Source organism: Rattus norvegicus, chromosome 10, assembly GCF_036323735.1.
Source record: "Rattus norvegicus strain BN/NHsdMcwi chromosome 10, GRCr8, whole genome shotgun sequence".
Classification (NCBI taxonomy): domain Eukaryota; kingdom Metazoa; phylum Chordata; class Mammalia; order Rodentia; family Muridae; genus Rattus; species Rattus norvegicus.
The window spans coordinates 81,086,937-81,221,973 of NC_086028.1; the positions used below are offsets into that span (position 1 = coordinate 81,086,937).

The window sequence follows — 135,037 nt, forward strand, 5'->3', positions numbered from 1 at the left end:
TCTTGCTCTCTCATTCTCTCTCCAACCCCACCACCACCATCACCACCATCACCACCATCGCCACAAGAAGCCCTGACTTCGGTGTCCCCACTCCCACTCTGACCCTGTTCGCTCCCACCGTTCTGCACATCTCCGACCCAACCCATCCCTCCCCTTCACAGCGCCCTGGTCTCTGATGCTCATACTCCCATCTCCCTTCCCAGAAGGCTCCTTGTGTCCTTTGCAGCGTTCCCAGGGGGTGGTGGTGGTGGTGGTAATGGGGGCAAGGAAGGAAAAGGTATGTATCTCTTTAGTTGTCATTTACTTTTTCCATTCCTACCCTTCTGCCCATAGTAGACAAGCCCCCAACCCCTTCTCTTTTTTAATGACTGCCCCCAATCGTTTGAAGAGCCATTGGCTCCCCCTACCTTGTCACTACCTATCCTTGACCAACCCAGTGAACATTGTCGCCAGCCAAACATCTCTAAAGCCTCTCATTCCCAACACATACATCCTGAAAAGCATCTCATATCCTCCTTGCCCACTCACTTGGGTTCCCTTAGCAACCCTTCCTCAGGGGTTGCCAGGCAGGTACCATTTTCTACTTACTACCTGATAGCCCGTCTGAGATTCTAATCGCTCCACCCAACGTCCCCTCTTTTTAATTTTATTTTTACTTTGTGTACATTGATGTTTTGCCAGCATGGGTGATAGTATCAGATCCCCTGGAACAGGAGCCTGTACTGGCTGGTTTGTTGTGTCAACTTGACCCAAGCTGGAGTTGCCACAAAGAAAGGAGCCTCCCTTGAGGAAATGCCTCCATGAGATCCAACTGTAAGGCATTTTCTCAATTAGTGATAAAGGGGGAGGATCCATTGTGGGTGGTGCCATCCCTGGACTGGTAGCCTTGGGTTCTATAAGAAAGCAAGCTGAGCAAGCCAGGGGAAGCAAGCCAGTAAATAACATCCCTCCATGGCTTCTGCATCAGCTCCTGCTTCCTGACCTGCTTGAGTTCCAGTCTTGACTTCCTTTGGTGATGAACAGCAATGTGGAAGTGTAAGCTGAATAAACCCTTTCCTCCCCAACTTGCTTCATGATGTTTGTGTGGGAATTCAAACCCTGACTGAGACAGAGCTACAGACAGTTGTGAGCTGCCATGTGGGTGCTGGAAATTGAACCTGGGTCCTCTGGAAAAGCACCCAGTGCTCTTAACTACTGAGCCATCTCTCCAGCCCCCAAATTCCCTCTTTTGTTCTATGACAAGTGACCAAACTCCAGTCAGCCAGCCATTACAGCAGGGGACTTCAGGACCCGCTAATGACTGTCATTGTTTTGCACCCACAAGCTTGAACAAGTGCAGGCTGGCCAGCAAGTCCGCCCTGTCATAGAAGTCTTGTTTCTTTCCATCTCATGCCTCACGCCTTTCCTGGAACCTGCCCAGCTCCCCAACTCCCTCTCCCCCCACTCAACCTTAGCATGAATGGAGACACCACTACCCTGACTCCACCTCTACCTACCACTAGCCTCAAACTCTCCTGCCTTTGTATCTTCATCCCCTCTCTGTAACCAAGGCCTCTCTCCTCTGCTCCCAAGTCAACACCTTTGCCTCTTTGGAGGTTCTACTCCAGTCCTGTGCCCTTTCCTGAAGCCACCCTTGCATCACCAGACACAGTATCTCCTGGCTGCCTCCACAATTGTCAGTTCCGGCACCTCTGGGGTGGGCTACTCCTCTTCCTCACTTCGTCCTCCAGCCCTCACTGCATTGCTAATTTCCTATCCCTAAAGAATCACTGACACACTCAACTGCCACTTCCTCCTGTCCTGTTCTGTCACCACCACCACCACCCCCCCCCCCCCGTGCTTGCAAAAACATTCAGGGGATTCCCCGGGGAGATCGCTAAGTGAATGAGGCGCCGCCATAGGAAGCCAGGTGCTCCGTCGGATCCTGATTATCCGTACACTAAAAAAGGATGCCAAAATCCTAACGGCGGCTGTTTCTCAAGGTTCGCTGGGTTTTATTTCAGGTTTTATGATCCAAAAAATAGTATTATAGAGAAGAAGAAAAAAAATCCCTTTAGCTAGACGCCTTGCGCTTGTGCCTAAGAAGTATAGGCGTCTTGTGCTTCGTAATTGTCATGGCTCATTCTCCGTAATTAATTAATCAATGCTGTAAGTAATTATTTTGATATACACATATCATGAAATGATTACTCCAATCAATCGAGTTAACACATTCTGCTTATGTTTCGCAGTTCAGGAAAACAACTTTGGCCACACATAGAGTTTTTGGGTTTTTTTGTTTGTTTGTTTGTTTGTTTGTTTTTTACACTGACCATAGACTTCCATTTACATAAAGCTCTGCCACTTTGCCTGTCTGGTTTTGTTTTCCTTCTATCACCTGTCTTTCCTTCTCTTCTTCCCCCCCCTCCTCCCCTTCTCTTCTTCTTCCCCCCTCCCCCCACTTTTGGAGACTGAGCCTTGCTATGTAAACCCAGGCTGTTTCAACCTCATGATCCTCCTGCCTCAGCATGATGAGTGCTTTGAACACTGGCATGAGACACCATGCTTGTTTGCCTCTCCTTTTTATTGTTGCTGTCAAATATAGATAACTATTATATATATATGTATATATCATATCATATCATATCATATCACATATATCATATGCCTAGTCTCAAATTTTTTAAAAAATGAGCCAAGTTCCAGAAGGTGGGTAAAGAGTAAGGAACATCCTACCTTCACTGTTTCCAAAGATCACACTTTTATTAGTTAGTTAGTTAGCTAGTTAGCTAGTTAGCTAGTTAGTTAGGCAAGGTCTTGCTAACTCTAACTCCTGGCCTCTAACTCCTATACCGATCCCTCCCACAACCTCAGGAGTGCGGAGAGATTATAAGTGGATGCCAGGCCTCCCGGGCACTTTCCAATCTTCATTGGTTTGTATTTTAGACTGGGCCCTACATAGCTCAGGTGGGCCTTAAACTCCATGTGTGGGCAGGAATAGCCTTCCTTGGACTCCTGATCTCCTCCGCCCCCTAAGTGCTGGAATTGCAGCTGTGTGCCACCACATTCACTCTGTCCCTCTTTTATCTGTTGGTTCTGGTGTCCCCTTCACACGTCATAAACACACTATCTACTCTCCTTGCAGAATCCCCCCACTGCCAATACTATTCCCTTCCATTGGGGAGATGAATATTGAGTCTATGACACCGTCCTCCCTGCCCCCTCTTACCCAGAGCAGCCATCTCATATCATACTTCCGGCAAGCTTCGAAATGCTAATCTTCTCACCGTAAGCATATTCCACACACAGAGACCTTTCCTATGGTCCTATCCCAGCAATGAAACGTGCCTCTCTTTAAATTCTGACCACTTTCTATGTACCTGCTGCTGATTAATCCACACGCCGATAGAAGTAAAACCATCACTTAGTGCTTCATTTATTTGTTTTATTTTTATGCATGTGCAGGTACATGCATGAATGCATGCATGTGTGGTCCGGAGGTCTACCTCAGATGTTGTTTTCTAAAGGTTATTTTGTGTATGTGTGTTTGCATGAGTTGGTGTGCACCACAATCATGCAGGAGCCTGAGGTCAGAGGAGACCCTGGAGCCAGAGTTATGGGAGACTGTGAGCCATCATGTGGGTGCTGGAAACAGAACCAGGTCCTCGATAAGAGCAGCAAGTGCTCTTAGCGCTGGAGCATCTCCCCAGACCCTACCTTGTTTTCTTCTCAGGATCTCTCACTGGCCTGGAATTTGCCAATTAAGCTACAGTGGCTAGCCAGTGGGTCTCAATGAGCCTTTTATCTCTGCCTTCCTCATGCTGGGATTACAAACCCTGTGTGTGTGTGTGTGTGTGTGTGTGTGTGTGTGTGTGTGTGTGTATGCCTGGGCATAGGTGTGACAACCAGGGATTGATGTCCGTCATTTCTTTAATCATTCTCCACCTTATTGGTGTGCATACGTCCATATGTGTGTGCATGCTTGTGTGCTTATGTATGTGCAGGTCAAAGGTTAATGTTAGGTGTCTTTCTTTTTTTTTTTTTTTTTTTTTTGGTTCTTTTTTTCGGAGCTGGGGACCGAACCCAGGGCCTTGCGCTTCCTAGGTAAGCGCTCTACCACTGAGCTAAATCCCCAACCCCCAATGTTAGGTGTCTTAATAACTCTCTACCTGTATTTTTTTTCAGAGAGGGTCACTCAATGAACCCAGAGTGCACCCACTAAGTAGATTGACTGGCCACAGACCCTTCTCTCTCTCCGACTCCCCAGTGCTGGGAGTTCAGGCACTCACAGACACACCCATTTCTGATATGGGTTCTGGGAGACTGAACTCAGTTCCTCAAGCCTGCGCAGCAACCCCTTCCCTGGATGAGCTGTTTCCACAGCCCCTCAATATTTTCGGCCATTTTTCCTCGTCACCCCTCCCCCTGCTCCCATCTGCTCCTCGTGTTCTTCGGGTTCCTGCCTCACTTCCCTTACCGCCATCTTCGATGCTCTTTGCCCTCTCTCAGTTTGGTGTCTTATTTTCTGAACCCTATCCTTTTCAGCTTTCCTTCCTCGTTTGCTCTAGGGCACCCTTAAGTAATTTCTTGAGGAACTCGCAAGCTAAAACACTTTTGTGACCTTAGGTGTGGAGCACGTCTCTTGATAGCTTTGTCAGAGGATAAGCTGTGGGAGTCAGTTCTGTCTTCCCACCAAGTGGGTTCTGGGAGTCAAACTCAGGCCACCTGCCTTGGTGGCAAATACCTTTCCCCACTGAGCCTTCTCAGTATCCCGTAAACACCTTACATCTGGGTTTTTATTTTTACAGTTGAGCTCCTTACATATACCAGATGAAGCCCATTCTCATACAAATAGATCCCTGTCGTCCCTCCACTTAGGTCTCCTTTAACATCATTTAACTATGGTTATCATCTTATCATACAGGTATAAATGTGTATCCGTAAATAGTCATGGTTTTGATGGTAAAATAAATGCTAGGTTTTTTAAAGATTTATTTATTTAACGTATATGAGTACACTGTCTCTGTCTTCAGACACACCAGAAGAGGGCATCAGATCCCATTACAGATGGTTGTCACAATGTGGTTGCTGGGAATTGAACTCAGGACCTCTGGAGGAGCAGTCAGTGCTCTTAACCACTGAGCCATCTCTCCAGCCTCCTATAAGAGATAGTTTCGAACATCAGTTTCCATCATGTGCTCTTGCATTTTCCATCATTTCTAAACGTAATCACTGCTTATAATAGTCCTTTTGCTTATCCTTTAGGGCTTTTTACATATGTAATCATGTCATTTGCCAATGGAGTTTTACTTCTCTAAATCACGTGCCACCACCTTTCTCCTCCACCTTCTTCCTCCACCTCCTCCACCTTCCTTCTCCTCCTCTCTTCCTTCTCCTCCTCTTCTCTTCCTCCTCCTCTCTTCCTCCTCTTCTCTTTCCTCCTCCTCTCCTCCTTCTCCTTCTCTCCTCCTTCTTCTCTCCTCCTCCTTCTCCTCTTTTCTTTCCTCTTCCTCCTCTTCCTCCTCCTCTTCCTCCCCCTCTTCCTCTTCCTTCTTCTCCTCCCCCTCCTCCTCCCCCTCCTCCTTCTCCTCTTTCCCCCTCCTCCCCCTCCTCATTCTCCTCTTTCCCCCTCCTCCCCCTCCTCCTTCTCCTCTTTCCCCCTCCTCCCCATCCTCCTCCTCTTCTTCCTTCTCCTCTTCCTCCTCCCCCTCCTCCCCCTCCTCTTCTTCTTTCTCCTCTTCCTCTTCCTCCTCCTCCCCCTCCTTCTCCTCCTCTTCCTCTTCCTCCTCCTCCCCCTCCTTCTCCTCCTCTTCCTCTTCCTCCTCCTCCTTCTCTGCTCCTCCTCCCCCTCCTCCTCCTCCTTCCCCTCCTCCTCCTTCTTGCTTGTTGTAGACAACTGCACTGGCTAAGGCTCCCCCAGGCCCATGGTGAATGAGTGAGACTGAGTATCATCTTTAGGAGAGAGGGTGGGGAGATGCATGTGGGACAACACATGTATAGGTGTGAGTACATGTGTGTGTTAATGTGTGTGGAGGCCAGGGGTTCATGTAGGGCTTCTCTTTGACTGCCATCAACTTTATTTACTGAAGCAGAGCATCATGCTGAACCCAGACTCATTGATACCGATAGTCTAGCTAGCCAGCTCACTTTAGGGGATCTTCCTTTTAAGGGCCACATTTTCAGAAGATGGCCATGCACACCCAGCATTTGTGTAGGCCCTGGGGATCTAAACCCTATTCCTCATGCTGGGCAAGTGCTCTGGCCATTAAGTCATCTCCCCAGCCCCAGGCATCTTCTTTAATTTAGAAGAAAGCATTTGTTGTTGTTTTTTTTTTTTTTTTTTTTTTTTTTGGTTCTTTTTTTTCGGAGCTGGGGACCGAACCCAGGGCCTTGCGCTTCCTAGGTAAGCACTCTACCACTGAGCTAAATCCCCAGCCCCTCTTCCTCTTTCTCTTAACCTTGTTCTGGTTTCATGAATAGTAAAATCTTTCTCTGAATATGTCAATGACAGCACATGGTCTGCTTAGATCTTTTATGCCTTTGTCTCGGGTTCGCCTAAGCTTTTTGTTGATGTTGTTTCATTTGAATTAGTGTTTGTTCAATTTTCTTTCCTGCTATTGCATTTCTTATGTTGAATTGAGTCACTCGTCTGCTTGCTCGCACAGAAGAGTAAGACCCCCAGGACGACTGGTTAGCCCCCCGGGTCCTTTCTTCCTGTGTATGTGGCTGTCCAGCCACAAACTACATTTCCAAGCCCATTTCGTGACCGCATGAGTTCAAGTAACCGAATAGTCATCAAAGGGGGGGGGGGGGCACAAAATATGTGCTGTTTCTGCTTCGTTTGCCAAAAGTAAAACCGCTCCTGTCTGTTTTCTCTGTTTTCTCTTTCCTGCAAGTCAGAATACAGATGTAACTTGGCTAGAGGAAGATCATCATTTAGTGGGTGGTTTAAAAATTTAAAAAGAAGAAGAAGACAAAACACAATAGGGGGGCTGGAGTGATGGCCCTGAAGTTAAGAGTACCGGCTGCTCTTCCAAACTCCCAGGATTATATTCCCAGCACCCACATGGTGACTCAAAACCATTTATAACCCCAGTCCCAGGCAGTCTGATGCCTCCTTCTGGCTTCTGTGAGCATCAGACAGCTACATGATAGATATACAGGCAAAACATTCCTACAGATTAAATGGAAAAAAAATTTTAAAAAAGCACAGGGTTGGGGATTTAGCTCAGTGGTAGAACGCTTGCCTAGCAAGCGCAAGGCCCTGGGTTCGGTCCCCAGCTCCAGAAAAAAAAAAAAAAGCACAATACAAAGAAATGGAACCTGAGAGTGAGCTGTACTTCAAAACTAAATGAACTTCTGCTGAGCATGGTGGCACACACCTGAAATCCAGCTTCAAAAGAGGTTAATTCTATCTTCTTTAGTATGAGTGTGGGGGGCGGGGGGCAGGGGGCAAGTGTTTGTGTGTCTGCACGTGAGCACATACATGCGGAAGTTAGAGGTCATTGGAGGTCATTGTCAGGTAACTTCCTCAGTGGCTCCCACCTTATTTTTTGAGGCAGGTCTCTCACTGAACCCAGAGCTGGCTAATTCAACCAGAGTAGATGGCCAGCGAGCCCCCAGGATTCCCCTGTCTCCATCTCGTCTGCACTGGGCTCACATAACTATACATGATGCTGTGTGGGACCAAGCTTGGCCCTCAGGCTTGCTTTGCTGACTGAGCATCACTCCTAACCCCGTCTCTCTAACTTCTTTTACTGTGTATTTTATTTGTTTTCTTTGTAATAGAATCTCACTGTGGAATTCAAATGGGCCTTGAGTTTGTGATTCTCCTGACTTAACCTCCAGAGATTAGAGATTACGTAGTAACATGGACCACCACATCTAGCTCACTGCTATTCTCCCGAGTTTTCCAGAGGTCCCTTGACTTACGATAGCACAGAGATTAAAGGAAGGATCCAAGATTTACAACACTGTGACACAACATCCCTCTCCTCAGCGAACAGTTTTGAGACGCTCTGAGTTTCTGTAGATAGTCTCTTGTTTGCTGTTTCGCTGTTTTGTTTGGGACACAGTCTTGCTATGCAGTCCTGGGCAGCTTGGATCTTGTTATCTAAACTAGGGAAGGCTTGAACTCATGAAGATCTACCTGTTTGTGCCTCCTTAGCACTGGGGCTCAGGATGTGTTCCACCATGTCCTGCTGTTGTTTGACTTCTGAGCCAGGATGTTGACAATAGCCTCATGACCCTCACGCCTCAGCCTGGGTCCTCGGATTACTCGTGTGTACCACACCTGGCTACTCTTGTTATTTTTAAATGGGCTCGAAGTATTAAGTTTCTCACTTTTATTTTGAGTGTACAGAATTCATATTTTTAAAACTCTTTGAGGAACTTGATCACTTTAAAAATAGCCTGGTGTTCTATAATAAAATAATTCAAGAGTAGCTGGAGATGTAACTCAGAGACAGTGCTTGCCTAGAATGCATGAGGTTCTGGGGTCAGGTCTTAGCACTGTCAAAATAAAAATTAAGGGGGAGAGAGATGGCTCAGTGGTTGAAAATGCTTGCTGCCCTTGTAGAGGACAGAGTTTAGCTCCCAACACCCATATCAGATTGCTTACAACACAAAAAACGCCAGTTCCAACAGCTCTGATGCCTTCCAGCCTCTACAAGTACCCTCATACCCATGTGCATGTGTGGGTGCATGCATGTGCACACAACCATACATACATATACCACACACAAGCACACACAGGCACAACCATGCACACACACACAACAGCATACATACATACACACATATACATTCACAACCATACACACCACACACATACACATAACCATCATACATACTATACATGTACAAATACACACACACAACCATACGCACAACTATATACACACAAGCACAACCATGCATACACAGACATGCACAAATAAAAATAAAATAAATACTTAAAAATTTTTTAATTTAAAAAACTTTAAAAATTCTAAGAACCACTAGGTAGGGTTACCTGCCTGGTTCTTTTGCTGGGGAATCCTACGCGTCATCGAATTTATACATTTTCTCTTGGGTCCACTCTTCTCCCCTAAAGAATCATCCATTCTGGTACTTCAGAACTTTCCAGGCCTCCCCTATACCCTTAAAATAAAGCAAAGATTCCCTGCCAAGCCTCCAATAACTGGCCCTTGCTCATCCCCCTGCTGTAACTTTAGGGTGCACTTTCCCACCCACTCACTACACTCGAATGTAACTTTCATTTTTTAAAAGCCTATTTTTAATGATGGTTCTTAAACATCATTCACCAGAGGTGGTGAGGAAAAAAAAAGGATACGGGGAAGTGGACCTGTTTAGAAAGGTTCTTTGGAGCATCTCCGGGCTGTGTCGTCTGGAAATTGGCAGGTCAGCAGGTAGCAGCGGCTTGATCCACTTGCAAACACTTCACAGATACACCCGCAATCCAGTTCAACAGAGTTGGGATAGCAGACATGGATCAGTAGCCGTAGCATGACCTAGCAGAGACAGCCAGGCCTCAGCCTTGGCACAAGTCAGCAGTAGAGACCCAGAGGGAGGCCAGGAAAAGTTCTCGGCAGGGCATCTCTCGGCAAAAATGGAAGATCAGTGAAAATGAGAGAGACCCACAAGCATTGCACGGCAAGCTCTATAGCAAGACAAACTCCGCCTCCATCACTGTCCGTCGAGTACTACTCATACCCTCCGAACCTCATGCGGACTCCATGGGTCTTGCCCCAGCAGATGCATTTGTCTCAGCTGACAGCACTCTGCCAATCAGTCCAAGTTCACAGATGGGGGAAGAAGCTGCAGCGCACCACCACTAGGTTTTCTGGCGTGTCTCCCTCTATGGAGTCCCAACAAATAAAGCACAGTTACGCAGTGTAAGGCGGACCAATACATGTGCATTGTTAGCGAAGAATCCTTCATCACGCGTCCTTTCATGTGCTTGCTCTAGCAAAACATCCTTTCCCCTGTGTCTGCTTCAGCCAAACATTCCTTCAGGAGACTGCCTTAGCCTCTCAGCTAAACGTTCCTTCACGAGTTTGCCCCAACAAAACACCAAACAACAGACTTTCCAAAGAGCCCTTCAGTTTCCACCTCACTCTGGCTATCTTCTTCTTCATCTGATGCCTTCGGGGAACCAAGCTTGATCTGCCTCAAGTTCTTTGCATGGTAGAGAAATAGTTCCCCATGGTGAGGTCAACTACCTAACATACCCACACGCAGTCGCCCCAAGGAGGAAGCGCAGTGGAATCATAGTCTGGTTGGAGCAACACAGGGGAGGCTTGGGAGATGATAGGAGATCCTCTCACCCTCATGCCCCACCTCCAGGCACATGGCCATGAGGCAGATTCTCATTGGCCACCATCCTGTCCCACACCCCAGAGACACAACTGCCAACAGCATCAGCTTCTCAGAAATGATGTCCTGTAATCATGTCGCACTCGTCTATCCAACCGTGTTGTTGGGCTGGTACCTTAGGCTACTTTTTTGTTCACTGTCTAAATTTTGTGCCTAACTTCCTGGTCCTGTCCTGTCCTGCTTGGTGTCTGCCACACGTACTGATCCTTTTGGCCAGGTGATTGCCCTCTCTTTGCCCTTCCAAGGCTGCACTGTTTCATGACCTGCCTTCAATGCTATCTCCTCATAGAGGTTTCCTTCACTAGCCTGTCCAATATGGATCATTCTGGAAGACACTGTTGGCTCCACCCCCAATATCCAATCTGCCTTCCCTTCTTCTTCCTCACTGGGAAGAATGGTCATTTTGATTTGCTAGGGGACTGGCAATCATGAGGTTTAGAAGCGAAGGTCTCCTGCTGGAGTTTGCCTCTTGAGTCCTTGCACCCCAACGTGTCAATGGTTTTCTTTGGCCAGTAAGTGGCCTAGAAATGGGCAAGGACACAGTTCTGCCCAGTGACAGAAGTGGACGTTTGATTGGCATATCTGAGAAACTTTAGTTTACTCTTTTAAAAAGACTTCAGAATATGGCATGCCTTGTCCCTGCCTTCTGGCATTTGGTTATACTATGAAACAGTTAGGCTTGGACCTCCTATAGCTTGTGACCTGGAGGCGCCAAGCGTGAGAGCAGGGGTCAGCACCTGAAGGAGTCAGGACTGATGGATGAAGGCTTCCCTCATCTATGAGATCGGTGGGTACACAAGCTTTGCTGTCCCCTAGCCTGGACCTAGAATCACACAGAAACACATCACCAGGTGTGCCCATGAGCGTTTCCAGAGAGTTTTAACTGAGAAGACCTGCATTAGTGTGGACGACACCACCCCATAGGCTGTGTCTTCGATTAAAGAAGGAGAAAGCGAATGGAGTGGCATTGTTGATTTGTTTCCTTCCTAGAGATGCAAAGACAGCTGCCCCCCAGTCCTGCTGCCCCGCCCCCTCAGCTCATTCTTCCAGCCAATGGGCTACACCCTCAAACAGTGAGCCCCAAATAAACTCCTCCTTCCTTAAGTTCCAGGGATCTTGTCACAGCAATTAGAAAGTAATTAACAGTGTGTGAGCCACTGAATGAATCACCCTCAGAATGGCTCCCCCAGGCTTCATCCTACGCCTTTCCTTATTGTCCAGAAGAGTTGAGCCCACAAGGTCTGCACAGCCCAGACCTGCCATACACAATTTCCACATCCTCCATCACATTCTCTATTATTTTTATTGCGTTTACTATTCGATGTGTATGAGTATTTTGCCTGTGAGGGTATTTGTGCACCCAGTGTGGAGGTTAGGTGGTGTTAGATGTCCTGGAGCAGGAGTCACAGAGGGTTATGAGCCTCTGTGTGCATGCGGGGAATTGAACCCGGGTCCTCTGGTGCAGTAGCCAGTGCTCTTAACCACTGAGCCACTTTGGCAGCTTCCCATATCCTCCAATTGTTTGCTCATATTCTTCAGGAAACTATCAAACTTTCACCTAAATGTCCACGCCTAATTTGTTTTCGTCTAGACCACCAGCTCTCAACCTTCCCAGTGCTCGGAACATTTAATACAGCTTCTCACATTGTCGTGACCCCCTCAGCTATAAAATTATTTTCATTGTTACTTCATAACTGCCGCTTAGCTTCTGTTATGAATAGTACTGTAAATATTTGTGGAGGCAGAGGTTTGCCAAAGGGGCTGAGCACACAGGTTGAGAACCACTGGTCTGGCTACTTCATCCTTACCAGAGTGAGAGGCAGCCAGAGTCCCCTGACTTCTTCATCTAGTCCGTCATCCAGCACGCCTGAAATAATACGCTTCCCATACATGTGTGCTGAGGAAAGTAAAAGAGACACACTTCTGTGACCGTTTATTTAATTGCCACCGTCTCTGTGTGTTAAGCTCAAAATCCGACGTTGCTAAGGTGTTACTTACTGACCGTGCCATCTCAAAGCTTGGAAAATTACAGGTTGCAGTATCAACAATCGGCCATTTGTCCGCTGTGTGGATGTAGCCTGCACTGGACTTCTCTGACCAAGCTCCACACTGGGGCCAGTGAGATGGTTCAGTGGATTAAGGCGCTTGCTGCCAACCCTGACAACTTGAGTTTGATCCTCGGACTCACATGGTGGAAGGAGAGGGCCAATGCCTGTGAGTTGTCTTCTGAACTCCACACGTGCACTGTGGTCATACATGACCACGCACCTATACACTCACAGGAATAAATCGACATCTATATTTTATTTTTGTTTTCTGTATATGGGTGTTTTGCCTGCATGCATGTGCGTGTACTATTTGCATGAATGGTGCTCGTAGAGGCCAGACCAGGGCATCAGATCTCCTGAAAACAAACTTCCAGACAGTCCTAAGTTGCTCTGCAGGTGCTGGGAATTGAGCCCAAGTCCTCTGGGAGAGCAGCCAGGGCTCTTAACCCCTTAGTCATCCAGCCCCATGAATGTATTTAAAAAAACAAAAAAAACCAAAAACCTCCTTTCCTTATTTCCAAATGGAGATGTAAAAATGGGGCTAAAAACATTTATTTTTCATAAATGCTCAATGGACGTCAAACAGGTATAATGCCAAATATCTTTAAGCAAATGTTAATGTTCCAAACATTCTGAATGTTTTAAGGTGTGTGTGTGTGTGTGTGTGTGTGTGTGTGTATGTCTGTGGTTTGTGTGTGTATATGTATGTGTGTGTATATGTGTGTGTATGTGTGTGTATGTGTGTGTATGTGTGTGTGTATGTGTGTGGTGTGTGTGTATGTGTGTATGTATGTGTGTGTGTGGTGTGTGTGTATGTGTGTGTATGTGTGTGTATGTGTGTGTGGTGTGTGTGTATGTGTGTATGTATGTGTGTGTGTATGTGTGTGTGTGTATGTGTGTGTGGTGTGTGTGTGTATGTGTGTGTGGTGTGTATGTATGTGTGTGTGTGGTGTGTGTGTAGTGTGTGTGTGTGTGTGTGTGTGTGTGTGTGTGTGTGTGTGCGTGCTGGAGAAGAAGGCATTAGATCCCCTGGAACTGGAGTGACAGGTCTCTGAGAGTCACATGCCCTGTGCTGGGAACCACACTTAGGTCCTCGGGAAAAGCAACTTTGTGATTTTAACTACCCAGCCTCTCTCTCCCCAGCCCGCTGCCGTTTTGAATATTGTGTAAGTCCTTTTTTCTAACAGTGCTGTGACTTCGAACTGAAGACCTCGTGCATGGTAGGCACGTGCTCTGCCTCAGCAAGGGCCTTTGCTGTGCCCTTCTCTTCCTCTGTGAAGCCAGCAACCCTCGCAAACACTAAGACTCGAAATCTGTGGCTCATTTATTTAATTGTTTATTAGCAGGGAAAGCTCTTTGCAATTGATTGCTGCCCATTCGAGTTGTGTGACGTCATTCACACTTTTATTTTTTCTGATGAAATTTATTTTATTCATTTTAAGTACTTGCTTGTATTCAGCACCTTATTTACCCTCCCCAGGCCTTTCTCCCACCTTCCAGGAGTCTTTCTTCCTTGTGTCTTCATTCCCTCTCTCTCCTCCTTCTTTCTTCCTCCCTCCCTCCCTTTCTTTCTTTCTTTTTTTCTTTCTTCCCGTAGTTCTGGGTGCCTTGGAACTTTGCTTGGTAGACCAGGCTGGCCTCGAACTCTCAGAATCCACCTGCCTCTCTGCCTCCTGAGTGCTGGGATTGAAGGCCTGCACCACCTAGCTTGCCTTTGTGTTCTTTATGTATGTGTGTATATACAAATAATCTCTGATGAGTTTGTTTTAGGGAGCAACAAGTCCATGAAAATAAACAGCACTTCATTTTAGGTTTTTATCGAATTGTGGAGAGAAATGCTATAAAAGTCACAATTTGCTCAATTGACAGAAATGGAATGCAGACACGGATTATATTTACTTAAGTCAGAAGATAGATATCCTTGTTCTTAGAGAACAGTACGAGAGGAAAAAAGTGGAGGGAGGCAAGGAGAGTGAACAACAAAAACAACGGCAAATAAGGAAACTGCTGGTAACAGGTGAACTTGAGAAACCATACGCACGGTCTCCGTCCCATTTTTGCAATTTCTCGACTATAACTTTTAAAAAGAAAGTGCCCAGAGATTTAAACCCTAAATCAAGAGCTTTTACTGAAGTATTGCAAGACCTGAATGACTGACTCTCTTCCTCTTTCTAAGCCGTTTTGAATGTTCTGAAGTGGCTCTGAAAATTCACGTCTCACATCCCTGAAGGTCGCCCTTGGCTTTCCTAGAAGTCTCTCGGTGCATGAATTATTTCACCTCATCTTTGTCCAAAACACCCCCCACCCCCCCTCACCCACCCCCCATTCCTTCACCACCCTGTTATTTCCTCCAAGTGGAACTGAGCTCCTTTCTGATCCAGCCACCTTTCCGCTTCTGGCACCACCTCCTTGCGGACTCGGCACGTGCATATATTACCAAGGCACTACAACCCCCGAAAGGCTCTGCGGCAACATCCCATCCGTTCTCACCACTCAGAAACGGGTTTCCTGAACTAGCCCGTTGTTGCATAACCTTTTGGGAGTTGTAGTTGACCTCAGAAAAACCACAGAGTCCGCAGAAGACGGCAAAACACGTTTCCCAGAATGCACTTCGCTCGGCTTCACCAATTAAAGGATCGGATCTTGAAGAGGGCGGGGGAAAGGGAGGAGCTGCCTGGCGCACGCGCAGTATGCGAGGCTGAGGAATTCATGTGGAGGTCAGAGTGGAAACAGGTAAGCGTGGTAGGGGCGGTGTAGGCCTCTGTTTCTACGTCCCTGTAGCCCTCCTTTGCTTTTCTGTGTTCAGTGAGAGCATAGGATGCATGCGTAGGTACGCCTAGTGGACAAGGGGGAAAAGACTGAGTCCAGAACGAGCTAGGAGACGAGCAAGGGGACGGGACATGATAAGGAAAAATTCAGAAGCTAGTGGAGATAGAAAAGACTGGGTGCCAGAAACGAGGATAAATGTACGTGGAGAAAACAGGCTACACTCGCAGTTGAAGTCAGGGTAAGGGGAGGGAGGATTTGAAGAGTGTACCAAAGGCGACGCAGGGGCGGGGCATTAAAAAGTTCAAGGCTAAATGGTTTCTAGTTTGTCAGCTACGTGCTCCCACCCACCCCGCCGCAGCCCCACCCCCAGTCCTTCAACCTCTCTGCCCCACTGCAACCCTGCCAGCCCCCGCTTTCCTATGAACAGGTATGGGGAGGAGTTCTACAATGCCTTCTAGAATTCGATCTTCTCATTCTAACAACTTAATAGCGTAACCTGTCTGTGCACCTCGGCAGTAACAACCTTCAGAAAGTAACTGAAGGTTACTGTGGAACTTACATGTTAACAGGAATTGCCCTTTTGTTGTTGGCTTCACCCGTGCAGGACCGTTCTCTCTTGTGGCCTATTTGTCTAGGAGATGGGAGTGTGATTTTCTGTGGCACTAGCATCGTTCCTACGCTGAGCTAAGTGTGGCACAAAAGCAAACACGATGCTACAGATGGCAAGATGTTCCGTGTTGTGGGGTGTTGAGTGAGTGACTTAGAGCCCACAAGCGTAGATACATGAAAATGTATCTTGAGACATGAATGCTGTGCCTCTGAGTGGGCTTTTCCTGAGAATCTGGCGTCAAGTTGTTTTATTTTTACCCCCTGTTTAGGTGTGAGCGGAAGCAACAGAAGGAGTCATGGCTGCCAAAGTGTTTGAGTCCATCGGAAAGTTCGGCCTGGCCTTAGCAGTTGCAGGAGGCGTGGTGAACTCTGCTCTATATAACGGTGAGGCACTGAGGAGAATTTCTGCCTGGTTTCTGTTGATCTGCATAGCCCACCTGACATTCCTGATGCTAGCCCATGTCTGATGGTGCGTGAGGGTAAGGGGGCTCACCTACTGCTACCCCCCAAACTGTGGTTCTGTATTATCAGAGGCCCTGTGTCCACTTAGGCAGTGGTTTCAACCTTCCTAATGCTTGGAACATTTAATAGTCTTCCCCCCAACCATACAGTTGTTTTCATTGCTACTTCATAACTTGTAATTATGAATTGTAATGAAAATATCAGTGTTTTCCGATGGTCATAGGCAACCCCTGTAATAGGATCTTTGGATCCCCCCATGAGATTGTGAGCCACTGACTTAAAGCCTTTGTTCAAGAGGAGCCCTCCTGTCCAATTGCTGGTTGGATGTTTCTATTACTTATAGCCACTTTGAAGTGATACGGTATTACCCAGATGCCTCTTCGGTGACAGGATTCTATTGGTACCCCCACCCCCACGCCCACCCCCGGAGCTGAGGGCTGAACCCAGGGCCTTGAGCTTGCTAGGCAAGTGCTCTACCACTGAGCTAACCTCCTCAACCCCTGGTTCTCTCTTTTTTTTTTTTTTTCTTTTCTTTTCTTTTTTTTCTTTTTTTTTTTCGGAGCTGGGGATCGAACCCAGGGCCTTGTGCTTGCTAGGCAAGCGCTCTACCACTGAGCCAAATCCCCAACCCCTCCTGGTTCTCTTCTTTATGTGCATGAAACAACTTGGCAACATCTCTAGACCAATTTGAGAGAAAGAAGGTTTTGCTCAGCTAGTCGCAGAGAGGATAGTTTTTGAGATGCATTGCCAGGCCTTTAATAGTGCCACAGGGCTAAGCCGGGTTTTCTTTGACTTACATGGTCTTATCGGCAAGTCCTTCCTTTTAGTTCAGCTTTCTCATTGGTCAAAAAAATGGGACTGAACTGGTTCTTCTTTTAAGATTCCCCCTAACTCTGGTACTCTCTGAAAACAGCCACAGATATGACATGCCTCCTGTGTGGTTTCTGTTTCGTTTGTTTTGGGTGGGTTGATTTTGTTTGTTTTGTTGAGACAGATCTTTACTATGAGCTCTTGACTGGCATGAAACTCTCTGTGTAGATCGAGGTGGTCTGGAACTCAGAGAGCCTCCGCCTACCTCTGTCTCCTAAGTGCTGCTATTGAAGGTGTGCGCCTGTATACCCTAGCCCAACTTTGCAGCTTTAAGTGACTCAAGGCCACATCCAGCTGTTCTGTTTTTAAGACTTGTCTCCTATAGCCTCAGGCTGGCTGGCTTTGAACTCCTGGACCTTTTACCTTTGGCTATATGACTTTTTGATTTTTCAAAGTGAAGGTTTTTAGATCACTTCTAATTCAAATGAGAAACGAGAGAAAGTAGTTACTTCAGCCTGGGTCTGGTGGCATACTCCCGTAATTCCAGCATTCACAAGGCTGAGGATCTTGAGTGCCAGTCCCACATAGTAAGGCTACATCGTAAGGCCTTGCTTGTCTCAAAAAGTTAGAGGAGAGGGAAGGAGGGGAGAGGCTTTTCCCTTAGGCTACACAGTCAGCATCTTTGAATTTCTTGAGTCCACAAGATATCTCTACATCTCCTGCAAATATTAGAGAAACGGTTATTGGAAAGACCCTGGGCAAGCCGCCCGTAGTGGTGTATACCGTCGGTGCATACAAGTCTCTTCAGTGCAGAGCTAGCTTGGTCTATGTGGTGTGCTCCAGGATAGCCAAGGCTACATAATGAGAACTTACCTTAAAAAAAAAATAAAATAAAAGCAAGACAAGGCAGGTGGTGGCTGTGCACAGCCTGGTTGTTTAAACCCAGTCCTCAGGAGGCAGACACAAGCAGATTTCTTGAGCTCTAGGCCAACCTGGTCAACAGAACAAGTTCCAGGACAGTCAGAGCTACACAGTAAGAGCTTATCTTGGAACAAAACAAAACACAGAAGGCTGCTGGGCAGAGTGATTGCCTCCTTATACTGCTAGTTCAAAAGAAAAAAGAAAGGAAAGACTAAACAACGGGAACATGTCTGAGGGTCCCCAGTAAGGAGCCTGCCTCTGGGAGCATCAGATTATGTTGGAGCCAGTATACACATGGCCCTGGGAAGATCTTGAATTATAGAACTCTCGGGAGGTGATTCCTGGAATTGTGCTGCTGGGAGTTGGGGGCAGGGTAGGGTGGCCAATCAGACATTCAAAGGCCAGCTCTTTAAAGGAGAAAGGGTGCTAAGGAGCAGCCTGAAGTCCCTGGGGAGACATACAGGACAGGAAGTGATTGTTCAGGAAGACAGCAGGAAAGGAGGAAACCTAATAAAAGGGAAAGGGGTCTAAACTCTTAAAATACTACAAGAAAAGAGGGGGGCTGGCGAAATGGCTTAGCTGGTAAAAGCACACACGCCACAAACCAGGTGACCTGAGTTTTATTCCCGGAGCCTGTGTAAAGACAGAAGAAACAAACAGGCTCCAGAAAATTATCTCCCTTCGTCCACACATGCATCGAGGCACGCACACTGCCCCGCCCCACCCCAGTCATATGAAGTTATGCCTAAGAATAAAGGGAAGGATTGGCAAGATGGCTTGGTGGGTAAAGACCCTTGGTACAAGCATGACGACCTGAGTTTCATTCCGAGGACCCACTTGGTGGAAGGAGAGACCTGACCTCTGCAGGTGTCCTCTGACAAAGAAAGCGTTTACAAATTTGAAAGCACAGAAAGAGTCAAGGATCTTGAAAAGATAGGATTCTTTTTGTCAAAGAGTGACAGGGTTTTTCTGACCTGCCATTATTCCTCCCTAGTGGATGCCGGACACAGAGCTGTCATCTTCGACCGATTCCGTGGCGTGCAGGACATCGTGGTAGGGGAAGGGACTCACTTCCTCATCCCCTGGGTACAGAAGCCAATCATCTTTGACTGCCGCTCTCGACCACGTAATGTGCCGGTCATCACCGGCAGCAAAGGTGAGTCTTACCTGTGGCTGTGTAGATGTGGAGGTGTGCCATGCTGTTCTGCTCGTTCTAGAAACATCTAGGACACAGGTTAAACTTCACCTCATAAGAACTTCTGTGCTGTGTGAAGGTGGTGAATGCCTTTAATTCCAGCACTCGCAAAGGCAGGTGGATCTCTGTGACTTACAGGCCAGCCCGGTCTGCTCAATGAGTTCCAGGCCAAGCAAGGCTACGTAGAGAGATCCTGTCTTAAAAAATAACTTCTAAATTAGGTGATGGTGCATGCCTTTAATCAGGTGGATCTTTGTGAGTTGAAAGCTGGTCTGGTCTGCTGAGTGAGTTCCAGGACAGGCTGTCTTCACAAACACACACACACACATACACACACACACACACACACACACACACACACACACACAGAGAGAGAGAGAGAGAGAGAGAGAGAGAGAGAGAGAGAGAGAGAGAGAATATATTTCTAGTATGAGTAGGGTGGCAGGAGTACCTGGGGCATTGAGCAGGATGCACCAAAGCCGTGACTCTCATATAACTCCATCATGTATATCAGCACTCAGGAGGATCAGAAGTTCAGGGTCATCTTTGGCTGCTCAGTGAGTTCGATGCTAACCTCTTCTATATGTATGAGTCCCTGTTTCAAAAAAAAAAAAAATGTGGAAGAAAAGGAAAAGAAGTGTTGTACCAGAACTCATCGTTCCTCATGCTCACTTAGAAAGGTAATTCGGGACTAGAGAGATGCTGGCCGCCGAGCCCGACAACCCAAGTTCAACACCCAGGTCAAATGTGGTGGGAGAAGAAAACCGATGCCTGCAGGTGGCCTTTTGACCTCTACACACACATCCTGGCCGTACACGCCTACACGTACAATATACAATACATGAATCAATACATTTTAAAAGTTAATTTAAAAAAGTAAAAAGAATCGCAGACTGGTAAGTTAATCCTGGCACCGAGCCTGAGTTCGATCTCCAGAAACTACCCTGTAGAACCATAGAACTAGGTCCTGCAGGTTCTCTGCTGACCTCCACATGTGTCGTGTGATGCGCTCACACACATGCACGTAAAATGTGTAAATATTGTAATTAAAAAAATGTTTAAAAGAATTCATAGCATGACTCTCCTGAAGAGGGGTGTGTGTGTGTGTGTGTGTGTGTGTGTGTGTGTGTGTGTGTGTGTGTGTGTGTGTGTGTTTGTAGACTGAAATATATATTAAAGGTGAACACAGGCAGCAGGATAAATGAAGAGACAAATATAAAGGGTTAACCTAAGAGTTTCTTATCGAGGGCTGGAGATAATGGCTCAGTGGTTAAGAGCACTTGTTGCTGTTACAGAGGACCTGGGTTCGGGGTTGGGGATTTAGCTCAGTAGTAGAGTGCTTGCCTAGCAAGTGCAAGGCCCTGGGTTCGGTCCCCAGCTCCGACAAAAAGAAGAAAAAAAAAAGAGGACCTGGGTTCAAATCTCAGCATCCATGTGGTGACACAGCCGTCTGTAACCCCAGCTGCGGGGGGAATCCAGTAGGCACGTGCACAGTGCACACACTTACATGTAGGCAAGACATTGTACATAAAAAGTAAGGTGAATCTTAGGGGAAAGTTCCATGCTGTTCTAACTTTGAGGAACTCTAAAGTGTCTTTTGCTGCTGTGGTTAATCCTTCCCATCAGTTCCTGGTCCCCAGAGTGACTGTCCAAACTAGTCTTTGGCAGTTTGTCTCTCCTTGTGGCTGACAACTTTCCCTTTGCCTTGTTTTCCACGGTCTCTGCTCCAGCAGGGCAGACCTCAGACTGCCCTCTCACAGGCTGCGCCACACAGCCCTGTGCCTGAGATATGCCACTGGATTTCTAGTTGGAGCCTGAAGTGACCAGCCCTTACCATTCCCCTCCCCAGTCAGTGAAGGCAGTAAAGGGAGCTGACTCGTGGGAAGAAGAGGGATCCCGTGGGGCTCACGGCACTCGATGCCCTCAGAGCTGTTCCTGGGCAGATGTTTGCTCCTTGTGCTGTGCAGGCTTGCTGCCAGGTTGAAGGCTCCTGTACAGGGATGACCAAAAAGAGAGCTAACTATTAAGGACCTCAGTCCTCAGGAGGGCAAGCATGAGAACCGGTAATAGAGCAAGGAGAAGATGGCCAGGGGCAAGTGGAGCAGAGGAGATCTGCCTGCTCTCCCTAGTGCTGACCTCTTGATTGGAGAACCTAGAGTGAGAAGTCAGGTCAGAGAAGAGAAGAGAAGAGGGGAATAGGAAGTCTGCCTGCCGCTCCTGCAGAATGCTGGGCCTGGCTTGCCTGCTGCCAAGAGGAAATAGAAGGTGGGGTGGGGTGATGGGGATGAGTGAGGTTGGATTTAGAATCCTGCTTCTAAACGTCCGCCTTTGCGCTTTATATCCGTGTTGTCTCATGGCTGTGCTAAGTCGTATTTGTACCTGCACATGCTAAAAATTGGGACGGGCGATTCTAGTCATGAATTTCCCACTTCTCTCAGTGGCTGGGTCAGGACTCCAACCCCTGGCAGCCCTTAGCTGCTGGTGCTGGCGAACTTACACAGGGTGGCTGTGCCTTAGCCCTGCACGGGCCTGGATTGTCAGGAGTAGGTAGGGGCTGACTGTCTCCCCAGATGCTTGTGGACAATGAGTCTTTTGAATTCGCCCTGCCTTTGGCTTAACGGCCTTTGTTTTTAGACTTTATCAGAAATCCTCTCACATCAGCGTGCTGTAGTGCCAGCTGCCACCTTCTCTCAGGTATCAGGAAGCAGGCCCTGGATGGATGAGCCTTAGTCTACTATCTATGAGAAGGTGCTGTCCCCATTTCTCCTCATCTCACAGACTAATACACTCAGTTTGACTAAGACTGGTCCCCACCATTAGAAAACAGCACAGTGGTACCACAGCCCAGGTCAGTGGACTCCATGGATGGACGAAGTTTCACCAGATCCAAGTAACCCAGGGCTGCTGACTCCTGACACGAGCACATATACCAGCCCTTAGAAAGGCTCCCTCTAGAATTCTTGGCATTAGCTTATACGTTGTCCAAAGGTGTTCACGGTCCCTAGCACTCTTTGGTCACACAGTCTGAATTGCTCTCATGAGAGGGCATTCACGGTGTACTGAAAAGCTAATACGTCCCCATCCTGTCAGTGGTTCCTGACTCTGGTGCCGAGTGCAGGCTGGGCTCTGCTGAGGAACTAGATGTAGCCAGCTCTCTCCTCAGGGTCTAACTGAACTTCTATATATGACTTACAGTGGACTTACAGGAAGGTCATAGAAAAGTCCACCTATGGTGTTTGTGTCTAACTCCCATATATTCCCTACCCTAAGACTTGCAGAATGTCAACATCACACTACGTATCCTCTTCCGGCCGGTGGCCAGCCAGCTTCCTCGTATCTACACCAGCATTGGCGAGGACTATGATGAGCGGGTGCTGCCATCTATCACCACAGAGATCCTCAAGTCGGTGGTGGTAAGTGAACAGAGTGCAGCCCTAGAGGTGGCTGGGTGGCCAGGAGAGCACGAAGGGTAGTGGGTGGATGGCTGGGTGGCCAGGACAGTGTGGGGTAGTGGGTAGGGAGTAGGTTCTAGCCATGAGTATGCTGCTTGTTTCTCCTTCCTCAGTAACCTGACCAGATTTCTGTCCTTCCCCCTGTGGCCAGGCTCGATTCGATGCTGGAGAATTGATTACCCAGCGAGAGCTGGTCTCCAGGCAGGTGAGTGATGACCTCACAGAGCGAGCAGCAACATTCGGGCTCATCCTGGATGACGTGTCCCTGGTAAGATCCCTGAGGAGGCTGAGAGAAAGGGCTGCTTCTCTTGCTTTGGTGACTGGCTTGGTTTCTGGGCACACGGGGTTGGGCCCCATATCCACTTACCTGGATATGGGACTTGAAAATGTGAAAGTGTCCCAGCGCCTGAAGTCATCGCCTCAGGTCTCTGTCACTGAACGTCCTTTAGGTTTCATCTGCCACACACTTTTCTCATAACTGATTGCCCTGTTGGTCCCTAACCACTGAACTATCCCCAAAGCTCCCTGGAACGTGATTCCTGATGGCTGACTGCTCGGCCTGGGAGCGGCTGACAGTTTTCCTCTCTAAAGTGGGTCCAGCTCAAGGATTCCTCAACAAGGGGTCCTGGAAGCCTCTGGTGATAAGAGTGCCAGTGAGTGACTGTCCCTGGAGTGGTGGGCGGGAGGCACCTCAGGTGTGAGCCAGCCTCTCAAGACTTTGTATTCTCTGTATTAATGTGGAGCTGGGGTCATAGCGTCCAACGGAAGGCAGTATAGGAAATAGAGCATTTCACACCAAGGCGAGGGGAAGGGGTCGTGTTTCTAGAGTCTCTGGGAAAAGTCTTGGAGTGATTTGTCGGGTAACAAGGCAGAGTGCTTCCTGTTCTCTCTGCGGCCTGCCTGGGAAAGGCTAGGCTTCCCCTCAGCATCTGCACAGCTGTTCAAACAGCCATTCTCTGAGCAACCTCTGCTCCCCTCCAGGCAGGGCCTCTTTCCTCCCTCCCTCTCTCCGGGGAAGGGCATGTGGCTCCCTCTCCTGGCACTATGCCAGGCTGCAGTCCTTGACTCTGCAGCCTGCCTTGCTCCAGGCTCTCCCATGTTAACACAGCACTCTGGCAGTGAGAACACACGGAGTAAAAACCTGAGAGAAACTTGGCATCTTTCTAGACTCTGACCACATACTCTATCCTGGGGAAATGTGGCCTGACCACAAGAGACCATAGCTAAGAGGTGTGAGGAGAAAATTAGATTTCCTGGGGAATTTGCTGCCCTCAGCTGGCCCTTTCAGAAAGAAATTTTATTCTTTAATTACACATTTAGCTTTTCAGTTCTCAGGATTGTGTTTCCAAATCCAAACTTCAAATGAGAGTCCAGAGTGGGTCCGACAGAGTAGAGCAGCGGCAAGATAAGATTTAGCTGGCGTATTTGGCACACGCCTGGAATGGCCGTGCGTATCAGCCCTCCTGGGCTCAGAGTAAGACCGTCTTAGAGCAGAAACAAGCCAAAAGACTTAGGTCTGTATTGTGGAAAACTCGGGAGGATGTGTGGTCAAGATTTTTGCCTGTACAAAGCAGAGTTTGGGAGGGAGCAGGGGATGGGGGATGAATGAAGCAAAATTGCATTTGAACCTAAATTAACACCTTTAGAATTTTTTCCTAGACTTATATTTTTTTTAGCTCGCATGTATGTTTTGTCCGTGTTTGTAAGGGTGCCACGTGTGTGCATCAGATACCCTGTAACTAGAGTTAGAGATGGTTTGAATCACCATGTGGCTGCTAAGCAGCAAACCTGGCCCTTTGCAAGAGCAGCCAGGGCTCCTAAGCACTGAGCCCTGTGCCTGCTCTTGCAATAGAAAGATGGACTCAGTGACTTCCTGTAGGCTGGGCCTTAGGAGTGCCAAGGTCTGTCCCTCTTCTGTGCTACCTCAGAGATCGTCCCTCCAGCCAAATACTCGAGCTATTTATGTGATAGGGAAGGTCTGTTGACAGTCAGGCTCTCCTGAGCAATGGCTTCACCTGCCTTTCTTTTAAAACCTTTACCAGAACTAGTGTGTGTCAGGGATGCCATGATCTGTGGGCCACCCTCTGTCTTCCTGTCAAGGGTGGAGGTGCTCTGAGAAGGAAGTGGGCTGGTTAATCCATAAGCAGAGACCGCCAGGCTCCTCCATCCCTGGGAACCAGCTGCATCCCTTGCTCTCAGGGGCTCAGCTTTCCGTCCGTCCCCCCACTCAAGTCCTGGAACGGGGCATCAAAGGATCTCGGAAGAGCAATCATCAGTGATGGGGGTCCTGGAACCCATGAGTTCCTTCCTCTGGGGAGGGGATTGATTTGAGTAGATCCCTTCTCGTATCCCTGGGTCCCATCATTTTCCTCATGGGGTGACTGATGCGTTGGTGACAGAATTCTGTGTAGGCACAGTGTGAGCAGCTAAGAATACAGAGGTGTGAACTCAGCGTGAACAAGGGGACTGAGATTGAAGGGCATCTTGTAGCTCCAGCCGCTGCTAGAGCCATTCCTGGCCTCTTCCTTGCAGTGGCCAGGGAGGCCTCCCAGCAGTGCTGTGTAAGCACTTACTGCCTCAGCTTGTGCTCACTTTCTCCCCATAGACACATCTGACCTTCGGGAAGGAGTTCACAGAGGCGGTGGAAGCCAAACAGGTGGCTCAGCAGGAAGCAGAGAGAGCCAGATTTGTGGTGGAAAAGGTGAGCGTCCAACCAGATGGCAGAAACAGCCTTCCCCTCCTAGTGCTTGGCTTCCCCATCTGCCGGGTGGCCTAGAAACTGGTCATCTGTCATCTGTCTGGGATAAGCAGAAGAGGGTTGAAGGAACCTTACTCCTCCAATCAGTCCCAGAGTCTTTGGGAGCTGTCAGGGTTATGAGGTTATGGTCCTAAATCACTGAAGGGTCACTTATTTCCTGCTTCCCGAGATCAAAAACCCTCTCCTACACATGAAAATGTTACCCCTGGCATGTTCTCAGCTTCGCTGAGGAGTTACTTTTACACCGAGGTTACATAGTGAAACCGACAGTAAAAGAGATCAAACGTGCCAGATGTGCGTGGTGGGTTTTTTCTCTGTTGTCGAATCTCTCCAGATGTTTCAGAGTGATGGAACACGATGTATGTGCAGAGTAGCCTGTTCTCCCTGGTGTATGTAAAGGCCCCTCGCTATCTGCCTCCTCCCCCCACCAGCTTTCCTAATGTAAAGATGTTTAATCTTTAATGTGTAGAAGAGGGGTTTGGTCGTAGGGAGCGCAGGCCCTGAGTGGCAGGAGTGTGTTTCCCTCTGTGTCTGCTGTGGCTCCAGACCTGTAACAGGTCTAATACTGCCGGTGATGCTAGGTGTGAAATAAACGTGTTTTGAATTGAGCGGTGAAGACACAGCTCGGTGACAGTGTTTACCTAGCGTGTACTAAATGGTTAAATCCCGTTCAGCACCAAAATGGAGGATGGGAGGGAAGCCTGTGTGTTGAATTCAGCCTTAAAGGCAAACTCTCCCCCCACGCTCTGAAAATCATATATCCTGATGTCATCATCCTGCTGGCGTGGTAGGGTGAGCCAGGGCCATCTTTGGGTAACTACAAGGGAGTAGTAACTAACACGGGAGCACACTGCTCTTGGGTACTTCATTTGTTTATTTGTGGTGCCAGAGGCCAGTCCCTAGCCCAGCTCTGTCCGTTGGTTTTGGAGTTTTTGTCTGGTTTTGGGGTTTTTTGTTTGTAGCTCTGGTTGACCTAAAATGTCCTGTGTAAACCAGGCTTGCTTCAGACTTGCAGCGAGCCTCCCATCTGCCATTGCCACGTTAGTGCTAAGGTTACAGTGGTTAACCACCACACTGGGATGCCCTGGCTTTGATGGAAGTCATTTTGACTTGGCGCTGGAAGGAAAGACGGACCTAAAGATTGATGCTGTTCCAGCCTTCCTTTCCGGTTTCCGTGGCTTTGGATCAGAGTATAAGAAACCGTGTCCATATAGCCAAGAGAATCATGTGCTATCGTGACATGCATGACACAAGGGCATGAAGGGAAGGAGGAAGGCTGGGGACAGCTCTGACCCTATCATAAGGGGAGAACACTCCCAGGGGACCTTGCAGGCCCTGTGGGGGGGCCTGGCTTGGTTCTGGTTAGGCCATGGCTTGATCTGAGTGCTATGGAGTGATCGCAGTCTCTGCCTCTTCTCCTGTAGGCTGAGCAGCAGAAGAAGGCGGCCATCATCTCTGCTGAGGGTGACTCCAAAGCGGCTGAGCTGATCGCCAACTCACTGGCCACCGCCGGGGATGGCCTGATCGAGCTGCGAAAGCTGGAAGCTGCTGAGGACATTGCTTATCAGCTCTCCCGCTCTCGGAACATCACCTACCTGCCAGCAGGGCAGTCCGTGCTCCTCCAGCTCCCCCAGTAAGGCCAGCCAGGCCAGGGCCTCCATCGCTCTGAATGACGCCTTCCTTCTGCCCCACCCCAGAAATCACTGTGAAATTTAATGATTGGCTTAACATGAAGGAAATAAAGGTAAAATCACTTCATATCTCTAATTATCAAATGAAGCTTTTATTGTTACACTTTTTGCCCACTTTCATAACAAAATTGCCAAGTGCCTATGCAGACTGGCCTTCCACCCTGGGTGCTGGCAGTCGGCGGAAGAAAGGCAGGGCAGTGTGTGTGGTGGACGGGGAGCCAGCTGGCAGCCTGAGTAGACCTTGAGCCTCCATTCTGCCATATATTGAAGATTTACAGACAGTGGTGCACACACGTGAACCAAAAGGCAAGCCCTCAATTTTTCCAGCCATACGAACCCGGACAGATGCAGCTGAGGAGGGCCTGAGGAAGTGGTCTGTCTTAACTGTAAGGCCATTCCCTCTTAACCGTGACCAGCGGAAGCAGGTGTGTGCGTGCGACTAGGGCATGGAGTGAAGAATCTGCCCATCACGGTGGGTGGGCCTAATTTTGCTGCCCCCACCAGAGACCTAAACTTTGGATAGACTTGGATAGAATAAGAGGCCTGGACTGAGATGTGAGTCCTGTGGAAGACTTCCTGTCCACCCCCCACATTGGTCCTCTCAAATACCCAATGGGATTCCAGCTTGAAGGATTGCATCCTGCCGGGGCTGAGCACACCTGCCAAGGACACGTGCGCCTGCCTTCCCGCTCCCTCTCTTCGAGATTGCCCTTCCTTCCCAAGGGCTGTGGGCCAGAGCTCCGAAGGAAGCAATCAAGGAAAGAAAACACAATGTAAGCTGCTGTCAATAAATGACACCCAGACCCTCCAGCTGCATTCGGGGTTTGTTTTCAATTTGCGGGAGCCAGAGGATCAGAACAGTCCAGCAGTCACGCGTGCGTGTTTGTGTCACCAGGTGGGGAGGGGCGTCCAGCAAGGCTGAAGATGCTTTGGTTTTAGGAAATGCTTAGCTGTGTGAGGTGAATCCTCCCCCAGCCTGAAGTGAACCTTGGTACCAAACCTCACCTGGGTGAGTTTTTCATGAAATGAGTTCATAGACAGTGAGGCAGGGGAAGAGGTTAATTTTCTTCTGTGGTTTTATTTATTTTTTTATATATAAGTACACTGTAGCTGTCTTCAGACACACCAGAAGAGGGCATCAGATCCCATTACAGATGGCTGTGAGCCACCATGTGGTTGCTGGGAATTGAACTCAGGACCTCTGGAAGAGCAGTCAGTGCTCTTAACCACTGAACCATCTCTCCAGCCCTCTTCTGTGTTTTAATTTTGTTACAAACAGGGTTGCCCCGCCTATCAGAGTTGTTCAGTTCTCCCCTGGCAAGAGGGATGCAGATGGTATCAAATGATCAGAGCCAGGTCTCTCCTGCCCTCTAGTTCTAGACATCAGGTGGCTTGAATTTCTCTGCAGTGGGTTATTCTGCTTTACTTTGGCTGGTGGACTTGGATGTGAGGAAGACCACATGAATGCATTTAGTGGAGAGAGAGCTGACCTCCTACCTTGTGTCTTTAAGAACAAGGCGGACACACTTTCTCCTCTCAACTGACCTCGCAAGGGCCCTAAGGAAGGCTCTAAGCCTCTGTCTAAATTCCTCTCTCACAGGGCCAGGCAGGACAGTTTTGGGGTGGAGCTAAAGGTTGGGACCTCCCAACACTTCTCTTTATACACCTTTCTCACCTCCCAAGAAACACAAAAAAAGGCCCGGACTTCTGGCCCTCCAAGCTAACCCACAGCTTCCGTCTCTGCTTGCCTGGGTGTCCTCCCTTACAGCCTCAGGCCTCCTATCTCTTCTTATAAGACTGGGGAGGCGAGCAAATGATGAGGTGCCTGACTCAAGCACACCGAAGACTGCAGCAGAAAGAGCCTAATTTCTAATAAGTTCCAGACCAGCATCCACTCTACACCCGTCCCCTTTTCCTGCCATTTATTACTTTGGACACCCCTGGGAGGAGGAGGCAGGAGGCTCCCCTCTCTCCCTCGGGCCCTTTTAAGGACCCTTGTGTTTCCTGCGTTTGGCAGGAGATTGGGTTTCGTTTCCAGGTGTCCTGGCTGCCTGCGGGTGACTGGATCCCTCCTGCCTCGGGTTAGCCATGGGGTGATGGGCAGGCTGGTCCCCTGCTGGCTTCACTGTGGGTCTCCCTGTCATGGATGGCAGAGGTGCATCCCAGTGGCAACCCTGGGCCCCTCTCTGCCTTCACTTCCGCAGAATAAATCTTTTTACAAATGTTCAAGAGCTGTTAAGTGCCTCCTTAGTCCCTCTGGTGGCCTCCGGGTTTGTGGGCCTATCAGAATGGGCCTTTATCAACTCTGTTCTCCCAGCCTGGGATGGAGATGCCATGTCCTGGCCTGGCCAGGAAGGGAGAGAACAGGAAGTGGCTTCCTCCCTGTTGGCTCCATGGGGGATGAATAGTTAGTTTCCTTGTTCAGGCTCAAAGGCTCACATGCTAAGACAGTGGACCTGGACAAGGAAGGACAAAAACCACAAAGGCTTACTGTTCTCCACACTTCTGGGAACTTGATAGGTTCATGATGGTGGGGCAGGGTTGTAGTCATTCCTACGTGGGTCTGTGAGAAATGAGAAAGCAAATGGATTATTTGTCAATTGGCAAGTGACATTTGTTCTTTTTTATCTTTGTTTAGAGGCAGGCTCTCATGTCAGAGGCTAGCCTCTGGATCTCCTCTTTCTCCTTTCTCCTGAGTGCTAGGTCACAGGCATGATATGCCACCTTGTCCAGTTTGCAAATGCCACACTGTTCTAATGAGGCCTTCCAGCAACGGCAAGGGGAGCTGTATAGTTAGGACCTGCTGGTGACCTTTGCCATCTGCCACCAATTTTGGGTGAAGCCACCAGCTCTACAGGAAGTAACCTGGGTAAGAAGGAGGCTGTGGGACAAGGCTCGTTTTATCAATAGCACCTCCCCTGAAAACACTGACCCTCACCCACGCCAGTCCCCCACCATATCTGTGCTACAGCTCTTCTTACAGTCACCTCATGTTGGATAGCCTGCCCTTCTCAACGCCCACGGGTCCAGATGCTCTGACCTTTGAGTCTTGATTCATTTGCTTCTCTTTAGCAACACTTTTGTTCCTGGTTCCTTGTCCCCTATCCCCACTGCCTCTCCCTAGCCTGCACAGTGTGCATCCACATTCCTGGGAGGCACTTGCATTCTGCACTGGAGTGCAGTTCTGTGTGTGTGTTTGTGAGCATACATGTGCGTAGTCTCCTCTGCCATAGTTAGGCCAGGGAACCCTCCCTCTTCTTACCCCTTTGATCTTACGGGAATCGGTGTTGGTCAAGTGAATGGAAAAAGGAACTGAACTCACAGGGCTGAGTTAGAAGGGCATGCTGGGAGCTAAGCCTCCAGCTCTGGGTTAACATGGTTTTATTTGAGGCAAGGACTCGTGTATCCCAGGCTGGCCTCCAACTCATTATGTAGCCGAGGATGGACCATGAAGTCATCATCCTTCTACAGTCTATGTCCCAAATACTGGAAGCACACGGGTTTTGTGATCTCTCGGTTAGGCAGGATACCTTCTAATCGCATCCCTTCGATTCTTGGGGATTATCCCTCCCTCCATATGGTGCCCGTGTGAGTGGAGACTCACCCTGTATGGTCCACCCAGCAGCCCACTCTCCTGCCCACCTCTCTGCTAGCCCCTTCCTTTATCCCTGAGCTCACCCTATCTTATGCCCAGCTCACAACTGCTCTACTCCAGAACTTCACCAGCAATCGCTGCCCTCACTGAAGCTTTGCTCACATAGGAAGTCTCCCTTTATAAAGAAGAGCCTGTCCCTGGAACTCTAACATCAGGACTGAGATTGAGTAGAAACAGAGTTGTGAGACTTGCCCCAGATGGTAGATGGTCAGGTGCCTGGGCAAAGCCCAGAGGAACATAGCTGAGAGAGAGAATGGTTAAGAGAATGCCGGGCCTGGTTTGTAGCTGGAAGAGAAGGCCTTTGCTGTTGAAGCTGGGTAGATGGAGGATAGGGAGTTTCTCTACAATATCCTTGAATTCAGGCACTACTGAAGAGCAGGTGAAGCCAAAGTGGCAGGGCTGCTGTGGGGGGGCTTACAGCTGTTGTCATCCTGCCTGACGAGCAGGAAAAGCCATGAGCTGTGAAAGGCTAGGACCATCTAAGTTTGGCTGCAAGAGTTCTAAGTACTCGAGAGCTGGAAAACTGTCACCTGCAAGCCAACAGTAGCCACTGCTTGTCTTCATGTAGCTGACAAACTAGGAACTGTTTGAACTCTATGCCTTTAAAGGGTCGGAGGGGGAAATCAAAATGATAATATTTTGTGACACATGAAAAATGCCCATGTTTAATGTCCATAAGCTAGGTTTGTTTAGAGTGTGACTGTGCTCCTGAGTGCTCCAGCTGAGGCATTGAAGGGTTGCAGCAGAGCCCATTGGCCCACGGAACCTAAAATACTGCCTCTTCCCCAGGGGTTAGGAAGCATGGCTGACCCCTGACTTGGGGAATCTGATCATCTCAAAGGAAGAGCTCTGGAATCTGGAGGCCTTGGGTCCCAGGAGGAGTGATCAGATACAGTGTATTGTCACTCGTTTCTTGATTGTGTCTGAGGCCACAGTGGTCCAAGGAGTAGTTACACTGAGGCTCTGAGGTGTGAACTACACCACCTGCTGCTTGCCCACTTGTTCACTGGCTTGCACACATGTCCAAGGCACCAGAAGGAGAATGAGGGAGCAAATGGGGCTTAGGAAGGACAGGGAACCCATAGCCTCCAAGGGATCTAAGGAGGTCTAGGTGTCAAACACATTTATGTCCATGGCTTTGTCCTCTGGGAAGTGTTTGCCGCTGCACCATCCTCACAACGCCAAAAGAGGCCACAGCCAAGGATGGAGACAAGAGTGATGGGCCCCCTGGACCCCAAAATTTAGAGCTTCTAGCCCTGTAGTTTTCAGCCTCTGGCTTAGGTCATGTCAATTCTTGGCAGTCAGAGAACCTGCAGAAGCTCTTTATGGTAGAATGTGCCAAACCTGACCTTTTGCAATTTGAGGGATTGTCCCCAGACAGCAGGGAACGGAGCAGGCAGTTTTCAGCTCCTTGGGAACACTTCTTCCTTTAGGGGTGGAGGGCCAGGAGTCCTGCTGAACATCCCACAGAATCAGGTAGTCATCAGGGAGGTCCAGGAGGAGGTGGCCACTGGGTGGGACTTCCCATAGGTTCACTTGAAGGTGACTCAAAGTAAAGGACCCAGAGAGATCTGGGTTTGAATTCTGGCTCTTGAGAGAACTCTGATCAATTACATAAATTCTTCCTTCTGGGTTTGGTTTTCATTTTTAAAAAATATATGTGTTGGGCTGGAGAGATGGCTCAGTGGTTAAGAGCACTGGCTGCTCTTCCAGAGGTCCTGAGTTCAAATCCCAGCAATCACGTGGTGGCTCACAACCATCTGTAATGGGATCGGATGCCCTCTTCTGGTGTGTCTGAAGACAGCTACAGTGTACTTATATATAATAAATAAATACATCTTTAAAAAAACATATGCGTTTACCCTTTTTAATGTTTTCTTTATGTATGTGCCCTGGTGTTTTGCCTGCATGTCTGTGTGTGGATGTTGGGTTCCCTGGAACTGAAGTTACAGACAGTTGTGAGCCGCCATGTGAGTACTGGGAATTGAACCCAGGTCCTCTGGAAGAACAGCCAGTGCTCTTAACCACTGAGCCATGTCTCAAGCCCCAGGGTTTGTTTGTTTTAATTCATACATAAAAACAAAACTGAGAGAGCTGGGGGTGTAGCTCAAGGGGAGGAGAACATGTGTCTAGCATGCACAAACTCGGGGGTCCCATTTGTAGTAGCTCACAATAAAAAACAACTTCAGCTGCAACAGTAACAACAAACCGCCTGACGATAGGACTCTTGTCACTTGGATATAAAAGGCTACTGCATTAAAGGCTTGGTTTCTAATGCAATGTCCAGTGGTATGGTTTGTGGGGAACTGAGTGGATCTGGGAGGTCCTAACCTAATCAATACATTAATCAGGAGCCAGGAAGAGTTCTCGGTGGATAACAGTGCTTTCTACGTAAGCATCACAGCCTGAGTTCAAATCCCCAGCACCCATTTAAAAAGGGCAGGCATGGTTATTCATGCCTGTAAGCCCAGTGTGGGCTTGGATGAAGACAGAAGGATTGATTGCTGGGAGTTGTGGGGCCACCAGCCTAGCCATAAAAGAATTAAATACATAGCAAGCCCCAGGCTCAGTGAAACCTCCTGTTTTATGGAAACCCAGAGAAATAGAGCAGGACACCGGACTTAGACATCTGCCTTTAGTCTCTGCACGTGGGCTGATAAATACAGACTTTATATACATGTACACATGCACAGGATTGATCCATTGATGGACTCACAATTTAATGTATTGGGAGGAGGTGGAAACCGGCCTCACTGGAGGAAGTCAGTCAGCGAGGGCATGTTTTTACCTCTCCTCTCCTCTCTTCCTCCTCACCCCCAACTCCCCCCAGCTGATATGAGGTAAGCAGTGACCCTCCACGTGCTCCCCCTGTAATGATGTTTCTGACCATGGATTGAGGCCTCAGAAGCTGTAAACCGGACTAAACCTTTCTTCCTTTAAGCTGTTTTTTCTCAGCAACAAAAAGTTGGCTAACATCTCCATATGACAGCGCTGTTGAAGGAGGAACTGGGAGGCACCGAAGGACTCCCTGTCACAGTACCTCGGAGTGTCTCTACCTCCCACGGAGGCCTTAGACGCAGCTGTGGTTTATGGGAAGATTCCGTGATGGGCAGACTTGGAATCCAGTGTTTACTCTCAGGAGTTACCCTCATAAAGTCAAACCCTGACCAGGCGTGACTATACCCACTCTCCCCCACCAGGGGGCAGCAGCCCTATTGCCATCGCGGGCTCCAGGCTGGGCAACGGGAACAAGATGTTCCTTAAAAGATCCATCTGTTCTGGCCAACACTGAAGATAAGCAAATAGGTTAAGGTGACCCTCTGTATATTGAGTTCCTGATAGAGAACCCCCTGGGCATCTGTGGCTGTAAATATACTAACAGTTCTTATCCATGTTTTTACCAGGAGGAACCGGAACCTCTAGGTAGCTCTAGTCTCACCTGATCTTAGACCAGTGAGGTTCTCAGGGTGCTGAATGCTCAGATTTTAGTGGCCTGAGGTCAGTTGTGTGTGGGGGTGGGGTGGGGAGAGTGGCTCATCCAGTTGTTAACAAATTTGTAGGACATAGAAGGAACATCAAATTTTCTTTCTGAAACCCCAAAGTTTTCCTTGCAGTTTCCCAAAATACTTGGGAGGGGAAGGAGGTCACCATGAAATCTGATAGGTCAAGTGCTCAGGAAGGCTCAACCTGTAGTCGAGCTGCTTGACCTGGGTGTTTTTAATGAGTGGACAGACCTGAAAAGGCAAATGCTACACCATTTCTTCTATCCATTCATCCAGCAAGTATCATGGGCACTTGCTATGGGCAGTCCTAAGCCAGATGCCTCAGAGGATAAAAATGCAGATAGGACACAGATCGTTTGTCAAAAGGCTCCATCTGAGGGATTGGAGAGGTAGCCTAGCAGTTAAGAGCACTGGGTTCTCTTCCAATGAATGCAGATTTGATTCCCAGCACCCAGAAGGTGGCTCACGAATATCCGAATATTCCAGTCCCAGAGAATCAGATACCCCTTTTCTCTGCCTCAGCCCAGGCACACACAGTGGTGCACAGATAACATGCAGAACCAAACGGCAACAACAACCCCGCACATACATAAAATAGATAAAATTAATCGCCACATGACAGGTGAGCTGGTCATCTGTATTTAAAGACTTCATATTATCGATTTTCTTCTTTTTTTTTTCTTCAGATTTCCGTTCCTCAGGCCAAAAATTAAACCACGAGGCTGTGAAATGGGGAAGAAACAGAAAGGGAGTGGTTGGAGGCTTCAGCCTTGTCACACGGGACCCACAAGGCAGAGCATGAATCCCCTACACGGTTTCCAGTGAGTTCAGATCTGAAAGGGAAACCTCGCTCCCCACCTCCTCCCTGCCAGAGTCTAGGAACCACTGGCCCTAGCCCCACTCTTCAGACACACCGGAAGAGGGCATGGGATCCCCTTACAGATGATTGTGAGCCACCATTGAACTCAGGACCTCTTGATTGTCAAAGACACAGAGAAATGTAAAAGAGAAAATAGATTAGACTGCTATCTCTTTGCCCTCAGGTAATATTATACATGTACATACATGAATAATAATATATATTTGTTTTGGAAAGGAAAAGATAATCAGGTATATAAATAGGAACTGCTTTCTGCAAATAATTGCAAAAAAGACACATAGAGGCTAAGAGTTATATGCAGTACTGAAGGGGGTGGGTTTTTGTTTGTTTTTGTTTTTGTCAGGGAGGGAAATATAAGAAATCAAATAAATTATTTGGGGAGGAAGAAGCCATGAGAGAGAAATGGTCAAGAATGCTTTCACTTTCGTGATCTTTCTGTGCTATTTACATTACACTGGTACGGGGGGGGGGGGGGTGGAGGTATTTGTGTCACAGCACACTTGGGGAGGACTTTCAAGGCCCGGCTCTCCGGGAGTGGTGGTGCATGCACACCTTTAATCCCAGCACTTGGAGTTCAGCACTTGGAGTTCGAGGGCAGACTGGTCTACAGAGTGAGTTCCAGGACAGCCGGGGCTACACAGAGAAACCTGTCTCAAGGGCTGGTTCTCTCCTCCCGTAGATCTGGAGAGCCAGACACAGGTCTTTTTTTTCTTCATGTGAATTCATGATGCATCTTTGCTTTTGTTTTTACTCTTTTTGTGTTGCCTCTAATCGGCTTTTACTGTTGCCCATAAATCTTAACATTTGTTCTCTGGTTCTTCAAAGGACCCAAGAGATCCCTGCACTTGGTTTTTATCACAGGATTGTATCCAGAAGTGACCTTTGTGGTAAGGAGGACAGTTGCTCCTGGCCCTTAGCTTCCCAGGGACTTAGCATTGAGAATCTATGGCTTTGGCTTCTTTGGGGAAGTTGCTGCCTTTCTTTCCTGCTCTGCAGGCTTAGCTGCTCCGGGCCTGCTCTCCTGAGCACCCACTCCCCTGAGCACCCACTCCTCTGGGATGGAGCACCCATTGCTCTGGGATGGAGTGCTGAGACTGACTCCCAACTGTGGAGGGTGTGCTCCACAGCAAACCCACTCCTCAGGACTCAGACTCCTCAGGACCGGATTGTTCTGTGTGACGGCTGTACACGGCTATGCCATGCAGCTCTTAGAGTCACAAACAAACAGGAAGCCAGGCCACTTCCTCTTCGGTGAGGCTGGCCCCTCGTCTTTATCAGTGTGTTAGCCCAGAGGGGAAGGAGCAGCCAGGATTCAGAAAACAACTTCCTGCTAGAGATCTCAAGGAATGTTGGCCCCGCTGCCAGGACCGGGCTCCCTGTTCCATGGATCTGCTTGCCCAGGTTGGTCAGCCTTCCTGACAATGAAAGTCTAGCTTGAATCTCCCCCACGGGGAAGGCTTTTCTGATAAATGCAACCCTGCCTGGGTCCCGTAGTCTCCACTACTCTGACTTGGAACACCGCTGAACTTCCGTGAAGCTGCTCTTTAGGTAACAACCATGAGAATGTGCTGTCCCTACAGGGAGCGCAGACTGACATGTTTTTTTGTGTCTTTCTCAGTGTCTGCCCCACAAAGCTCTTCCTGTTCACTGGGATGGCCAATTCATGCTCACAGACTATATAAGCAATCGAAAAAGGGGCACCCGACAGAGCTGGCTCCTGATGGGGCCAGAAAGCATTGCTACATGGAAGCAGGGGTCAGCTGAAGCAGAGGGAGTTGTGGGGACAGTTACAGAGTGTGAAACTGAGGTATGTCCAGGGTGGAGGCTGGAGATGAGAACTGTAGATACTTGGTGCAGTCAACAAGTCCTGCATGCCGCCAGTGCACATGGGAGGTAGGCTGCCTAACTGAACAGTCCCGAAGGCATCAGACAGAGAGCCCGAAAACGTTCAAAAGGATACTCAGAGTTTTACACACACTGCCAGAGGGGCTGGGACGGCTCTTCAGTGGAAAGCACTGGCTGCTCTTCTGGGGGACTCTGGTTCCATTCCCAGTGCCCACATGTTAGGTAAGAACCCTCTGTAACTTCGGTCCAAGGGGATCTGACACTTTCCTTCTGGCTTCTCTGGGCATTCATGCATGCAGTGTGCAAACACAGCGGCACAGAAAACAGCCATACACGGAAAATAAATAAATCAGTAATTAAAACGTAAAAAGCTACTGTCAGACATAAACACAATGTTGAACATCTTATCTAATCCTTTACAGCGTGACTCAGAGTATAAAGTAGGACGCTATCGAGCCTCAGGCAATCTTTGTGACTATCAACTACTTTGGGGAACAGTAGATGTGGACCTGGCGGCCTGGGTTGAGTCTCCATCATTTACTAAAAAAGGAGGAGGAGGGAGAAAAGGAGGAGGAGAAGAAACCTCTCTGCTACCAACCTGTTAGGTTATTATTGTTTTGTTTTTTTAAGAAAACTGGATGCAGAAAGAAAAGAACACACACACACACACAAACACACACACATAAACACAGAGACACACTACAGAACTCTAAATACCCAGTCATCTCTTCTTTGTGTTTGGACTTTAAATAAAAGTTTATTAAGCACCTGGGTGCAGAGAAGAGAGACAGGTGTGGAAGGGTGGGGACCAGGTGTGGAAGGGTGGGGACCAGGTGTGGAAGGGTGGGGACCAGGTGTGGAAGGGTGGGGACCAGGTGTGAAAAGGGTGGGGACCAGGTGTGAAAGGGTGGGGAACAGGTGTGGAAGGGTGGGGACCAGGTGTGAAAGGGGTGGGGACCAGGTGTGAAAAGGGTGGGGACCAGGTGTGAAAGGGTGGGGACCAGGTGTGAAAGGGTGGGGAACAGGTGTGGAAGGGTAGGATGGGGACCACATGCAGGCGGGGATGGAGGACAGACTGCAGTAGAAAATGACCAGAATGCCAGGATGGGGATGAAATAGGAAAGTATGGAAGAAGATGTGTGGAGAGGCCCTAGGAAGGAGCATGGTGTCCTTGGAGTTATGTCACAAAAACCTGCAGCAAGATCTGGGTGTGTAGCTCAGTGCAGGATCTGGAGCTCAACTCTGTTCCCCAGCACTAGAGAACGGCAGGAGGACGGAAGTGGAGGGGTCCTTGAAGCAATTGCTCTGAAAGTCCCCAAGGGGTACCATGCTCATAATGAAGGTCCTGAGAGTGGACAGAGACCCGTGCTGGTGACTGTCCCAAGGACGCATGCCCATGAGCTTCATAGTGTTGCAGTCTTTTACTCATCTGCACACAGTCTTGCCAACAGCATCAAGTGAGAGTTCCTTTGGTGCCCTACTAGGTTTCCAAAGCTTCGCCCCATAGCCATTTACAAAAGCTCTGTCCAGAGAGCAGGGTAGAAGCTGGGCCAGACACTCCTGGCCCTGTTGGCATGCCAGCAACCCCCGCCCCACCTCAGCCCAGACCCCATAACACAGACAAGATGAGATAAATGGAAACCTCAGGTTAAAAATACCCAGCTTGTTGTAAAGAGAAATAGGCACAGGAAGGAAGTGCGGGGAGGCAGCCTAGAAAAAAGCCCCAGAGAAGAAGGTGGTATAAGAGGCTAAGAATGAATCCGGTGGAGATTCTGGGGTGTGCTCTTCGGGTATCCTTGGGGGGTAGGCTATTCAGGCAGGTCCTCGCAGAGAAACGGTTTGTGTACAGAGACCAGGACTCAAATCCCCATGAAAGTCTCCACCCAGATTGAGAAAGACGAGCAGACTCTCAGGTTGGTGGTGGGACTCAGAGGATCCGAGGGAGGCCAGTCACGGTTGTCTCTGGGACGAGTCTCTGAGCCAGCAGTCTTTCCACCCTGGGGACATTGGGAAGGGTGTTTAGCTGGCCTGGAACCTCAGCCACTCTGGGGGAAGGAAGAACAGTGAAGCAGAGAGCTGAATGGAGCCAACATAGTGTCTGTGCCACAGAGATGGCGATCGAGGGTGCAGGAAACCAGACTCTCTCCCCGTACTAGCTGCAGTGACCTTGGTCTACTGCTTGACCCGGGTGTGCGCCTGTTTCCTTATCTGTGGAAAGTAGATGGCTGTAGGTGGTTAGCCTGGTAGCATTGCGGAGAGGATTAAGTAAGCCAATCAAAGTTACTGGTCCCTACAAGCTGTTTCTTAAAGATGGCTACGGAAGGTGTGTGGAGAGGTGCTCTTACTAACCAACCCCAGTGGGTGGCCTGCTTTCCTGGCCAGGAGGGAGCAGAAAAAAGATGATCTGTGGTCAATACAGCACGGACCCGAGCATTCAGAAACTAATGCCTGGTGGCGGATACAGACAACGGAGCAATCACATTTTAGCGTGGTATAGTATTTTGTGCCAACCTCCAGGAGGCAAAGCTAAACCCTTTGTCATTAGTGTTGGGAGGGGGCCAGGCTAGCTGGTCACGGCAAGAAGGAAGCCAAGGGAACATAGTCAAGTAAAAGGGAGTGTGCACACAAGACGAAGTCTCTGGAGCGGCAGGAGCAAGCGGGAGAGTCAACGGGGACCGATTCAGGGTGCTTTGTTGAGAGTTTGCTTCTGGTTGAGTACAGTGGATTGCACCTGTAATCTCAGCGTTTGGGAGACTAAGGCAGGAGGATCATGAGTCCTGGGCCAGCCTGGCAATATAACAAGATGAGAGAGAGAGAGAGAGAGAGAGAGAGAGAGAGAGAGAGAGAGAGAGAGAAAGAGAGAGACCCACGGTGGAATATGACTTTAATGTCAGCACTTGGAGGGTAGAGGCAGGTGGATCTGTGAGTTTGAGGCTAGCCTGCTCTACATATCCAGTTCCAGGACAGCCAGGGCTACACAGAGAGACCCTGTCTTGAGAAACAAAATAAAACAACAAGAGGTTTGTACTTTAGGGGTCTGGAGAGATGGCTCAGTGGTTAAGAGCACTGACTGCTCTTCCAGAGGTCCTGAGTTCAATTCCCAGCAACCACATGGTGGCTCACAACCATCTGTAATGGGATCCGATGCCCTCTTCTGCTGTGTCTGAAGACAATGACAGCGTACTTCCATACATGAAATAAATAAATAAACCTTAAAAAAAAAGTTTGTACTTTAGCACTTAAGATGCAGCTCGGAGACAGAATCCCTTCCCATAACACAGGAACACACTTGAGGCTCTGGGTTAGAACTCCAGCGCCACAACAATGGCAACAGCATCGTATAGTCCAAGCATGAGGCAAAAGGAGGGGATCTGGAGGTGGCATTCAATCTGTGTGCCGAACAGATTTCATCTGTAGACCTGTGGACTGTAAATGAGAAGGGAAGAGGTTTGTGGCAGGGAGGCCAGCAGGTCAAATGGCCCCAGCTACGGCCAGACAAGAGACAAAATGACAGCTCTTAGCAAGCAGAGTAACTGGAAAGATGATAAGGAGAGAGAAGACATCTCGGTGATGTGTGGTCCCTCACCTGGACATGTAGTAGTGTCCTGAGTGGAGACCACCGGGGTGAGGGTTGGGGAAGAATAAAGGGAGAGAAAGGGTTACAAAGAATCTTTGTATAGAATAGCAGGTTTCAGGAGGCTGAGATTGAGATGGCCAGGTGCATGGGGTAGGTGGGAGGCACAGAGGGCGGAAGTGAGAGGTGTAACAGTAGGAGTAAGGTGCGCTACCAGAGGACTCCCTTCAAATTAAGCAATAGTTACTTTGTTTGTTTAAGACAGGGCCTTTAGGGGTTGGGGATTTAGCTCAGTGGTAGAGCGCTTGCCTAGGAAGCACAAGGCCCTGGGTTCGGTCCCCAGCTCCAAAAAAAGAAAAAAAAAAAAAAAAAAAAAAAAAAAAAGACAGGGGCTTTAGGGCTGGAGAGACGGCTCAGTGGTTAAGAGCACTGACTGCTCTTCCAGAGGTCCTGAGTTCAAATCCCAGCAACCACATGGTGGCTCACAACCAACCATAATGGGATCTAATGCCCTCTTCTGGTGTGTCTGAGGACAGAGACAGTGTATTCACATACGATAAATAAATAAATAAATAAATAAATAAATAAATAAATAAATAAATATTAAAAAAATAAGACAAGGTCTCTAGATACCCATGGCTGACTTGGAACTTTATTAACTTATATGAGACAGGGTTCTGGCTGTCTTTGAACTCACCATTTAGACCACGCTGGCCTTGAATTTACAGAGATCCACCTGCCTCTGCTTCTTGAGGCCCCACTATGGTTTTAACGTATAGTCACTGGCTTTGTATGGTAGATGGAGCTTCCTCAGGAAGAGGAGATGGGAGGCGTCCCAGGGCGGCCAACAAGGCTCCCTGGCTCCATCATTTGTCAGGAAGATGATAGAGCACCATAGTTTACACTGCGTCATAAATGACACTCATTATTATTGGGCTTGAGCTAAATCCATTTTTTACAACATAGAAAAATGACTTAAGGCAATCTTGCCAAGACCTGGCAGATAAGGATCATGGGAATTCAGGAAATGCTAGCACGCAACAAATGGCAAACCAGGCGTGGAGGTGAACGCCTGGACTCTCGCCACCCAGAAAAACAGGGAGCACCACAAGGTTGAGACCAGCCCGGTCTACACAGCAAGGCTCAGGCCAGCCAGGGCTACCAAAGGAGACCCTGCTAAAAGGAAGGGAGAGTGGGAGGGAGGAACAGAGGGAAAGAGAAAGAGAGAAAGGCTGAGGAGCTAGCTCAGTCAGTGCAAACATTAGCAGTGCAAGCGGGATGACCTTGAATTTGATTCCCAGTACCCATTAAAGGGGTGGGGCACAGGAGCCCATAATCCCAGTACCAAAGAAGCAGACATGGGAGAATCCCTGTGTTTTCTGGCTGGCTAGTTTGGCTGAATCAGCAAGCTCGAGGCTTTGAGACCCTGTCTCAAAGAATAAGGTGGAGAGTGACTGAGGAAGATGTCCAGTGTTGAACTTTGACCTTTGTATAGCCCCTCCACACGCATGTGTACTTGAACACACAAAAAGAAAAAAGAAAACGCAGTGGGAGTTGGTAAGATGGCTTAGTGGGTAAGTGTGTTACTACTTGGAGGCCTGAGTTTAGAACCCATCACCTATGTAAATGCTATAGGCTCTTGTGAACTTGAGGCCATGGGGGACAGAGATAGGAGAGTCATTGAAGCTTGCTGGTCACTTCTCTAGCTCCAGGTTCAGGGTGGACAGTAGTAAGACAAGACAGCCAGCATCCTCCTCTGGCCTCCAGGTGTGCACTGGCAGTTGCAGACACGTGTGTATAACACACACGCACACACACACACACACACACACACCACATTTCTCAAGTGAAAGGGGGAGATGAAGTGATAAGAAGAGAAGGAAAGAGCAAAGCTGGCCTCCTCTCCATCTGTCTCCGTCCATGGTTCCACTATGATGCTAAAATAGTGAGGGTTTAATGAAGTCTGACAGGAATGTGGCAGACATAACTCTTGACACTATCAAGGCAACAATTTGAAGTGGACAGTTGTGCCACTGTTAAAAAAAAAATGAGACTCGGGGTTGGGGATTTAGCTCAGTGGTAGAGCGCTTGCCTAGGAAGCGCAAGGCCCTGGGTTCGGTCCCCAGCTCCAAAAAAAAAGAACAAAAAAAAAAAATGAGACTCACTTCAAATATATACTGTGGCTTGAGAGAGCAGGCTGTGGGTTAGAAATAGCTGAGCCAGGTTTGATGTATGTCTTGCAAGATGGAGGCAAAGGGGTCAGGAGTTCTGGGCCAGCCTCAGCTACATAGCAAGTATGAGGCCAGCCTGGAGTACATTTCCTGGGGGAAATGCATTTGCTTTGAAAGCACAAGGGCCTTAGTTTGGATCCCAGCAACTATGTAAAAGGCTGAGTGTGACTGAGTCCATGGACCTCGGTGTTGGGGTAGGGGTATGGAGACAGGTGGATCACTGGGACTTGCTAACTAGCAACCAAACTCTCCAGGTTCAGTGAGAACCTTGTCTTGACGGAAAAAAAAAAATGGAAATAATGGAAAGTGGTAAAGCGGGACTTCCAATGTCCTCCTTTAACTTCTACTAAGAAGCACACAGGCATATAACTTGTACACAGCTGTGCGTGCACATACATACATACATACATACACACACAATATACACACATACATACACATGCATGCACACACATACATGTACACATACACATATATACATACATGCACACACATACATTCACACATACACACATACACATACATGCACACATGCACACATACATACATATACATGCACACACACATACATACACACATGAAATAATTAAACACATTAAAAGCTGATAAGATGTAATACCTTAGCTGAGGATAATGGCACATGGCATACACCTTTAATCCCAGCACTCAGCAAACAGAGGCAGATGGATCTCTGTGAGTTTGAAGCCAGTCAGTGCATTCCAAGACAGTCAGAGCTAATAGTAAGACACTGTCTCAAAACATCAGCAGATGTAAGTAAGTACTTTGCTCTGGGGGATTGTCACCTCACAAAGACTGTAATTCTAGCGAAAGATTTAACAATCCCGGGCCTTGGATCCCGGAGAATTAGCTACCTCTCTACTCCCTCAGTGCTCCCCATCTGAAATACTTAGGATTGTATTTACCCTGCAGAACAAAGGATGCCTGTATTTGGGAGTGTGGCTGCAATGGCTCACTTGTCCTTCATCGCCTTGGTCCTTCCCTTCCTTCTGGAGATGAGAGAAAGATTAGTGGAGCTCCCTGGAGAAAAGCCGTAGGTAAATACAGGACGTTGCTGTGTTATTGTTACTATTTAACGACAGTAGCAGCTGTGCTGGAGGTGCCTCTGAGGGGTTTGAGTGAGCATCCAGAGCAGGGGTCTACAGCACTCCACCACTTGCTCTCTTGACACCATATGAACCTAGGGGTCCCTGTGGCATTCCTAGGGGGCATGGAGGCTGCTGGGGCTTAGAACAACTGAAGCCCGAAAGGAGGGAACTGTCATTTTCTACGGGTGGAAGAGCTTACCTCCTTCTAGACAGAGGCCAACAGTGAATCGGGCCAGTGACCAGTCATGGATATCATTATATGTGTCAGCTTAGGGGCCAAAACCATGGGGATGAAATCTTCACTGGGGCTTCGGTGCCTGTAGCTCACCAGCCAAGAAAGCTAGGTTGGGGTTCATCTCCCCCACCCCCGTCTCTTTCCACACCAGTGACATTTTGTAGTAACATAATTATGCGTTCTATTTAAAAAATACATTGTGTGAGGGTAAAAAGGATTCTTCTTCACAATTTATGTCCAACACATATTCATTGAACTTATGCCTTCCTCGGCTTTGCAGTCATGTACCAAGAAAGTGTGGGGGGACGCCAGGGCACAGATGACCTTGTGGTAAGTTAAGATAGGCAGATAGCTATGGCACAAAGAGGTAGAGACCTCAGAGGTTCAGAGGAAGAGGAACCAGAGTGGATGAGAGTCAGACAGAGTCATGGCTCCATGGCCTAGCCTTGGAGGGTCAGAGAATCTGACCAAGCCAACCCCACAAACGGAGAAGCGTGGGACCCATGTGGTGAGCTGAGAAGTTACTTTACTAGGGGTGCGGGGGGGGGGGCAAGGAAAGAATGCAGGAGACTAGGATTGCAAATGTGTATTAGAAATGAGAGATGCGGGGTTGGGGATTTAGCTCAGTGGTAGAGCGCTTGCCTAGGAAGCGCAAGGCCCTGGGTTCGGTCCCCAGCTCCGGAAAAAAAGAAGCAAAAAAAAAAAAAAAAAAAAAAAAAAAAAAAAAAGAAATGAGAGACGCTCTCCCTGCTCCCCTCTCCTCCCGGTCATCACTCGCAAACACTACAAACTTTGGAGAGTTTCTGGGTAACAATCAAAATAAAACTTGTCTGGAGCCCTAGAGTGGGTGACTTGGGAATTGCGACTCAGATGGACACTTGCAAGGCTTCAGGTCTTTGTACTGACCAGACACAGATGGGTCTGTGGGAAAGTGCCCTGGGCCAGGGGCAGGTGGATTGCTTCTCTGAGAAACCCTGGAACCCAAGTTTCCAAGAGGCTGGGCGTCCTTCACCTGTGTTGGCTTGGGTCTTGTTAAGCCAAATCTTCCCATGGAACCTGGGTGGTGGATGAGGCTGGTGGTGGCTAGACTGAAGCTCTTGGAAACTCGGATGGGTTGGGCTGGGAATGGCAGAGTGTGGGATCCCTGTAATAAAATCTAGGGAAAGGAGCCCTTGTAGTGTCCTGGGGTGTGAGGCACAGGGCGTGGGGCCCTGCGTTCCCAGGTGGCTAAGACGCCGCCGCCGCCGCCGCCGCCACTGCAGATGAGTATCATTATTATTCCTGCTCGGGCTTCTTGGAACTTTCATCCTGCAGGACCCTGCCTGGCTGGGCAACTAGCAAGGGGTGGGGCGGGCAGGTAGCTCCTGGCAGCAAGGGAACAGGGCATAACTTGGGTTTTCCGGCCGTTCGGAGCTCCTTTATAATCATAGACGCATGGGCGGTTTCGCCAGGGGAAACCGAGAGACACGCCAGCAGTGAATGAGTTGGTGAGGTCCCTCAGCGGAGACCCCTCCTCCTCGTACTATGTCCTTCCTAAGGTCATGCTCGTTCTCGCTAAGCTGGGGCTGCTCTCGCAGGGCTGGAGGAGCGCCAGAGAAGGTGTGGATTCTAGAAGAGAGAACTGGGCTGGGGCCAGGACATCAGAGCTGGTACCCTCTGTGCCAGGTGCTTCGGGCATCATGAGGTCAGGCTCCTAGTTTCGAGTCTCTCTGGAAGGTTCTGCCATATGGGTGGATCCTTCACAAGCCCCCAAGGGAGGGCAAGGCTGGAGACGTGCAAAGTGCCCAACTCTGTCCCATGGGAGGCCAGATTCAGCATCCCGGGATAGGAAGAGCCTAGATCTCATAAAGATGGGTCAGGCCCAGGAGCAAAGGACCAGACAATGGCTCATAGAGTGAGAAAGGTGTGTGTGTGTGTCTGCGTGTTGTGTGCATCTGTGTGTGTTGTGTGTACATTTGTTAACACCAGCTTCCCGTGGAGACGTGTCCCTGCTTGCTGAGACAGATCAAAGGCAGACTGATGACTTAGGTAAAGGGTTGAGTGGAATCCTACAAAACACATGGATTCTGGCCCACTGGGCACCCCCTGGAGAAGGAAGGGAGCGGTCCAATGATCTGCAGGCTGAGGCTCATTCTCCACCGGTATCTGTCACTTAGAGAGTAGCAGTTCCTGGAACCATCTTCTGGCTTAAAGGGAAAGTAGGTCACAGAATAGGCTGTGCTGGAGTAGGGTGCTGGAGGAGAGATGGTGATAGGCAGTATCCCAGCAGTCTCCACAAGCGCTCCCGGGATCCACCATCAGTCACGCACTCGTGAAGCGTTTATAAAGCGAGGGCGACTTGGTGCAGTGCATGGGATACGTTCTCTGCTCTCAGAAGGCTCTGTGGAGAAAGTCAGTCTTTCTCTTCGATGAACTTCTCAGTTGAGTCCAGAGACATCTTCGCCCTGGTGGTGGTTGTGGCTACTCTTCCCATGTCAGCAGTCTGCCAGTTCTATGGAGACACACACACACACACACACACACACACACACACACACACACACACACAATGTTACACTGGGACTCTTCCTGGTGTCTTGACACCCACCCAGCCAAATCACCCAACCTTCAGCTACAAAAGTCATCGCTTGGGCTCTTGGGCTTCCTGTTGAGTCAGACCACATAAGAGTCACTGTGTCTCTGTCAATCAAACCCACCCTTCTGCCTACATGACCTCCACTTACTGGCTTTCTCCTCTTAGTGATACAAAGAATTCACAATAGACCCTCAAAGCTAGTTAGATACAATATGAGTTTCAGGGGGTAATTTCAGGGCCCTGCCACGAGTTTTTATTCTTACTGCCCAACAGGGTCTCTCCTCATCCCCCAAAGTGTCCCTTCCTGTCCCCAGTAGTTTCTCTTCCCATCCTCAGCACGCAAACATCAGTAATGTTAACTGTCAACATCTGAACAACAGCACAAACCTTTCCAAGAGAGACCTTTCCATGTTTGTAGCCAATTAATCTGACAGATGTGTGTGGACTAGAGGCTATGGACCAGGTACTGCGACAGTCACTGTGATAGCTCTTTTGATGTTGGGGGACAGATAGGCCTGTTGCCACAGAGTGAGGAGCATGCCCGAGCAGACACTGATGGAAACAGATGTACTGAGGGTCAGAGCTGTGCTCATGGCTTCCCCAAATCCTACTCCGTTGCCCACCACGGTCCCCTCCAGCTTTCCTTCCTGGGCTCTTCCCATCACCTAGAGGGCCTTGCTGGGAGGAATGGAGAAGGTTCGCATGGTGTGATCCCGTAGGCACCACATTGTTCTTCTGCAGAGAAAAAAGTTCCTCCATTTCTGTAGTCAGCATCCTCTGGAAGTGATACAGGAAACGGACCCAGAAATTAGAGTTTAAAATATCTGTGTGTGTGTGTGTGTGTGTGTGTGTGTGTGTGTGTGTGTGTGTGTGTGTGTTTAAACCCTTTGGAGACTGGTCAGTAAAATGCTTGCTAAACAAACCTGAGGGCCTGAATTCAATCTCTAGCCCAGGACGGCTAGCCCAGAGACTCAGCCCAGAGGCTGTCTGTCTGGGGTTCGCCAGTCTTGACAAGTCAGTGAGCTCTAGGTTCAGTGAAAGACCCTATCTCAGAAACTGAGATGACAAACGGCAGAGGAAGACACTCAGTGTTGACTTGTGGCCTCCGCACACCCATGTGTGCATGAACACGCTCACCTCACCCATACACCCTTTAAAAATGGAAGTTAGGAAGAGCTGCAAAAGGTCCTCACCATTCCCAGTAGTTGGGAAGTAACAGCTCCCATCCCCTGACCCGTAGGGCAGTCATCTTGTGCGGAAAGAAATCTGCTGTCCTTGGCTTTAGCTGCAGGGGTAGGTGGGTCTCCTGTGTGAGACTTGGCCATGAAGGAAGGCTCTAACTCATGTGGTTGTTTGTCGTGGGGTGGATGTTTAACTAAACTAATCAGAAGTAAAGTCTTCCAACTGCCTCACCAAGGCAAGATGCTACAAATCCCTCCTTCTCGCTTATCTGCCCCAGACCACCTGGCAGGTTTTGAGACGTTCTCTGCTCTGAATGCACAGCTCCTACAAACCAACCTAAGGAAGTGGCCTTTGGCTCTGACCACCCACCATTTCCTTAAGCATAAACATTCACATGGATATAGTTGCTGTGACGTGATAACAGGGAAGCAGGTGGGAGCCACAACATGCTTGACTGCTCTCCCCCCACAACTCGGTGACTGTCTCCAAGGCAAACTTGGCCCAGGGGTAGAAACTGGCCATGAAACTGGGAGAGCTCTCAAAACTGCTAAGAGAGAAGCTGAGCATTAGGTCTGCAACATGGAAAAGTGGGGCTGTACAGTGAGAAAAGCGTGAGAAATAACATGGCCAAAATGCTGCCTTAAGTATGGAGTTTTCCAACAGAAAGGGTAGGTCATTACTCTTATATTTTTGGTTGTGAGCCCAGCCTTTAACGGCTGAGCCATCTCTCCAGCCCAGGGTAGGTCATTACTAAGTGTAAGAGCCCCGCCCTTACCCTTCTCTCCCCCCCATTTCCCCCTCCCTTCCCTTCTCCCTTCTTTTCTCCCATTTCTCTTTTCTCTTTCCTCTTCCCCCTCCCCCTCCTTTTTGCTTCCGGGTGGAATCGAACAGGGAGTCCCTACATGAGGCTACTTCTGTGGTCCACAGCCAAGCACACCCTTCACCTATTTGGCTCTCGTTCCAGTCTCAGCTCAGCTTCAGGCTTTTTTGTACTACCTTCCCCAGCTGGTCAAGCCCTGGTTGAATTCTCCTTTCTCTGAATTCCAGTTCCATTGCAGAAGGCGTGCTATATGATATATTTGACAGCACATACCTGATATCTGTGTAGATCACAGACCATTTTAATCCCTTAAAGCACTGAGTACAAGGATGAGTCATTGTAGGAGTTGATGAACCTCATTAAACATGGGAGAGTGTGCCCTGAAAGGTGGCCACCAGACTAGTGAAGGCCCACAGCTCGTTTGGGTGGAGAAACACTCATCCAGCATCAGTTAGATTCCTGATAGACAGAATTACACCTTCAGATGCACCATAGAGAGCCCTGGGGACAGCCCGGAGGTAGGAAGACATCTTTTACAATGCCATGGAGTTCAATTAACCATGGGGGAGTCTGCGGTCCAGGTGATTCCGAACAGCAGTGTGCACCTTAGGAAGAAACTGGGAATCCAAAGCATGTGGGAGAGCTTTCTGTAGGACTGTCACCTGTCTACATGGAAGAAGTCGCCTGAGACTAAAGCCTGGTGTAAATGCTAGAGGTAAGATGAGGAGCAAGGCAGATAAGGCTCTTTGTCATGAAGCTTGTCTCAGAATCATGTCTCAGTCTGAGGAATTGAGAGTTGGAGAGCAAGTCGCCCATACAGCAGGGACTAATGGGTTATTATAATATCATCATCACACACCCCCCCAGATCCTCCTTCTTTTGAGATGGGGTCTCCTGAGCTGTGATTCTCCTGCATCCACGTCCTAAGTGCTGGGATTACAGGCGTGCACCACCACACTTAGTTTATACACCATTGGGGACAAAACCACGGCTTTGTGTTTGCTAGACCAGGATTCTACCAGTTGAGCTGCATTCCGGCCCAGCACCTTTTACTCTTAAGGCAGAAGCACTGTCTCCTTTATCCTCATCTCTTGTTAAAGAAGAAAGCAGCAGTCCGCCCAGGGCACACTATTGGTGGGAAAATGGAGTCAGGGCATCACACTGATGGGCCAAGGTCACACTGGCAGTCAAGGAACAGCCCTAGTCCTTGATAGCCTTCATTTTACAACTGCTAAAGGATACCAAAGAGGAAAGAGGAAACCCTACCCTCCTCAAATAGCCTATAATCCAGGGAGGCCCTGCTTTAACCAGACTGGATACAGGATGTAGCAGAACATAGAGGAAGTGGCCCAAGGCCCTGTGGGGGAAGTAAGGAAGACTTCCCAGAGGAGGCGGCATTTGAGCTGAAATGGAAAGGACAAGCTCTCTGCCAGGTAAACAGGTAAGGATGGGGTGCTCCAGGTGGAGGACGTGGTATGAGCGAACCCGTAGGCAAAGGGACATGACCTATCGCAGAGATGGTCAGCATAGAGGAGTCAGGGGCAGTGATGTCGACCCCACATTTGGGCAAGTCCCGAAATGCCTTGCAAAATAGCTTGGATTTCCATGTAAGCTACAGAGAGCTGGGTGTATTTCCTATGGCTGCTGTAGCGAATCGCCACAGACTGGGTGGCATAAAACCACACAGATGTGAAGTCTCACTTGGCCGCAGTGGGCAGCGCCGGCTCCCCTTTGGGAGCTACTGGGGAGAAATGCTTCCTTGCTTGCTCACTTCCGCTTCTCCGGGCAGCCCACCATCCTTAGCTCACATCCTTCTCTGTCTCCTTAGCCAGCATCACGCGGTTTCAATCCTGTTTCCCTAACTGTATCTCAGACCCCAGCACTCTTCAGAAAAGTGGATGTGGGCCTTTGGGGAGCGCTATTCTACACATACACAACAGGACACAGTGAAGAAACCTGAGTGAAGTTTGGGGTGCCAGGTAGCACCGTGCTGTGGCTAAGAGAGCTGGTGTGGGGGGACTGCTCTTGCAGAGGACCGGAGCTCAATTCTTAGCGCCTATATAGTGAGTCACAATCAGCTATAACTCCAGTTCCAGGGGGATCTGACCCTCCCTTCTGGGCACCGAGTATGCATATGGCGCACATACATACATGTGAGCACTTATCATATCCACATTAAAAAAAAAAAAGGGGGCTGGGGATTTAGCTCAGTGGTAGAGCGCTTACCTAGGAAGCGCAAGGCCCTGGGTTCGGTCCCCAGCTCCGAAAAAAAGAACCAAAAAAAAAAAAAAAAAAAAAAAAAAGCCTTGGGGAAAGAAAAAAAAAAAAAAAAAAAAAAAAAAGCCAGTGTGGGCTCTGACTACCCCAGTTCACTCTTAGCTCTGCCAATAAGAGCAATGTGACCATATGCCATTTCCGAGTCGTGGTCTCTGTACCTGGGTTTTCCTGTCTGTAAAACAGACAAAAACACCCTACTTTCTCCATAGTCATTCAGGTTATACGGGGTAGCAGTGGTGAAAGTTAGGACAGGAGGAACCATTCAGTAAACTGCAAGTATCTTGATGCTCAGTGCTTAAAACAGATCCGAGCCCACTATAAGGCTCACCAGCACGGGAAGGAGACGCCCGAGCACCAGGGATTCTCTGACATGAAGAGCACGTGATACTACAATCTTGGGGATGGCTCTCCCCTGCTTCCTCTGTTGGAGTAGGGAAACAAAGGCTGGAAGCCGCCTACATCTGTTCTCCTTTCTGCTCAGATTGGTGCTGAGTGCAGAAGAGTAAACGGTTTGTTGGTTTGTTTGTACTCTGAGACAGGGTTTCTCTGTGTAGTTCTGTCCTGGAGCTCATTCTGTAGACCAGGCTGGCCTGGGACTCAGAGCTCTGCCTGCCTGTGTACACAAGGCTTACCTGGAGCTACAATGTAGCCAAGTGATGGGATTACCAATTTGAGCTGCTATGATACTTAATTCTTTTTTTTTTAACTTGTTTATTTTTCTTTCTTATGTAATGATGTTTGCCTGAACATCTGTCTGTAAGAGGTTATCGGATCCCCTGGAGGTAGAGTCACTATTTAATTCTTTAATGTTATTTACTTAGTCCCCTCTGAGATTTCTGCAACACTGTTGGTGACGTTTGGCCATTTGAAGACTTGGTAATGTCTCAGCCAGGTACCCAGTGTGTTGATATATACTTGACTGATTTGGTAGTGGCCCATTCTGGTTTCCTAGATAACCTTACACGCATTCGACCATCTCCTTTGTCCCTACTTTCTACTATGGCACCAACATCTTTCCTTTGTTGATTTCTTCTCTAAGTTCCTCCCCGGATGCTGATCTAGGCGCTTGCCTATCAGCAGGGTTGTCAAACAAAACAGAACTGGGCCAGTGAAATTTGGATTTCAGAAAAATAATTTTAATGGAAGTTTATTCCAAATAGTACTCCCCGTTGAATGGTGCATTATTAATCAGTTATTTGATTAAGCGGGACATTCCATTCTGTAGCATCTCCAAGTAACACTTAACTCTGTTCTCTGATACAATTTACAGGGTAAAGTGGCTCTCAAAGCCAGAAAGTTTCAGTGTCTTCTTTACTTGTAGATGATGGTTCTGGAGGGATGGTGGTCAGAAGATTGGGCACTGGTCCCTGCTGTCTCACCACACAGACCCTTCTGCTGCCCGGCTCTGTGTTCCACAATACACACAGGCAAGTCCCACTTCAGCCTCACTCCCTGGGCTCTAAAGGGCACTCAGGATACTCACTCTGTTGAAGTATGTTGAAAACTGCCGCTCTGCTTTCTTCTGAAAACAGGTGCTATTTGGACGTCATGGCACATGTGTGTAAAAATCCCACAAATTGGGGGGGGGGGGGAGCTGAGGCAGAAGGATTTCATGTTTGAGCCCAGCCTGAACTGCACAGAAAGGCCATCTTTCAAAATGGACTCAACCAATCCATCTGTATGCCGTGCATGTTCTACACTGCAGTCTAGGATAAGGTCAGCTCGCCCCATGAGTGGGTTATGCATTAGATTAGTTATGCATGAGATCTGTTGTAACAAGCTATGGTTTGAATATACAAGAGGTGTCATTCTATTGACCAAAAAGCTCTCTCTAAAGATCAATTACAGGTGCTGCCCTAGTCTAGCATCCTCCTCCCCGCCCCTGACACCTCACCCTCAATTCCTCATTCTAAATTTCCTTCCATGGTCTATGTGGATTAGTTGCCTGATACCCCACCTATCCCAATATCTATCTATCTATCTATCTTTTTTTTTTTTTGGTTCTTTTTTTTTCGGAGCTGGGGACCGAACCCAGGGCCTTGCGCTTCCTAGGCAAGCGCTCTACCACTGAGCTAAATCCCCAACCCCCTCTATCTATCTATCTATCTATCTATCTATCTATCTATCTATCTATCTATCTATCTTTCCTTTCTTTCTCTCTTTCTCTCTTTCTCTTTCTTTCTTTCTTTCTTTCTTTCTTTCTTTCTTTCTTTCTTTCAGACAGTCTTTCTTGCCTGCCCCCCCTGCCTCTGTCTCCCAAGAGCTAGGAATAAACCTGTTTGGCCCAGGTAATTGTGACTGAAGACCACAGCTCAGTGCTGGGCCTCTCCCTGAATGAAGCCTACAACCCCTCCACTTTTTGGCTTTCCACTCCAAATATGTCTTGGTCTTGTCACACTGTCTCAGACAGACTTCCGTTTGCATCAGCGCTGTCCCGTCATCTAGTGGTGTTGATCCCTCCATTTCCACTCTTTTAAGTATCCATTCCGAGACTAAACCATGCAGAATACTTAACAGCGCATGAAATCTTTTTTTAAAAAATGTTTACTTTTTATTTCACTGTGTATGTGGGAGTGTCTGCATGTATGTGTGTGTGCGCCCAGTGAGTGCCTGGTATCTGTGGAGGCCAGAAGAGAGTGTCAGAAACCCTGCCTGGAATTAGCACGTGGTTGTCAGCTACCACGAGGTGAGTGGTGGGAATCAAATTCTAGTTCTCCTCAAAAGCAGTAAGTGTTGTGACTGAGCCATCCCTCCAGCCTGTGCCCCCAACTCCGCCCCCCATCGAACCCCCATGCCCAAGCATGAAGTCTTAAATCCTGGGCTTTAATTCTGAGTAATGAACAAAGCCACCTAACTAAGGCAGTAAGCCTTGGGGGCTAGCAAGGGATCCTTAGGTGCGCAAGGAGAATGGATACCCTCTTAAACCCTTATTTACTTTCTAGGAACTGTGGCCCCGAGGGGCCAGGGGAGTTAAAGACGTACTGGTACAACCTCTAAGAAAAACTTGCTCCAGATAAGGTCTCCTCATCCTTAATTGTTATTGTTATTGTTATTAACCCAACTCCTAAGAAAAGCTGCCGCAGGTTTGTTAACAACCGCAAGTCTGGGTTTAATTAATACCTCTGAAGGCTGAGCCCTCAGGCAACGTGTTGTCCACCCCCACAACTCCTCAAGCAGGCTCCACCTCCTCTAACTCCGCTCACCAGGCCCTCTTCTCAGGCAGATCCTCCTTTAGTCTCACTCCTGCCAATCACTGCTTTTCAGCCCCCTTGCTCCCAGACTTGGTAACCTCGCTTCTTTCCTCCTTTGACCTTCTTTCTCCTTTTTTGCAGCTACCAAGTTTTTCCTTCAAGAGTCAAGCCTCTGGGGGGTTGACATCTGAGGTGCCCAGAATTCCCTAGCAGTCCCCAATTCCTGCTCTGCCCGCCCCTTCTTGAGAACTTCCGGATGCTTCTCAGGTGGTGCAGCCGGTTGGGTGGGTTGGCTGGTTTAGGGTTACAGAGTTTGGCACTGACTCTAGCCCCTCTCAGCTGTCCTCTTTAATTAATTCCAATTAAAAGAAAAACTCAATTGGAGCTCAGTGCGTGCCTCTGGGGCACATGTCACATCAATTACAACAAAACAAAATAAAACAAAACAAATTATAAAAACAATCATAAAAGAGTGAGTGAGCCTTTTTGAAGACTCACACACAGCCTAAGGGGCTTGGAACCCTTTGCTCTAGACAGACCTGGAGGTCAAACCCTAAGGAGGAACTGGGCCCAGTTTCCTGAGGCATTCCTCTTAGTACTAAGACCAAAGTCTCTCAAATTTAAAAGTTTACCTCTCCATTATAGGAAGTGGCCATTTGGCAAAGGTAAGGATGAATCTTTACTGTGTGCTCCAACAGTAAAACGGATATTGAATTCATCTATCATTTTGCCATCACTAGAGACCTTGCATGGAGAATAATGTTGAAGATGTTACTGACTGAAGAGGAGGCAGAGATCCATTATCCTCCCTCCCTCCTTCTCACCTCTTTCCTTTTTTTCTTTCCTTTTTATTTGTTCTTTTATTTTTCATTGATTTTGGAGAAAGAGGTCTCACTATGTAGATCTGGCTGGCCTCAAACCTCAAATCTCAAAACTCACAGAGATCTGCCTGCCTCTGCCTCCCTGATGCTAGAATTGATCAAAGGTGAGCTGCCTTTTTACTTTTATAGACTCCCACTTATTTTTATTTTATATACATATATATGTATATAAGTGTGTATGTGTGTATTTTTCCTGTGTGTATGTCTATGTCATGTACATACCTGGTACCCCCATGGGTCCTGGAAATCAAACCCATGTTCTCTAGAAGAGCGGTCTGTACTCCTAACTGTCAAGCTAGTTACCCTACAAATACTTTTTCATCTGTGAAAAGTAAGTTGGCAGATTGAGATAAGCCCTAACCCTCAGTATTACTAATATTGTCCTTTTTGCCTGACTGGAATTAAAATAATATTAGTAGACCAGATAAACATAGCCCTGCTTATCTGTTTAGCTCCTTCGTCTATGGCCTGTGCTGACTACAAATCACTTTGTTCTTTTATGTTTGTCAGCATCCTGGCTGACCATTTGAGTCCAAACTTTCAGAGGGCAGAGACCACATCTGTTCAGTTTGCTTTGTATGGTGTCCAGCAAAGAGCTTACAGGGTGGGGTTGGAGAAGTCTTGGACTTGGACCCTGGCAGCCCAGGTTCTAACTCTGCCCATGTGACTCTTAAAATTAGGCCCTTATTTTTATTGACTATTTAAAAATTAATGTGGGGCCAGGCGTAGTGTGCACACCATTAATCCCAGCATTCCAGAGGCAGAGACAGGAGGATCTCCATGAGTTTGAGGCCAGCCTGTTTTGCACAGCCAGTCTCAGGCCAGCCAGGACTACATAATGAGACCTTGTTTCCATTGAAAGGGGGATGGTGTCTGAGTTAGACATGGCAATGAATGTCTATAACTTCAGTACTTGGGAGGTGGAGGCAAAAGGATCAGGAGTTCAGGTCTTTGTTATCAACCTAGAATTTCTAACTCCAGTATCAGTTGCATAATATTCTGTCCAAAAAAAGTGGAGTGGGTTCCTGTTGACTTCTACACACAGTCTTAAGGAACAAAATTAATGAAGAGTCTTCTAAGACCAAGAACGCAGAGTGGATGTATGCTGAAGGCCTCCTTAAATGCCTCAGTCAACAGTGTGGCCATGGATCAGGGAGGCCCAGCTACTCCATCGTGTGTGTGCGTGCGCGCACTCGTGGCTGCAGGATTAGTACCACTGGGAGGAAACCCCCTGCCTGCAAAGGAGTGAAAGGGGAGCAGAACTGGGATGTCTAGTTGCATCTGATTAACTAGGCCTGAAGCTCAAAAGATTCTAGAGGCAAGTCCCAGGGGTCAAGAGAAAGCAAAAAGAAAAAAAAAATTGCACAAGATACAGAGATAGACCTAAATATTAGGATTCTTTTCTATCGTGTGCCAAAGGTACCAGTTTTCACTTATTAAGAATATGTTGTGGAGGGACTAGAAAGATGGCTCAGAGGTTAAGAGCTCTGGCTGCTTTTCAAGAGGACCCAAGTTCAATTCCCAGCAACCACATGGCAGCTCACAGCTGTCTGAAACTGTAGTTCCACAGGATCCAACATCCTTACACAGACATACACACAAGCAAAACACCAATGCACACACGATAAAAAATATAAAAGAATATGGGCAGAAGCCAGGCATGCTGGTGCACGCCCTCAATCCCAGCACTTGGGAGGCAGAAGAATGCAGATCTCTGTGAGTCTGAGGCCAGCCTGGTCTACAGAGCAAGTTCCAGGACTGTGAGGGCTACAAGGAGAAACTCTGTCTTGAAAAGCAAAAAATAAACAAAAACAACAACAACAAAACAAACAAAAAGAAAGGAAGAAAAAATATGTGAGGGGCTGGAGAAATAGCTTAATGGTTAAGAACACCAGATGCACCAGAGGGAACCCACATAGCTTATTGTCTGTGACTCCAGTTCTATGGGCTCTGGCATTCCCTCACAGACATGCATGCAAAACACTAATGCTTATTGAGAATATGTGACAGTTTTTTAGAGTGGGGTTATCAATTCCTCCCCCTTCCCCCAGACTAGCACAGTGAGAACTAGGGGACTTGGGTCTTGGTTTGGCTCTGTTGTCTACTGGATTGGATGACTTTGGCTAAGCCATCGAAACATTCCTTGGCTTAAATTTCCTTTATTGGGGATTATACCTGTTCTGCCTGCCCTTGCAGTTGTTAGAAGTTCTGATGAGATGACAGATATAAACTCCCATACAGTGAGGCAGGGGAAATGGCTCGCTGGATAAAACTGCTCGTCCCTAAGCCTGATGACCTGATTTCAATGCACAGGACCACATGGTAGAAGGAGAGAACTGACTCTCACAAGTTGTCCTCTGACCTCTACACATGGAGTGGTCGACTACACACATGCATAAACATACATATAAAAAATGTAACAATTTAAAAAAAAGCCCACAAAGCACTGTGGAGTGGAAAGCTGAATTAATATATAATCTTCTCAGGGGCCATCCTGAGAGTTGACCTATGGATGGAGCGTTTGAACACTTGAAAGGTCACTTTAATTTTTGGCCATCACGATGCCTGCCCTGTCCAAGCAGGGCAGTCTGACCAGCACAGGGTGGAGGAATAGATCAGGTGTCCAAGAAGACATTCTGAGTTCCCCAGACCCAAGCTCACTCTCACATTGAATGTAATTATTACATATGTTTATTTCTCCTGTTCTGCTTGAGGATCTTCTCTCTACCTGTTGCAATGTGATAGAGATTTGAGTGTTTATCCACTGAAAGCACTCACTATTGGAGACCTGGCCCAAAGTTCCAAAACTGTGATCCCTGCTTTCTGGAGTTCAAGCACAATAAAGGGGCCAAAGACAGAGCCAGCTCTTTATAATGTTCTAATCTCCTAACTTTGTCCCAGGCTCAGGTCATTTTATTCCCTGGAGGATTTGGGTGAGTGGTGATTTTGGCTGGCTGCTCTGGGAGAAAAAGTAAGTAAGCTACATCTATATGGAAACAGTTTCTATGATGGGGGGGGGTCAGCTTTTGTGGAAGAACATTAATATCCTACGTTCTTAATGATAGAAGAAGGGTCTGGAGAGGTAGCTCAGTGGTTAAGAGCACTCGTTACTCTTGCAGAGGACCTGGGTTCAATTCCTAGCATCCACACAGTGTCCTACAAACCACCCACAACCCCAGTTCCAGGGGAGCCATCAAATGGTCACAGGTGCACATGCATGCATCCAGGCAGTTCATACACACGAGGTAAAATAAATAGATATAAAATGTAGTAGAACCCAACAATAAAAAAAATAACAATGTTAGGAGTTCCAGTTAAGCTGGAGAGAACTTCAGGAAGTTTGGCTTCTGGTGGGAAAGGGTTATTCCGAACTTAGGGATGTCACCCTGGGCCTTTTCCATGGAGACTTCACTTGCCAAGTCATTTCCTCTCCCTGTACCCTAAGCACTTTCAATTGCAGACACTCTCTCTTGGCTCTGAGCTTGGATAAATGCTACCTTGTTAGCTAATAGTACCATTAATTATATTAATGATTAATAGCTAATTAGTCATAATGTGGTCATGCTTCTTCCAATGGAGCCTTCCTTTCTTGCAACAGTTCTGGGACTCTAGGGAGGGTGCGTGCGTACACACACACATACACACAACTTCCCTATTCCTGGCCACAGGACAAGCTCAGCAATCCATCCTGTTTGCTGACCATCCTGTCAGTCTCTAAATTCCCCTCGTTGTTACTAACTATCCCATTTATCTGGAGGATGACTACTGCTTATAAATGTGTCACCCCTTCTATTTCTGTCACCCACTGCTCTCTACTAACAAGGTGGCCAGCAATTGGGGATTTTTTCTTTTTGAACCATATTCCGTAAGTCAAAGACATCTACTTCCAAATCTCACTCAGATCCACTTTTCCACTTTGTCCCCCCTTTTCACTTTTATCTTTCCCTATTTCTTAGGATCTCAAACCCCCTGCCCACAGATACTTCGTCTTCTGCATTTTAGGCTTCCTTTTGAAAGCCACGCCCCCCACCCCCTTAAGCGTCGCGCATGCGCAGCCACGCCTTTACCTGGGCGCTCGGGAGTAGGCGGAGTGGGCGAGGGCCGGGGGTGGAGCAGGCAGCCAGCGGTTATCTGCTCCGCTGAGCGCTCACATTGTGGCAGGAGGGAGAAAAGGTGCGCCCGGGCCGAGCCGAGGGCCGCGCATGCGCGCCGACCCCACAGCCGGGGATGGGGGGGGTGGGGAGGTGTCGGGATCCCGACCGCGCGGGGGGAGGGGGGGCGAGTGCAGGGGCGCGCGCGCGCGCTCCCGCCGTCCTCCCTGCCCCCTTCGCGCACACATCCCTACAGCACACCCCCTCCCCCGCCGCCCGCCCCGCGCGCCGCCCGCTCCGCGGCCCCGCTCGGCCTCGCGCGCTCGGAAGGGAGTCGCGAGACGTCGGAGCGGCGGCCACGTAGCGCTGCGGCGGCGGCGGCCGAGGCCGGGTCTGAGGAGCGGCCCAGAGCGCAGACGTTGGGCAGGGGGAGGGGCCGGCCCGGCGGGCGGTGGGGACTGGAGCGACGCGGCGCGGCGACAGGCCCCCGCCGCGGGGATGGGCCGCCGAAGCGGCGGCGGCGGCGGCGGCCCGGGTGAGTAGGAGCCCCTTCCCCGCGCTCTCGCCCCCCGCCGCGGCGGCGCCTTGGCAGCCGCGTTTCCTCTGCGCCCGGCCGGGCTGGCGGGGCCGGCTGAGCCTGCGCTGAGGCAGCTGCGTGCGCTAGGCCGAAGCAGCCCCCATCCGGCGGGCAGGCCCCGGGCGCTGCGCGTCTGCGGTTCCCAGCTTGGCCCAGGGTGCTGGTTCTGTACCCCCGCCCCCTCTCTCGGGGACCCCAGCTTGGCTGCAGTTTTGCAGCCAGTGGGCTTTCCTCGAGGCCTGACGGGGTGGCCGGGGTGCACGGGTTTGCAGGCTGAGGAGAGCATTCTCTTGCCCTGCAGCTGGTGGCTTGCACCCACTACCTCCCCCGCCCTGCGGTTGCGCCCAAACCTCCAGCTCTCGAGAGTATTGTGGCACCAGGAGATAACACGCATGTGATGTACACTCGCCACCGGCAGCACCACACTCAGCCCAGTGGGCGATGCAGACCTTTCTCCACCCCCACTTCGTCCTCCCCTCCAATCACGCTTTACTGAAGAGTCCCAGGTCGGAGACACCAAAGAGAGTGATACCCCTATTACATCTCTATGAAACACGTTCGTTGTTTCGTTGTCGAGGGATGTCTCTTGTAGAAATGATAGATGTCTGTCTCTGCCTTGCTTCGAAGTCAGTTTTAAGGATTTAAGATCCTATATGCTCCTCTTTGAAGCCGGCCAGTCTTTGATTACATCTAGCTCATTCCTCCCCCAACAACAACATCACGAACATGCGCGAGCACACACACACACACACACACACACACACACACACACACACATGCACAAGCACACTCGCACACTTCCTGATTGCGGAACGGCCCCCTGTCCTTGCGGTTCCATTGTCAGAAATGCCTTGTGCCAATCAAAGGAATGTGCCTTTGGAGGAAGATATTTTTCACAATCGAGCTACAGGATGTCAACCAGCCTTTGGTTACCCACCCTGGATCTTACCCATGTTTAAGCACCTTCATGGTGTTTCCCTTAGATGTTTCTCCAGCACACTCAGTATCACCTGAACGATGCTCTCCCCGAGAACCCCCAGTTAATTAGATACCTACTGCCCACAGTGATTTCATCGGTTTTGTTGTTATTGTTGTTGTTGCTGCTGCTGTGACGTTTAGCGTAAGGCATAGCCTGTATAAGTAGTGAAGTCTTTTGAGATGTTCTGTATACTTTTTTCCAAAGGATGGTCGGCTCCGTATTGTTCTGAGAAAGGCAAGGAGCACACGCTTTGTTGACAGCATGCATAGTTGCTTAGGAAAGGAAAGCTGCTCGAATGTGGCAGGTGATAGTCCCCGGTGGGGCCGGTCTGTAGTGGGTATGTTGCCTTGTGTCGACGGATCACCACTGTGCACATGTGTTCACATAGATACTGTCTTTAGTATAAAAGATTGACCGCTACACCAAACTCTTCACTAGGACTGGGGAAGTCTTTAGGGCCCTTGGCAGTGAAATGAATACGTGATTTTGTATGCAACTACACAATCATCTCGAAGCTAGTCCAAGGACCTCAAGTTAAGATCTGTGTTAGGCAAAAGTGAAAGCGTTTGAGTTTGTGTTTTGTTTCTCTTAAGCATTAGACTTAACTTTGGCCCTGGAATAAAGACCAAAGGAGCTTGCATATGTATCATTGTGGGTTTTTATAATTGAAAACTTTTTTTAGATTTTATGTGTATGAATATTTTACCGGTGTGTATGTGCACCATGTGTATGCCTAGTGCCCACAGAGGTTAAATAAATAAAAGGTGGCAGAACCCCTGGAACTAGAGTCAAGGATGGTTGTGAGTCACCATGTTGGTGCTTAGGAATAGAGCCTGCGTCCTCTCTGTAAGAGCAACAAGTGCTCTAACTACTGAGCCATCTCTCAGGTGGCTTATTATTGTATGTGGTTTTTGGGTTTTTTTTTTTTTTTTTTTTGAAGTAAGACCAGTTAGAAATTATATTTTTCTTATCTCCCCATAAAAAAAGCCTGAGAATCATTCAGAAGAAAATAAAACTAGAGACAAAATCGTCTACATTTGACCAATTGATCCTTTATCTTCTTGGCATATTCTAATTGTAGCAAATTTCAGCAGTCGAGTGTGTAATCTGCTTTAAAGAGCCTGTATGGGACTGTGCAGTGCTTAAAGACTGAGGCTGATCTCTTTGTCACCCCATGGTAGGGCACCTGTCCAGGGCTGAGGCTTTTTTCCTACTTTGCTAAATCTGATTTCATGGCACATCAAAACCATCCGTTTTAGTTAGTAAATTTGGGTTATAATTAGAAATTTGCTCTCCACATTCAGAATCTAGAGCTGAGACTGAACTTTGTACCATTCTATCAAAAAGCAATTGATAGATGTCTCTGTGTGTGTGTGTGTGTGTGTGTGTGTGTGTGTTTTACTTACTCTTCATTCAGCCTTCCTTTGTCTTTTGATCATATTTCAACCAAGAGATATGTGTTCCAGCTTATGATAGTTCTGTGATAGGCAGTGATGGTAACCATAGTGCCCAGATCTCTGGGAGCATACACTTTGCACTTAAAAAAAAAAAAATTGTGGTTCTGAGAGCTTAAGGAATTCCTGGTATTAACTAGCATTTTGAAAGGCAAAAGAGGCTTGGGATCTTGCACAGAACCTGTTCCACACACCTGAAGAATAGCATTTATTCTAATAATTAGGCAGTGTATGCCGTGATGTTTGAAAGTATGCTGAAGTTGCATATGCTGCATTTTTATTACCTAATATGCGTAACTGAAGTGACTTATATTACAGGTTATATTTTTTGTTGGTGGCACACCTGTAGTTTTATCATCTGAATTATTTGCCTAACCTAGACGCAAAGGACTTCAAAGTTGCAAACATGTTATTTTTCATTAGTGAATGTAGTGTTAGAGGAGGACCACAGGAGTCTCGAACAATGTGCTTACCTGGTTTAGCTGTGCAGAACCTGTTCTAACCAGTCACTTAACTAGTTAAACACCCACATACCATGGGGCAGCTGATCAAGTAACACTTCAGGGTGTGAGAACAGCGTTGTCTCTCTGCTTGGCAGATTCAGAACATGGGATCTGGGAGACAGTAGCATAGCACAGCAGTGAGCCACGGAGCCACGGCAGCAGCTCGCCCTCACTAGCACCACCAGCTTGGGCTCTACGGCACTCCTCAGCAGACAGCCTTTCCCTAGGAGGTTTCGGACCAGCAGCTCCTCTCTGCAGGTGCTGCAGATCCGCCTCCAGACACCCAGAGGAGCTGTTTTCATTTGTGCTGAGGTTTGGGAAGTAAGCTTCTAGTATGGTAAGAAAATCCTTTTCAAGTCTATAACAAATATGGATAAATGATAAATAGGTAGGTAGATAGATTAGTGGGTTACTGATGTGATTTTTTGGTTTTACATGTCTGAAGCCTATTGAAGAAACAAACTATAATGTGAACTCTACTTTTCTCTCTTTTCTCATAGGTTTTTGATGGTTGCGTCAAAATTGGGAGTATATACTTTAGTTTCTTTACCTTTGTTCTAAAAAGTCAGTTGAGAGATAGAAAGGAGTGAAGGAAACTGGATTGTCTTAGAGTTTGAACAAATAGCCTTTGAATTGAGTTCTTTTGGACTGGGTGACTGTGTCTCCTGGGTCACTCATGGGCTTGTGCCAGCCACTCTTTTAGCTACGATGTTTTTCTCAGCTCTTGTCTTTGAGACAAGTAGTGTGTGTGTTGACTCTGATAGGGATGAACTGGCATTTCAGTTGGCAACCTTAGCTAAAGAAAGAGTTGCTTAGACTCAGGTAACTCTGCTGATATCCCAGTCCCTTTGTTTCCTGGCCTTATGGCATTGAGGAAATCACTTTGATTTCTTTTCCCTCAGTTTCTTCATCAGTACAATGAGATTTCTTGTGAGGATTACAGATGCAAATTAAAGTATACAAATTCTGAGCACAATTAGTTCCTGGTATATGTTCATAAATGGTAAAGGATGGGATTTGGATAATGTTATCATGAAACTAGAGTGAAGTTTTAACTTATGACGAGACTGGGAGGTTTGGTGTATTTCTTCTGTTTGCATAGATTTAGGATGAAAAATTGCAAGTATGTGACTTGGAGCCTGCCTGTGCCTTGCAGGTGCAGCATGATTATTAGAAAGTTGTTTTGTTAGTGTGTGTGATTTGTTAGCTGATCAAGTTTCGTGGAGACAATAAACCTAGCTTCAAATTCTTCAGCATTACCGCACAGGCTGTGCTTGTATGTTAGCCTATTCAGCACTTAAGTGGTTAAAAGAGTGTTTTAGGGGGGCTGGGGAGATGGCTCAGCAGTCAAGAGCACTGGCTGCTCTTCCAGAGGACCCAGGTCGAATTCCCAGCACTCATATGACATCTTAGAATTGTCTATAACTCAAGTTCCATAAGATCCAACACCCTCACACAGACAGACATGCAGACAAAATACCAATGTACATTAAGTAAAAATAAAAAATCATTAAAAAGGGAGAGTGTTTTAGGACATAAATGTATTTCAGTGAGTTCTGTGTCAGTCAAGTCATGTGGAAAGCTTTGTGTAAATACTTATGGTTAATGCAAGCCATAAAGTGTTTGGTAGAGTTAGTAGGGACATCAGATGCTTATTTGAGTGAATCTGTTTATTTATAGAGTAGTTATGTTTGTCTTGAAAATACCTGTGTATATTTTGTGAAAACACTTATGAGAAATCCCAGTGTTTATCTGAATTTTTGATCATGAACTGTCACTAGGACTGTAGGTTTGCTTTAGACATTTTTACCTTAGTGGGAAAGGAATGAAAAGTAAGGTTTTTCACCTATTAAATTTAATTAACTATGTGCTATAGATTGTGTGTGTAGCCTTGCTTATTAGTTAAAAAAAAAAAAAGGGTAGTTCTGTGGTAAAACATGACATCTTTCCTTTTAAAGATAGATTACCTATTGTTTTGAAAAGTATTGGCGGTTGGGGATTTAGCTCAGTGGTAGAGCGCTTGTCTAGCAAGCACAAGGCCCTGGGTTCGGTCCTCAGCTCTGGAGAAAAAACAAAAAAACAAAACAAACAAACAAACAAACAAAAAAACCCGAAGAGTATTGGGCTGTGGCGGTGCACATCTTTAATCCCAGCACTTAGGAGATGGAGATGGGCATAGATCTATGAGTTTGAGGCCAGCCTGATCTTTTACTTGGAATGAATTCCGAGGCTATACAGGGAAACCCTGTTTCAGAAAGAAAACAGACAATCAAATAAACAAAAAGAAAGAAAGAATGAAAGAAAAAATAAAGAAAAACAGGTTTAGTTAAGGTCATATGTGAATGTTATTTGGTGCATGGGGCATTTAAAATAAAATCTCTTTGGCTAGAGTAGAATAAACTAACTGTCACCTTTCGCAGGATAGCATTGTGGTAAGTCTCTGAGTCCCAGAGTTACCCAGAGACTTTTCAGATAAGGAGGACACATCAGCGATGCATTAGGATTTACCTCAGGGGAGACTGTTAATCCTTGTTTTCTTTTATTATTGAGCTGCCTAGTGGCTTGCCTAGTGGTAGAATCAGTCACTAACTTTGAATTATTATAAAGGGGGATTGGCAAACAGTGGTCTTTGACTTGCCATAGATTTTGCCACCCACTGAGAAAAGTTACCCTTGGCTAGAGTAGGTAATGGTAATAGCACTAGCACAGTGTATGCTGGGATGAAAGTGCACACGGATGGAGTGAGGCCACGTGTTCTGATAAACTGTAATAGACTTTTTTTTTTCCTTCTTCTTTTTTTTTGGAGCTGGGGACCGAACCCAGGGCCTTTGTAATAGACTCTTCTGAGCAGATTTTTTTTTTTCTGGGAGGGATACTTTCTTTCAGCAAACAAGCATTATTACTTTTCCTGAGTCACTAAAATCAAATGGTATACCACAAAGCTAGCCTGGGTGTCTCTCCTCTCTCTCTGTGTCTCTGTCTTTGTCTCTGTCTCTGTCTCTCTCTGTCTCTCTCTGTCTCTCTCTCTCTCTCTCTCACACACACACACACACACACACACACACACACACACACACACACACACATGCACGCACACACCGTGCGTGTGACATTAGAAGGTTAAGCAAAGACACAGTGTTGATGGCGCAGAATGTATTTTTGTGCATGTTTCTGCCTCTTGCCTTTGGCTTTGGAGTCTTTCGGCCTGAGCATCGGAACAGAACTTATTACTTCACAGTGTGACCTACATAATGAGAAGACCTGAATGCTTTTCCCCTTCTGGGAATGTGTTATCATTCTAACATATTCAAGAAGCATCATATGCTAGAGAAGGGCGTGATCTCAAGACTGTGAATAAATCTGTGTGATTGGGCAACTGGAGTGGCCAGGACTTCTCCTGGTATTAGTACATGATTGTAATTTGAAAATACCTTGCTTGAAGGTTACTCATTGTGGAAAGCCTTGTACATCTCTTTTTGGCATACAGTCATTTAAATGAAAATAGAAACCAGTCCAGTATGGTGATGAAAGTCTTTAATCCCAGTACGCAGAAGGCAAATCTCAGACGCACTCAGAAGAAAAAAAATCTCTAGGTGTCTGTGAGTTCAAGGCCAGGGAACTCATATAGACCCTGTGTCAAAAAAAAAAAAGTTAGGAACCATCTCAATGTCCACTGGTATAGAATTATTAAATGAGCATATATTTACATAGTAAAATAATATAGAATTGCAACAAAGAAAGAGGATACTCTATATTGTTGTGGAACACTCTATACATAGCAGTGTTACCTTTGAAAGGCCAGAGGAAAATTAGTGTGGTGACTTAGGCCTGTAATTCCAGCACTCGGGAGGCTGAGCCAGGAGGATCAAGAGTTCAAGACCAGTTTCAGCTTGAGGCCATCCTGGGCTACAAGAGACCCTGTCTCAAAAAACAGAAACAAAACCTAAAGACTCAGAATAGTATTCTGTGTGTGTCACTGTTTATATTTAGGGGATTTTCCTGAGTTAAAAAAAAAAACTTATAAAAACTTAGTAGTTTCTCAAAGAGCTAATGATAGTGGTTGTCTGTTGGGGGTTAAATTGAGTGATGGAGAGCCTGAGGAAAGGTAACTTGTTCAGTATATTCTTTTTTTATAGTAAAATTTTACTAAAGTGCACACAGAACCTAATGACAGTGGTTGTCTGTTGGGGGTTAAATTGAGTGATGGAGAACCTGAGGAAAGGTAACTTGTTCAGTATATTCTTTTTTTATAGTAAAATTTTACTAAAGTACACTCAGAAAAGCAGAAAAAATTATGGATGTACTGTTTGTTGAATTTTTTTAAAAAATTATTTATTTTATGTATATGAGTACACTGTGGCTGTCTTCAGACACACCAGAAGAGGGCATCAGATCCCATTACAGATGGTTGTGAGCCACCATTTGGTTGCTGGGAATTGAACTCAGGACCTCTGGAAGAGCAGCCAGTGCTCTTAACTGCTGAGCCATCTCTCCAGCCCTGTTTGTCGAATCTTTTTCTGTGTAATCAGTACCCAAAAGAGGAAATTGTCTTGATGTTGTTTTGTTTGTTTTGTACACAGGGTCACGTAACTCTGGTTGGCCTGAAAGTTCCTATGTATTCCAGCCTGGCCTCAAACTCACAGAGATCCTCCTTTCCTGGTCTCCATATATACCAGGACACATTCTTAAAACACAAATATTTTAGATTTATTCTATGTGTACGAATGTTTTGCCAGCATGTAAGTGTCAGTGTAAATGTAAGTGTACCACATAGATTTCTTGTACTGTGGAGGTGAGAAGAGGTACTTAGTCCCTTGGAACTGGAGTTAGGGAGCCGTGAGCCCCTGTGAGGTTGCGGAGAACCAAACCAGCTCCTCTGTGAGAGCAAAAATGCTCTGAGCCGTCTCCAGATTTGGGGATTTTATTTTTAAAGCTCTTACTGTATCGTCCAGGCTGACTTCGAACTCTTCAGCTTAGGTTATCTTCCTTCCTCAGCATTTCGAGTAGCTGCTATGTAGGTGCTGCTACCCTGACTAGCTAAGAAGCAGATAGATGGTTGAAGTCCTAGAAACCTCTTCCTGTTCCTCCCAGTTGCTGCTCCCCTAAAGGTACTCTGGTTCTCAGATAATATGGTGAGAAATGTCATTGACACACCGCAGCTGAGCCAAGTGTGGAGGTAGACAGCTATGTAGTCCCAGCTGTTGGCGAGGCTGAGGCAGAAGAATTGGTCAAGCCTGTCTGGCAAACATAAAAAAATTTATTTTATTTTATTTATTTTTTTCTTTTTTTTCCGGAGCTGGGGACCGAACCCAGGGCCTTGTGCTTGCTAGGCAAGCGCTCTACCACTGAGCTAAATCCCCAACCCCAACAATTTTATTTTTAAAAAATTACAATGCCTGAAAGATGTATTTCTATATTTTCTAAGTATTTCTTTTACTATCTTATTTTATGTATCAAAATCACAACTGGACATGATATTGCATATCTATACTCCCAGGATGAGAAGTTCAAAGTCATCCTTCACTACCTAGTTTCCCTATATTCCTCCTTTGCTGGACATTAAAATATTTATATTTACTTAATATAATTTTTTAAAAAGATTTATTATGTGCGTGCGTGCGTGCGTGCGTGCGTGTGTGTGTGTGTGTGTGTGTGTGTGTGTGTGTGTGTGTGTGTTTTCTATCTGCATGTGTACCTGCATGCCAGAAGAGGGCATCAGATCCCATTGCAGATGGTTGTGAGCCACCATGTGGTTGCTGGGAATTGAACTCAGGACCTCTGGAAGAGCTGCTGAGCCATCTCTCCAACCCTTCTTTTGTTTTTTTGAGACAAGGTTTCTCTGTGTAGCCTTGGTTATTCTGGAACTCATTCTGTAGACCAGGCTGGCCTCAATCAGAGATCTTCCTGCCTCTGCTTCCCAAGTGTTTGGATTACAGGCATTGCCATTGTTGCCCAGGTAATATAGCTTCTACAAATGGCACATGTAAAGTATATTTTGGTGTGCATAAAGTACTAAATAAATAACAATGTAGCAAAATCTTGCTCTGACTATTTTAGGATGTGGTAGCTTTGTCAATCTGTTGGCTGATGGAATGCAGTTGTCATAAATACACACACGAGTAAATCTTGGTGTGTTACTGTTCCCAGTAAAAGCCAGGTTGAGCAGATGGTTTCCTTAACTGTAGAAAAGTTGCCCACCCCTGCCCCTTTGCTCAAATGCAGAAATGACTAAAGTATATCTATAAATCTGTAAAGCCAGTTCTCAACCATGATTTATTTTGCCTGCAGAGGACACTTGGCAATGTCTAGAAAGGTTTTTTTTGTTTGTTTTAATTTTGGGACTGAGGTGGGAATGTGCTATGGAGCACTGCTAACCCTTCAGTACACAGGATTCCTCACCACAGTTGTGAACTAAAATGTTTAATGTCCTGGCTGAGAAGGCAGTGACTAAGCCGATGGTAGGAGGCGAGTGACAGTTGTAGCTTCAATCTTATTAGATGAGTACGAAAATGACTCTCAGCTCAGCTTCGGGAGGACATCAGGAAGGCTGTCTTCTGAGTAGAAACTGTGCTAAATAGGAAGACTGCAGTAGAAGGTATAGTGGACAAGTTTGGTTTGTTTGTTTGTTTGTTTGTTTGTTTGTTTTGGAACTTAGTATGTATGTAGACCAGGTTGGTTCTCTGAAATCTGTCTGCCTCAGCCTTCGAGGTACTGGGGACTGAAGCCGTGCGTGTCTCGCCTTGGCAAATCTATTCGTGGATATTGGTGTTTGTGTGAGCGCAGGGGTGCATTGCATGGGACACAGGATAACCTCAGATGTTGGTGTCATTGTGGGACAGGGTCTCTTGTTCATCTCTGCGTATGCCAGGCTAGCTGGTCTGTGGGCCCTAGGAGTTTTCTGTCTTCACCCATCTCACCATAATAGTGTCAGCATGACAGAGGTGTGTGACTGAGTCCCAGCTTTTCTGTTGTTCTGGGGATCTGACCTCTCAGGTCAGTGGGTACTCTGCTTATATTCAGGTCTTCTTCATTTAGAAAAAGTGAGTAGTTGGGCTGGGCAGACAGTTTGGAAAACCTATTGCTGGGGCTGGAGAGATGGCTCAGCTATTAAGAGCACTGCTGTTCTTTAACAGGGCCTGGTTCCAGAACCCACATGGTGGATTGTAACTGCCTCTAACTCCAGTCCCTGGGGACCTGATGCCTCCACAATACTGCATCCACATGGTGCACAGACATGCATGCTGGCAAAATACCCACACACTAAAATAAAAGTAAAGGTTAAAAAAATAAAGAAGACCCACTGCCCTATATGTTTCATAAAGAGCAGCCTCTTAAAACAGAGGCTCAGCTGCTCACCAGATACAGGGAATGGAAGAATCAGTGATACAGTTTTTATATCTGTGGACTGGGGAAATGGCCCAATAGTTAGGGGTGTTTACTGTTCTAGCAGGAGACCTGAGGTTGGTTCCCAGTGCTCTGATCTCTAGGCCCACACCTGCCTGTAACTCTGGTGCCCTCCTCTGGCCTCCTAAGGCACTGTATGCACTTGTACTCATAGTACCACATAGACACACGTACACATAATTAAAAATTGGTAATTAAAAAGTCATTATGTGTATGATCTTATCCCACATAAAGTGGTAGTTCTTTCAAGATTTGAAGTTCCAAAACAGAATTTAAGATTGGGTGCCATTCTGGGCTGGAGAGATGGCTCAGTGGTTAAGAGCACTGACTCTTCTCCCAGAGGTCCTGAGTTCAATTCCCAACAACCACATGGTGGTTCACAACCATCTGTAATGGGATCCAATGCCCTCTTCTGGTGTGTCAGAAGTCAGCTGCGGTGTACTCATAAATAAAAATAAATAAATCTTTAAAAAGCTCTTCTGTAACGCTATATGCTTAACATTACTTGATGTCTACACAAGCACACACATTCACATCCTGGGACCTGTTGTATGGGTTACATTGATAGACCTCATGAATATATGGAAAGATCTTTAAAATTTTATATGTGTGTATCGGTAGTGCGGGCATGCTTCATTGCTTTGGTGCATGTACAGAGGTCAGAGAACAACTCAGGAGTCAGGGTCAGTTCTCTACCTCCACCATGTCGCTTCTGGGGATGGAACGCAGGTAATCAAGCTTACTGGCAAGCACTTTTACCTGTTAAGCTATGTTTCTAGTACACAGAAGATTTTTAAAACTATGTAGCTCAACCTCCTTTAACACTGGTCCTGTTTAAATAGCAGCTTACATGTCCAATGGTTACAGAATAAAACACGAGGGCCCAGTAGTGAACACTTACTTCTGTATAAACCCGTGTATGAACTTAGACAATATTTCAGAGACAGCTTAGTCAGAAGTAGTGATTACACTGGACAGTGTCATGCACACCTGTACCCAGCCAGCACTCAGGAAGCTCATAGTGAACCTAGGTCACATGGAGACCCTGTGCCGAAAATAATATAATCAGAACCTGGTTATCCAAAGGACAAAGTTCCTTGGTTGGAGTGGTCTTTTAATTTTTATACCCAAATTTGTATATACTGGGTATAAATATTTAACTAACTAGGCATTTACTAGTTAGTAACTAGTTTACTAGTAATCTTAGAACCTTTTGAAGTATTATTATATTGTCATATTATTATTATATCAATTATTATTCCACATTTCCAATAGGTCAGTTGTTAATGTTCCAAGTGGACTGTTTTTTACATTAATAAAAGATCTTTGAAACTATTTTAACCTCACTAATTGAAAAAGTAATATAAAAGTTTAAATCTCATAAATATTTCTGGCTTTTAGAAACGTGTAGGTGCCAGTATGAGTACACACCTGTGTTCCTATATCCTCACAGTGAGGAGATAGTATAAGTCCCACCTAAATCTCCCTCCAGTCCCTTTGCATCATCCCTCACCTCCCCAGCTCCCATCACTGTAGCTTAGTCTTCTGGAGAAGATCACAGAGACAGGACTGTTGAGGATGTAACCTGTAGCGATGACTTGTGTGCCGTGTCTGTGAGGCGTATACACATGTCTGCACATCAGCAGCTTGCTGAGTTTTGTTGCAGGAGGTATCCTATTGGCGAGTGCACCACTAACCACTCTCCATCTGAAGGACATTGGAGTTGGCTCCAACTTCTGGCGATTATGAACAGAACCACTGTAAACATTCACGGGCAGGTTTGGAGGGACCACTGTGTCATATGATGTATGTGTTATTGCTGTAAGAAGCCAGGGGCTTGTCTGCCAGTGCTATATTTGTTTGTGTTTTTTGAGCAGGCTCTTGTGTAGTCAAGTCTGACTTCATACTGAGGTTCCTCCTCCCTCAGCCTCTCAAGTACTATAATGTGCTACTGTATCTGACTTTCCCTGAGCTTTTATTTTATTTGAGACAGGCTTTGTAGCACTGGTCAGTTAAAATGGAACTCTGATGTATAATGGTGCTAGCATTGTAGATCTGAACCACCATGTCTGTCTCTTGATTTTTTTCTTACATTTTATTTTAGATTTAATCATTATTGCATGTATATGATGTCTGTATGCAAGAGAGAGTGTGGTGCTACAAAATGGAGACAGGAGGAGGGTCTCAGGGACTCACAGCTACCAGCAGACCCCAAATGGGGGGATACTTGTGGAATTGTATAATGAATCTCTTTTCCCACACGGATCTATTTCTGTTTCAGTTAATGTATATTTATATCATAAATGCAGGTGGCTTTGTAATGTTTCTGTATCTATACATATCTTTTTTGTTGTTGTTTAAAGTTTTGGTTACAGTAGATAATGCTATAGGGATGTCCCCACTCGTCTTCATGCTTGCGGTGGTGAGGTCTTCCCTGCCCCACTCCAAAGTCAGGTACCTCTCAGAATTAGGAAAAGCACTCACTACACTCAGGCAAGTTGTTCCTGATTCCCAGTTCCTGAGCTGTAGGCAGCAGTGCCAGTTAATGCCAAAAGTTAGTCAGGTTATCTTGGCATTAGTCACTTGGGGATTTATGCCATAAAACATATTTACACATGTTGGTACATGGCTTCTGGTGAAAAACCAAGCCTATTTGCTCACTGATAGTCTTTACCAAATAAACAGAGAATATTTAAAAACATCAAAGCTTAAACAAAACCACCAGTTTTTTTAAAGCTGACTTGGGCAACTTAGCAAGACTTTGTCTCAAAATAAAAAAAGGCTAGGACTATGTCTCAGTGTAAAGCTCTTAGGCTGGAGGCCCTGGAGTTCATTTCCAGTGCAGGGTAGAGGCTGGAAGAGGCAGTGGGAGAACCAAAACCAGAATGTCTGGAGAAGAACAATCAAAGCAGACTCCAAAGCCTTCTAAGGTGGTTATAATGCAATATATGCTATTGTAATAAGCTGTCTGTTTATTTATTTCATGCATGTGGGTACACTGTTGCTGTCTTCAGATGCACCAGAGGAGGGCATCAGCTCTCATTACAGATGGTTGTGAGCTACCATGTAGGTGCTGGGATTTGAACTCAGGACCTCTGGAAGAGCAGTCAGTGCACTCTCAACTGCTGAGCCTCTCCAGCCCTAATTTGAATGATTTTATGTTTACCGAAAAGTTGCAAAGAGTTATACACCTGTAATCCTAGCACTCAGGTGGAGGCTTAAATTAGATGCTAGCTTGGGCTACCTAGTGAGACCCTAGGGGGTGATGGGTGGGGGTGGAGGTGGGAGGGGGAGTAGAGCTGAAAAAAGGCACATGCACTTTCCTCAGTGTCTCTATTGATAGTCTTATGTAGCGGTGTTTCTCAGAGCTAAGAAATCAGCTTTGCTCTATTCCTTTTAACTAAATCTTCACTGGGTTTTCAACATACAGACTTTTCTATTTGAAAACAAATTAAGCTTCTAAACATTAAATTCCTGAACCTTGTCATATTAATTTTATATCATTTATTGCATACTTGTGTTATATATAATTATATGGATTTCTATTGTTTAAACAAATGTTATCTTTGACATTAATTTTTCAAAAAATTCTTTTAACATTCATAGACAATTCTGCCCAGGGCAATTTTAAGGAAGGGCTAAAGAACTTTCTCCACCCTTCTTGTACTCTGGCAGAAACGTGATTTATAATTACCTGCATGGTTCACACACTGCTGCCTTTTCCAGTAGAGTTAGAAGCTCTCGTCTCCAAGAGCAGGGAAAATGGCACTTTGAATTACTAGGAAGTTGACCCAATTGAGAGTGGTAGTCACTGGGCTCTGCTGTAGGGTGCTTTCACTGTTAGTTAAGTTGGTTAACTATCTTGGATTGTTCTGTTTGGTTTCTAGAGCTAGGGACTGAACTCAGGGCCTTAAGCATTCTAGGCAGGTGCTGCTCTCATTTCCAGCCCTGGTGGGTGGTGCTGGAATACCATTGGAATTTAGTGCATAGAATCCTGCTGAGGCTGACTGTGCTACTTATCTAGACTCACTAAATTAATCTGAGTCATTCATTTAAGATGAGTTTATGGCATAGAAAGAAGGAATTGATAACATCAAGTAGAGATAGCATTTTTATTTATTTTCTGTGAGTGTGTTTAGAGGCCAGAAGACAATTTTGGGGAATCACTTCTCTTTCCACTATATGTTTCTAAAGGTCAAACACAAATTTGTCAGCTTGGAGGCAAAGTACTTTTTACCTTTTGAGCCATCTCACAGGTTAAAGATGTGGCCTTTCCCCCCAGACTTACTTACTTTTATGTGTATGGATGTTTTGCCTAGAGATGTATACGTATACCATATGTTTGTAGTGACCAGTGGAGGCCAGAAGATGGCATCTCATCCTATGGGACTACAGTCACAGATGGTATGAGCCACTGTGTTGATAAGAATCAAACCTGGGTCCTCTGCAAGAGTAAACACGTGTTCTTCACAGCTGAGCCAGCTGTCAGGTGTAGATTTTTTTTAATAATTAATTTTTTATTTTATGTGCATAGGTTTTTAATTAATTAATCCATTTATTCATTAATTGAGGCAGAATTTCTCTGTGTAGCCCTGGCTTTCCTAGAATTCACTCTATAGACCAAGCTGGCTTCAAACTCACAGAGCACCCCCTCCCTCTGCCTCCCCAGTGTTTGGAGATTAAAGGCACTGTATAAGCAAGGCAGTAGTGGCACATGCAGCGTTCTGGAGGGAGACAGGCAGATCTTGAGTTCAAGGCCAGCCTGGTCTACAGAGTAAATTCCAGGACAGCCAGGGATACATAAAGAAAGCCTGTCTTGAAAAACCATAACCAAAAAAATAGAAGTATTACTGCTTTGGGGGCTGGAGGCATATTGTTAGCTCAAGAGAATAAGATAGGAGGATTGTGAGTTTGCTTAAAAAACAAAATAAACAAAAACCCTAAACAACAAAACTAAAAACAAACAGAGACAAAATAAAGAAATAAAACTCTTGTATTACAGTAAATACTCAAGTATAAAAAAAAAAGAGGGAAACAAATTAGTCACCAGTGGTTCATTTCTGTAATCCCAGCATTCAGGAGTAGAGGTAGCAGCATCCAGAAGATCCCCATTAGTCCAAGGCCAGACTGGGTTACAGAGTAAGGTCCCCTCCCTCTAAATAAAGGGTGGGGTGGGGGAAAGGGCTCAACTTAATCTATCCATGTAATCAGTTCCAGTTTCACTTCTCCATATTGGAACTGCCTTTGTGTACGGACATTCCTGCTCACTATACTTCTCAACCTACAGCACCTATCATTAATTTGAAGCAATTTCAGATATTATTTGATTATCAGTATAAGAAAAAAAAGACAACTACCAATCTGGAGATGCAGCTCAGTTGAAAGACTCTTTGCCTGCCGTGCTTGAAACCCTTAATTTGATCTTCAGCTCCACATAAAGCTGGGCCTAGTAGCACACTCTTGTAATCCTGGTATTCAGGAGTCAGGCAGGAGGATAGGAAGTTTAAGGTCCTCCTTGGCTACATATGAACTAACTCTAGGCCAGCCTGGGCAACCTGAGGCTCTGACTTGAAAAAAAACAAATGAAAAAGACAGCTACCATTGTTATGCTCAAAACACATTTTCTGATAACCTTTAATCTTGCACTTGGGAGAAGAGCAGTCAGATCTCTGAGTTTGAGACTAGTCTGGTCTACAGAGAGAGTTCCAGGCCAACAGAGTAACATGGTGAGACCCTGTCTCCAAATAAAAAAGAAGCAGCAACAGAAGGAGGAGAGGGTGCTGCAGATTAGTTAATCCATGTAAGTCTCATTACATCTCCAGGTTGGTTGGCTGAGGTGCCCCCCCCCACGCACCCCCTAACCTTTGCAGTTCTTTTGTTGAAGAGTCCAGTCATTTGTTGTATAGTTTCCCGTTATCTGAATTTTGCTGATTTGTATCCATTTGATGTCATGTGACATACTTAATTCGTTTTATGGCTTGTAATTTGGTTTTAGCTCTCTGTGCTTGATCAGATTACTGTTCAATTCTTGCCTGCCATGGGGCAGATTATTTTATAGGCAATAGCAGGCAATTCTAGCAGGAAACATTGTTTCTTCTTGGTGGTGTTATCCAGCCCTTAATTAGCACTGCCTAGACATTCCTTCATCAGGAGTTGCAGAGCAGTATACCATTGTATAATTCCTCCTTCGTCTATTATCAGAAATACCAAAAAAGAAATTTCTAGTCAGCTGTACTAGCTTATTCTGTAAGCCCAGAAGAGGCTGAAACAGGAGAATTCAAATTTGAGGCCATCTTGGACTGCATAGCAAGACTCTGTCTCTAAATTAATTGAGGATATTAATTCATTTCAAAAGTGCCGATAACAATATCCAGCCTGGGTAGCACTGGGAAATTGCATTTCCTAAGAGAAATACCTGCCCTCCTCCCAAAGCTACATGCCTCAAGGGATTTGTAATATGTAAAGTTTTGAAATTAGTTTTAAAAGTTTTTAAACTAATTGCTTTATATATATTTTGATATAATCCCAAATCAGATTTTATTTATTTACATGTGGAGGTAGCTAGGGATTGAATTGTGCTTTTGTGTGTGTGTGTGTGTGTGTGTGTGTGTGTGTGTGTGTGTGTATGTGTGTGTGCCCAGGCACACACATGTGGAGGACAGACGCCAACCGTGGGCGTTACTCCTCATGAACCATCTACCAGTATTTTGAGACAGCCTTTCACTGGGCCCTGGAGCTCACTGGTCATTAGGCTGGGTTGGCTGACCAGTGAGCTCCAGAGGTCAATCATCCTGCCTGTGCCTCTTCAGTACTGAGATCATAGCTTGTGCCACCCAACCCAGAATCTTACACAGATGTTGGGGATTGAACTGAGATCTCCATGTGAGGTAGGACTTTACTAACTGAGCTCTCACCTTGGTCCCCAAACCTGGCAAAGGTTTGATCTCATTATGTAATAGGCATGTATACATATACATATGTCAAGTTGAGTTATCTTTTAGATTGTTTGAGAAATCTCATGTTAGTTAGTTGTTCTGTATTGTACTGTTTGCCTAACTTGGACCAGAACCTTGATTTGAACCCCCAGCACATACATGTAGACAGAAAGAAAAAGAAGAAAAGCAAAAGGAAGAAGTAAAAATCTCAGTAAACTAAAAACTAAAATTGAAGGGAAGCATGATTTGTCTGTTATCTCAGCATTCAAAAGATGGAGCCACGTAGGTTAAGAGTTCAAATCCAGTCTTGACTGCATAGTGAGTTCAAGGTCATCTGGCCTACAGAGAAACCGCCTAAATAACTAAATGATAGGTACACAGGTAGGTAGTAAGTCGGTTGGGTAGTTAAAGTGTGGTGATGCATGTCTGCAATCCCCCACATGGAAACCGAGGCAGGAAGTTTCGGACTTTGAGGCTAGTCTTGGTCACATAGTAACTGGAGTCAGCTTGGGCTATAAAAGAAAACTATATCTTTTAAAAAAAAAATTGAAAAGGGATGGAGAGATGGCTCAGTGGTTAGGAACACTTACTGCTCTTGCAAAGGACCCAGGTTCAGTTTTCAATATTCACATGTGTCTTAAAATCCATTTGTAATTTCAGTTCTAGGGGATCTGATGCCCTCTTCTGACCTCTGCAGGTACCAGGCATGTATGTGGTGCACATACATGCAGGCTAAACACTCACACACATACAGTAATGTCAACAATTCTTTAAAATTTTAAATAAAAATTTAAAAAATGAAAGAAAATCAGGCATGGCTCATACACCTTTAATCCCAGCACCCAGGAGTCAGAATTAGAGGGGTGTGTGTGTGTGGGGGGGGGGGGGAGACAGAGAGAGACAGAGAGAGAGAGAAAGAGAGTTTGAGGGTAGCTTAGAGCAAGAGCTGCATTGTGAGACCCTGTCTTTAAAATAAAAGTAAATGAATGTTTTACAAACCTGAGTCCCTATAGCAGTGGTTCTTAACCTGTGTTTACAACCCCTTTAGGGTCAAATGACCTTTTTACTAAAGAACATTGCAAAACAGAGATATTTACATTATAATTCATAACACCAAAATTACAGTTATGAAGTAGCAATAAAAATAATTCTTTGGTTGGGGTCACTACATCACGAGGAACTGTATTAAAGGGCCACAGTGTTAGGAAGGCTGAGAACCACTATCCTATAGGAACAGTTAGTTTTTAAAAGTATTTGTGTGTGTGTGTGTTTGCGCGCGCAACTGATATATGCATGTGCAACGGGTGTGCTGAAGCCCTAGGAAGTCAGAGGCGGTGTCAGACTCCCTGGAGCTCCAAGTGGCTGTGACCTACCATGGGATTGCTGGGAAGCAAGCCTAGACCCTGGAAGAGCAGCCATCTCTCCAGCCCCAGTGGTTGTTATTTTTAATAAATAGAATAACTGTATGATATTCCCTCTGGGAGATGTGTAAGAGGGGCATTATTCACAATTGCTGTAGTTGGGTCTGGAGAGATGGCTCAGTGGTTAAGAATATTGGCAGCTCTTGCAGAGGACTTATGTTTGATTCCCAGCATCCACATGGAAACTCCAGTTCCAGGGGATTGACACTCTCTTCTGGACACTGCACACACATGGTGCACATACATACATGTAGACACACCACCCATTTATAGAAAGTAAAGTAACTCTTGCCGGGTGGTGGTGGCCCATGCCTTTAATCCCTGTATTCTGTAGACAGAGGCAGGTGGGTCCCTGTGACTTCAAGGCCAGCCCCATGTACAGAGCAAGTTCTAGGACAGTCAGGGCTACACAGAGAAACTGCCTCAAAAAACAAAAAAGAAAATAAATCTTACAAAAGTTACTGTGGGAGAATCAGGCATTAACTAGAACTAAAGCAGATGAAAACAAATGACCATGTGTGTGTATGCCCATGTGGTTAGCATGTACTGCTCACGTGGTTAGCCTTTAGCCTTTAGAGACCACAGATCTTGGCTAGTCTCATATTTGTGTCTGTGACACATGATGCATAGTAGGTGCTTAATAGATGTTTGATGACTGCTCATACAATCACTAATATTTTGAAGCTTGATGTACATTTTTAAGTAGCTCTTATGTTTAAATTGTATTTTTTTTTTTTTTTTTTTGGTTTCTTTTTTTCGGAGCTGGGGACCGAACCCAGGGCCTTGCGCTTCCTAGGTAAGCGCTCTACCACTGAGCTAAATCCCCAGCCCCTAAATTGTATTTTTTTATCTTACTAATGCTTTATCTAATGACCTTTAGACATTGGATCTGAAGATGGTAATGGGCTCATATATGTTTATAGGGCTGGGTGAGGATAAATTGTTTTGCTTACTGTAGGGACAATGCATGTTTGCTGTGAATAAAACATACAATAATATAACAGCAGCCATAACAACAATCATTTAAAAAGAAAAAGAAATGTGGAAATTGGGGGCTGGGGAGTTATCTTAGAGTCTGTCAACACTTGCTGTACAAGCATGAGAGTCTTGAGTTCAAATCTCCCAGTGGCCCTGTAAGAAACCGAATGTGTTGGGGTGTGTCTGTCCCCCAGTCCTGTGACAGGGAGGGAGCAGGTGGATCTTGGTTTTGGTGGCCGCCAGCCTAACTTCAGATTATTGTCAGGGGAATCAGGTACAGAGTAATGAAGCAGGACACCCAGCATTCTCCTCTGGCTGCCCACACGTGGTGTTTGCACACCCACACACAAACCCTACACACATAATCAAAAAATTAAAATATAAATCTGGAATACTAGATTTATATCATCACTCCTCACTTCAGTTCTAAAACCAAAGAGAAAAGGTCTAGTTGGGTTTTATCATCAGGAAGAACAGCCATCTACAGGACAAGCTCTCACAGCCCCTCTGACTCATGTTCTAGCCAGTGGGCCTTTGTCTCCTCAGTTCATGGAGAAGACTCATTTGACAGGGACTTTGTGGAGTTTAATGCATGTGGGTTGTTTTGCTTTTTTTTTTTTGACAGTTTCTCTGTGTAGTCCTGGCTGTCCTTGAACTCACAGATCCTCCTGCCTCTGTTTCCTACGTGCTTGGATTAAAGGCTTGTGCTACCTTAGATCCATGTGCTTTTAAGGACTGAGGTCAGGGAAGAAGTGATTCCTTTAACCATGTTTCTGCAGTCAGGACTATTGTCCTCTGCTCTGGCTGTGTTATTTGAAAATGTTACAAAAGACAGAGATAGGGAGTCCCCGGGGGCAGAGAGATGGCTCTTCCAGTGGACCTGGGTGGGTTCCCTACACCCCTAGGAGGTGGCTTACAACTACCTGTAACTCCAGCTCCTGGAGATCCACGGGCACCGCACACACAAAGCCGTCTAACTCAGGTGCTTGTTCGTTCGCTCATTCAGTCATTCTCTTCCTCTTTCTCTCAGGCACATTTAAAAAGATTATTTTTTAATGTGTATGGATATTTTGTCTACATATATATCCGTACAGTGTGCATGCCTGGTTCCTGTAGATACCAGACAAAGGTATCAGATCCATTGGGGCTGGAATTATAGATGGTTGTAAACTGCCTTGTAGGTGCCAGGGATCAAATCCAGGTCGTCTTTTCTTCTTTTTTTCAGATTTATTTATTCTATTTATGTGCGTACACTGCTGTCTTCAGACACACCAGAAGAGGGCATCAGATCCCATTACAGATGGTTGTGAGCCACCATGTGTTTGCTGAGAATTGAACTCAGGACCTCTGGAAGAGCAGCCAGTGCTCTTAACCGCTGAGCCAGCCCACCAGCCCGAAGCCAGTGTTCTTAACTGCTCAGGCATCTCTTCAGTTCAATGTGTGAAATTTTTTTAACGAAGAAATTTTCATGGTTTCAGCTACTGTAAGAATTCTCATCAGGCTGGTAGTGGTGGCTCATGCCTTTAATCCCAGCAGTCAGGAGGCAGAGGCATGTGATCCCTGTGAGTTTGAGGCAAGCCTGGTCTACCTCATATGATAACCAAGGCTACATAGTAAAACCCTGTCTCAACAAAACAAAACAACAAAAAATTCTTTGGTTTCAGAAAAATAACTGTATTTAAAAATATTATAGTAAAAAATCCTCACTTGTTTTTCCTCTCCATCAGTGAAGGCAAGCCAGGTACACGTTCCTGTATGTTCACATCATTGCTTTATGTTTGGCAATGAACTAGATTGTGTTATGACAAACCAACTTTAAAACAAAGGCAAGTGGTTCTGTGAGATGGCTCAGCAGGTAAAGGTGTCTGCCACCAAAATCTGATGACCCATTTTATCCCTTGGCAACTTCTCCTCTGACCACCACACAAGTGCCATGGCACATATGCTAGCACACACACATGAAATGAAACAAATACAAAAGTTTTTAAAAATTAAAACATTCTATTGATTGTGTTTATTCATAGCACATGCATTGTGAGGAGTTAGGGTTTTCTTTAGATTAGTACAAGCACTGTGTATTAATTACAACAGTTAATGTAAAAACCATTTTCCCAGTAAGTGTTCCTTCTACCCGCCTGTCTGCAGGCCAGGAGTGTGTTCACTTCTCTTGGATCAGTGCCCTTGTTGCTCATTGATGCTTTTTAGACATTCTAGTGCAGTTAAAGTAGAAATGTCTAAAACAAATGGGTGCTTACTAACAAGTACATCTTATATCCCAAAAGTAATTTCTTTGGGATGTATGAAAAGGTCATGGAATGAATAGAGTGTCCAATTGGAAATATGGGAATGTGGGGCTTCTGTCCTAGTGAAATGTTTTGGGGAAGGTGAATAAGAATTCTCGTGGGGGGGCTGGGCATGCAGCTTAGTGGTAGAGCATTTGCCCATCATGCCTATCTCTAGCACTGTACTTAAAAGACGAGTAGCTTGTCAGTTAAGAGCACTGGCTGCTCTTCCAGAAGATCTCCATTTGATTCCTGGCACCCACATGGCAGCTCAAAACCATCTGTAACTCCAGTTCCAGGGATTTAATTCCCTGTTCTAAGACTGAAGGTTGGGGCAAGCATCCCCCTCTTTTCTTTTGAGAGAGCCTTGGTTAACCAGCATCTCATTGTATAGATCAGGTTTGCCACAAATTTGTAGACATTTGCCTGCCTCTGCCTCCTAAGGAGATTACAGATATGCATCACAACCCCTAACTTGATGCCTCTTTCTGGGCTCCACTGACATCAGGCACACAAGTGGCAAATGTATAAAAAAAAAAAAAAAGGCCACGTGGATAAAACTTTATATATTCAAGCATCATCAGATTTGCTGGATAAGGTTATCCATGAGCAGTCGTGGATAAAACAAATTGCCAAAAATAATTCCCTGTGACAAGGGGAATCCCCACCCCCACCCCATTCGGCCATCACAAGTCCTGCCTTTAGCCTCTGCTTAAATTTCAGCATTCGGTCAGAAATAATGAATAGAAACTTGTATGCATGTGTGAGTGTTTTTCTGGAAGTGTGCTTTCCCCCCCCCAGACAGAAGACTTGAACAAGGTTACAGAATCAGTGTGTGTTGTTGGCCCTCCCTGGTCCCTCTGTTTTACCTGGTGTGTAATGAAGGAAATCTTGCTTGAAAGTTGCAGCTCTTTTGAGAGCATCAGATGCTCCACTCAGAACGAAACTAGGTTACTACCTCTGCAACTGTGCAGTGGTTTGCATCAAAAGCTGTCTTGATCTTGACTTTGAGACTATCCCTTGACTTTGAAGTGGTCATATTTTAATTTTAAAGTGTGTCTTAGTCACTGTTCTACTGCTGTGAAGAGACACAATGATCATCGCAACTCTTATAAAAGAAAGTATGTAATTGGGGACTTGCCTACAGTTTCAGAGGTTCAGTCCTTTATCGTCATGGTGGGGAACATGGTGTCGTGCAGTCAGCCAGAGGAGCAATAGCTGAGAGCTACATCTTGATCTGCAGGAAAGGCCACGCTTGGACTAGCTTGGGTTTTTGAAATTTCAGCCTATTCCCAGTGACACACTTCTTTCAACAAGGCCACGTCTCCTAATCCTTCTAGTCATTTCAAACAGTTCTGCTCCCTGGTGGCTAAATAATTCAAATATCTGAGCCTATGGGGGCCATCCTCTTTCAAACCATCATATTCTACTCCTTGGCCCCAATAGGCTTATAGAAACAATGCCAGAAACTGGGGCACCATCTTGTACCTGTGTTAGGAACTGTGAAGAGGACAAAGTATGTTCAAGTTGGTGTGGCAGAAAACTGGGAAGAATGGGTCGTAAATTTTATCACTAAACCAGAGTCAAGTGTGTGTGTGTGTGTGTGTGTGTGTGTGTGTGTGTGTGTGTGTGTGTGTATCATATATTTATATGTGTGTATGTATCGTTCATTCCAACTTCAAAAGTCCTCAATAGTCTTATTAAAGAGTGGTTTATTTTAGAATCTTTCAATTTTTTTTTTTTTGAGACAATCTATGTAGTTCTGACTGAGGTGGAACTCACTCTGTAAACTAGGCTGGCCTTAACCTCACAAAGATTTGCCAGCCTCTGCCTCCCGGGTGTTGGGGTTAAAGGCTTGTGCTACAGTGCCTAGCCTTTTAATTTTATCTTATGTGGTTGGTGAACATACATTTCATGTCATAATAAAGTCAGAAAAAACCTTGTTATTGTAAGTCAGAGACAATCAGTATATATGCCCAGCCCTGATTCCTCCTTGGTCTGGAGGCTTGCGTGTCCACCTGACTGCTTGACAGATCCTCAGAAGTACCTAGGTTATATTGCAACATGATTAGGTGAACTTGGATGTTTTGAGCTTCAGATAATAATCTAATTTAAAGCAACATGAAAATAGGGAAAACTTACCCTCTTTAACAGAATGTCTTTGTCGAGGATTGGTTTGATTCTGCTTAATGATAGAGTTCAAGACCCATTCTTTCCAGTTTTCTGCCATAGCAACTTGAACATGCTTTGTCCTCTAAGTCCTAGCATGGGTGCAAGACGGTGTCTCATCACTTCTACACAGATGGCATTCAGAAGCCGGTGGCCCTTTCTTTCTTCTGTTAATGCTTGGTAGGACAGTTCACACCATTTTCTCAGAAGTCTCGGCCGAGTCCCACTTAAATCCTATCGTGTAACTCCATCGGGCTACCTCCAGACCGTCTAGTCCTAGCAAAGGGATGGGTATATAGACAGTAGTCAAAGCATAGAGTACAGGAATGGAGCAGGAATCACTGATGCATAAGCCTATCCTATCTGTAGATTTACCTTTATAACCTGGGAAAGAGAGATATAGATGGCCTTGTATGTACGCCCTAGACTGAGTGGCACCAATTTCAGTATTAGTCACCTCAGTTCTATCACAATGATACCCAGTATTGTGTATGATTTGTTAACCGCTGGGCCTGCAGAGATGGCCGGTGGTTAAGGGCACCTGCTGCTCTTGCAGAGGACCCAAGTGTGCTTCCTAGCATAAACATGAGGTGGCTCAGTCACATGTAGCTTCAGCTCCAGGAGATTCATCACGTTGTTATGGCTTCCATGGGTACCAACATAGGTAGCATCACTTACATAAAGCACATGCAAGAGTGCACATAGGTAATAATAAAATCTTCACAAAAAGATTCACTCATCATAGTTAGTGTGACATCTCGGATCTCAGTATCAACCTCTGCTCTCTGTTAACCTGAACTCCCCAAAAGAGAAAGGGGCCACTGGGTAGCTTCCCAGCTTCCCTCCAGGGAAGACCTATTTGGGCTGGTTTTACTCAAGCTACTTATGAGGTTGTTGCACATTCTTGCTTTGAGTTTTGATGTGGCTGTGGCATTGTTGCTAGGTTTTAAGTCACTTAACCTATTATGAGTTACATTTTTTAACCCCCTTTTACAGTTGCAATAACTATGTTGTCTGGTGTTGAGGCTCTATGACTTTCTTGACATTCTCCCTTGACCTCCTGTCCTTGGGCACCTTCTGATTAAGGTTCAGGCTTAAGTATCAACATCCAAGGAATGGTGTTGAGAGTGGACAGGTCTGTGTGCCCTTTGGAGGTAGACCCAGTACTGTCTCTGGGAAAATGTACTTATCCCATGTGTAATGTTATAGGTTCAGTCCCACTAAGCATACTTATTTCAAGACTATTCTATTATCTTAACCCCGGGGTCCCCAAGTGAGATTCATAAGTAGGTGTTTTTAGTCTAATGGAAGTCATAATGACATTTTACAGTCAAACTAAGATATAGTGACTGGCTGTTTTATTAGTGATACACACACACAACACACACACAGAGTTTTTCAAAACAGAGGCATGTCATGGTGGGGGAAAGAAGAAGCACATCATAGCTTATAAGTTTAGAGGTTGGGAATTAACTTGTGTGGCAGTAGATAACCAAGTGAACTATTTTGTGGGACAGTAAATGTTAGTGGAATGGAATTCTCAAAGTTTATGTTGAAAATAAAACAAAAACCCCGAGGGTTAGGAATGTAGCATAGCCTGGCCCCAGGGCAAAAGAGCCTCACATGTGGCAGAGCCCATTGCATCCCGTGCCTCTCAGCACTGTGGCTGTTGTTCGCCATCTAGTTTATACTTGATGAGCTGTCCAAGAGACCAAGAAGACTATGTTTATGTGAAGTATGGTGTTACTGTTATATAATGTTTAGATTGTTTGTATTCGGGTGTTCTATTTGTTTTTGTTTATTTTTATTGATTTGTTTCTTAATACTAGAGAGTAAAGCCAGGGCTTCACATATGCTAGGGAATACAGTTTATTACCACTGAACTATGTCATATACTATAGAACTGTTTTAAATGTACAATTCAGTGTGTTTATGTGCATTCACATAACTATCACCAATACATAATTGAGAAACATTTTCACTGACTCTGGAGTCCATTAACAGTGATTGCCATACCTGCCTAACCATAGCTCCTACCAGTCCCTCTGTGTGTGTGTGTGTGTGTGTGTGTGTGTGTGTGTGTGTGTGTGTGTGTGTGTGTGTGTTGGTTTATCCTGGCCATTTCACAAAAAAGAACCTTCCAATTATGTGGATGTTTGTATTTGGCATGATGCTTTTGGGGTTCATGCTTGTTAGAATAGGCACCTGAGTTTCTCCCTATTGGGTGCCTGATAATGTTCAACCACATACTTATGTACCTGTTTCCCAGCTGGCATGGGTCTGTGTTGCTCTCACGCTGGGCTGTTAGGGATGCTGTTATGGGTGTTTGTGTTTTAAGTTTTGGTATGAGTGTATGTTTTCCAGTCCTAGATATGCTTAGAAATGGAACTACTAGGTCATCTAGGAACCCTTTGCTAATCCTTTTTAGGATTTACCAAACTATTTTCCAAAGTGTACCATTTTAAATGTACCAATAATGTGTGGAGCTTATGCTTTTCCCATACCCCTCTAGCTTCTTTTCACCTTTTAAAAAAATTTTAGACTTGTCTTAGTGAATATGAAGTGGAATCTCAGTGTGGATTATTGTCTTAGGGTTTCCAGTGCTACAATGAAACACCATGATCAAAAAGCAAGTTGGGGGGGGGGTTGGGGATTTAGCTCAGTGGTAGAGCGCTTGCCTAGGAAGCGCAAGGCCCTGGGTTCAGTTCCCAGCTCCGAAAAAAAAAAAGAACCAAAAAAAAAAAAAAAGAACCAAAAAAAAGCAAGTTGGGAAGGAAAGGGTTTATTCAGCTTATACTTATACATTGCTGTTCATCACCAAAGGAAGTCAGGACAGGAACTCACACAGGGCAGGAACCTGGAGGCAGGAGCTGATGCAGAGGCCATGGAGGGATGCTTCTTACTGCCTTGCTCCTTACAGCTTGCTCGGCCTGCTTTCTTTTTTTTTTTTTTTTTTTTTTTTATTAACTTGAGTATTTCTTATATACATTTCGAGTGTTATTCCCTTTCCCGGTTTCCGGGCAAACATCCCCCTCCCCCCTCCCCTTCCTTATGGGTGTTCCCCTCCCAACCCTCCCCCCATTGCCGCCCTCCCCCCATAGACTAGTTCACTGGGGGTTCAGTCTTAGCAGGGCCCAGGGCTTCCCCTTCCACTGGTGCTCTTACTAGGATATTCATTGCTACCTATGGGGTCAGAGTCCAGGGTCAGTCCATGTATAGTCTTTAGGTAGTGGCTTAGTCCCTGGAAGCTCTGGTTGCTTGGCATTGTTGTACTTTTGGGGTCTCGAGCCCCTTCAAGCTCTTCCAGTTCTTTCTCTGATTCCTTCAACAGGGGACCTATTCTCAGTTCAGTGGTTTGCTGCTGGCATTCGCCTCTGTATTTGCTGTATTCTGGCTGTGTCTCTCAGGAGCGATCTACATCCGGCTCCTGTCGGTCTGCACTTCTTTGCTTCATCCATCTTGTCTAATTGGGTGGCTGTATATGTATGGGCCACATGTGGGGCAGGCTCTGAATGGGTGTTCCTTCAGTCTCTGTTTTAATCTTTGCCTCTCCCTTCCCTGCCAAGGGTATTCTTTTTCCTCATTTAAAGAAGGAGTGAAGCATTCACATTTTGATCATCCGTCTTGAGTTTCGTTTGTTCTAGGGATCTAGGGTAATTCAAGCATTTGGGCTAATAGCCACTTATCAATGAGTGCATACCATGTATGTCTTTCTGTGATTGGGTTAGCTCACTCAGGATGATATTTTCCAGTTCCAACCATTTGCCTACGAATTTCATAAACTCGTTGTTTTTGATAGCTGAGTAATATTCCATTGTGTAGATGTACCACATTTTCTGTATCCATTCCTCTGTTGAAGGGCATCTGGGTTCTTTCCAGCTTCTGGCTATTATAAATAAGGCTGCGATGAACATAGTGGAGCACGTGTCTCTTTTATATGTTGAGGCATCTTTTGGGTATATGCCCAAGAGAGGTATAGCTGGATCCTCAGGCAGTTCAATGTCCAATTTTCTGAGGAACCTCCAGACTGATTTCCAGAATAGTTTTACCAGTCTGCAATCCCACCAACAATGGAGGAGTGTTCCTCTTTCTCCACATCCTCGCCAGCATCTGCTGTCACCTGAGTTTTTGATCTTAGCCATTCTCACTGGTGTGAGGTGAAATCTCAGGGTTGTTTTGATTTGCATTTCCCTTATGACTAAAGATGTTGAACATTTCTTTAGGTGTTTCTCAGCCATTCGGCATTCCTCAGCTGTGAATTCTTTGTTTAGCTCTGAACCCCATTTTTTAATAGGGTTATTTGTTTCCCTGCGGTCTAACTTCTTGAGTTCTTTGTATATTTTGGATATAAGGCCTCTATCTGTTGTAGGATTGGTAAAGATCTTTTCCCAATCTGTTGGTTTCGGCCTGCTTTCTTATAGAACCCAGGACCGCCAGCCCAGGGATGACACCACCCAGAATGGGGTAAGCCCTCCCCCATTAATTGAAAAAAAAATGCCTTACAGCTGGATCTCATAGGAAAAATACTAAATTTTAAATTATCGATATATTATGTGTGAGTGTTTTGCCTACATGTATGTCTATGCATCATGTATGTGCCTAGTGTCAGGCAAAATTCAGAAGAAGGCTTTGGATCGTGGGAACTTAAGATGTCTGTACACCACTGCGTAGATTGTTGGGAACCAAACCCAAGTCTTCTGCAAGAGCAATCAGGATAACCACTGAGCTGTTTTTCCTGCCCATATTGTTTTATTTTTATTCGTCTTTTTATTGTTGAGTTGTGGGAGTTCCTTATATATTCTGGATACCAGACCTTTATCAAATATATGATTTATTAATATGTTCTTCTGATTCTATGTGTTGCTTCTATTCTTTTGATATCCTCCTTTGCTGTACAGACATTATTAATTTTAGTAAAGTTCAGTTTGTAGTTTTTCTTTAGAGTTCGTAGTTTTTCCTTTTCTTTTGCCCTTCCCCACCTCTCCCTCTTTTTCACTTCATGTTTTCGTTTGGCTCACCATGTGACACAGTTCATCATGGTAGAGAAGGCATCTGAACAGAGCATGAGGTGGCTGGCCACATGCAGTCAGCAGAAAGATTGAATATCTGTTGGGGACCACATCCTGTAGGGTGCTACCACCCACAGTCCAAATGGAAATGCCCACAAAGACACAGGTGATTCCAAGTACAGTCAAGTTGACAGTGAAAATTAACTGTTGCCCTTGTTAGTTTGGACACTTGAACACAACACGGTTAAACCATAATTTACCGCTCCTCCTCAAAGGACTGGTAAAAATGCATTTCACTCATCTGTAAAAGTTCCCAAAGTATTAACAATTCTAATATTGTTCAAAAACCCAAATCCAGAGTCTCTTCTGAAACTCAAAGAAATGCCTTAATAAAATAAAAACCAGTCTCACACTTCCATATACAAAGACACAGTACAAACGTCCCTAAGAAAAGATTAGACCAAAGCAAATCAAAACGCAGGAGGGCAAGCACAGTATCTGGAGCTTGGGATGGGAACCTGTGGGCTCCAGTGACCTTGGGTGGCCCTGCTTTTGCGCTCTGTTGTGGATGGCACATAGCTTGTCTCCTTGGTTAGTACCTTCCCACCTGTGGCTTTACCCAGCAGATAAACCACTTTCTAGCATCTAGCATCCTGGTTTCTCCATTGAAAACTAGGTTTCGCTTGCTGTGCATTTAGTGACTGACTCTAGGAAAGCATTTTCTAGATTGTTTCCCCAAGTGGGCATGCCCTGCAGCAGTCTGTCTCAGTCCCAGCCTCACCTTTCAGATGGACCTGCCCTGGAACACCTTCCTTTCCTGTTGCCCCACTGCAGGGCAGGTTTCGCCCCCGGGTGCTGATAATCTCTTTACCTGCCCTTTCTGTACCCTAAAACTCACAGCTCCTTTCAGTAATGCATGTTTTTCTGCTTTCTCTCACTGTAGATATAACTGAGAGAAGGAAGTAGTAATGGTGCCACAGCTCGGATATTTGCAGTCTTACATTGCTTTCTCAAGGCAAGGTAGTTTGTTAATTCGAATCCAATCTCATTCAGACTTTCAGGACTGGGAGAAATGTAACCAAGTCTTTGCTGGAATGTAACAGGAAAGGACATTAGCCTGGTTCCCCTGGACCAGACCTTCAATGACTGCATTGGCATACTGGTCCTCTAGACTCCCATTTGACTGGCTCCTCTCCATAGAAAGTTTTTGTGTGTCGGTTATTTTGCTTGTTGCAGTGACAAAATTAGCTGACCAAAGCAGTGTAAGGACGGGAACTTTGGCTTAAGTCTGAGGGAAAGCACTTCATAGTGACATGGAAGGTTTGCTAGCCGAATACTGGGTAGCTAGTCACATAGTGTCAGCAGCTTGGAAGCCGATACAAGCAGAGGGAGATGAGTACTACTGGAGTGAGTGTGAGTGTGAGTGTGAGTGTGAGTGTGTGTGTGTGTGTGTGTGAGAGAGAGAGAGAATATATGGGGTGTGTAAGTGAGTGTGAATGTGTGTGTGTGTGTGTGTGAGAGAGAGAGAGAGAGAATATGGGGTGTGTGTGTGTGTCTGTGTCTGTGTGTCTTTCTGTCTGTCTGTCTGTCTTAGGCCAAGGTCTCCTGGAACACAGGCTGCATGTGAATTTGTTCTTAGCCAAGAATGACCTTGGTCTGGCCATTTCTATGTTGCCCATGCTGGCCTCTACTAGCGACTCACTCTGTTGGTGTTTGTGTGTGTCCATGACTAGAGGCTCTTGGGGGTTCATTGATGGGTTCTTAGAAGTGGACAGCAACCCGGAAACTGCACTTTAAATTTTTCTGTGCTCTGTTTTGGGGGTAGTGAGAAGATTTTTAAGTTTTAAAAGCACCTTATACTGTTTTAGAATTACTACTAAGAAGAGATAAATGAAGGTTTGCTGGCAGGAAAAGGCAGGGGGCGAGTTTGCAGTTCATCATTTCTCATTGGCTGTTTTGGGTATGTTATGATTTTGGAGTAAATCTTCCCATCTGGTTCAAATATTTTTATTTTAGACTTTATTTATACCTGTTGGACTTAGATTAGATAAGATCTTCTGCCCTAAGTGCTAGTCTTTGAAGTGCCAAAAAAATTTTACTAGTGAGAAAATAACAGATGATTAGTGTTCCCTGACACTATTCCACACATCTAAAGTAAGGTGTGTGTGTGTGTGTGTGTGTGTGTGTGTGTGTGTGTGTAAGCCATAGTGGTACAAACCTGTAATCCTGTTACTTGGGAGGCAGAGGCAGGAAGGAGCTCGAGCTGAGGCCAGTTTAGGCTGTCTAATGAGACTGTGTGACCAACACACAGAAGACTTGAGTTTGGTTCCCAGCACCACATAAAACTGGGAGTGGTGGCACCTGCTGGTAATCCCAGCACTCAGGAAACAGAGACAAGGGGATCAGAAGGTCAAGGCGGGAGCTGGTGAGAAGGCTCAGGGGTTAATTCTCAAAGGAGCCAGGTTCGCTTCCCATCCCCCACATGGTGGCCTACAGCCATCTGTAAGTCCAGTTCCAGAGGGTCCCATACCTATTTCTGGCTTCCTTAAAGATAAATAGTTCCTTTTATTTAAAACTCATCTCTACATTTAGATGTTTGCGGAGAGAGCTGAATAAAGGAAAGTGCTTCAAATGCCCATTGGGATCCTTCAGGTCTCGCAGAGTAGCTTACTTAGGATTTGGTTGCTTCTTTGGCCCAAGGGGTTGTTTGATGAAAGTTAAGTGCTTCAGTTGGCTTGTGCTGAGTAATACATATTTGGTTTTGTTCTCGTGTGGAGACTGTTTATGCTGGCAAGTCCTTAGATAGTACCTTAGAGCAACTCTGCTTTGTCTGCTTACTATAACTCGTATCCAACAGATGGGAAGCACTTAAGTGTTCAACAAGGATGTGACCAAGTGCTTTGCATAAGTGCAAATCCTTGTGATTATTATTTTATAAACCAGAGAATCAGCCAAGCTTTACAGTTTTGTAGTGTGCACCCTTGGCTCCCACTTTTTGTATTAGTAGACTGTTAAGGTATAGATTGTTGCTACAGTGTAGATTGACAGTACCAAAGTCAGGTTAGAAATTAACCCTCTTTATTGGTCCCTTTGTGAACCTCATTGGTCACATGTTCCCTTCCAAACAGTATGATTCGTTTTATGTAGAGAACAGCAAGGCGAGGTCTACATGATTCCCATTACCTGTTAAAGTTACCTCGCAGGTCAGCGTCAAGTGTCCTGAACAGTTTCTTACTAAGGTTACTTCATAGCAAGATTTCACTCACTTTAGGCTGTAGAACCAATAAATTAAGAAAAAGCCAGAAGTGGTGGCCATATCATTCTTCCCAGGATTTGGGAGGCAGAGGTAGGCAGAACGCTGTGAGGCCTGGTCTGTATAACAAGTTCCAGGACAGCCAGGATACATAGTGAGACCCTTGTTTTAATAAAAAGGAGTACAGAGTAGACGGTGAATAGTAAGATGCCCATCACACGCCTTACAGATATTCCGTAAGCACTGTTTCCCTCCCTTCTGTCAGCTTGGCTGCACAGACCCTTCATTGTTATTTGTATGACTCAGCTGGTAGGTAGCTGGAGAAGTAGCAGTACAAGCATGTGGCAAGCAAATTGTATGCCTTCATTTTTTTTTCATGGATGGTTTTAGTTTTCTTAGAACCACAGGCCTGGTGGTTACTGATTCTCAGAATTTTGACTTCTCCACAACTGACACATGAGAAATCACCCGGTTGTAGGAGAGATCTAGTGAGCTATGCAACAAGTGTCAAAATGCTTCAGCTGTGCGCCTGTAGACCTGAAGCCAGTTATGGTTACAGTTCATTTAGAATTACTGAAGGCCAGGCCATTTTTCTCGTGTGATTGTACCAGTTAGCTGCTTTAGTTCTGTGGCCTGCAGTGCCCATGTTGCCGACTTTGTTTGTGGGCTCTCATTGTGGTAGATGTGGTGGCCGATGCTAAAGGAGACTGCCTGTGTGACTCTGTTGAGTGTCCCAGGGCTTCTTGTCATGAGACTGATGCTAGCAGACTGTGCAGCATCCAGTGTGGCAGACGCCATGTAGGTATTTATGCGTCAAACGCATGCTGTATGATAGCACTGTTATATGCTCTAAAGATGCTTCGGTGAGTTTGACAGACGTGGCTCTTGGCATGATAGAATTTACATTCTAACTGAAACTGGGGACTCACACAAGCCTGTAAAACAATATCCATCCCAAACCATTTGAGCACTATGATGAATCAAAGTGTATGGAGTGTAAAGATTTTAAATTTTGTGTGTTGTGAGAAGTTTCGTGGCCTAAGAAGAAAATGGTGGTATAATTTTTCCCTCATTTTTTTTTTTTCTTTTCATAGACAAGATGCTCCAAGTCCCTTGTAGTTCTCTTCGAAAGAAGATCAGGAGCGTTCTGCTCTGGCCGTAAGAACAGCCTTTTTTGACTAACATGTTGCTGGTGCTGTGACACAGGAAGAACTGCGTGCAGACTCCAGGAGTTTCTTATTTTCACTTCTTGAGTAGTTAGTTCTCTGTGGATGGAGAAAGATTCGAGTTTTAATTGCCCTGTTTTCAAGGTGTTCTGTGTAGTCTGAACTGGGCCACTTCCCAATGAGCTACACAGCCAGTCCTTGTCAGGAACTGGTTGAACCCTGTGCAGTGCATGCAGAAGGAATGGCCCAGGAAGAGAGCCATCGAAGTCAAGCACCACCTACCTTCTATCATGGTGCTAGCCAGGAGCTCGACCTGTCCACCAAAGTATATAAAAGGGAATCTGGAAGCCCTTACTCTGTTCTAGCAGATTCCAAGATGAGCAAACCACATCTCCACGAGACCGAGGAGCAGCCATATTTCAGGGAGCCAAGGGCAGTGTCTGACGTGCACACTGTCAAAGAAGACCGGGAGAATTCTGATGACACAGAAGAGGAGGAGGAAGTCTCTTACAAAAGGGAGCAGATCATAGTGGAGGTAAACCTTAATAATCAAACATTAAATGTATCTAAAGGGGAAAAGGGTGTCTCTTCTCAGTCCAAAGAGACTCCTGTTCTTAAGACAAGCAGCGAGGAAGAAGAGGAAGAGACTGAGGAGGACGCCACAGATAACAGCAGTGACTACGGAGAGAACGGACGGCAGAAGAAAAAGGAGAAGCAAGTGGAGAAAGTCAGGGTTACACAAAGGCGAACCCGGAGAGCTGCCTCTGTTGCCGCAGCTACCACTTCCCCTACGCCCCGTACAACTCGAGGCCGGAGGAAGAGTGCAGAGCTACCTAAGAGGAAGAAGCGGGCCGCCAAGGAGCCTAAAGCGCCAGTCCAGAAAGCTAAGTGTGACGAGAAAGAGACTCTCACCTGTGAGAAGTGCCCTAGGGTGTTTAATACTCGCTGGTACCTGGAGAAGCACATGAACGTTACTCACAGGCGCATGCAGATCTGTGATAAATGTGGCAAGAAGTTTGTCCTGGAAAGTGAGCTGTCCCTTCACCAGCAGACAGACTGTGAAAAAAACATTCAGGTAGGTCTTATCAGCGAGAGGGCAAAGTCTCCAGGGTAGAGCCTGGCTGTTCAGAGCCATCCAGTGTCTGCCCAAGAGAATAGATAGAGAATAAAGGCTGAAGGGACAGATTTCACCAATTTATCACTCTAGACTCTGCTGCTTGGGTCTTTTCAAAACCAAGGCTTAATCCTGTATTTCAAAAACATTACACTTAACTGACGATGGATTAGTGGGAATCCAGGTACACTGGAAGGGGGATTGGTTATAGATGACTGACCAGGATGTAAAGTCAGCGCCGACTTTGCCCTGAGAGCCTCTGTTGTGGGACTGTGAGATAATTCGTTCTGGCATCTTCTGTCACAGTGGGAGGTATGCTGAGTGAGGGTCAGGAGTAGAGCAAGTTCCTTTCTGTTTAGAAGGATGCCAGAGTCTAGTGCAGCTGATGGGAACAGAGACCGTAATGACTCAGACCTGTGGAAATGGAAGATCTCCTTACACCCGTGGAGAGATGGCAACACTAAATGTGTCAAGAGGCGAGCCCGTGGGAATATATAAACCTTAAACTGAGGCTGAGCTGTTTGAAAATGTTGCTTACCTGGCAATAGGGTTTCATAATGTTGCTGTACAGTGCTGCTGATGTAACAAAGTGTGCTACTCACACCAGGCTGGTATGGTGGAAAAACTGTATTGTGACAGGTTAACAGTGTCCACTGTATTGTAACAGGTTAACAGTGTCCACTGTATTGTGAAGGTTAATAGTGTCCACTGTATTGTAACAGGTTAATAGTGTCCACTGTATTGTAACAGGTTAACAGTGTCCACTGTATTGCAGCTGTATTGGTATATGGGTATGTTTGTGTATTAATGGATATTCATACATGGTAAGTCTGTCGTGTTTCCATAAGATGTATATAATAATTACCATACTGAAGATGACTTTTTAAAATTACTTTTGGTTTAGGAACTGCTAATATTGGTGAGCACTTTAATTTTCTCTTCTTGACAACTGTTTTTAATCAATAACTGAGTGCCTTCCTTTAAAGAGCTTTTTGGTTTTTTATAATCCACTGATTTAGCTTGTATATTGTGACATGATAGAGGTATGCTGGGTAAACAAAAGACTGTTCGCCAGCAGGTGCCTGGGTAGGAGTTGGTTGCAGAGTCAATCCAATGGAGGATGGTCTAGTGCTGCCCCCTAGAGGTCAAACTTGGATCTCACAGTGGCTCTCTACTGAAAAGGCATTCCTCATTACTTCCTCCCTCCACCCTTCCTTCTTTCTTCTTCTTCTTCTTCTTCTTCTTCTTCTTCTTCTTCTTCTTCTTCTTCTTCTTCTTCTTCTTCTTCTTCTTCTTCTTCTTCTTCTTCTTCTTCTTCTTCTTCTTCTTCTTCTTCTTCTTCTCCTTCTTCTTCTTCTTCTTCTTCTTCTTCTTCTTCTTCTTCTTCTTCTTCTCCTTCTTCTTCTTCTTCTTCTCCTCCTCCTCCTCCTCTTCCTCCTCCTCCTCCTCCTTCTTCCTCCTCCTCTTCCTCTTCTTCCTCCTCCTCTTCCTCTTCTTCCTCCTCTTCTTCCTCCTCCTCCTCTTCTTCTCCCTCCTCCTCTTCCTCCTCCTCCTCCCCTTCCTCTTCCTCCTCTTCCTCCTCTTCTTCCCCCTCTTCCTCTTCTTCTTCCTCCCCTTCCTCTTCCTCCTCTTCTTCTTCCTCCTCTTCCTCCTCCTCCTCCTCCTCCTCTTCCTTCTTCTTCAACTTGGATTTGCTAAAGTAACAGAAAACAGGTCTCTTTGTAAGCTTCCATGTTTCTCCTAATCATAGTGTGTTCACACTTAGATTGTGTGGGTTCTGCTGAATGAACACTGCAGATTCCTGGGTTGGAGAGATGGCTCAGCCCTGCTGCTCAACAGTGCAACTCAGCACTGGCTGCTCTTGCAGAGAACCTGAGTTTGGTGCCCAGCACCCACATGGCAGCTCAGAACCCTGTTCCAGGGATCTAACACCCTCTTCTTTCCACCTTGGGCACCAGGCACATATGCAGTATACATACATACAGCAGGCAAAACACTCAAGTACATAAAGAAATATTTTTAAAAAAAGCTTCCCATTCCTAAAGAATCGTGTGCTGTGTGTCTTCATACAGCTCCTGATAATCCTGACAATCTCATGATAAGAGAGAATTCATCCTTGCAGAAATGGCGGCTTACAGTATCCAGCCAGGGGCTTGTCTCTTAGCTCTTGGTTCTTGTCTTCTGCAGTGGCACTCAAGGCTGTAGTGACTGAGTTCTCTTACTGTTCATTCCTCAGAGCCTGGTAGTTGTCAAGATTTTTCTGGGATTGTTTGGTTGATTTAGTCATACTTTATGCCTAATAGTCCAGGCTGCTAATGAGCCATGATTTGGAGAACTGCATTGTGACATAAGGAGGTCTGGAATTGGGGGTGGGGTGGGTGGGGAGATGGTCAGTGGTTTAAGAGGTTACATTAGCTTCTGTCGGAGGGAAATGGCAACAGACTGGATTAAATTTAGGGAGAGTTAATAAATCTAGAGCATTTGTTACAGAATTCTTCAAAATGTTTTTTCTAAGGCATGAGGACTTTTTATACCCTTCAGATCTATCTTGTCTTTGGTTGTGTTAATTTCAAACTTACTTATATTTTCTGATAAATACATCTCAACTTTGTAGCAGCCTGGGTAGGAGGCAGCTGTGCTTGTCGGCCTATGCCAGAGCACACCCGAAGGTTCTAGCAGGTATGCTGGCACGTACTTATGCTCCCCGCACCTGAGTTTGGAACAGGATCATTATTTGAGGTTGGCCTCAGTGGCTCATGATTTGAAGGTGGTTCTATATGAGACACCTTATCTCAAGAAGCAACAACAACAGAATACTTAAACACCAGAGTGCACCTTCTTCTCATCAGTGGAACCGGGAGTGGTAATAGCAGTTAGTTCTTTGGTGCTAGTGAAACTTCTTAATTCTTGCCTTAGATTTTGCTGCTGTTTTGCTTGCTTCCAAGGTATCTAAAAGATGGGTCTTGAAAAATAGAACATACAGATGTTAGTGTTGGAAGATGGACACCCTGCAGGAATCGTTTTTGTCAGAATTCTTGCCTTGTGCCAAGAATCTAAAGTAGATCTGTTTCATCAGCCAGGAGGTAGAATGGCTCCTGAAGCCTCCATAAATAAAGATTCTCTCTATTTATCCTGCTCAGTGTGTCTCCTGTAACAAATCCTTCAAGAAACTCTGGTCCCTTCATGAACATATCAAGATTGTCCATGGATATGCAGAAAAAAAATTTGCCTGTGAGATTTGCGAGAAGAAGTTCTATACCATGGCTCATGTACGGAAACACATGGTTGGTGAGTGTCCACCCCTCTGTATTCCACCTGTGGACTCCTGGAATACTCTCTGGGCAGGATATGTGGAGCCAGCATACTGCAGTCATTCTAGCTTGTTGAGCCTACATGTAGCTTGTCTTTAGTAAGTGTGACCAGGTTGGACAGTGTGGTCTTCCCTACTCAGAGCTCTTTTCGGTAGTGCCATTTGTTCTCTCTGGAGCATTAGTGCCTAAGCAAGAGGTAGAAATGAAGTTTCCTCATCTCATGTATCTGTCTTCTCCAGTCTGAGGGGTTTGGTGGGATTGTTCTGAGTTTAAATGCATTCTGTATTACAGCACACACAAAAGACATGCCATTTACATGTGAGACCTGTGGAAAGTCTTTCAAGCGCAGTATGTCACTCAAGGTGCACTCCTTGCAGCATTCTGGAGAGAAACCCTTCAGATGTGAGGTAAGGGGCAAGCTACACCCAGGCTCAGTCCATGGCTAGGGCTGTGTGGAAGACGCAGCAGGGAGATGGAGTGCGGGGTGCAAAGCACAAGGCTGTGTCACATTGGAGCTTCCAGCATGCCAGGTGTTTGGTGATCTCTCACTACTGAGAAGAGAGATGTCCCATCAGCACCCAGTAGGGTAACTTTAGAGCAATGTGCAGAAGCTGATCTTTCTTTCTCAGTGATTCAGAAAAGTTGACTATGAGCCAGTAATAAGTACATGAGAAATTCTCCCTTGTATTCATAACGCAGCTGGAGGAACATAGTGAATACAGACTGCTGCCATAAGCAGGCTGTCTGTGTTTTGAGTGTGAGGAGAAACCTGTAAGTTTCTGAGGGTAGGCTGGAGTGATGCTTCTGTGCTTGGCAACCAACACTGACCTCTGTGCACTGCAGAACTGCGACGAGAGGTTCCAGTACAAGTACCAGCTCCGCTCCCACATGAGCATCCACATCGGGCACAAGCAGTTCATGTGCCAGTGGTGCGGCAAGGACTTCAACATGAAGCAGTACTTCGACGAGCACATGAAGACGCACACTGGTATGGAGCCCTTGGGGAAGGCATAAATAGCCCTCAGTGCTCATGGGTAGTACCTGCTGGTCTGTCTTTAGACCCAACCATAAATTTGCATCATTTTCCTGTTTTGCTTTGTTTTGTTTTGAGATGAAGCCTTGTTGTGCAGCCCAGGCTGGTCTCAGACAAACAGCAATCCTCCTGTTGTAGTCTCCCAGGTGCTGAAGGTTGAGGTGCGTACCATGGTGACTGGTACACCTTTGCATTGTGATCTCACTTTAAGTAAGCCTGATAAATATGCAATACCGAAATCTTCTCTTTATAACTATTTTTAAAAGAATTATTTATGTGAATGCCTTTTGAGTTTTTGTTTTTGTATTTTGTTTTTTTGAGACAGACAATCACGGAAGCACAGGCTGCTCTGGAACTCATAGTAATCCTCCTGCCTTCTGTTCCCATGTGCTAGGATTATAGGTGTATGCCACCATACCCAACTGTAAATAATTTGTTTGTTTTGTCTTATTTCCTGAGACATAGTATCTTTGTAGACCAGGCTGGCCTTTTCTCTGCCTCTAGAGTGCTAAATTAAAGGCATTAAAGCCTTCTCAATTTTTTTTTTTTTTTTTTGGTTCTTTTTTTCGGAGCTGGGGACCGAACCCAGGGCCTTGCGCTTCCTAGGTAAGCGCTCTACCACTGAGCTAAATCCCCAGCCCCCCTTCTCAATATTCTTATAGTTGATTTGATTTGATTCCAAAATTCACTACCTTTCAGGAACACATCCATTTAGTGGAGTTTAATAAATTTTAACTCTCTCTATATGTAGGGACGTATGCTCCATAGCATTGATAAGGATGTTATAAATATTTAGTTATCTAGCTTCTGGAAAACTGGCTAAAATATAACAGCTCCTTTTACAAACATTAGTGCTGTCCACAGCTGACCTTGGCACTCTACCAACTGGACTATATCTGTGGCTCCAAAAGTTTTACTTTGTGGTTCTCCTAGTTATTATGTAAAATTTTATGATCAATACTCTTTGGCCAATAGGCAAGGGATGTTTCTTCCAAAAGAATACGATTAATTCACTTAGATTTTTCTCTTCCCCATTATCAGAGTTACACATACTTATTAAAATAGGTTAGAAGGGGCCTGCCGAAATGGTGGCACATGACTTTAATCTCAGCACTTGGGAGGCAGAGATCAGGTAGACCTCTGTGAGTTCAAGGCCAATCTGCTCTATATAGCCTGCTATGAAAATTAGGAATTAAATAAAATCTCACCACAGAGAGAGCAAAGAGATTTAATCAAATTGGCTGGTTTAACTTATTTTATCTTTTTAAAGATTTATTATTTTTATTTTATGTGTATGAGTGTTTTGCCTGCATGTATGTATGTGCACTGTGTGCCTGATGCTCTTGGAAGCCAGAAGAGGCCACCAGGTCACCTGGAACTGGAAGTGAGCATATTTATAAACTGCCATTTGATTTCTGTTAACTGAACCTGGGTTCTCAGCAAGAACCAAGTGCTCCTAGCCACCAAGTTATCTCTCCAGCCAAGGGTTAAGAGTGTAGCCCAGCAGTACAGCATTGCTAAGACGTGCAGCTCCCATGGCCAGCATCACAAGCAAAACAAGCATTTCAGTTTGTAACAGTGCTACAGGCAAGTGCTGCCCCTAGGATGGTCACGTGCTCATTCCTATGCACATCTGGCTCCGTGTACCCTTTGATAGTTTGCTTTTATTCATTTAATTTTAGATTAATTAATTTCGTGTATATAACTGTTTTGCTTGCATGTTTGTGTGTGTACCGTGGGCATGTCTGGTGCATTTGGAGGATATTGAATCCCCTGGGACTGGAGTTGCAAGTGGTTTGTGAGCCACCATGTGGAACTGGGAATCAAACCCAGCTATCTGGAAGAGCAGCCAGTGCCCTTAACTACTGAGCATTTTCCAGCCCCTTCCCCCACAACATGATTTTTAACCTACTTTGTCATATATCATATCATTATCAATAGTATAATTTTAGGCTACGTAACAGTTCTTCTTGAAAGTTTGCTATAACAGTAGCTATCATTTATGTACAGTTATGCCAGGCATTATCTGACCCTCGTTACATTTACCTCTATAGCATGACCTTTAGAGCAGCCCTTTGAAGTAAAAGATGTTTTCTGTTTATTTAGCCAACTTCCTGTTGGATATTTAAGCTGTTTGTTTCCTCTTCCTATTAAAAATAATGCTGTAATGAATAACATTGTTAACACATCCACAGTTATTTACTTAGGGCGAAGCTCTGGGAATGGGGTTAATAATTAGGGCAAAGAGATGAGAATGTTTTCACATCTGATGGCATATATTATAAAAACACCCTCCTCATGTATTCTTACACATGTACATGAAAAGCCCTGCTCTCCAGCCTAAGAGCTAGGAAAGACTTTCCGACTTGTGGGAAACAGTCTCATGTATTAATTTACACTTTTAACTACTAAATAGGATTGAATGTTTTTCATTTGTTTATTGAGTAATGATATTTTTTTTCTTTTTTGAATTGTGCCTTTTGTGTTCATCCTTCTTACTATTTACAATAGGTCTTGATATATTAAGTATATTAGACCTTGTTTAACACACATATTGAAATACCCCCAACTCCCAGTCTTGATTCTGCTTTTCAGTATTGTTTGTAATATTACAACTGGGGGCTGGGCAGTGGTGATACACATGCTTTAATGCCGGCACTTGGGAGGCAGAGACAGGCAGATCTCTGGGTTCAAGCCTAGCCAGGGCTACAGAGTCCGTTTCAGGACAGCCAGGGCTACACAGAGTCTCAACAGAACAAAAACAACCCAAAAACTTGGGTAAGCAACTAACCGACTGGTAGGTTTGAACAAACCTTATTAGCAGAATTGTACAACTGCAGTTGACCTCTAGTTCCATGGTATTAAATACAAATGACTGTAGTAGAATCTGAGAGAGTAGAAGGTAAGAGAGCTTTGGAGGGGAAAAGAGAAAGGCGGGATGAAATGACATTTATAGGCGCAGTCTGTTTGGGTGGGGATCACACCTCTTGAGGGAACTGGCACAGATTGAGTTATCTCTTTGCAGTTAAAGAGAAGTAAGGCAGGCCTTACCTAGGGAAGCCGGCCACTGTCAGGCAGGGTTCCTAGTAAGCCTGAGCACAGGGTAAGTTCAAAACAGAATATTTGCAGATTGTCCTTATACCACATGCATAAGGACAAAAGATGAACAAAGACCCAGTTTCTGCCCTTTAGAAGTTCATGGGCCACAGAATAACAGCAGTGATAATCCAGCAGCACAGGCTGCCACACACTGAGTCCCTGTGTTGTGGGTGCTGCCCCAACCCCCTGCCTGTGTTTACTCCACAGTGACCTCTGTAGGGGTTGTTATCTTTATTTTCCTGCTGAAGAAACTGAGGCTAAAAGAGTAAGTAAATTGCTCCAGGCAGCTTTACTCTGAACTGGACACTTGGTGGTTCTGTTGTCAATTTAGCGTAGCAAGTAATAAAACAGACTATGTAGGCCATCACTAACGTGGTCGGCATCATCATAGAATCTGATTCTCGGATCTGTCCACTGCTCAGCAGCTTAGGAGCAGAAGTTCTTATGTGGGCCACGTGGTCCTGGTGATATCAAACTGCTTGTTTATTATTTATGAATGGCAAGTAGTTTGGAAGGCTGAGTATTATTATTATTGTTATTATTTAATATGTATGAATGTTTTGCCTACATGTATATTTGTGCCTCATATGCTTGCCTGGTGAAGAAGCCAAAAGAGGGTGTTGGGTCCCCTTGGACTGGGAGTTAGAGCTGGTTGTGAGCCACTGTGTGAATGCTGGGAATTGGACCCATGTAGCTGTAAAATAATAAAAAATTGGCTGTCTAAGGGGTTGGGGATTTAGCTCAGTGGTAGAGCGCTTACCTAGGAAGCGCAAGGCCCTGGGTTCGGTCCCCAGCTCCGAAAAAAAAAAAAAAAATTGGCTGTCTTTTATCCCGCACTAGGTTTGGCACCACAGTGCCCCAAGATATCTAATAGATATCTTCATCTCAGTCAGCAAAGCCTCTCACCCTCTCTGCTCCATCCCATATCACACTGCCAATGGCTTCCCCCTGAGCCTGGCAGCAATCTCTCTACCCATCCAGTTCCCAGGGCAGGTTGCCACCATGCCAGACGTACACATCCCAATTCTGTGGCAGCCCAGTGTCTCCAGCCACTACTCTTGAACTTAAATCACCACATGAAGGAACACATAACACACAACCTCTGATCCAATTGATAAGATATGATTGCCCACCTATGCATGCAATCATCCACCCCTTAAGAATATTCATAACAACCTGTAAATGTGCAGAAGGGAATCTTAACATTGGCCTCCATGTTCTCTGCTGCTTCTTCTGCCTCGTTCCAGTCTCCTCCTCTCTCTAAAACTTTTCTCCCGCCCATCCTTCTTTCTCGTCCAATGCCAGGCCTCGTTCTATCTTTTACCTGCCTTCGCCTGTATGACATCCTACAGACCCAGAACCTCTGGAAGAGCAGTCAGTGCTCCTAACCATTGAGCCATCTCTCCAGCTCAGCTCAGCTTTGTTTGTTTGTTCCTGCCCTGGGGTTGAACTTAGGGTCTTGGCATGTGCTGGTCAAGTTTCCTACCACAGAGCTACATCTCCACCCCAGACCAGAACTGTTCATGCCTTTTGGTCAATATTGTTTGCTTAAACTAAACTCTGTATTAGAAGCTGAAGTATGAGAAGATTGCCAGGGATAGAGAATTAGAGAAGATGGTAATGTAACGATCTAAGTGGTGATCACTGTGCTTCTTTGAAGCTCGGTTGCCATCAGGTGTAAGATCAATTCATATGCTGCTAAGGAAATGTTGTAAATCAAACAATGGAAAATCAATTCAATGGCCATTGAGCATAAGGTAAACGAGTTTCAGAGGCATTAAAATGTGGGGAGAAATCCATATTTAAGAAGACTTTTAAATTTATTTATAAGTATTTATAAAAAGGCTGGAGAGATGGCTCAGAGGTTAAGAGTGTCGGCTGCTTTTCCAGAGATCCTGAGTTCAATTCCCAGCAACCACATGGTGGCTCACAGCCATCTGTAATGGATCTGATGCCCTCTTCTGGTGTGTCAGAAGACAGATCATTCATGTGCATATAAATAAGTAAATATTAAAAACATGGAAGAGCCTACTAAGGCTGGGCATAGTGGTGCACACCTTGAATCCCCCAAATGTGGGATGCAGAGGCAGGTGGATATCTATTTGAGGCTAGTCTGGTCTGCATAGTGAGTTCTAGAACAGCCAGAGCTACATGGAGAGACCCTGTCACAAAAAACCAAAAGCAGGGGAGAAGAACCTACTGAGTGAAGCTAATGTGGGAAGCAGGATCGCAGTAGCCCTTGGCTCCACAAAGCTCGTGCTCAGATTGGCTGGGGGGTGTGGATGAGAGGCCACTGAAGTAAGAGTCACGGGCGTACAGAGAGGCAAGGAGTAGAAGACATGACGCTGAAGAGCATTTTGAACAGAGACTATAGCATAAAGAATCTTGACCTTTTTTTTTTTTTTTTTTTTTTCCTTTTTTTTCCGGAGCTGGGGACCGAACCCAGCGCCTTGCGCTTGCTAGGCAAGCGCTCTACCACTGAGCTAAATCCCTAACCCAGCATAAAGAATCTTTTAGCCCATATGAAACCTTTAGACTTGAGAACAGGGAGTAGGGTGTGGTTTTATGTGGTGTGTGCCACAGTGTTTTAAAAGTTGGCTTTGGCTCCAGGAGGGATATTGAGGGATCAAGAACACAGATGGTAAAACTAGTTAGATGAATTAGGAGTTAGTCTCAGAGCCTTTAGAATAGTGCAATTTAGGTAGAAAATAGTAGAGAGTAGAGTGGTTTGCTAGTGAAGACAATGGATTTAACTTTCTTTTGTTGGTTTTGAGATCTCTGGGGCATTCAGTGGAAATATCCAAGAAGCAGTTTGAGGATGGAGTTAAAGCTCAAGAAGGAGATTTACGTGAGATGATGGGCGGATTTAAGTTAATGTACATGTTACATTAATGTACTGGTTATCTTGTAACTTTCACTTCCTGTATCTTTAGCTCACATTTCCCAGCTCTTCTTTAAAGCAGAGCAAGGTATAGTAGTTGACTGCAATGTTGCATTTCATTTTGCCCTAAGCTTCAGAGTAACCTTCACATTAACTTAAGCACAATTAGGCAATGGGGCCAAAAAAATAGTGAGTCAGAGGTGGGTGGTGATGGGTTTATACCAAGGGAAGGAAGGCATGGGAAAAATTATTCAACTTCTTAATCAAAAGATCATCAATGCAGTACGAGTTCTGCTTGAACCATTAGGTTTGTTATCATCCTTATTCCTTGGGGCTCCCTATGGCGAGTCGCATAGCCCGGAGATTGTGAATGGACACCATTAAAGAGGTCTAGAAGTCGAACATGTTTTGCTGAGTGAACATTCAGTATATGCTGCTTGTGAGTGAAGCGTGTGCGTGGTCAGTGAGTCAGGGAGAGACGTGGATGCTCTCACTGGACTAGTGGGTCAGAGACTAGGGCGTCCTCGGGCTGCTTCCTTGTGGCTGCTGCAAATGAAGACGCTGACCTTGATAGAAAGACAGGGATTCGGGGCTTAAGAAGTTAGCAAACAGCCGTGCTTTTAAATATTTCACTAAGGAACAGTCCTGCTTTCTAGAACTCAGGAGGAGAAGACAAGAGGACTGTAGGGAGTTTGAGTCCAGCGCAGATTGCATGCTGATTGCCAGGCCAGCCTACCTGAAAAAAAACAAAAACAAAAACACAAACATTTTATTGAATAAGGAAGTCATGTTTATTTCAGCAAAAACAGAAGTAAAGAAAAGAACTAAAAATAAGGATGGGACCTGGAGAGACGGCTCAGTGTTAAGAGCACTTAATGCATTTGCAGAAAGCCCGGGTTCAGTTCCCAGCACCCATCTTTTGGCTCACGACTATTCGTGACTACAGTCCAGAGAATCTGGTACCGTCTTCTGGCCTCTGGATACCAGGTGTGAATGTGGGAAAAAACCCCACACATAAGAACTAATAATTAAAAAAGGCTGAGTGTGAGTGTGGTGGGTTACACCACTAATCCCAGCACTTAGGACTCAGAGGCAAGGGAATCACTGTGAGTTTCAGGCCAACTTGATTTACATATGCAGTTGTAGGCCAGCCAGGCTATATTGTGAGAAGCTGTCAGGGGTGTGGGGTGGGGGGAAGGACAGACAGACAGATCATCTGCAATCCTGTTACCTGTAAGTAATCTTAGCAACACAATGTATTTCTTTCCATATATTTTCTGTGCATATCTTATATCAGAGTGGACAATGCTAATGATAAGGACATACTTTCATAACACGTTTGTTTTAGTTTACTAGTAGATTATCTTTACATAGATTGCATGTTATCAGTTATATTTCTGTACTATATACAGTTGTTTCCAGTGGCATTTCTCTCAGATGGATACAACCAAAACCACTTAGTGTACAGATTGAAGGGTTTGTTTGTTTGACTGGTTGATTACAAATGTATATTTGGGGGTGAAGGTGAACTTGTACCGTGGAGTATTTATGGTGGTCAGAGAACAGCTTTTGAGGCCATTTCTCTCCTACCGTAGAGATCAAACCCAGGTTCTCAGGCTAGAACTTGCCCACTTCTTACTGGCCATATTTGAGGTTTTTAAGATAATTAAAGGAAAACTGAGCATGGTGTCACAAGCCTGTAATACCAGCACTTGAGAGGCAGAGGCATGAGAATTAGAAGTTCAAGGACATCCTTTGGTACATAGGCATTTCCCGTGCACTTCTGGATGCATGAGACCCTGTCTACAGGGAGGGGGAAATGATTAGAGGAACCAGGTACTTGTGGTTTATACCTGTGATCCCCACACTCTGGAGGCTGAGGTAAGACATCTTGAGTTCCAAGCCTAAGATATATAATGAAATTTGTCATAAAATAAGATAAAATAAAATAAAATGAGACAAAGAGAAGATAGGAAGAAATGGATAAAAAGGAGACTAGCTAGGCTCAGAAGTCAACCAGAAAGACGAGTGTCAGTCGCAGGGAGGAAAGGTCCTTCAGAAAAGGGTAGCTGGCCCCATCTGACTCTTAGGAACTATGGGTGGGTAGGGTAGGGTTCTGGATTCTGTGGAAGGAAGCAATAGGGGATCCACTTTCTTCTAGAATAAGAAAGAGATCCAGCTTTCTTCCAGACTAAGAGAGATTGAACTGTGGTGTGGGTAAAGAGGTATTTGCTCCTGGTTATGGGAGTTACAGAAGGAAAAAAGGAAGAAAATGGGAAGATGCAGTGGTTGGAATGGAGCCAGGCTCCCTGAGTAAGTCTTGAAATGCAGTCTAGACTGAGTGCCTGATGCAAGGGAAGGGGCAGTAGCTGAAGTCACAGCGAACTGACAGAAGACAAGGTGCCCAAAGGCCACACCGTGTCTGCAGCATCCACACTAGCTCTAATTTTCCTCCTCTTTTCCTACCAGCATGGTAGCTTATAAGTTGCATTTGTGCCGACTGCGACTGCTAAGCCTCAGTCGGGGAGACAGGAATGCTGTAGGGAGAGCATGAATGGCGGGTGCCCGTCTTTATACCCGGAACACCAACCCTGTTTGTCTGTGCTCATCTCAGGAGAGAAACCTTTTATCTGTGAAATCTGTGGCAAAAGCTTCACCAGTCGACCCAACATGAAGAGGCACCGCAGAACTCACACAGGCGAGAAGCCCTACCCCTGTGACGTGTGTGGTCAGCGGTTCCGCTTTTCCAACATGCTGAAGGCCCACAAGGAGAAGTGCTTCCGAGTGACCAGCCCAGTGAATGTGCCACCAGCGGTCCAGATCCCATTGGCCTCAGCTCCAGCCGCTCCAGCTCCAGCCGTGGCCAACACTCCCACGAGCCCAGCCCCCGCAGTCAGTATGAACCCTGTGGGTAGTGCACTTCCCTCAAGACCCGTCCCACACCCCTTCTCACACCTGCACATCCACACGCATCCACACCACTCGCACCACCTTCCCATCCCTCCTGTGCCTCACCTGCCCCCGCCTCCAGCTCTCTTCAAGAGTGAGCCCCTAAACCACAGAAGCCAGAGCGAGGACACCTTTCTGAGGCACCTGGCGGAGAAGAACAGCCCAGCCCAGGCCCAGCATCATTAGCACCAGCTGGTGAGTCCCCATGGTGAGTCGGCAGAAGGGCTGCAGCGGACTTCTCTGGGGCCTTCCTGTTTCCATGGCCTCCGTCAGGGCCTCTGCCATTGTCCTGGGGAACCACAAGACTGACATGAGGGAGTGAGTAAGAAGACTGCCCTTGAAACCAGGGGAACCACCGAACTAAAGCCCAATTTGCTTGCATTTTCTGATGACTTTTATAAATTTCAGATACTGTGATTGTGGGATTTTATAATTTCATATCAGCGGATGAGGTATGCTTGCTTTTATATCCCGGTCTTCTCCTCAAAGAGGGGATGGGCCTGGTTTCCTTTATACTAATCGGGAAGGCTGTGAGATTAATCCAGAGCATTAACTGTATCACTGTGTATTGTAATGAATTCTTTTCAGCTTTTGGTGCTGGCTGCAGAGTCGCGCTGGCCTTGTTTCACACAATATCAAGCATTATAGAGAAGATGGGAGTTTCCTTCTTTGTGTAGCTCTTTTAACACACTCTTTATTTTACTACAGAAATTATTTTAGAGGTTTTGTATAGACTTTAGTAGTCTGTTTCTAAAATGAGATGTATTTCAATAAGCTGTGTAATTTTTTCAGTGTAGCTAAACCCATGTTGTAAAATAGATAAATTTTTATAATCATCAAAATGTGATTCTTAAAGATGCATAAATAACTTCTATTTCAAATGTATTCTTACATCCGTACAACTCAAAGGTGCTTCTGAGACTGGATGTATCTGAGCGGCTCACCAGACCAGGTACAAAAGCAAGGCTCAGTACAAAGTTAGTCCTTAGTGAGTTGAAAGTCTGCTGGGCGTTCAGTCCGTTGGGCTCACTGACACAGCCAACGTTGGTGTCCCTTTGAGCTACTCTGTGGATTCATTGGGGCGGTGAGTGGGAATGGGGTCACCCAAAGTTAGCCAGGTTTATAATGTGAATGGCGTTTGTGAATGCCCTCTGGAGGAAGCAGCAGAGGTCATTTCCTTTGACCACATCTGTTTCTCAATTTTCTTAGGAACCATGTTGTACTCAGCTGTTAGGGGAAGATGAATTGGACCTCTTGCTTTGAGGTTCCTGTGTTTTCCGAGAGTTGTTAGAAGAAGCTGATATGGTGAACCGAAATCACAAACGTAATTGCTGATCATGACTGAGAAATGTGGATGAGAAGACAAGTTGGCTTTTGAGTTTTAAAATGTCTGCAGTCTCTAAAACATGGATGTCCACAACTGACCGTTATCTGCCATTGAAACTGTAGTGAGAGGGAACCCTAGTTCTGCTGCCTGCCCTCTGCAGAGAAGTGGGGCTGCAGCATCTTAAGTGAGGAAGGAACAGTGCCCTCACCTCTCCAGTGCAGCTTACTCGGTCAAGATTTGGGGAGCTTGCACAGCATGGTCACCCTGCAGTGTTTATATGGAAGGCCAAAGACAAGGGCTAACATGGTAGTTTCAGTCAAGTGACGCGTGTGCACAGCATAGCCACACGCTCTGTGTTCTTCTTCTCAGAGGCTGAGTTCTGAGAATGGCCCCTGCCTTCTGCCTCTCTCCTCCTCATCTCTCTGTCCTCAGGTTCCTAAATCAGAACCCTAGCTGTTACTTATCCCTCTGTGATACTAAATGCACAGATATGCGTCACGCACTTTTTTTCTGGTTACTTAACTCTGCAGTGGGGACACACAGACTCTGGCCCGAGGTTAGGTCACACTCTAAATAGTTCTCTTTGGTTTACTATTTCTAGATTTACTCCAGTTTTGCCCTTGTCTTCTCTAAACATAGGAAAAATTGTGTGCTGAGTCAGGAAAGCATCTCAGGACACAAGCGCTTTCCCTACAGTTTCTAGCCATGAATTTTAATGAATGGCATTTTTAATATTTGCATACATTCTTAGAACCCTCACCTACCCAAGGCAAACAAGGAAATAGATTCCTTTTCTGAATGTCGTGACTGACAAGTCACCCTCCCCCCCACTTACCTCCACAGTCTCCTTTGCATCCTATGGGAAGTCTGCAAACCCACACTTTGATGTTGGCATATCAATATTTCATGATTCAGCCTATAACATTAAAATATTTTTATCGAAAAGGTATAAATTGTACCTAAGTTAATTGGTTATACTTTATCTTATACTAATGATTTTATAATATGAGGCTGAGATTCTGAGTTCTAGACTTGAGGCTGTTGAATTAAACCCATTCAAAGGTTATACTATGAATACTCATTGAGAAATTCAGGTAGTCAGTTCTGACTTCTTTATTCAAATGACTATAGCCATAAGAAACTGTCCTCCACATAGGAAACCCAGTAAGTAGCAAGTCAGTTAGCATCGCTATCCTTAACAGAAGCAGAAAAAAAGAATTTAAAGCAATGACTTAGTCCTACCACACTATGTCATTCTTACTGAAATGTGGGACAATGTAGAAATGCCTTTCCTTTTTCTGGATAAGTATATCTTCCCTTATTCAAGAAGTCTGCTCTAAAAAATGACTCTAAAAGTGTCATGTATGAATGATGGGCACACGCACGACAAGATCCATAACAGAAATGCTTCCGAGTCAGAAACCACAGGGTCGCACCTCACAGGTAGGCACTTCAGCTGCCGAAGACGCAAACTCAGGGTTGGTGACGTGCTGGCTGTGCTAGCTACTAAGGTTAAAGCCGCAGTGTGTGCCGTGCTCCCCCACATGCACTGTGGTGCCCTGGGAGTTCTGCAGAACCTGTTCCGTTCTCGTTACCTGTCCAGGGGAAAAGACCTGTGGATGTTCTAGGCCCGTATCTGTACTGTTGTCTCATAAACACATCACCACATTTCAGAACAATGCATTTGAAATCAAGGCTTTCTCATTACGCCATTTTGTACTATCTTCAAAGGCTTTTGTTGTTGCAAGGATTACTTACTTATATGTAGACCACGCTAGCCTTGGATTCACAGCCCAATTGCTGGGTCTAAAGGAGAGAGCCACAACCAGCCCACCCCAGAATTTTGTTGTTGTTGGGGTTCTTGTTTCATTTTTTGAGAAAGGGTCTTTCACTTAATACCTAAGCTGGAGTTGAACTCCCCAGTGCATGTAGACCATGGTTAGCCTCAAACCCATGACTCCCCCCACCTCAGCTTCCCAAGTGCTGGGCTCATGGGTACCTGCTCTCCACTCTGCCTGGCTTCCATAGGATGTTTTCGGGCGGCATTACAGTTTTGGAGGTTGAACAGTGCATCTTTTGTTTCCTCGTCATAGATTTACCACTAGATACAAACTTTCTAACCTGTTGAAAGGCTGCTGCTCTCAAACTGAGTCAGGTTCACACTGGGTTAGAGTCAACCGGAATGGAAAGAAGATGGACCATTTAAAGCACGTGGCTTCATTTTTCTGTGTGTTATTTTGGATTGGTTCTTATTTTTTGCAAATAGGGAAGTCTCCACATAAAACTTTAATAACATTCAAAGAAACCTTTGGAAATCATTTCCAGGTACTGTCTTAGTCACACTCAAAATCAGTCCCTCAACAGAGACTTTCCAGTTGTCCAGTCATGCACCCATACACCCCAGCCCACATACACCCCATACACCCATACACCCATCACCCCAGCCCACATACACCCCATACATCCATATACCCCAACCCACATCCCTACCACTTCTCACCACAGGCCAAATCTTCGAAGTTTTGATTTTTAAGTTCTTGAAAATCTTTTTCAGTTTTATTATTGTTGAGTGGATATGTGTTTAATTTCGTTTTTATTTCCCTGGAAGATTTAAATTTTGAAACTAAAAGGCAGAGAAAGAACTTCCACTGCAGAGGCGTGTGTGTGTGTGTGTGTGTGTGTGTGTGTGTGTGTGTGTACGCACGCGCACACACACATGCACTCATGAGTGTGCATGTACATATATATGGATCTAGTCCCTCTTGGAGATTTTGGTTAGGAAAACATACTGTGGTAGGTGAGTTTTTGTATTTAAAGAGAGAAAAACTAAAACTTCCATTAAAAGAACCCCTGTTGGGGTTGAGGATTTGGCTCAGTGGTAGAGCGCTTGCCTAGCAACTGCAAGGCCCTGGGTTCGGTCCCCAGCTCCGAAAAAAAGAAAAGAAAACAAAACAAAACAAAAAAAACCTGTTTCAGTTAAAGGAGCCCCTCTGTTTAAGCTGCTGTATGAAATACCACTTTTGTTACTTTGTTCCACATGATAGAGATTCTGGTGCTATTCCGCATGTGGAGCACGTCATGAAAAGAGAGGGTATGTTAGATCTCACCATTTTATCAACTAAAAACACATCCTCTGGGATTCTTAAAATTCTAAAGCTGAGCAAAGAATTATCAGGTTTTTAAGTTTTTTCTTTACTTAAACCAACTTAGAATTTTTCCCAGGAGTTCTCTCTTTCCATTTTTTTTCTTTTTTAGGAATAAAAGGTCATAAGCTGTTAGAAATAGTGGCGTCATTATGCAATAACAATTCACTAGCTAATCTGATTCTGTCCTCGGTAGCATCTTGAGAAGCAATGCTGACCTTCTAACCTGGAACTACCTCGATAAAGCAGCCCAGAGATCCTCGCTACACTTTCTTTGGAAGCCATAAAAGTCGTCAGTGTGTCCACCTTCACAGTTGAATACTTTTATACTCGCTAGACCTTTTCATAGACTTGTAGTCAGACCTTGCCTCAGAGGACAGCTTTTCCGAGACTCCGAGGAAAGTCAGACTCCTCAAATGCTCCGACTCTGCAGCCCTAGCTTCAGTACCTTTGGTTTAAAGAACCAGATGCCATAACATTCAAAAAGTTACACGTTTAACTCAAAACTACTGTGCAGACTACAGATTCTAAAAACAAACTCCTTCTTGTTCCCTAGGCAGAGGACATGTTGTTATAAAGTGGGTCTCTCTCTCCACCCTGTTAACTCAGGGCTCCTGGCTGGTGTATGTGTCAGGACAGTGTTCTTGAGTTGTTTCTATGACTGTAGCACAGAGACAAGAGTACCTGTCCGTCTGATCCCCTACTGCCATGTGCAGCTTTAGTCTCAATCACTCTGCTCTCGAGTGCCTTCAAAAAGCCCATGTCCTGGAACCCTTTCCCAGTCTGAATCCTACCTCTGATTGCTTCATTCTCCGTGAGTATTGGAATTCACCCTATTCCAAAGGGCTCAACTACAAACTTGCTAAAACCTGGCTGAGGATGACGAACACATTTGTGTTTTGCTGCCCCTTGTCACTCACTGCTGGGTCACCTTTGTAGCTTCTTTGTATCTTACTCCCCCCTCCCCATACCACGTCTGGACTAGAGCCATTGTCCCCTCACCTTCTAGTCTTTCAGCATAGACCAGCTGTTCCTTTAAAAATCTAAGGTCACCCAGTGGGTCTCTGGGCCACCCTGTCCTCATCTGATGTCTTCCTGAGTACCTATCCTGCCTGATGCCGCCCGGGTGCATATCCTCCTTCCCAAACACTTACAGGGTTCTCCCCATAACTTCAGCTTAGTCCTAGGAATGGAAGAGTGCTCTCTGGGGTTAATAAAAGCCCTGTCTTGATTTTTGATCAGCCCCTCTCTTCAGCCACCTGTCCCCCTCATCAGTCCCAGTTTATTTTCTTTCCTAGTTGTCCTCTTATACATCATTTAAAAAGTGTGATGTCTAATAAATGAAAGACATGAAAGGAGGAAAAAGGAAACCGAAGTGTGCTCTGTGTGTAGCACGTGCACTTCATTGATAAAAATTGCTTCAGCAACTGGCTGGTCTTTCATATCCCAGATTAAGTTTGGGCTATGTAATGGGTTGATTGTTCCCTCCTAAGGTGAAAACAGATGAACTCTTTCAGTGAGGAATTTGGATTGTTTTCCCTTGTAGACGAATGAAGACTATTGAGTATTTTGACCTTAGTCAAAGTTTTGCTTTCTGACTGATATTCTCTTTCCAGTTACTGGTACCCAGGCATCCAAGACTGATGGCTGCATGAGGCAGGGGCCTTTAAAAGGCAGCTAGTGATGGTTTTCATCCTTTTTGTCTGGGGACAGACAGGATGCTAATTGGCAGGACAGTGCCAAGTTAGGAGAATTGGTTTGAAAATAGAGAAGTTGAGACATTGGGATGTTTCACTGGCTGCTTAGATTGAGGGCGGAGTGCAGACTGCACAGGGTAGAGTGTGCTGTGGAAATCATTAACATGTTCTAGAGTGCTCTCCGCATCTGCCTTTGCCCATTGCTGACTACAGAGTCAGTCTTAAGAACTGGGTGCCTGGACGGATCTGCTTTTAAATTGGTTACTTTTCTCTGCAGTGTCCAGGCCTTTGGATCGTATGGGAGCGCCATACTTACCCGTCACTGGGAGACCCATACCCTTTGAGGATGGCTGCTTGTTGTGTGTCTCTTTTGGTCAAGTGTCAGAGTTCTTACCCCTCAGAAGTTTCCCAGTCACTGACTCCAGGTTACTTTCATCCTTTTTGAGCTTCTCTGGTGAGATTGGGCTATGACAAATTACTTGAAAATGGTTTTATAGGAAATGGAGATGTTCGAAAATGGATGGAAGCTGGGTTTTTACTTAATGTCAGAGGAAATCTAACCAAGAGCCTGCCTGTATGGGTCTGAAAAGAAAGCAGCAGCAGCTTCTGCCTCTCTGGCCCCCTGGATGGACACAGACGCTCCCATCTGCCTTACCACACAGGGAGCCGGGCGCCAGAAACTGGGTCTCACGAATACCTCGCAAGGGTTCTGAGGCTCTGGCTGCTTTGGAAGATATGCATGATTACTTGCGGAGTAGTGTGATGTCTGTGTCTACTTCTCAAATTGTATCACTAGGTACATGGCCTCAGAAAACCAGGTGAATTATCTTCCAGAATATGGGGGGTTGGGGGTAGGGATGAGGGATGGGGTTGTTTTGGGCTTTTGTTTCCTCTGCAGTACTTGTTTTGGCCATAAGGGGTCATAAAGTACTTTCTTCTCAGCTTTTAAGTCTCTTCTGGGCTATCCCTTGGGTAACTGATTGGATTTGACTAAACATTTTCCGGATCACTAAGTTGAGCAGAGATGGAGTCCTGTGTCTGAGGTCCATGTAGCTCGTCAGGCAGTGTTACCAAGAAGCCTTTGTTAATATTGGTGAGACTGAAAGCTGGCCCTTATAAAGGCTCCATTGTTTACTAAATGCAGAGCTAAAAGGTGACCTCCTCCCGTTCAACCCTCCAAATCCCATTGCATCTCAGCCTGCCCTGTGTGTGGCATCTGTGACAGCAGTGGGGACCTTTGGCGTATGTGTGAACATACGCTCTTTCACTTTGTCTGCTCCAAGTGGCTATCTGACATCAAGAGCAGATCTTCCACCAGGGTGAGTGGGGAGGTCTCCCAGAGCAGGCAGGTGCCCGCCAGGCCTGGCCCTCTGCACCCGTTGCTTATCTTTGGTCTCCTGGTCCTCTTCAGCTCTCTGGGAAGTTCAATTGTGCCCATTGCAGTGTCTCCAGAGGAACAGTTGGATATCCACTCAGGAAAGCACCAGCCTGAGAGTATTTACCTTGTAGAGTCAGGAAGCATTTACCTGTGGAAGGGTCTCTCCACTGACTTCTTCCTGGTCCCTCTTCCCCCAGCAAGAGCCTGAGCAATGCCAGACACAGAGTGGGGGCTCCTTGTAATTCCAGCCCAGGCAGAAGTGGAAGGGAAGCTGTGACCAGGTTGGGCAGTAGGTGGCTAGGTGTTGTCCCCACAGTTCTGCGGTCACTTGCACTTTCTCATTTCTTAAAGGAAGTCCAGTTTTCTTGCCAGGAATCCTTAGCCTTAGGTTTACAAAGCTGTTGAATGTTCGTCCAGAGGAGTATAAGAAGATCTAAGACTGCGTCTAGTCTAGGACGGGAAAGTCTCTCCCTTACCTCTGTAGAGGGTGTTGAAGGTCAAGTTGGGACTCGGTGAGGGAAGGCACCTGTCATGCTGTAAAGAAAATTAGAGGGCCTTCCTTCAGTTGGGGTAGGGTGAGTGATAGGCAGGGAAGAGTCTACTAGGAGGGGAAGGAGGGAGAGGGTTGCTTGGCCCAGGGAGCTAGCTGCATGATGGAGCCAGGAGGGCTCTGGGCTGGTCCAGGATGCCGGGCTCCCCTTAGTCATCTTTCTTCCAAGCATCCTGTCAGATGCCCGCTGTGACGGTCTTCTTCCCTGTGTTAACTATACCAATATTATTTTTTTAGCAATGGAAATGCACTTTTTTTTATTTCAACTCAATCATGATTTTAAGTATAAAAATTTATAGATTGTTAAAACTACTTTTTTGTGTATTTTTAACCACTCAATGTAGCATTGTATATTTTATTCTTATTAAGACTCTGGTACAAGGTGTGCCATTTAATGATTCTTTTTTTTCCAACATGCTGGGCCTTTGGATGTGTACGGTAACCAACTTCATGCTAATGTTCAAAGTAAAAAAAGAAAAGTAGCCATATTCCTATGTGTCTTTTCTTCATTTCTCTCTTAAGCTCAGAGGACATTTCGAGGGCCCCTTGGTTAATGGTTGTCATTTTGTGTAAAGTAATCTGTGACCCACGTCTGTGTTATTGGTTGGTATCTCCAGTGCTATTGCTAGTGTGCCTACCCCATGCCCCAAATCCAGCCCGATGCTTCAAGGATACCATAGTTCCTGTCTCCCACCTTCCCGCCCAGCTCTAGTGACCAAGTCTAGGGCTTATACAAGAGGTAAGCTGCACCACTGGCCTGCATCCTCCATCCTCTTCTTACTTTGTGTTTTGAGAAAGGCTCTTACTGAGGCACCCACCCTGGCCCTGAACTCACTTGGGAACTCAGGCAGGTCTTTAACTTTCTGTCCTCCTGTCTCAGGCTTCCTGAAAAGCCTGGGTCACAGGCCCGCACCACCAGGTCCATGTGAGCGACTTGGCTTCCTACCACAGTTACCCCATCTCATCTGTACAGTGAGTGCTGCTGCCATGGTGCCCCTGAGCTGCAGGAGCATCGCTCTGGCCAACTGAGCAGTAGCTGCAGACTTTGTGAGACGGGTATTTGGCGAAAGGATCAGGACTGGGTGTGGCCCAGCTAGAAGAGCAAACCCAGGTATATCACATGTAGTCAGTGGGAGGCAGCTCTTTTCCTCACCCCGCCAGGGTCAGCCCCCCACCAGTCATAGCACGTGGGTCTGGTGAATGCCTGGAGAGTGAGCAGTGGGCAATATAGGGAGCCCTCACTCTCACAAAACATGCTTTCCAGTGGAGAAAAGCTGATTTGCTGACTTATATCAGCTAAGCCTGGAGCCAGGGCCTATATATAATTCAGCCACTTGAGAGGCTGAAGCAGAAGGATCAGACATTCAAAGCCTGCCTGGAAAACTTAGTGAGATCCTGTTTTCACTCCAAAACAGGAGAGATCTAGGGATGGTGTTTGGTGACAAAAGTGTCCACCCAGCAATGAAAAAGGCCCTGGGGCCCGTCCTTTGCACTAGGGCAGTGGGTATATAGATTTAAAATTATGTAATTTGGTATCAGGTGATGTGGGTCCCTGTAACCTGAAGCTTGCCCTGTGAGATAGGGCTGCACCAACTGGAAGATAAGCCAGCTCTGTCACAAGCCTTTCCAGCTCTCATCCACCCTGTTTGTTCCTGTTACAGGATTCCAATTAGGGAGCTTAGAGTCTAGGAAGGAAACCTCATTGTTCATATTTCCCTCTCTTTGAAAGCTCATAGAACAGAACAGCTCAACAGATCACAGTATTGCCCTTTTTATTCTCTCTCTCTTTAAGGTTTGTTATAGCGCGTGCGTGTGGGGGGGTGTACATTGCATATGATGTGTGAATGTGTGTGGTATGTTGTGTATGTATGTGTGGTGTGTGAATGTGTGTATGTATGGTATGTATGTGTGTGGCCTGTGTATGTGTGGTATATGTGTAGGTATGCATGTGTGTGTGTGTGTGTGTGTGTGTGCGCGTGCACATAACACATGTGCTTAGAAAGCCAGAAGGAGGGTGTCAGATGCCCTGGAGGGTGGAGCTCCTGGTGGCTGTCTGATGAGGGTGCTGAGATTTCTTAACTGTTGAGTCATCTCCCAGTCCTGTTGTATCTCCGACTAGACACAGACATCAACACAGTTTCTTTTCTTGTTTTTCTGTTTGTTTGATTTTAACTTTGAGACAAAGTCTCACAATAGCCATGATTGGCCTGAAGCTCTCTGTAAAGACCAGGCTGCCTCTGCCTCCTCAGGGCTGGCACTAAAGGGTATGCAACCACACCTAGCTGCTTTTGTTTGGGGCATGGGCTTAGGTAGTCCTGGCTGTGTACTACTTGCTGTGTGTTTGAAGGTGACATTGAGCTCCTCTTCTTCCTGCTTCCAACTCCCAAGTGCTAAGATTACAGGTGTGTGCCACCAGGCCCAGTCACACATTTTCCTTATTAGTACACTTGGAGTCACCTCCACCCAGCACACGGTACATCAGTGACTTTCAGACTTTGGCCACAACTTTAGTAAGACATATATTTACTGGTATTTTCTGTCTAACACACATATAAACATTTACTTATATAAGTGAAAACAATTAAAAAGATAACCTTATATACCGTGCTTTTTTCATTCATTCATTCATTTGAGAGAGTTTCACTATGTACCTCAACGTGTGTATGGTACATGTTATGTGTGGTATGTGTGGTGTGTGTATTTATGTATGTATGTATGTGTGGTATGTGAATTGTGTATGTATGTGTGTGATATGTGTATATGTGGTGTAAGTGGTGTGTGTATGTGTGGTGTGTGTCCGTGTGGATATCAGTAGGCTAGAGGATAGCCTCAGGTGCCATCCTCAGAAATGTCATCCACCTACTTTGAGAAAAGGTGTCTCACTGAGCTTTGAACTCACCTGCTGAGTCTGGCTGGGCCAGCACGCCCCGGTGACCCTTCAGTCTCTTCCTCCCTAGCTCCGGGATTAACAATGAAGGCCACCAATGCTTGGCCTTTTAATGTGGGTTCTCAGATGAACTCTGGAACCCATACTTGCAAAGCAAGCCCTTCACAGACCGAACTATCTTCCTTAGCCCCTGGCTTTATTATTTTTTTTTAAATGTGGATCATGAGCCCCTAAATTAATTTTGAGGCTTACTAATGAGTTCTGTTTGGAGTGCAAATCCTGGCCTAGAGCAGCATACATCCACAATTTTATTCAGTCCCTTTTCAGCAGCAGCTTGAATTCAATTGCACAGACAATCAGGCTGTTTTAACTGAATTTTCCCATGTCTTAAGCTTTGCCGTTTCTCTCTCTGATTGCATCCAAACTGGCCATGACTCAGCCTGGTGTCCTGCAGCAAAAACCCTTTATTGTCAGACACTTTGCTGTCCTTTCTCGCTGGAGCCCATGACCCATTACTAGTACCACCATAGGTAACTAACTACAAGCGCTTCTTTGCAATTCAAACAAAGGCCCACTTTGGGAAATGGGTGCCAGGTATTGAACCCGAGGGCTTGCACATCTAGGCAAGCCCTCTATCACTTAGCTACCTACAAGGTCCTTCATAACCCATCTTTTTGAGGTCCCCAAGGTAAGTTATTGTGACTTGCGCTGGTGCTCACCTCCAGTCCCAGCACTCAGGAGTCAAGGGGATCTCTGTGGGTTCTAGGTCAGCCAGGTCTACAAAGAGTTCCAGTTGAGCCAGGGATGCACTGTGAGACCCTAGCTCAGTTAAAAACAAAACAAAATGTCCTTGTGCCCACACCCTTTATTATTTGTTCTTACACCTCCGTCAGATTCTCTGTGCTTAGAGCCACCTGGCAGCTTCTGGCTTTGTTTCCTTGGAACATGACTCCCAATAAAGACAACACAGGCTTGGAAAATGGCCCAGTGGTTAAAACACTCAGGCTACAAGCATGAAGACCAGAGGTGAGATCCCCTTAGCCCACAGACACACTAAGTGGCCTGTGATTTGACTCTCAGAAGGTGGGCCCCCAGAGCAAGCTGGCTAGCAAGACTAGCTATCCTGATGAGCTCCGGGATGAACTAGAGGTCCTGACTCAATGAGTAAGTGAGGGAGCAATGGACCATGATTCCTGACGTCAGCCTCAGGCTTCCACAGACATATGCACAGGCATACACAGACGTGAAAACTGAAGGGGGTACAGAGGCTGTGGTCAAGTATGGTGCTAGCTCATACCTCTAATCCTAGCACCTCAGAGGTGCAGGCAGGAGGATGAAAAGTTCAGGGTTACCCTCAACAATGTAAGTTTCAGAACAGCCTAGACTTAACAGAACAAAAACTCAGGCTACACCACTAAAGGATCGGAAGTCTATAGACAGAGTTCCCAGCTTCCCTTCCAAGTTCCAGATATACACCAGTTCCGCTGACCAACAGCTAATGTCATGCTTAGAGCCCCAGTGAGACAAGCAAAATAACCACACAGTCCACTTTCAGAATCTGAGAGATCAAATACTGTTTCAGGCCAGTAAGATTTGGGACAGCCTGTTGTAAATGTGTATGTTGTAACGGCCCACAGATTTTGGCTTAATAGTTACTAGGACTTGATACCTTTGCATAGACCCCTGTACAAGAAGTGTAGTACTTTTTGTTGTTTATGTAGCCCTAGCCAGCCTGGACTTTTTCTGTAGTAGACCAGACTGGCCTTGAACTCAGAGATGTGCCTGCCTCTGCCTCCTGAGCCCTGGGATGTTAGGTGAGCCCGGTGAAGTGTAATACTTTAGAGTGCAATTGTCAGCACTGACATTTGTTTCTAGATCCCTGCCTCCTCTGTTCTGTTCTCAAAGACAGAGGGAGAATTTCACCCATACAACCATTTCAGGTTTCCCTTCAGGCATGCGTCCCATGTTCCCAGCCCTGTTCCTGAATTCTGCATTCAGGAACTTTGGGGTTTCCAGCCCTCTGACTGTCACCAGTTCAGCTCCACTCAATCTGCACAACCTTGATTTTTCTCCAGATACCGGGGAAGGAACTCTTACAGCAAAGGAAGCAGAAACACGTGAGCTTGTTCAAAGTTGAGCACAGGGTACATCTCCCCTCCACCACACAGTTCAGTGACTCTGTCTTTTTTTTTTTTTTTTAATTTATTTTATGTATGTATAAATACACTGTAGCTGTCTTTGGACACACCAAAAGAAGGCATTGGATCCCGTTACAGATGGTTGTGAGCCACCATGTGGTTGCTGGGATTTGAACTCAAGACCTCTGGAAGAGCAGTCAGTGCCCCTAACCACTGAGCCATCTCTCCAGCCTGACTCTGTCTTCTTAACACTGCCACCCCTTAATACCATTCATGTTGTGGTGACCCTCCACCCAGTCACAAGATCAATTTGTTGCTACTTCATAACTGTAATTTTGCTACTGTTATTAATCATAATGAAACACTTGATATGTAGAATATCTGACATGTGACTCACAGGTTGAGACCCGCTGAATCATAGTCCATGGGTGTGAGCAAGCAGTTTAGCCACTTGGCGCTTGTCCCCATGTTTTCAAGTAGTGTTGATACCACTGCCATAGGTCAGCATGAGGGTTAAGTGAAGTCCTGCAGGTAAAAGGCTCAGCTCAGTGCTTGCCAGATCAGTTTTGTGACAGTTAACTCCCAACGACGAGCCCACTTCCTGGTGTACTTGTACCCGTAAGTGATGCCCTCCTTTATGTGGCTTGGATTCAGTGACTTCCTCCTGGTAAGTGAAGTATGACAGATGTGACAGGCAAGGTGAAATCATACAGAACCCTAGAAATTTAGCTGTGATCACAGCCCTCAGAAAGTGGAGCCAGGAAAATGAGAAATTCAAAAGCATCCTTGGGCTGTCTAGAAAGTTCTGACCAGCCTGGCCTCTATGAAACACTATTTCAAAAACACAACCACTTCAGGATGCGGCCTTGATCTTCAGTCACCAGCTGCTGAGTCACGAGGGCACTTGGGCAGCTATGAAGAATGCCAGAAGCTGGTCAACAACCACGGGAGTGAACTTGGAAGCAATCTGCTACGGCTTGCCAGGAGATGCACTCTCGAGGTTAGAAGAGGGCTCTCCAGTCAGGGCAGAGCCTTGAGAGTCTAGGCTGGGCATGTGATAACAGTCTCACGGAAGCCCAGGAACCAGACTCCTAACAACAGAAACTGAGGTAATGTGTTTTTTAGCCACTACTGGGTGTGGGGGGTGGTGTTGGGGTAGGTGTGGTGGTGGTGGTGGGGCAGTTTTGTTTTTTGTTTTGGATTTGAGTGGCACTGAAAATCAAGAGCCTCATGCACGCTGGGCAAGCACTCGTTGAGCTATAGCCTTTCTTGTTCTTCATTTTGAGACAGAGTCTTAAGACGTTGCCCGTGTTGGCTTTGAACTCCCTCTGTAGTCCATGCAAACCTTTAACTTTAAATCATACTGCCTCAGCCTCCCAAGAAGCTGGGGTTACAGGCCTGGTTCTGGGTGATAAAGTGTGATTTGCAAGGACTAGGGATGTATGCATGCACCAAGTCTGGGGTTCAACCCCCAGGATTACTTATATCAGATACGGTGACTGGCACAGGCCAGTAATGCTAGAACTTGGGAAGTGGGGGCACGAGAATCAGGAGTTCAAGCTCATCCTTGACTAGATAGCAAGTTTGGGGCTAACCTTGGCTACATGCAACCCTGTAATTATGACAGCCAGACACAGTGGTGCACAACTTGTAAACCCAACACTGAGGAGGATCGTGAATTTCAGCTTGTATTACATAGGGCGATCTGTTTCTCTATTGAGTCTGATCTCTGGGACCTGGATGGAGGAAGGGGAGAACTGACTTCAAAAGTTGACCTGACTTTCCACACATGCACTGTGGCATACTACACACACACACACACACACACACACACACACACACACACACACACACACACACAGAATAAATAAATAATAAAAAATTAAGGACTGGAGAGATGGCTCAGTGGTTAAGAGCACTGACTGCTCTTCCAAAGGTCCGAGTTCAATTCCCAGCAACCACATGGTGACTCACAACCATCTGTAATGGACGCCCTCTTCTGGTGTGTCTGAAGAGAGTGACAGGGTACTCACTTATATGAAATAAATAAAATCTTTAAAAAAAATTAAAAGTACCGTTATAGACTACCAAGAGGGTCAGAAAACATGGCAGTAGCTCTGTGGCTTGTGCCCAGATTTTCCACTCCAAGATGAAGGGGGTCAGTCACTCAGTCCTGTTCTCTCAGCATCTCCCCCTCTCCCTAGGGGAGGCCCACCTCCGGCTGGAATACAAACCAGACAGACCTGTTGCTTTGGATGGGATGGAATCAAGAGTTACCCTTTACTGAACTCCTGTGACATCATCTGCAAACTTTGTTGTGACTGCATCACAGCCAGACCCTGTATCCAACATGACCTCTGACATGACCTACTTCCTTCTCTTACCAGCTCTTGGCTTTGGCTGCTGGTGTCAGTGCCCAGAACATCTGATGTGTTTGGAGGAAGGCAGCTCTTGCGTGGGACTGGCTAGCCAACCAGTAATACGGCCTCCACCCTGATGGTGGAGCCACGGAGCATGGATAAAGTAGGGCAGTGTTCAGCAGAGCAGTGCCCTGGATGCAGGTCCCGGGGCCAGCCAGGGAAGTTCTGTGTGGGGGCTCCTGGTGAGCACAGATGGGGAACTAGAGGAAGGAGAGAGGCTGTGGGTGTTTTGTTACCCATAGGGGCAGAGAATTGAGGAATAAATATAAAGTCACAGGGTTCTGAGTTGCTTAAAGGCACTCTATTTGAGCCTTGTAAAAGTCTTTAATCCCAGTTCTTAGGAGACAGAGGCAGGTAGATGTCTGTCATAGGCCTGCGCGGTCTACAGCAGTGGTTCTCAACCTTTCTAATGTTGCGACCCTTTCTTTAGTGCGATTCCTCATGGTGTGGCGACCCCCAATCACAAGATTTTGTCCTTGCTGTTTCATAACTGTAACTTTGCTACTGTTAGGAAACATAATGCAAATGTCTGTTATGTAGGATGTGACCCCTGTGAAAGGGTCGTTCGAACCCCAAAGGGCTCTCAGGTTGACAAGCAGTGGTCTACATAGTGAGTTCCAGGACAGCCAGAGCTACATAGTGAAACCCCCTTTCTCTAAAAACAAAACAAAAACAAACAAAAAACCAAAAAACCCAAAACTGCTACTTGTTATCCAGCAGAAAGCCAGAATGTAAGTGGCGACGGTGGGACGATACACACCGACAGCCACAGCTCTGGAAGTGGGCAGGCGAGAGGGGTTGGAAGGACTTTGTGAAGCTTGATTTTAAAACATTATTATTGTTTGTTTTTTTCTTTTTTGAAGGATTGCCTTGATCAACAGAAGCTGCCCTGGATATGGTGGCACTCAGGAAGCAGAGGCAGGGGTGTTCAAGACTAGCCTTGTCCACATAAGAAAGTCCAGGCTAGCCAGGGCTACATAGTGAGACCCTGTCTCAAAAAAAAAAAAAAAAAAGAAAGAAAGAAAAGAAAATAAAATAAAATTGCATAGCGTACAAGCTAGTAACACTGGTAGTCCAAGTGAAAATTCCAACTACTCTGGCTGTTATAAAAATCTTAGATTGCAGGCTGGAGGGAGGCTCAGCTGTTAAAGGCTCGGCTCAGAACCCAAAAAATAAAAAATAAAAAAATCTTAAATTGCCTTAGAGACAACACCCTCATTAGTTGGTTTCCTTTTGAGAGAGTGTCACAGTGCCACCTTGGCTAACCTGGGAATACCCTGTGTAGACCAGGTTATCCTTGAACTCACACCAATCCTGCCTGTGTCTCCCAAGTACTGGGTGATAGGCCACGCCCAGTAGAAATCTTGAATCTTGAGGAAGAAGCATTGGTAGAAGCATCTGGACACCGGCGGTGTTGGTGACCAGCTTGGTAGGACTGTGTGGGGTCATTCTATGCAAAGCAGGGTTTGCAAACGCTAAAATGATTTCCAGGGCCAAGCCTGGCTGCTTTTTTTTTTGGTTCTTTTTTTCGGAGCTGGGGGCCTTGCGCTTCCTAGGTAAGCGCTCTACCACTGAGCTAAATCCCCAGCCCCCTTTTTTTTTTTTTTTTTTTTTTTTTTTTTTTTTTTTTGCTACTCACGGTAACACTTGAGAAAAAAGGAAAGGAATGCATCAGGAAAGAACTGTTCAACAAAAATCAAGGGGAAGAGGCAAGATGGCTCAGTGGGCAAGGCGCTTGCCTTGGAAGCCTGAGGACCTGAATTCAAGCTCCACAGCCAGCGGGTCTCCCCGCCCCCCGCCCACAATTTCTTTAAAAAAAAAGCAAGCTCAGAGTGGTGACTTGTAACCTTAATATTTTTAAACCTTATTTTTAAATGATGGTTCTTAAACTCTTAAACCTCCCTTGTAGCCTATCACTCACCAGAGGTAGTGGGAAAGAAAGGATTTGGGGTGGACCTGTTCAGAAAGGTTCTTTGGAGCAACTCCTGTCTGTTGTCTGGAGACCTACAGTTCAGTTCCCAGGTTAGCAGGCAGCGGCAGCTCGATCTACTCACAAGCACCTCGCGGATACACCAGCAGTCCAGTTCGGTAGAGTCGGGTTAGCAACAGTGGCGAGAGGATCTAGCAGAGACAGCCAGGCCTCAGCCTCAGCAGGAGGGACCCAGAGGGATGTTCTCAGCTGTGTTCTCTCAGGGAAGTGAAGAACAGTGAAGACCAACAAGCGTTGCACAGCTAGCTGTACCAGCAAGCCAAGCTCTGTGTGTGTCACTCAGCCGAGTCCTGTTTATAGCCACGTGTTTTGCCTCAGCATGGGCCTCGCCTCACCACGAGTCCTCAGAGTCCCGACGAATTGAGCTCAACTATTCAATGTAAGGCAGGCCAAGATATATGTGTTGTTAGCAAAGACACGTGTCCTTTCACATGTCTATTTTAGCAGAACATCCTCTCTCCTGCGTCTGCTTCAGTGAAACGTTCCTTCATGCGTCTGCCTTAGCCTTTCACCGGTGTCACTTAAGGGAAACCCTCCTTCCCCTGTTTGCCCATGCAAAACACCGTCCAACACAACTGATTTTCCAAAGAACCCTCATGTTTCCATGACTTCTGCCTGTAGTCCCTGCACTTGGTACGCAGAGGCAGAGGGATTGGGATCTTCAAACTGAGCCTGGCTACATAAAACCGTGTTGTTTGTTGCAGGGGCCTGTGACGTGGCTCGGTGAAGCACCTCCCACCAAGTCTGAGGACAATTCATAGGATCCACCTAGGGAAGGGGACAAATGGCTCCTGCAGCTGGTCCTCTGACTGCCATAGTTGCACCATAGTGGCTTGGCATTCCCATGGCACAAGTGAGTACACACACACACGTGCGCGCACACGTACACACACACACACACATGCACACATGCACACACAACACATGAACTTACACAAAATAAAGTGTAATTAAAACAACCGCTTGGACACGATGGGGAGGACCTTTAATCCCAGCACTTTGAAAAGCAGAGGCGGGTAGATCTTTGAGAATTCAAAGGCAGCCTGGCCTATGAGACCCAGGGCCACAGGAAGAGACCTTATCACTAAAGAGAACAGAACAGCTTAGAGTTACTTGTTGCCCTTGCGGAAGACCTGAGCTCAGTTCCCAGCACCAACATGGTGGCTCACAAACATCTCTAACTCCAGACCCAGGGGATCTCCATCTTCTGTTTTCCTGAGGCACCAGGCACACACATGGTACGCATACATAAATACATCCAGGGAAACATTTACACACATAAAATGAATAAGTCTATAAATGAATGAATGAATGAATGAATGAATGAATGAATGAATGAATGACTGTTACAAAGTCCAAAAGAGGTCAGGACTTAATCTGAGAAACAACCTAGCCTACCTGTAATCAATGGTTTGTTTGTTTGTTTGTTTGTTTGTTTGTTTGTTTGTTTGAGTCTTACCATCTAACTCTGACTGGCCTGGAACTTGGTATGTAGACGGACCAGGCTGACCTTGAACTCAGAGTTCTGCCTGCCTCCCCCTCCCTAAGTGCCCGCAGTGTGTGCCACCACGGCCCTAAAGCTCAGGGATCCTGAGCATGCGCAAGTGGCTTATGCCTGCAGTCGACTCTGGAGAGGTTGGTGCAGGAAGGCAGCAAGTTCAAGGCCAGTCTGAGCAGCTTAATAAAACCCTGTGTCTAGAGCTAAAAGTGGGGCTACAGCTTAAGCATGTGCTGACTCAATGTGTATGGGGGCTCTAAGTCCATCCTCACACTCAGGAAATTAAAATTAAATTACAAAATTACTAAAGGCGAAGGCAAGAGGATTCAGATTTCAAGGTGATTCTTGGTGACATGCTGAGTCTGAGGCCAGTCTGGACCAGTCGCCTCATGGTTCTGGTGACTGCCAGGATACTGTGCTTATCTGTGCTCTGTGAGAACATGTTCCCTGATACTCCTTTCTGGCAGTCTGCTGGCAGCCTTTAATACTGCGTGGCTTGCAGAAATGTCTACCTGATCCTTGCCCTCAGGAGGCGTTTCCTTATGCACGTGTCTGTACCCAAACTGCCCCGTCATAATAGATCAAAAGCCCACCTATTCCTGTTCTCTTTTGAGTTCATTGGTTTGCTTGTTTTGATTTGAGTCTCCACTGTGGAACCCAGGCTGTCTTAACCTTTTTATGAGACAGAGTTTCCCTGAGTAACCCTGTCTGTCCTGGAACTCAGGGATCTGCCTGCCTCTACCTCCTGAGTGCTGGGCTTAAATGTGTAGACCGCAACACCTGGCTTTGTCTTGAACTCATAATCCTCCTGTCTCAGTTTACCAGGGAGAGGATTATAGGTGTGTCCCTGCTTTCTTTCACGTATTCATTTTAGTAGCATTTTGGATGCAACCGGGCATCGCTTGCCCTCAGGAGGCGACACACCTTTTGGCTGAGATCAAGTGTGGATGCAACCAGGCTTCGCCTCTCCTGAGCATCTGCTCTTGTCCCTCAGCCACAGTCCTCGGCTTCATCTCGGCTAACAACTTCTGGGAAACCCATGTCCTAATCAGGCTAAGTGCCAGGGTTAGGACTTGGCCCATGAATCCATCCTGTGCTGAGGTTCTTATGCCTGTCAGAGACTTAGGGGACTCTAAGAAGCGCACGCGGCCTTGGCCTTGTTTTTCAAGATAGGTTTGCAGGGTGGAAGCACAGGTCACTGCAGTCAGGAGGCAGAGGCAGGCCTGGTCTACAGAGAGTTCCAGGATAGCCAAGGCTACTCAGAGAACCTCATCAAAATTAAAACAACGACAAAACAAAACCAACAACAGAAACCACCAGGGTCTCTGGCTCTCCTGGAGCTTGAAACTTGCTATGTAAAATCAGGCTGGCCTAGAACTCACAGAGCTCTTCCTGCCCCTGCCCCCAAGTGCTGGGACTAATGGTGTCACACCACCACACCACACTTGTTTTTGTTTCTTTTTTGAAGACAGAATCTGCCAAGATGGCATATACCTTTAATCCCAGTATGGGAGGGAGAGGCAGGGTAGATCTCTGAGTTCAAGGCCAGCCTGGTCTACAGAGTGAGTTCCAGGTCAGCCAGAGGAAATCCTGTCTCAGAGTAGCCTGGGCTGGCCTTGAACTCCTGATCTCCCTGTCTCAGCTTCCCAGCGCTCGTAATATCCTGCTGGCTCAGGAAGGATCATTTGGGGAAGATCTGCAAAACATTGAGATGAATAAAATGAGTCCCTGAACACCTTTGCTGATCCGCAGGCTTTTTTTTTTTTTTTTTTGGTTCTTTTTTTTTCAGAGCTGGGGACCGAACCCAGGGCCTTGCGCTTCCTAGGCAAGCGCTCTACCACTGAGCTAAATCCCCCAACTCCCCACAGGCTTCTTAAAAAGCTTTATACCCACAGGATTCAGAGCCTTTAACTACGTGAAATGGAGTTCAAGATGGAAGATTCCAGGCTTCCCGAAATGTGGCAGGAAGCAGGTTGATAAAGGATGAGTTGGCCTATGGCCTGGGGAAACTGGCTCGTACTGGGGCATTTCTCCCTTGTTGAACCAAATATGATAGCTCACCTTATCCTGTCCCTCCGTTGTGTATTGTGGCTCTTGGTGACATACTAAATCCTTTTTAAGTTCTAGAAAAATAAGTCTCAGACCCCATCCATGCTACTGGGCTGGGATATACCTCCTCCCTCCCTGTGTCATCTACTTTTTTGAGATACAGTCTTGCTAAACTGCCCTGAACAGCCTCAAATTTACTAACAACCTGGGCAGGTCTTGAACTTTCAACCATCTTGTCTTATCGTCCCAAGAAACTGAGATTGTAGGCCTGACTTGTAACTTTTTTTCTTTAACTTTGTGAGTTCAGAAGTGGAGAAGAAATTTACCTACAGCTGTTCCTTTGGGCTCATTTTATTGTGTGTGGATGGGCGTTTTGCCTGCAGTATGTATGTGCAGTCTGTGTATGCAGTACTGGGGGAAGCCAGGAGAGGGCACCAGATCTCCTGGGGTTGGGGTTTACAGCTGTGAGCCACCATGTGGTTGCTGGGAATTGAAACTGAGGCCTCTGGAAGAGCAGCCAGCGCTCTTAACCACTGAGCCATCTCTCCAGCCCCACCTCCCAATTTTGTTTCGTTCGTTTGTTTTTGAGCTAATATCTACATGGGCTTTAAGGCTTGCAGTTCATATTGTAATTGGATGAGGCAGTGCCAGGGGATCCTGTGGGTTCTGGAAGCTTCTTCCCATCTTCAGTAGCACTGGCTCCGTTCACAGCCTGGGGAGCTGCCGGCAGTGTCTAGAGTAGTAGGAAAGCAGGCCCCGGCCATAGTGTGAGCACTAGCAGGAGGCAGCCACTGGTATACAACTACAGTACGTGATGTCTTTGAGAAATTGTGTGCAGTTTGTGGAGCGCTCCAGTGGAATGGAGGCACGTGGGATTCTGGAGCAGGTCCCTTTCATCTATTTAAGATCACCGTGCATTTTTTTGCTGAATGGCTTCTGAAGGCCTGACATGTAGGTCAGAGGTAGAGAGCACTGTAGTGCGTATGCCAAGCCCTAGATTAAATCCCTGCTGTAGAAGGGTGGGGGTTGTGGCGGAGGGAGGCGGTCTCTGGTAGGAAGGGGACAGCTGACCATGTTTGTGTTCCTGAAACTAGAATTACCCATCCCGAGTTCAAGTCTGTCAAATCTACGAAGTCACATGGGCCTAGCAGCACTTTACGGGTTTGAGAAGGAGTGTTTCCAGGATTGAACCAGAGAAAAACAGGACACCAGAGGCATGGGCTGTACAGGCTTAAGGCCCAGACTATGTCATCCTCCACCATGGCCCTGCCCACATAGTGAGGTGACTGTCCTTCAGGAGCCTAGGTCACAGAGGGGTTGGCTCAGTAGAAATAAGCTAAGAACAATGTCAATTGCAGGAAAGTCCCAGGGTTGCCCTCTGGTTAACATCAGTGATAGCCAGTCCTCCCAGCAGGCGGGGCTTTGGCAGGGGCCCCTGGAACAGCCAAGACTTCCTGGTAAAAGGACAGGGAAGAGGATCTAAGAGTAATGCCCAGGAGGAAATGGCTTGAGTGGTGGCCAAGGACTTGAAAGATGGGACTACCAGGGAAGGGGGCAGGGCTGAGAGCTGCGGACGGACCCGTGGGCGTGAAATCCAAGGGTCTCTGTGTTAAACATCTGCCGGGGAGATCTCACAGCCGACCCAAGTAGGATAGCTGGGTCGCTGGCCTCAGCCAGCTCTGTCACTCTTCAGCTCACTGCGGGCAGCGTGCACTGTGATTTCGATAGTGTTTGCCCCCTCTGGAGTTCACATTGGAGATTAGTCACCCTGAGGTATGAGAAAGGTGCAATTTGCCCTCCCTGCACACATACCTGGTAGATGGGCAGCTCATTCTTCATGGGGGTCCCCCAACAACTGGAGCAGGAGCTGTCCCTAAAGCCATTGTCTGTCTATGGATCCCGTTCCCCTAACTGCGTTGCCCTGTTTGGCCTCAGTGGGATCAGATTCGCCAGGGTGGGGGGACACCCAAGGGGCCCTCCTCCCTCTCATAGGAGAAAGGGTCGGAGGTATGGGGGAGGGGCAGCAATTGAGATATAAAGTAAATAAATAAAAGAATTAATGGGGGAAAGGTGGGATTTAATCTGAGAGTAGTATTTAGAGGTAAGGACTTGGGGAAGAGGTTAAGATTAAATAAGGTTGGGGAGTGGAGCCCCCATAACTGAATACTGATGGCTTGCTCTGTGACAGTGGTTCTTAACCTTGCTAATGCTGCAACCCCTTAATCCAGTTCCTCATGCTGTGGTGATCCCCAGCCATAAAATTACTTCATTGCTACTTCATAACTAATTTTGCTACTGTTATAAATCATAAACATATGATATGCAGGGTATCTGCTATGTGACCCCCAAATGGGTCAAAACACACGGGTTGAGAAGTGCTGACTCTATAAGAGGAAGAGCCAGGCAGTGGTGGCACAAACCTTTAATCCCAATACTCAGGAGGCAAAGGCAAGCAGATCTCTGCAAGTTCGAGACCAGCCTCAGACCAGCCTGATCTACAAAATGAGTTCCAGGACATCAAGGGCTACACAGAGAAACCCTATTTGGGTGGTTGGGTGGGGAGACCAGAAGAAATAGACACACATATTCCGTCTCCTTTCATGTGCTAACCTGTGCTGTCTTGAGACTCTGTCAAGAAGTATATGACCAGACACTGCCCTTGAACACCAGGCCTCCAGAACCATGGGCTGAGAATAATCTTTTCTTTTTTTTTTTGGTTCTTTTTTTCGGAGCTGGGGACCGAACCCAGGGCCTTGCGCTTCCTAGGTAAGCGCTCTACCACTGAGCTAAATCCCCAGCCCCCAGAATAATCTTTTCTTTGTATCTTACCCGTGCTCTGGACACTGTGTTATTAGCAAGAGAAATAGAACCAAGACAGTACATGAATGGGAATCTTATGTTGTGGGAAATAAAACTATGACTAGGCCAACTGCATGGGCTCCCACTCACCAAGAGACATTTCTTCTGCCAATAGCCAATCTACTAATAACAGTACTCCATGCCAAACCCCTGTTTTTTTTGTTTTTTTTGTTGTTGTTGTTTGCTTGTTTGTTTTAATTTTATTTATTTTTTTTATATATGACGAGTACACTGTAGCTGTCTTCAGACACACCAGAAGAGGACACCGGACCCCATTACAGATGGTTGTGAGCCACCATGTGGTTGCTGGGAATTGAACTCAGCACCTCTGGAAGAGCAGTCAGTGCTCTTAACCCCTGAGCCACCTCTCCAGCCCCAAGCCCCTGTTAAGGCATCTGTCGTCCTCATCCTGTGCTTGGAGCCTGTCATCCTGTCATATATTAATATGGAACTGAAGTTCTTTGAAGAAGTGACATCTACACTCAAGCTCAAGACTTGGCACATGTTAGGCAAATGCTTTTTGCCTTTTTTGGGGGGGGGTGGAGGGCTGTTTGAAGACAGGGTTTCTCTGTGCAGCCCTGGCTGTCCTGGAACTCACTCTGTAGACCAGGCTGGCCTCAGACACATACACATCTGCCTCGGCTCCTGAGTGCTGAGATTAAAGGCAAGCTCAAGCACCACCTGGCTCTTGCTTGTTTTATGAGACAGGACTAAGTAGCCCAGGCTGACCTTGAACTTGCTGTAGCCGGGTACTTCCCATCTCCCTCGGAATTCAAGCCGGGCAGAGCTGGCTTATGGGCACGCACACCACACCCAGTTACTGTCCATTTTGTAAACACATTCACTCATGAGTTTCCTTTCTGGGAACTATAAAAAGTTCATGTCAGGCTACGGATGTAGTTCAGTGACAGTGCGCTGGCCTATTCCGTCTAGGGCCAATTCTCTCCTCACCCGTGACTATGCCATTAGTTAGACAGAGGTCATTGTTCCGAGGAGTCTGACTCCTGTAGCTTTAAAGGTGCACTCTCCAGCACATGTCGCAATATTCTGAGGAAGTTATACGCAGTATTTTGAAAATCATTGCTCGCGCCATCTTTGCATGGCGAAACTTGCCGTTTGAGTTCATTGGAATCTATGATCCCAGGCCACCGTGCCATAGGCATTTAGATTTGGCTCCGAATAATTTTTTTTATCCCACTGAAGCAGAGTTGGTATTTTTTATGTGAACAAAGGTGATTACAGGGCCGGTGAGTTAGCACAGTGAGTAAAGGGCTTGTCACAGGAGTCTGGTGAACACTGGTAACGTCAGAAGGTATGAAGTGACTCCACAAAGTTGTCAACCCAGGCACCCCAGGCACTGTGGCACACGCTCCCCTACCCCTACAACACACATGAACACACACACACAGACACACACACTCACACATACACACACAACACACTCATACACATATATGCACACATACACACACATTCACACACAGACAGACATACACGTACACACACGTACACACATACATACACACACATTCACATGCACATACACATGCACATACACATATACACATACACACATACATACACAACACACACATACACACACAATACACACAGACACACACAATACACACAGACACACATATACACACACACAGACATACACACACATACACACATTCACACACAGACATACACACACATTCACACACACAGAGACATACACATACACACACATACATACACACATACCACACACATACACACACACCCATACACACACACTTACACACATACCACACACACATACACACAAACACACACACACACACACACACACTCGGGGTTGTTTTGTTTTGTTTTTGAGACAGGGTCTCTCTATGTAGTCCTGGCTGTTCTAGAGCTCACTATACAGACTAGGCTGGCCTTGAACTCACAGACCCACATGCCTCTCAAGGTTGTTCTGCTGTTCTGTCAGTTTTAGACAGCTTTTCTGCAGATTCACAAGAATAGTTGGCATTTCCAATCCTCAGCTTTTGGTCTGCTGGGCTCAAGTCCCCCAGTTCTCTTCTTGACCTGGGCTGGGGTCAAAAGAACTTGGATCACAAAGAGATGGAAAAAGCCAGCAGTTTTGAGAAGGCCCCTGTTCTTTCACCCAAGATGGCGGGTGTGAATCTGAAGAGACCCAACCCAAACATGTCCCATCATAGCAACTTGCATTAAATCTGTTCACTCTCTTTGTTTTGGCGACCGTCACAGAAAGACGTGGCCCACTGTGGGAGACCGAGGTAAATAAAGGATTCCTAATTTGTAACTAGCTAATGTTTGAAGTTCTAATTCCGGAGCTTTCCAGGGTGAGCAGTGTTTTGTGGTCTGAGATGGTCTGGGGTGTTATTTGCTAAACCACATCACTGACCCTGGCCCGCCGACATTCCTCCTCTGGAAAAGTCGGCAACTCCAGGCCTGCGGTTGGTGTTCTCCCAGGACCTTCACTGACTGTTCATCTAGGTGCTGGCCTGCACTAATAAATCCCCACTCACCTGGCCCGAGTGTGCACAGAACAACCGCACTGTGAAATCAGCCCACCAGCCAAGGGATACGGTGGCTTGCTGATCTGAGTTTTACAGACTCAGGGCTGAAGAAGGCAGGAAGTAATCTCCATGAGTTACGTTCGGATCTTTCCTTCTCTTCGGTATCTCAGAGGAGCATTCCTCACTATTTGACTGGTCAAACTAACTGGCCCGTCTCAGGGCTTTATCAGGGGAGGTGTCCAGCAGAACTATCTACAGCATTTTCTGTGTCCTCTGCTGCCACAGCTCTGCCTCCAACAGATGGCCCTTCCGCCTGTCCAGAATCCATAACACCCAAGTGTCTCCCACACGCTCTGGTGTGCCTAGGAGTGACCCTCACGCCTGTGTCCTAAAATGATGAGGGCTGTCCCCAGGGGCCACTTCTCAACAGTTCTTACTTTTATTTTTATTTTTATTATTATTTTTTTTGTTGTTCTTTTTTTCGGAGCTGGGGACCGAACCCAAGGCCTTGCGCTTCCTCACTAGGGCCCAGGCAAGCGCTCTACCACTGAGCTAAATCCCCAACCCCTTTATTTTTATTTTTATTTTTATTTTTATTTTTATTTTTATTTTTTGGCATTGGGAGTTGAACCTAGAGCCTTGTGGACACTAGGAAATGTTACATATCCGTAGCCCTCCTTTACTTATTTTGAAAATACCGAGTAGCCCAGGCTATACTTGGACTTGTGATCTTACTGCCTCAACTTCTCAGTAGCTGGGATCACAGGCCATGTCACCAGGCCTGGATGCCAATACTTTTTAAACCACAGTAGCTTGTAGTGCAAAGTGCTGACTTCAGGATAGCATAGAGGCTACACCCCTCGAGAAGCCATCCAGTGCCGAGGCTATACTCTCAGGAAGCTATCCAGTGCTGAGGCTAATCTATCAGGAAACCATCCA

General features: G+C 46.1%; 2 protein-coding genes and 1 long non-coding RNA gene across 9 annotated transcripts; 2 read left to right on the forward strand and 1 right to left on the reverse strand.

Moving 5' to 3' along the window:
• The first annotated feature begins 15,106 nt into the window (after positions 1-15,106).
• Positions 15,107-27,879, forward strand: Phb1 (prohibitin 1). Of its 3 annotated transcripts, none has more exons than NM_031851.2 (7): positions 15,107-15,137; positions 16,052-16,166; positions 18,970-19,131; positions 22,441-22,583; positions 22,774-22,890; positions 25,228-25,323; positions 26,805-27,879. In NM_031851.2, exons 2-7 carry the CDS (start codon positions 16,079-16,081, stop codon positions 27,015-27,017), a joined length of 819 nt encoding a protein of 272 aa, NP_114039.1. In that variant the 5' UTR covers positions 15,107-15,137; positions 16,052-16,078; the 3' UTR covers positions 27,018-27,879. The 3 variants fall into 3 exon arrangements, with proteins under 3 accessions (NP_114039.1, XP_063124526.1, XP_038941191.1); XM_063268456.1 differs by having other exon boundaries at positions 15,136-15,234; positions 26,805-27,147; XM_039085263.2 differs by lacking the exon at positions 15,107-15,137 and adding an exon at positions 15,152-15,600 and having other exon boundaries at positions 26,805-27,147.
• Positions 27,880-36,389: 8,510 nt separating this feature from the next.
• On the forward strand, positions 36,390-116,217 carry Zfp652 (zinc finger protein 652). 5 transcript variants are annotated; one of them, XM_039086629.2, is made up of 6 exons: positions 36,390-36,510; positions 93,176-94,322; positions 97,502-97,649; positions 97,964-98,079; positions 98,516-98,660; positions 107,300-116,217. In XM_039086629.2, exons 2-6 carry the CDS (start codon positions 93,426-93,428, stop codon positions 107,818-107,820), a joined length of 1,827 nt encoding a protein of 608 aa, XP_038942557.1. In that variant the 5' UTR covers positions 36,390-36,510; positions 93,176-93,425; the 3' UTR covers positions 107,821-116,217. The 5 variants fall into 5 exon arrangements, with proteins under 5 accessions (XP_038942557.1, XP_038942556.1, XP_038942555.1 ...); XM_039086628.2 differs by lacking the exon at positions 36,390-36,510 and adding an exon at positions 59,091-59,199; XM_039086627.2 differs by lacking the exon at positions 36,390-36,510 and adding an exon at positions 59,269-59,652.
• Positions 43,361-59,251, reverse strand: LOC120095179 (uncharacterized). The gene is made up of 2 exons (XR_005490439.2): positions 59,094-59,251; positions 43,361-46,591 (listed from the first exon to the last, which is right to left on the reverse strand). It is a non-coding gene; the product is annotated as an uncharacterized LOC120095179 (long non-coding RNA).
• Positions 116,218-135,037: the final 18,820 nt, after the last annotated feature.

Coding starts and splice junctions, on each gene's coding strand:
- Phb1 (NM_031851.2), top strand. CDS start 16,079: ATGGCTGCCAAAGTGTTTGAGTCCATCGGAAAGTTCGGCCTGGCCTTA. Junction 22,584..22,773: donor AGATCCTCAAGTCGGTGGTG/GTAAGTGAACAG, acceptor CCCTGTGGCCAG/GCTCGATTCGATGCTGGAGA. Junction 22,891..25,227: donor TCCTGGATGACGTGTCCCTG/GTAAGATCCCTG, acceptor TTCTCCCCATAG/ACACATCTGACCTTCGGGAA.
- Zfp652 (XM_039086629.2), top strand. CDS start 93,426: ATGAGCTACACAGCCAGTCCTTGTCAGGAACTGGTTGAACCCTGTGCA. Junction 94,323..97,501: donor ACTGTGAAAAAAACATTCAG/GTAGGTCTTATC, acceptor TATCCTGCTCAG/TGTGTCTCCTGTAACAAATC. Junction 98,661..107,299: donor GCACATGAAGACGCACACTG/GTATGGAGCCCT, acceptor TGCTCATCTCAG/GAGAGAAACCTTTTATCTGT.